The sequence below is a fragment of the Castor canadensis genome, chromosome 14, assembly GCF_047511655.1.
Source record: "Castor canadensis chromosome 14, mCasCan1.hap1v2, whole genome shotgun sequence".
NCBI lineage: Eukaryota > Metazoa > Chordata > Mammalia > Rodentia > Castoridae > Castor > Castor canadensis.
Window position 1 is genome coordinate 31,895,260 of NC_133399.1, and position 144,179 is coordinate 32,039,438.

Sequence of the window (144,179 nt, forward strand, 5' to 3'; positions counted from 1 at the left end):
AGCAGAGTTCATCACAGCACAGGCAGTGAAGGTTTGAAGAAATTCACCTCATTCACCAGTGTTTCCAGGTGTTGATAAGTATGGGTTCTTCTGAAAGGTACTTTTTTTGCATGAAAGCCCCGAAATTCACTTACACAAAGTAGTTAATATTCAGGGATCACAGGCACTCTGTGGGTGGGTTTGTGTGTGGGGCCCCATGTGTGGTTGAAAATAGTTCCTGGATCAGTGTCCAATAGATGCTCTGTTCGGAATAATGCCAGTCAGGAATGCTTCCGAGGAAGGCAGTAATTTTGGGTTTTTCTCTGCGTTGCTGTTCCCGAGGTAAACTGTAATCAATTCTCTGAGGAAGAGACACTCAGGGATCCTTGAATATGTCCAGAGTATGTCAGGCTATCAGGATGCATGTATGTACGTGCAGCGTTACCCTGCTAGAACTGATTTCAGTTCAAGTGATGACTTCAGGCACTGACTCTCGATTAGTCTTCAGGTGTTCCTTGGCATAATAATGGCAGGATGTCTTCCTTCCAAGGACATTGGTGGAACCCATGTCACTTCACGTGTTTTTCTAAGTTTGATCCTTTCCAAAGCGCTTAAAGTGTCCCCTGAGTAGGTTAACGCCAGGATTTCAGCCTTTGCAGAGAACATGCGACTAGCGTTGAATAGAGGCCAGCTTCCTGGGTGTCTGTGTCTACCTGTCTGTCTGTCTTTCTTGTGTGTATGTGTTTGTCTTTGTCTCTGTGTTTAATATTTCTAGTTTCTTCATGTATTAATTTCTTTGCTATTTCTCCTAAATTCTCGTACTCCCAACTGTTTCACACTCGTTGAGTGTAAGTGCTGCCTAGGCATGCAGAAGGCTCCTTGAATCAAAATCTGTCACTAACGATGGGGAAATAGATGGAATGAACAAGGCTGTGTGATGTTCTATGACTTCTGGTCTTGCTCACAGTTGTAATGAACTCCATAGAATGTAAGAAATTCACATACAAGATAACCATTAATATGTCACTCATTATCTGTGTGCGAGTGTGTGTGGGATATTTGTTGTTTAGTTTCCCAAGACTGGTTGGTAGAATTTAGGTTCGATCCCAAGTCACTTGAGGAACAGCCTTGTGTGGCACTGATTTTATGTTTTCGGTTCCATGAATGAAAGGTGTACTGTGATGTCCCTCAGAGAACCTTTGCAGATTTGAATGTCCTTCCTGCGAGCTTCATGTTTATTCCATAGGTTGTGGTGTTCCTGAAATCTGCCATTCTCCCGAGAGGTGGTAAGCATTTCAGTGAGTAGAGAACCCTAAGCATTCCTTGGCTGTAGCGTGTGTGTGCCTGTGTACTTCTCCGATCAAAGTGTAGTAAATTCTGTGTGGAGAGGACATGAATTCATGTGGTCACCTTGAGGCTCTGGGCATCCAGGGTGTGCGTTTGCATGTTTTGTTCAAGTTAGGAACAGTATAGCCTGGAAGACAGTCCCAGGTTCTCAGTCTGTGATATTTTGTGAAAAATAAGGGAATCCCCTCCCAGATGATGGGAGATGTAGTCGTGAGCCTGAAGTTGTCTCATCCCAGGTTCAGGGAGTTTTCCTGGCTGATTTACCTTCAAAGGGCTTGAGGTGTTTGTGTACTCACCAGCTGAAAGCCTTCTTGTCCTCCAAAGTGAGCGGTCCAGATTGGGAGTAGTTTGGAACAAGACAGAAATGCCATGCCAGTTGAACCTTGAATGATGTGAGGAGGGAACATGGAGGAGAAAAGCAATCCTCAGATCAGAAGTTCTTGCCAGGAAACTGCCACCCAAATGGCTGGAGACTGGCGGGAGAGGGGCCGTAGAGGCAGTGCTTACGTGGTCTGACCAATCGGGACAGACTTGGTTGTGATGTCACAGTTGGATCAGAGCGTCTGGAACATACACACTGGCCAGGCAGCTCCTGCCTGGCCTGTTGCTATGGTAGTGCAGCCAGCCAAGCCTGAGGAGCTGGAGGTAGGTGCCACTGTCTTGTGTGGAAGACTTCTCTTTTAATTGGGTCCTATGTAGACGGGGCACGCATGGCAGGAGCACACGGGAGACCTGAGCACACCAGGATCGAGAGATTCCATTCTTCACAGCTAGCATAACCTTCCGGGCGACACAGGTTTTAGTGTCCATAGTCCTCTGTGTCATTTCGCAGGGAAATCACGAAGGAGAACAGGCCGCCTGGATGTCGCTGTGGTCACAGGCAGCCTTGGTTTCTGCTTCTAATCCTGACCCCGTGATCTCAGGGTGTGGTTCTCGTGGCCTGGCAAGGGAGGAAAGGGTTACATGGAGGCCCAGCACAGGCACTTGTTGATCTAACATAATTTCTTCTCTTGTCTGCAGGGTCCATTAAAACAAGGGCAGTGAAGGTTTCAAGAAATTCACCTCAAAACCAGTGTTTGCAGGTATTCATAAGTATGGGTTTGGCTGAAAGGGACTTTTCTTAGATGAAAGTCTAGAAATTCACTTACTCCGAAATAGTTAATATTGATGGATCACAGCCAGTGTGTGTGATCCATGTGTGAATGTGTGGGGGCGCATGTGTGGTTAAAAATATTTCCTGGATCAGTGTCCGTTAGATGCTCAGATCCTAATAATGCCAGTCAGGAATACCACTTGGAAGACAGAGATTTTGTGGTTTTGTCCGCGTTACTGTTCTCTAGATCAACTGTAATCAATTGTCTGAGGCTTGAACTCAGGGACTCTACTTTGAGGCAGTCCACCAGCCCTTTTTTTGAGAGAGTGTCTTGAAAACTGTTTTCCCCAGCTGTCTTTGAAGCATGATCTTCCTTATCTGTTCCTCCTGAGTCACAAGGATTGCAGGTGTGAGCCACTGGTGCCCAGCACATTTTTGTTTGTTTCATTAAGATAGCTATACAGGATGCTTCATTGTGACATTTCCACATACATATATAGATATATGCATATACATATGTACGTGTTATAACCCAAATCGGGTCATTCCCTCTATTTTTTGCTTTTCTACTTTATTCAACTTCTCATGGTAGTTTCAAAAGGTTTTAAAATTCTCCCTTCTTCTACAGAAAGCACAACAACCATATTGACCTGGTTAACCTCCTCCTTTTACCCTCTCTCTCTCGTAAATGAGCTCCCCTTAGACCTGTTGTTCGTAATAGTCCTTGTAGGTGTATCAGGTCTCTATTCCATGTGTGAGATAAAACATGTGTCCTTTGGTTTCCCTAACCTGACTAATTTAACTTAAGTTGATGTTCTCCAGTTCCATCCATTTACCTGCAAACAACAAAATTTCATTCTTATTTAAGGCTGAATAAAATTCCATTGTGTATAAATGCCACAGTTTTTGATCCATGTATGAGTAGTGAGGCGTCTTGGGTGTTTACATATCTTAGCTGTTGTGTATAATGCTGCAGTAAACATGGATGTGCACGTGTCTGTATTGTAACCTGACTTGCATTCATTCAGGGAGATCCCTAGGAATGATAATGCTGGATCACACAGCAATTCTGATTTTAGTTTCGAGAAGCCTCCATATTGTTTTCCATACTTGTGCTAATTTACATTCCCACTAACTGCATATGAGGATTCCTTTTTTTTAGACATCCTTGAAAACATTACTTCTTTGTCTTCTTGACGATAGTCATTACAATGAGAGTGAGTTGGAATCTTGGTATGGTTTTGATTCGTGTTTCCTTTATGAGTAGCGATGGTGAGCATTTCTTTCTGTAATTTTAGGTCATTTGGCCTTCTGCCTTGGAAAAAGCTCTGTTTAGTTCATTTGTGTATTTCTTCATTGGGTCATTGATTTTCTGGGAATTTAGTTTTGGAGTATATTCTCGGTATTGATTTCAGTCAGATGTATACCTGGCAAAGATTTCCCCCATTCTGAAGCCTTGGTTTCTGCTTCTAATCCTCAGCACGTGATCTCAGGTTGTGGTTCTAGTGGACTGTCAAGGGAGGAAAAGGCTGCATGGAGGCACAGGACAGGCACCTGTTGATCTGACATAAATTCTCCTCTGGTCTGCAGAGTTCATCACAGCACAGGCAGTGAAGCTTTGAAGAAATTCACCTCATTCACCAGTGTTTCCAGGTGTTGATAAGTATGGGTTCTTCTGAAAGGTACTTTTTTTGGATGAAAGCCCCAAAATTCACTTACACAAAGTAGTTAATATTCAGGGATCACAGGCACTCTGTGGGTGGGTTTGTGTGTGGGGCCCCATGTGTGGTTGAAAATAGTTCGTGGATCAGTGTCCATTAGATGCTCTGTTCCGAATAATGCCAGTCAGGAATGCTTCCGAGGAAGGTAGTAATTTTGGGTTTTTCTCTGCGTTGCTGTTCCCGAGGTAAACTGTAATCAATTCTCTGAGGAAGAGAGACTCAGGGATCCTTGAATATGTCCAGAGTATGTCAGGCTATCAGGATGCATGTATGTACGTGCAGCGTTACCCTGCTAGAACTGATTTCAGTTCAAGTGATGGCTTCAGGCACTGACTCTCGATTAGGCTTCAGTTGTTCCTTGGCATAATAATGGCAGGATGTCTTCCTTCCAAGGACATTGGTGGAACCGATGTCACTTCACGTGTTTTTCTAAGTTTGATCCTTTCCAAAGCGCTTAAAGTGTCCCCTGAGTAGGTTAACGCCAGGATTTCAGCCTTTGCAGAGAACATGCGACTAGCGTTGAATAGAGGCCAGCTTCCTGGGTGTCTGTGTCTACCTGTCTGTCTGTCTTTCTTGTGTGTATGTGTGTGTCTTTGTCTCTGTGTTTAATATTTCTAGGTTCTTCATGTATTAATTTCTTTGCTATTTCTCCTAAATTCTCGTACTCCCAACTGTTTCACACTCGTTGAGTGTATGTGCTGCATAGGCATGCAGAAGGCTCCTTGAATCAAAATCTGTCCCTAACGATGGGGAAATAGATGGAATGAACAAGGCTCTGTGATGTTCTATGACTTCTGGTCTTGCTCACAGTTGTAATGAACTCCATAGAATGTAAGAAATTCACGTACAAGATAACTATTAATATGTCACTCATTATCTGTGTGCGAGTGTGTGGGATATTTGTTGTTTAATTTCCCAAGACTGGTTGGTAGAATTTAGGTTCGATCCCCAGCCACTTGAGGAACAGCCTCGTGTGGCACTGATTTTATGTCTTCGGTTCCATGAATGAAAGGTGTACTGTGATGTCCCTCAGAGAACCTTTGCAGATTTCAATGTCCTTCCTGGGAGCTTCATGTTTATTCCATAGGTTGTGGTGTTCCTGAAATCTGCCATTCTCCCGAGAGGTGGTAAGCATTTCAGTGACTAGAGAACCCTAAGCATTCCTTGGCTGCAGCGTGTGTGTGCCTGTGTACTTCTCCGATCAAAGTGTAGTAATTTCTGTGTCGAGAGGAAGTGAATTCATGTGGTCACCTTGAGGCTCTGGGCAGCCAGTGTGTGCGTTTGCATGTTTTGTTCAAGTTAGGAACACTATAGGCTGGAAGACAGCCCCACGTTCTCAGTCTGTGATATTTTGTGTCAAATAAGGGAATCCCCTCCCAGATGATGGGAGATGTTGTTGTGAGCCTGAAGTTGTCTCATGCAAGGTTCAGGGAGTTTTCCTGGCTGATTTACCTTCAAAGGGCTTGAGGTGTTTGTGTACTCACCAGCTGAAAGCCTTCTTGTCCTCCAAAGTGAGCGGTGCAGATTGGGAGTAGTTTGGAACAAGACAGAAATGCCATGCCAGTTGAACCTTGAATGATGTGAGGAGGGAACATGGAGGAGAAAAGCAATCCTCAGATCAGAAGTTCTTGCCAGGAAACTGCCACCCAAATGGCTGGAGACTGGCGGGAGAGGGGCCGTAGAGGCAGTGCTTACGTGGTCTGACCAATCGGGACAGACTTGGTTGTGATGTCACAGTTGGATCAGAGCGTCTGGAACATACACACTGGCCAGGCAGCTCCTGCCTGGCCTGTTGCTATGGTAGTGCAGCCAGCCAAGCCTGAGGAGCTGGAGGTAGGTGCCACTGTCTTGTGTGGAAGACTTCTCTTTTAATTGGGTCCTATGTAGACGGGGCACGCATGGCAGGAGCACACAGGAGACCTGAGCACACCAGGATCGAGAGATTCCATTCTTCACAGCTAGCATAACCTTCCGGGCGACACAGGTTTTAGTGTCCATAGTCCTCTGTGTCATTTCGCAGGGAAATCACGAAGGAGAACAGGCCGCCTGGATGTCGCTGTGGTCACAGGCAGCCTTGGTTTCTGCTTCTAATCCTGACCCCGTGATCTCAGGGTGTGGTTCTCGTGGCCTGGCAAGGGAGGAAAGGGTTACATGGAGGCCCAGCACAGGCACTTGTTGATCTAACATAATTTCTTCTCTTGTCTGCAGGGTCCATTAAAACAAGGGCAGTGAAGGTTTCAAGAAATTCACCTCAAAACCAGTGTTTGCAGGTATTCATAAGTATGGGTTTGGCTGAAAGGGACTTGTCTTAGATGAAAGTCTAGAAATTCACTTACTCCGAAATAGTTAATATTGATGGATCACAGCCAGTGTGTGTGATCCATGTGTGAATGTGTGGGGGCGCATGTGTGGTTAAAAATATTTCCTGGATCAGTGTCCGTTAGATGCTCAGATCCTAATAATGCCAGTCAGGAATACCACTTGGAAGACAGAGATTTTGTGGTTTTGTCCGCGTTACTGTTCTCTAGATCAACTGTAATCAATTGTCTGAGGCTTGAACTCAGGGACTCTACTTTGAGGCAGTCCACCAGCCCTTTTTTTGAGAGAGTGTCTTGAAAACTGTTTTCCCCAGCTGTCTTTGAAGCATGATCTTCCTTATCTGTTCCTCCTGAGTCACAAGGATTGCAGGTGTGAGCCACTGGTGCCCAGCACATTTTTGTTTGTTTCATTAAGATAGCTATACAGGATGCTTCATTGTGACATTTCCACATACATATATAGATATATGCATATACATATGTACGTGTTATAACCCAAATCGGGTCATTCCCTCTATTTTTTGCTTTTCTACTTTATTCAACTTCTCATGGTAGTTTCAAAAGGTTTTAAAATTCTGCCTTCTTCTACAGAAAGCACAACAACCATATTGACCTGGTTAACCTCCTCCTTTTACCCTCTCTCTCTCGTAAATGAGCTCCCCTTAGACCTGTTGTTCGTAATAGTCCTTGTAGGTGTATCAGGTCTCTATTCCATGTGTGAGATAAAACATGTGTCCTTTGGTTTCCCTAACCTGACTAATTTAACTTAAGTTGATGTTCTCCAGTTCCATCCATTTACCTGCAAACAACAAAATTTCATTCTTATTTAAGGCTGAATAAAATTCCATTGTGTATAAATGCCACAGTTTTTGATCCATGTATGAGTAGTGAGGCGTCTTGGGTGTTTACATATCTTAGCTGTTGTGTATAATGCTGCAGTAAACATGGATGTGCACGTGTCTGTATTGTAACCTGACTTGCATTCATTCAGGGAGATCCCTAGGAATGATAATGCTGGATCACACAGCAATTCTGATTTTAGTTTCGAGAAGCCTCCATATTGTTTTCCATACTTGTGCTAATTTACATTCCCACTAACTGCATATGAGGATTCCTTTTTTTTAGACATCCTTGAAAACATTACTTCTTTGTCTTCTTGACGATAGTCATTACAATGAGAGTGAGTTGGAATCTTGGTATGGTTTTGATTCGTGTTTCCTTTATGAGTAGCGATGGTGAGCATTTCTTTCTGTAATTTTAGGTCATTTGGCCTTCTGCCTTGGAAAAAGCTCTGTTTAGTTCATTTGTGTATTTCTTCATTGGGTCATTGATTTTCTGGGAATTTAGTTTTCGAGTATATTCTCGGTATTGATTTCAGTCAGATGTATACCTGGTAAAGCTTTCCCCCATTCTGAAGCCTTGGTTTCTGCTTCTAATCCTCAGCACGTGATCTCAGGTTGTGGTTCTAGTGGACTGTCAAGGGAGGAAAAGGCTGCATGGAGGCACAGGACAGGCACCTGTTGATCTGACATAAATTCTCCTCTGGTCTGCAGAGTTCATCACAGCACAGGCAGTGAAGCTTTGAAGAAATTCACCTCATTCACCAGTGTTTCCAGGTGTTGATAAGTATGGGTTCTTCTGAAAGGTACTTTTTTTGGATGAAAGCCCCAAAATTCACTTACACAAAGTAGTTAATATTCAGGGATCACAGGCACTCTGTGGGTGGGTTTGTGTGTGGGGCCCCATGTGTGGTTGAAAATAGTTCGTGGATCAGTGTCCATTAGATGCTCTGTTCCGAATAATGCCAGTCAGGAATGCTTCCGAGGAAGGTAGTAATTTTGGGTTTTTCTCTGCGTTGCTGTTCCCGAGGTAAACTGTAATCAATTCTCTGAGGAAGAGAGACTCAGGGATCCTTGAATATGTCCAGAGTATGTCAGGCTATCAGGATGCATGTATGTACGTGCAGCGTTACCCTGCTAGAACTGATTTCAGTTCAAGTGATGGCTTCAGGCACTGACTCTCGATTAGGCTTCAGTTGTTCCTTGGCATAATAATGGCAGGATGTCTTCCTTCCAAGGACATTGGTGGAACCGATGTCACTTCACGTGTTTTTCTAAGTTTGATCCTTTCCAAAGCGCTTAAAGTGTCCCCTGAGTAGGTTAACGCCAGGATTTCAGCCTTTGCAGAGAACATGCGACTAGCGTTGAATAGAGGCCAGCTTCCTGGGTGTCTGTGTCTACCTGTCTGTCTGTCTTTCTTGTGTGTATGTGTGTGTCTTTGTCTCTGTGTTTAATATTTCTAGTTTCTTCATGTATTAATTTCTTTGCTATTTCTCCTAAATTCTCGTACTCCCAACTGTTTCACACTCGTTGAGTGTATGTGCTGCATAGGCATGCAGAAGGCTCCTTGAATCAAAATCTGTCCCTAACGATGGGGAAATAGATGGAATGAACAAGGCTCTGTGATGTTCTATGACTTCTGGTCTTGCTCACAGTTGTAATGAACTCCATAGAATGTAAGAAATTCACGTACAAGATAACTATTAATATGTCACTCATTATCTGTGTGCGAGTGTGTGGGATATTTGTTGTTTAATTTCCCAAGACTGGTTGGTAGAATTTAGGTTCGATCCCCAGCCACTTGAGGAACAGCCTCGTGTGGCACTGATTTTATGTCTTCGGTTCCATGAATGAAAGGTGTACTGTGATGTCCCTCAGAGAACCTTTGCAGATTTCAATGTCCTTCCTGGGAGCTTCATGTTTATTCCATAGGTTGTGGTGTTCCTGAAATCTGCCATTCTCCCGAGAGGTGGTAAGCATTTCAGTGACTAGAGAACCCTAAGCATTCCTTGGCTGCAGCGTGTGTGTGCCTGTGTACTTCTCCGATCAAAGTGTAGTAATTTCTGTGTCGAGAGGAAGTGAATTCATGTGGTCACCTTGAGGCTCTGGGCAGCCAGTGTGTGCGTTTGCATGTTTTGTTCAAGTTAGGAACACTATAGGCTGGAAGACAGCCCCACGTTCTCAGTCTGTGATATTTTGTGTCAAATAAGGGAATCCCCTCCCAGATGATGGGAGATGTTGTTGTGAGCCTGAAGTTGTCTCATGCAAGGTTCAGGGAGTTTTCCTGGCTGATTTACCTTCAAAGGGCTTGAGGTGTTTGTGTACTCACCAGCTGAAAGCCTTCTTGTCCTCCAAAGTGAGCGGTGCAGATTGGGAGTAGTTTGGAACAAGACAGAAATGCCATGCCAGTTGAACCTTGAATGATGTGAGGAGGGAACATGGAGGAGAAAAGCAATCCTCAGATCAGAAGTTCTTGCCAGGAAACTGCCACCCAAATGGCTGGAGACTGGCGGGAGAGGGGCCGTAGAGGCAGTGCTTACGTGGTCTGACCAATCGGGACAGACTTGGTTGTGATGTCACAGTTGGATCAGAGCGTCTGGAACATACACACTGGCCAGGCAGCTCCTGCCTGGCCTGTTGCTATGGTAGTGCAGCCAGCCAAGCCTGAGGAGCTGGAGGTAGGTGCCACTGTCTTGTGTGGAAGACTTCTCTTTTAATTGGGTCCTATGTAGACGGGGCACGCATGGCAGGAGCACACGGGAGACCTGAGCACACCAGGATCGAGAGATTCCATTCTTCACAGCTAGCATAACCTTCCGGGCGACACAGGTTTTAGTGTCCATAGTCCTCTGTGTCATTTCGCAGGGAAATCACGAAGGAGAACAGGCCGCCTGGATGTCGCTGTGGTCACAGGCAGCCTTGGTTTCTGCTTCTAATCCTGACCCCGTGATCTCAGGGTGTGGTTCTCGTGGCCTGGCAAGGGAGGAAAGGGTTACATGGAGGCCCAGCACAGGCACTTGTTGATCTAACATAATTTCTTCTCTTGTCTGCAGGGTCCATTAAAACAAGGGCAGTGAAGGTTTCAAGAAATTCACCTCAAAACCAGTGTTTGCAGGTATTCATAAGTATGGGTTTGGCTGAAAGGGACTTTTCTTAGATGAAAGTCTAGAAATTCACTTACTCCGAAATAGTTAATATTGATGGATCACAGCCAGTGTGTGTGATCCATGTGTGAATGTGTGGGGGCGCATGTGTGGTTAAAAATATTTCCTGGATCAGTGTCCGTTAGATGCTCAGATCCTAATAATGCCAGTCAGGAATACCACTTGGAAGACAGAGATTTTGTGGTTTTGTCCGCGTTACTGTTCTCTAGATCAACTGTAATCAATTGTCTGAGGCTTGAACTCAGGGACTCTACTTTGAGGCAGTCCACCAGCCCTTTTTTTGAGAGAGTGTCTTGAAAACTGTTTTCCCCAGCTGTCTTTGAAGCATGATCTTCCTTATCTGTTCCTCCTGAGTCACAAGGATTGCAGGTGTGAACCACTGGTGCCCAGCACATTTTTGTTTGTTTCATTAAGATAGCTATACAGGATGCTTCATTGTGACATTTCCACATACATATATAGATATATGCATATACATATGTACGTGTTATAACCCAAATCGGGTCATTCCCTCTATTTTTTGCTTTTCTACTTTATTCAACTTCTCATGGTAGTTTCAAAAGGTTTTAAAATTCTGCCTTCTTCTACAGAAAGCACAACAACCATATTGACCTGGTTAACCTCCTCCTTTTACCCTCTCTCTCTCGTAAATGAGCTCCCCTTAGACCTGTTGTTCGTAATAGTCCTTGTAGGTGTATCAGGTCTCTATTCCATGTGTGAGATAAAACATGTGTCCTTTGGTTTCCCTAACCTGGCTAATTTAACTTAAGTTGATGTTCTGCAGTTCCATCCATTTACCTGCAAACAACAAAATTTCATTCTTATTTAAGGCTGAATAAAATTCCATTGTGTATAAATGCCACAGTTTTTGATCCATGTATGAGTAGTGAGGCGTCTTGGGTGTTTACATATCTTAGCTGTTGTGTATAATGCTGCAGTAAACATGGATGTGCACGTGTCTGTATTGTAACCTGACTTGCATTCATTCAGGGAGATCCCTAGGAATGACAATGCTGGATCACACAGCAATTCTGATTTTAGTTTCGAGAAGCCTCCATACTGTTTTCCATACTTGTTGTGCTAATTTACATTCCCACTAACTGCATATGAGGATTCCTTTTTTTTAGACATCCTTGAAAACATTACTTCTTTGTCTTCTTGACGATTGTCATTACAATGAGAGTGAGTTATAATCTTGGTATGGTTTTGATTCGTGTTTCCTTTATGACTAGCGATGGTGAGCATTTCTTTCTGTAATTTTAGGTCATTTGGCCTTCTGCCTTGGAAAAAGCTCTGTTTAGTTCATTTGTGTATTTCTTCATTGGGTCATTGATTTTCTGGGAATTTAGTTTTGGAGTATATTCTCGGTATTGATTTCAGTCAGATGTATACCTGACTGAAAAGATTTCCCCCATTCTGAAGCCTTGGTTTCCGCTTCTAATCCTCAGCACGTGATCTCAGGTTGTGGTTCTAGTGGACTGTCAAGGGAGGAAAAGGCTGCATGGAGGCACAGCACAGGCACGTGTTGATCTGACATAAATTCTCCTCTGGTCAGCAGAGTTCATCACAGCACAGGCAGTGAAGGTTTGAAGAAATTCACCTCATTCACCAGTGTTTCCAGGTGTTGATAAGTATGGGTTCTTCTGAAAGGTACTTTTTTTGCATGAAAGCCCCGAAATTCACTTACACAAAGTAGTTAATATTCAGGGATCACAGGCACTCTGTGGGTGGGTTTGTGTGTGGGGCCCCATGTGTGGTTGAAAATAGTTCCTGGATCAGTGTCCAATAGATGCTCTGTTCGGAATAATGCCAGTCAGGAATGCTTCCGAGGAAGGCAGTAATTTTGGGTTTTTCTCTGTGTTGCTGTTCCCGAGGTAAACTGTAATCAATTCTCTGAGGAAGAGACACTCAGGGATCCTTGAATATGTCCAGAGTATGTCAGGCTATCAGGATGCATGTATGTACGTGCAGCGTTACCCTGCTAGAACTGATTTCAGTTCAAGTGATGACTTCAGGCACTGACTCTCGATTAGGCTTCAGTTGTTCCTTGGCATAATAATGGCAGGATGTCTTCCTTCCAAGGACATTGGTGGAACCCATGTCACTTCACGTGTTTTTCTAAGTTTGATCCTTTCCAAAGCGCTTAAAGTGTCCCCTGAGTAGGTTAACGCCAGGATTTCAGCCTTTGCAGAGAACATGCGACTAGCGTTGAATAGATGCCAGCTTCCTGGGTGTCTGTGTCTACCTGTCTGTCTGTCTTTCTTGTGTGTATGTGTGTGTCTTTGTCTCTGTGTTTAATATTTCTAGTTTCTTCATGTATTAATTTCTTTGCTATTTCTCCTAAATTCTCGTACTCCCAACTGTTTCACACTCGTTGAGTGTATGTGCTGCCTAGGCATGCAGAAGGCTCCTTGAATCAAAATCTGTCACTAACGATGGGGAAATAGATGGAATGAACAAGGCTGTGTGATGTTCTATGACTTCTGGTCTTGCTCACAGTTGTAATGAACTCCATAGAATGTAAGAAATTCACATACAAGATAACTATTAATATGTCACTCATTATCTGTGTGCGAGTGTGTGTGGGATATTTGTTGTTTAGTTTCCCAAGACTGGTTGGTAGAATTTAGGTTCGATCCCAAGTCACTTGAGGAACAGCCTTGTGTGGCACTGATTTTATGTTTTCGGTTCCATGAATGAAAGGTGTACTGTGATGTCCCTCAGAGAACCTTTGCAGATTTGAATGTCCTTCCTGCGAGCTTCATGTTTATTCCATAGGTTGTGGTGTTCCTGAAATCTGCCATTCTCCCGAGAGGTGGTAAGCATTTCAGTGAGTAGAGAACCCTAAGCATTCCTTGGCTGTAGCGTGTGTGTGCCTGTGTACTTCTCCGATCAAAGTGTAGTAAATTCTGTGTGGAGAGGACGTGAATTCATGTGGTCACCTTGAGGCTCTGGGCATCCAGGGTGTGCGTTTGCATGTTTTGTTCAAGTTAGGAACAGTATAGGCTGGAAGACAGTCCCAGGTTCTCAGTCTGTGATATTTTGTGTCAAATAAGGGAATCCCCTCCCAGATGATGGGAGATGTAGTCGTGAGCCTGAAGTTGTCTCATCCCAGGTTCAGGGAGTTTTCCTGGCTGATTTACCTTCAAAGGGCTTGAGGTGTTTGTGTACTCACCAGCTGAAAGCCTTCTTGTCCTCCAAAGTGAGCGGTCCAGATTGGGAGTAGTTTGGAACAAGACAGAAATGCCATGCCAGTTGAACCTTGAATGATGTGAGGAGGGAACATGGAGGAGAAAAGCAATCCTCAGATCAGAAGTTCTTGCCAGGAAACTGCCACCCAAATGGCTGGAGACTGGCGGGAGAGGGGCCGTAGAGGCAGTGCTTACGTGGTCTGACCAATCGGGACAGACTTGGTTGTGATGTCACAGTTGGATCAGAGCGCCTGGAACATACACATTGGTGAGGCAGCTCCTGCCTGGCCTGTTGCTATGGTAGTGCAGCCAGCCAAACCTGAGGAGCTGGAGGTAGGTGCCACTGTCTTGTGTGGAAGACTTCTCTTTTAATTGGGTCCTAGGTAGACGGGGCACGCATGGCAGGAGCACACGGGAGACCTGAGCATACCAGGATCGAGAGATTCCATTCTTCACAGCTAGCATAACCTTCCGGGCGACACAGGTTTTGGTGTCCATAGTCCTCTGTGTCATTTCGCAGGGAACTCACGAAGCAGAACAGGCCGCCTGGATGTCGCCGTGGTCACAGGCAGCCTTGGTTTCTGCTTCTAATCCTGACCCCATGATCTCAGGGTGTGGTTCTCGTGGCCTGGCAAGGGAGGAAAGGGTTACACGGAGGCCCAGCACAGGCACTTGTTGATCTAACGTAATTTCTTCTCTTGTCTGCAGGGTCCATTAAACCAAGGGCAGTGAAGGTTTCAAGAAATTCACCTCAAAACCAGTGTTTGCAGGTATTCATAAGTATGGGTGTGGCTGAAAGGGACTTCTCTTAGATGAAAGTCTAGAAATTCACTTACTCCAAAATAGTTAATATTGATGGATCACAGCCAGTCTGTGTGATCCATGTGTGAATGTGTGGGGGCGCATGTGTGGTTAAAAATATTTCCTGGATCAGTGTCCGTTAGATGCTCAGATCCTAATAATGCCAGTCAGGAATACCACTTGGAAGACAGAGATTTTGTGGTTTTGTCCGCGTTGCTGTTCTCTAGATCAACTGTAATCAATTGTCTGAGGCTTGAACTCAGGGACTCTACTTTGAGGCAGTCCACCAGCCCTTTTTTTTGAGAGAGTGTCTTGAAAACTGTTTTCCCCAGCTGTCTTTGAAGCATGATCTTCCTTATCTGTTCCTCCTGAGTCACAAGGATTGCAGGTGTGAGCCACTGGTGCCCAGCACATTTTTGTTTGTTTCATTAAGATAGCTATACAGGATGCTTCATTGTGACATTTCCACATATATATATATATAGATATATGCATATACATAAGTACGTGTTATAACCCAAATCGGGTCATTCCCTCTATTTTTTGCTTTTCTACTTTATTCAACTTCTCATGGTAGTTTCAAAAAGTTTTAAAATTCTGCCTTCTTCTACAGAAAGCACAACAAGCATATTGACCTGGTTAACCTCCTCCTTTTACCCTCTCTCTCTCGTAAATGAGCTCCCCTTAGACCTGTTGTTCGTAATAGTCCTTGTAGGTGTATCAGGTCTCTATTCCATGTGTGAGATAAAACATGTGTCCTTTGGTTTCCCTAACCTGGCTAATTTAACTTAAGTTGATGTTCTGCAGTTCCATCCATTTACCTGCAAACAACAAAATTTCATTCTTATTTAAGGCTGAATAAAATTCCATTGTGTATAAATGCCACAGTTTTTGATCCATGTATGAGTAGTGAGGCGTCTTGGGTGTTTACATATCTTAGCTGTTGTGTATAATGCTGCAGTAAACATGGATGTGCACGTGTCTGTATTGTAACCTGACTTGCATTCATTCAGGGAGATCCCTAGGAATGACAATGCTGGATCACACAGCAATTCTGATTTTAGTTTCGAGAAGCCTCCATACTGTTTTCCATACTTGTTGTGCTAATTTACATTCCCACTAACTGCATATGAGGATTCCTTTTTTTTAGACATCCTTGAAAACATTACTTCTTTGTCTTCTTGACGATTGTCATTACAATGAGAGTGAGTTATAATCTTGGTATGGTTTTGATTCGTGTTTCCTTTATGACTAGCGATGGTGAGCATTTCTTTCTGTAATTTTAGGTCATTTGGCCTTCTGCCTTGGAAAAAGCTCTGTTTAGTTCATTTGTGTATTTCTTCATTGGGTCATTGATTTTCTGGGAATTTAGTTTTGGAGTATATTCTCGGTATTGATTTCAGTCAGATGTATACCTGACTGAAAAGATTTCCCCCATTCTGAAGCCTTGGTTTCCGCTTCTAATCCTCAGCACGTGATCTCAGGTTGTGGTTCTAGTGGACTGTCAAGGGAGGAAAAGGCTGCATGGAGGCACAGCACAGGCACCTGTTGATCTGACATAAATTCTCCTCTGGTCTGCAGAGTTCATCACAGCACAGGCAGTGAAGGTTTGAAGAAATTCACCTCATTCACCAGTGTTTCCAGGTGTTGATAAGTATGGGTTCTTCTGAAAGGTACTTTTTTTGCATGAAAGCCCCGAAATTCACTTACACAAAGTAGTTAATATTCAGGGATCACAGGCACTCTGTGGGTGGGTTTGTGTGTGGGGCCCCATGTGTGGTTGAAAATAGTTCCTGGATCAGTGTCCAATAGATGCTCTGTTCGGAATAATGCCAGTCAGGAATGCTTCCGAGGAAGGCAGTAATTTTGGGTTTTTCTCTGCGTTGCTGTTCCCGAGGTAAACTGTAATCAATTCTCTGAGGAAGAGACACTCAGGGATCCTTGAATATGTCCAGAGTATGTCAGGCTATCAGGATGCATGTATGTACGTGCAGCGTTACCCTGCTAGAACTGATTTCAGTTCAAGTGATGACTTCAGGCACTGACTCTCGATTAGGCTTCAGGTGTTCCTTGGCATAATAATGGCAGGATGTCTTCCTTCCAAGGACATTGGTGGAACCCATGTCACTTCACGTGTTTTTCTAAGTTTGATCCTTTCCAAAGCGCTTAAAGTGTCCCCTGAGTAGGTTAACGCCAGGATTTCAGCCTTTGCAGAGAACATGCGACTAGCGTTGAATAGATGCCAGCTTCCTGGGTGTCTGTGTCTACCTGTCTGTCTGTCTTTCTTGTGTGTATGTGTGTGTCTTTGTCTCTGTGTTTAATATTTCTAGTTTCTTCATGTATTAATTTCTTTGCTATTTCTCCTAAATTCTCGTACTCCCAACTGTTTCACACTCGTTGAGTGTATGTGCTGCCTAGGCATGCAGAAGGCTCCTTGAATCAAAATCTGTCACTAACGATGGGGAAATAGATGGAATGAACAAGGCTGTGTGATGTTCTATGACTTCTGGTCTTGCTCACAGTTGTAATGAACTCCATAGAATGTAAGAAATTCACATACAAGATAACTATTAATATGTCACTCATTATCTGTGTGCGAGTGTGTGTGGGATATTTGTTGTTTAGTTTCCCAAGACTGGTTGGTAGAATTTAGGTTCGATCCCAAGTCACTTGAGGAACAGCCTTGTGTGGCACTGATTTTATGTTTTCGGTTCCATGAATGAAAGGTGTACTGTGATGTCCCTCAGAGAACCTTTGCAGATTTGAATGTCCTTCCTGCGAGCTTCATGTTTATTCCATAGGTTGTGGTGTTCCTGAAATCTGCCATTCTCCCGAGAGGTGGTAAGCATTTCAGTGAGTAGAGAACCCTAAGCATTCCTTGGCTGTAGCGTGTGTGTGCCTGTGTACTTCTCCGATCAAAGTGTAGTAAATTCTGTGTGGAGAGGACGTGAATTCATGTGGTCACCTTGAGGCTCTGGGCATCCAGGGTGTGCGTTTGCATGTTTTGTTCAAGTTAGGAACAGTATAGGCTGGAAGACAGTCCCAGGTTCTCAGTCTGTGATATTTTGTGTCAAATAAGGGAATCCCCTCCCAGATGATGGGAGATGTAGTCCTGAGCCTGAAGTTGTCTCATCCCAGGTTCAGGGAGTTTTCCTGGCTGATTTACCTTCAAAGGGCTTGAGGTGTTTGTGTACTCACCAGCTGAAAGCCTTCTTGTCCTCCAAAGTGAGCGGTCCAGATTGGGAGTAGTTTGGAACAAGACAGAAATGCCATGCCAGTTGAACCTTGAATGATGTGAGGAGGGAACATGGAGGAGAAAAGCAATCCTCAGATCAGAAGTTCTTGCCAGGAAACTGCCACCCAAATGGCTGGAGACTGGCGGGAGAGGGGCCGTAGAGGCAGTGCTTACGTGGTCTGACCAATCGGGACAGACTTGGTTGTGATGTCACAGTTGGATCAGAGCGCCTGGAACATACACATTGGTGAGGCAGCTCCTGCCTGGCCTGTTGCTATGGTAGTGCAGCCAGCCAAACCTGAGGAGCTGGAGGTAGGTGCCACTGTCTTGTGTGGAAGACTTCTCTTTTAATTGGGTCCTAGGTAGACGGGGCACGCATGGCAGGAGCACACGGGAGACCTGAGCATACCAGGATCGAGAGATTCCATTCTTCACAGCTAGCATAACCTTCCGGGCGACACAGGTTTTGGTGTCCATAGTCCTCTGTGTCATTTCGCAGGGAACTCACGAAGCAGAACAGGCCGCCTGGATGTCGCCGTGGTCACAGGCAGCCTTGGTTTCTGCTTCTAATCCTGACCCCGTGATCTCAGGGTGTGGTTCTCGTGGCCTGGCAAGGGAGGAAAGGGTTACACGGAGGCCCAGCACAGGCACTTGTTGATCTAACGTAATTTCTTCTCTTGTCTGCAGGGTCCATTAAACCAAGGGCAGTGAAGGTTTCAAGAAATTCACCTCAAAACCAGTGTTTGCAGGTATTCATAAGTATGGGTGTGGCTGAAAGGGACTTCTCTTAGATGAAAGTCTAGAAATTCACTTACTCCAAAATAGTTAATATTGATGGATCACAGCCAATCTGTGTGATCCATGTGTGAATGTGTGGGGGCGCATGTGTGGTTAAAAATATTTCCTGGATCAGTGTCCGTTAGATGCTCAGATCCTAATAATGCCAGTCAGGAATACCACTTGGAAGACAGAGATTTTGTGGTTTTGTCCGCGTTGCTGTTCTCTAGATCAACTGTAATCAATTGTCTGAGGCTTGAACTCAGGGACTCTACTTTGAGGCAGTCCACCAGCCCTTTTTTTTGAGAGAGTGTCTTGAAAACTGTTTTCCCCAGCTGTCTTTGAAGCATGATCTTCCTTATCTGTTCCTCCTGAGTCACAAGGATTGCAGGTGTGAGCCAGTGGTGCCCAGCACATTTTTGTTTGTTTCATTAAGATAGCTATACAGGATGCTTCATTGTGACATTTCCACATATATATATATATAGATATATGCATATACATAAGTACGTGTTATAACCCAAATCGGGTCATTCCCTCTATTTTTTGCTTTTCTACTTTATTCAACTTCTCATGGTAGTTTCAAAAGGTTTTAAAATTCTGCCTTCTTCTACAGAAAGCACAACAACCATATTGACCTGGTTAACCTCCTCCTTTTACCCTCTCTCTCTCGTAAATGAGCTCCCCTTAGACCTGTTGTTCGTAATAGTCCTTGTAGGTGTATCAGGTCTCTATTCCATGTGTGAGATAAAACATGTGTCCTTTGGTTTCCCTAACCTGGCTAATTTAACTTAAGTTGATGTTCTGCAGTTCCATCCATTTACCTGCAAACAACAAAATTTCATTCTTATTTAAGGCTGAATAAAATTCCATTGTGTATAAATGCCACAGTTTTTGATCCATGTATGAGTAGTGAGGCGTCTTGGGTGTTTACATATCTTAGCTGTTGTGTATAATGCTGCAGTAAACATGGATGTGCACGTGTCTGTATTGTAACCTGACTTGCATTCATTCAGGGAGATCCCTAGGAATGACAATGCTGGATCACACAGCAATTCTGATTTTAGTTTCGAGAAGCCTCCATACTGTTTTCCATACTTGTTGTGCTAATTTACATTCCCACTAACTGCATATGAGGATTCCTTTTTTTTAGACATCCTTGAAAACATTACTTCTTTGTCTTCTTGACGATTGTCATTACAATGAGAGTGAGTTATAATCTTGGTATGGTTTTGATTCGTGTTTCCTTTATGACTAGCGATGGTGAGCATTTCTTTCTGTAATTTTAGGTCATTTGGCCTTCTGCCTTGGAAAAAGCTCTGTTTAGTTCATTTGTGTATTTCTTCATTGGGTCATTGATTTTCTGGGAATTTAGTTTTGGAGTATATTCTCGGTATTGATTTCAGTCAGATGTATACCTGACTGAAAAGATTTCCCCCATTCTGAAGCCTTGGTTTCCGCTTCTAATCCTCAGCACGTGATCTCAGGTTGTGGTTCTAGTGGACTGTCAAGGGAGGAAAAGGCTGCATGGAGGCACAGCACAGGCACGTGTTGATCTGACATAAATTCTCCTCTGGTCAGCAGAGTTCATCACAGCACAGGCAGTGAAGGTTTGAAGAAATTCACCTCATTCACCAGTGTTTCCAGGTGTTGATAAGTATGGGTTCTTCTGAAAGGTACTTTTTTTGCATGAAAGCCCCGAAATTCACTTACACAAAGTAGTTAATATTCAGGGATCACAGGCACTCTGTGGGTGGGTTTGTGTGTGGGGCCCCATGTGTGGTTGAAAATAGTTCCTGGATCAGTGTCCAATAGATGCTCTGTTCGGAATAATGCCAGTCAGGAATGCTTCCGAGGAAGGCAGTAATTTTGGGTTTTTCTCTGTGTTGCTGTTCCCGAGGTAAACTGTAATCAATTCTCTGAGGAAGAGACACTCAGGGATCCTTGAATATGTCCAGAGTATGTCAGGCTATCAGGATGCATGTATGTACGTGCAGCGTTACCCTGCTAGAACTGATTTCAGTTCAAGTGATGACTTCAGGCACTGACTCTCGATTAGGCTTCAGTTGTTCCTTGGCATAATAATGGCAGGATGTCTTCCTTCCAAGGACATTGGTGGAACCCATGTCACTTCACGTGTTTTTCTAAGTTTGATCCTTTCCAAAGCGCTTAAAGTGTCCCCTGAGTAGGTTAACGCCAGGATTTCAGCCTTTGCAGAGAACATGCGACTAGCGTTGAATAGATGCCAGCTTCCTGGGTGTCTGTGTCTACCTGTCTGTCTGTCTTTCTTGTGTGTATGTGTGTGTCTTTGTCTCTGTGTTTAATATTTCTAGTTTCTTCATGTATTAATTTCTTTGCTATTTCTCCTAAATTCTCGTACTCCCAACTGTTTCACACTCGTTGAGTGTATGTGCTGCCTAGGCATGCAGAAGGCTCCTTGAATCAAAATCTGTCACTAACGATGGGGAAATAGATGGAATGAACAAGGCTGTGTGATGTTCTATGACTTCTGGTCTTGCTCACAGTTGTAATGAACTCCATAGAATGTAAGAAATTCACATACAAGATAACTATTAATATGTCACTCATTATCTGTGTGCGAGTGTGTGTGGGATATTTGTTGTTTAGTTTCCCAAGACTGGTTGGTAGAATTTAGGTTCGATCCCAAGTCACTTGAGGAACAGCCTTGTGTGGCACTGATTTTATGTTTTCGGTTCCATGAATGAAAGGTGTACTGTGATGTCCCTCAGAGAACCTTTGCAGATTTGAATGTCCTTCCTGCGAGCTTCATGTTTATTCCATAGGTTGTGGTGTTCCTGAAATCTGCCATTCTCCCGAGAGGTGGTAAGCATTTCAGTGAGTAGAGAACCCTAAGCATTCCTTGGCTGTAGCGTGTGTGTGCCTGTGTACTTCTCCGATCAAAGTGTAGTAAATTCTGTGTGGAGAGGACGTGAATTCATGTGGTCACCTTGAGGCTCTGGGCATCCAGGGTGTGCGTTTGCATGTTTTGTTCAAGTTAGGAACAGTATAGGCTGGAAGACAGTCCCAGGTTCTCAGTCTGTGATATTTTGTGTCAAATAAGGGAATCCCCTCCCAGATGATGGGAGATGTAGTCGTGAGCCTGAAGTTGTCTCATCCCAGGTTCAGGGAGTTTTCCTGGCTGATTTACCTTCAAAGGGCTTGAGGTGTTTGTGTACTCACCAGCTGAAAGCCTTCTTGTCCTCCAAAGTGAGCGGTCCAGATTGGGAGTAGTTTGGAACAAGACAGAAATGCCATGCCAGTTGAACCTTGAATGATGTGAGGAGGGAACATGGAGGAGAAAAGCAATCCTCAGATCAGAAGTTCTTGCCAGGAAACTGCCACCCAAATGGCTGGAGACTGGCGGGAGAGGGGCCGTAGAGGCAGTGCTTACGTGGTCTGACCAATCGGGACAGACTTGGTTGTGATGTCACAGTTGGATCAGAGCGCCTGGAACATACACATTGGTGAGGCAGCTCCTGCCTGGCCTGTTGCTATGGTAGTGCAGCCAGCCAAACCTGAGGAGCTGGAGGTAGGTGCCACTGTCTTGTGTGGAAGACTTCTCTTTTAATTGGGTCCTAGGTAGACGGGGCACGCATGGCAGGAGCACACGGGAGACCTGAGCATACCAGGATCGAGAGATTCCATTCTTCACAGCTAGCATAACCTTCCGGGCGACACAGGTTTTGGTGTCCATAGTCCTCTGTGTCATTTCGCAGGGAACTCACGAAGCAGAACAGGCCGCCTGGATGTCGCCGTGGTCACAGGCAGCCTTGGTTTCTGCTTCTAATCCTGACCCCATGATCTCAGGGTGTGGTTCTCGTGGCCTGGCAAGGGAGGAAAGGGTTACACGGAGGCCCAGCACAGGCACTTGTTGATCTAACGTAATTTCTTCTCTTGTCTGCAGGGTCCATTAAACCAAGGGCAGTGAAGGTTTCAAGAAATTCACCTCAAAACCAGTGTTTGCAGGTATTCATAAGTATGGGTGTGGCTGAAAGGGACTTCTCTTAGATGAAAGTCTAGAAATTCACTTACTCCAAAATAGTTAATATTGATGGATCACAGCCAGTCTGTGTGATCCATGTGTGAATGTGTGGGGGCGCATGTGTGGTTAAAAATATTTCCTGGATCAGTGTCCGTTAGATGCTCAGATCCTAATAATGCCAGTCAGGAATACCACTTGGAAGACAGAGATTTTGTGGTTTTGTCCGCGTTGCTGTTCTCTAGATCAACTGTAATCAATTGTCTGAGGCTTGAACTCAGGGACTCTACTTTGAGGCAGTCCACCAGCCCTTTTTTTTGAGAGAGTGTCTTGAAAACTGTTTTCCCCAGCTGTCTTTGAAGCATGATCTTCCTTATCTGTTCCTCCTGAGTCACAAGGATTGCAGGTGTGAGCCACTGGTGCCCAGCACATTTTTGTTTGTTTCATTAAGATAGCTATACAGGATGCTTCATTGTGACATTTCCACATATATATATATATAGATATATGCATATACATAAGTACGTGTTATAACCCAAATCGGGTCATTCCCTCTATTTTTTGCTTTTCTACTTTATTCAACTTCTCATGGTAGTTTCAAAAAGTTTTAAAATTCTGCCTTCTTCTACAGAAAGCACAACAAGCATATTGACCTGGTTAACCTCCTCCTTTTACCCTCTCTCTCTCGTAAATGAGCTCCCCTTAGACCTGTTGTTCGTAATAGTCCTTGTAGGTGTATCAGGTCTCTATTCCATGTGTGAGATAAAACATGTGTCCTTTGGTTTCCCTAACCTGGCTAATTTAACTTAAGTTGATGTTCTGCAGTTCCATCCATTTACCTGCAAACAACAAAATTTCATTCTTATTTAAGGCTGAATAAAATTCCATTGTGTATAAATGCCACAGTTTTTGATCCATGTATGAGTAGTGAGGCGTCTTGGGTGTTTACATATCTTAGCTGTTGTGTATAATGCTGCAGTAAACATGGATGTGCACGTGTCTGTATTGTAACCTGACTTGCATTCATTCAGGGAGATCCCTAGGAATGACAATGCTGGATCACACAGCAATTCTGATTTTAGTTTCGAGAAGCCTCCATACTGTTTTCCATACTTGTTGTGCTAATTTACATTCCCACTAACTGCATATGAGGATTCCTTTTTTTTAGACATCCTTGAAAACATTACTTCTTTGTCTTCTTGACGATTGTCATTACAATGAGAGTGAGTTATAATCTTGGTATGGTTTTGATTCGTGTTTCCTTTATGACTAGCGATGGTGAGCATTTCTTTCTGTAATTTTAGGTCATTTGGCCTTCTGCCTTGGAAAAAGCTCTGTTTAGTTCATTTGTGTATTTCTTCATTGGGTCATTGATTTTCTGGGAATTTAGTTTTGGAGTATATTCTCGGTATTGATTTCAGTCAGATGTATACCTGACTGAAAAGATTTCCCCCATTCTGAAGCCTTGGTTTCCGCTTCTAATCCTCAGCACGTGATCTCAGGTTGTGGTTCTAGTGGACTGTCAAGGGAGGAAAAGGCTGCATGGAGGCACAGCACAGGCACCTGTTGATCTGACATAAATTCTCCTCTGGTCTGCAGAGTTCATCACAGCACAGGCAGTGAAGGTTTGAAGAAATTCACCTCATTCACCAGTGTTTCCAGGTGTTGATAAGTATGGGTTCTTCTGAAAGGTACTTTTTTTGCATGAAAGCCCCGAAATTCACTTACACAAAGTAGTTAATATTCAGGGATCACAGGCACTCTGTGGGTGGGTTTGTGTGTGGGGCCCCATGTGTGGTTGAAAATAGTTCCTGGATCAGTGTCCAATAGATGCTCTGTTCGGAATAATGCCAGTCAGGAATGCTTCCGAGGAAGGCAGTAATTTTGGGTTTTTCTCTGTGTTGCTGTTCCCGAGGTAAACTGTAATCAATTCTCTGAGGAAGAGACACTCAGGGATCCTTGAATATGTCCAGAGTATGTCAGGCTATCAGGATGCATGTATGTACGTGCAGCGTTACCCTGCTAGAACTGATTTCAGTTCAAGTGATGACTTCAGGCACTGACTCTCGATTAGGCTTCAGTTGTTCCTTGGCATAATAATGGCAGGATGTCTTCCTTCCAAGGACATTGGTGGAACCCATGTCACTTCACGTGTTTTTCTAAGTTTGATCCTTTCCAAAGCGCTTAAAGTGTCCCCTGAGTAGGTTAACGCCAGGATTTCAGCCTTTGCAGAGAACATGCGACTAGCGTTGAATAGATGCCAGCTTCCTGGGTGTCTGTGTCTACCTGTCTGTCTGTCTTTCTTGTGTGTATGTGTGTGTCTTTGTCTCTGTGTTTAATATTTCTAGTTTCTTCATGTATTAATTTCTTTGCTATTTCTCCTAAATTCTCGTACTCCCAACTGTTTCACACTCGTTGAGTGTATGTGCTGCCTAGGCATGCAGAAGGCTCCTTGAATCAAAATCTGTCACTAACGATGGGGAAATAGATGGAATGAACAAGGCTGTGTGATGTTCTATGACTTCTGGTCTTGCTCACAGTTGTAATGAACTCCATAGAATGTAAGAAATTCACATACAAGATAACTATTAATATGTCACTCATTATCTGTGTGCGAGTGTGTGTGGGATATTTGTTGTTTAGTTTCCCAAGACTGGTTGGTAGAATTTAGGTTCGATCCCAAGTCACTTGAGGAACAGCCTTGTGTGGCACTGATTTTATGTTTTCGGTTCCATGAATGAAAGGTGTACTGTGATGTCCCTCAGAGAACCTTTGCAGATTTGAATGTCCTTCCTGCGAGCTTCATGTTTATTCCATAGGTTGTGGTGTTCCTGAAATCTGCCATTCTCCCGAGAGGTGGTAAGCATTTCAGTGAGTAGAGAACCCTAAGCATTCCTTGGCTGTAGCGTGTGTGTGCCTGTGTACTTCTCCGATCAAAGTGTAGTAAATTCTGTGTGGAGAGGACGTGAATTCATGTGGTCACCTTGAGGCTCTGGGCATCCAGGGTGTGCGTTTGCATGTTTTGTTCAAGTTAGGAACAGTATAGGCTGGAAGACAGTCCCAGGTTCTCAGTCTGTGATATTTTGTGTCAAATAAGGGAATCCCCTCCCAGATGATGGGAGATGTAGTCGTGAGCCTGAAGTTGTCTCATCCCAGGTTCAGGGAGTTTTCCTGGCTGATTTACCTTCAAAGGGCTTGAGGTGTTTGTGTACTCACCAGCTGAAAGCCTTCTTGTCCTCCAAAGTGAGCGGTCCAGATTGGGAGTAGTTTGGAACAAGACAGAAATGCCATGCCAGTTGAACCTTGAATGATGTGAGGAGGGAACATGGAGGAGAAAAGCAATCCTCAGATCAGAAGTTCTTGCCAGGAAACTGCCACCCAAATGGCTGGAGACTGGCGGGAGAGGGGCCGTAGAGGCAGTGCTTACGTGGTCTGACCAATCGGGACAGACTTGGTTGTGATGTCACAGTTGGATCAGAGCGCCTGGAACATACACATTGGTGAGGCAGCTCCTGCCTGGCCTGTTGCTATGGTAGTGCAGCCAGCCAAACCTGAGGAGCTGGAGGTAGGTGCCACTGTCTTGTGTGGAAGACTTCTCTTTTAATTGGGTCCTAGGTAGACGGGGCACGCATGGCAGGAGCACACGGGAGACCTGAGCATACCAGGATCGAGAGATTCCATTCTTCACAGCTAGCATAACCTTCCGGGCGACACAGGTTTTGGTGTCCATAGTCCTCTGTGTCATTTCGCAGGGAACTCACGAAGCAGAACAGGCCGCCTGGATGTCGCCGTGGTCACAGGCAGCCTTGGTTTCTGCTTCTAATCCTGACCCCATGATCTCAGGGTGTGGTTCTCGTGGCCTGGCAAGGGAGGAAAGGGTTACACGGAGGCCCAGCACAGGCACTTGTTGATCTAACGTAATTTCTTCTCTTGTCTGCAGGGTCCATTAAACCAAGGGCAGTGAAGGTTTCAAGAAATTCACCTCAAAACCAGTGTTTGCAGGTATTCATAAGTATGGGTGTGGCTGAAAGGGACTTCTCTTAGATGAAAGTCTAGAAATTCACTTACTCCAAAATAGTTAATATTGATGGATCACAGCCAGTCTGTGTGATCCATGTGTGAATGTGTGGGGGCGCATGTGTGGTTAAAAATATTTCCTGGATCAGTGTCCGTTAGATGCTCAGATCCTAATAATGCCAGTCAGGAATACCACTTGGAAGACAGAGATTTTGTGGTTTTGTCCGCGTTGCTGTTCTCTAGATCAACTGTAATCAATTGTCTGAGGCTTGAACTCAGGGACTCTACTTTGAGGCAGTCCACCAGCCCTTTTTTTTGAGAGAGTGTCTTGAAAACTGTTTTCCCCAGCTGTCTTTGAAGCATGATCTTCCTTATCTGTTCCTCCTGAGTCACAAGGATTGCAGGTGTGAGCCACTGGTGCCCAGCACATTTTTGTTTGTTTCATTAAGATAGCTATACAGGATGCTTCATTGTGACATTTCCACATATATATATATATAGATATATGCATATACATAAGTACGTGTTATAACCCAAATCGGGTCATTCCCTCTATTTTTTGCTTTTCTACTTTATTCAACTTCTCATGGTAGTTTCAAAAAGTTTTAAAATTCTGCCTTCTTCTACAGAAAGCACAACAAGCATATTGACCTGGTTAACCTCCTCCTTTTACCCTCTCTCTCTCGTAAATGAGCTCCCCTTAGACCTGTTGTTCGTAATAGTCCTTGTAGGTGTATCAGGTCTCTATTCCATGTGTGAGATAAAACATGTGTCCTTTGGTTTCCCTAACCTGGCTAATTTAACTTAAGTTGATGTTCTGCAGTTCCATCCATTTACCTGCAAACAACAAAATTTCATTCTTATTTAAGGCTGAATAAAATTCCATTGTGTATAAATGCCACAGTTTTTGATCCATGTATGAGTAGTGAGGCGTCTTGGGTGTTTACATATCTTAGCTGTTGTGTATAATGCTGCAGTAAACATGGATGTGCACGTGTCTGTATTGTAACCTGACTTGCATTCATTCAGGGAGATCCCTAGGAATGACAATGCTGGATCACACAGCAATTCTGATTTTAGTTTCGAGAAGCCTCCATACTGTTTTCCATACTTGTTGTGCTAATTTACATTCCCACTAACTGCATATGAGGATTCCTTTTTTTTAGACATCCTTGAAAACATTACTTCTTTGTCTTCTTGACGATTGTCATTACAATGAGAGTGAGTTATAATCTTGGTATGGTTTTGATTCGTGTTTCCTTTATGACTAGCGATGGTGAGCATTTCTTTCTGTAATTTTAGGTCATTTGGCCTTCTGCCTTGGAAAAAGCTCTGTTTAGTTCATTTGTGTATTTCTTCATTGGGTCATTGATTTTCTGGGAATTTAGTTTTGGAGTATATTCTCGGTATTGATTTCAGTCAGATGTATACCTGACTGAAAAGATTTCCCCCATTCTGAAGCCTTGGTTTCCGCTTCTAATCCTCAGCACGTGATCTCAGGTTGTGGTTCTAGTGGACTGTCAAGGGAGGAAAAGGCTGCATGGAGGCACAGCACAGGCACCTGTTGATCTGACATAAATTCTCCTCTGGTCTGCAGAGTTCATCACAGCACAGGCAGTGAAGGTTTGAAGAAATTCACCTCATTCACCAGTGTTTCCAGGTGTTGATAAGTATGGGTTCTTCTGAAAGGTACTTTTTTTGCATGAAAGCCCCGAAATTCACTTACACAAAGTAGTTAATATTCAGGGATCACAGGCACTCTGTGGGTGGGTTTGTGTGTGGGGCCCCATGTGTGGTTGAAAATAGTTCCTGGATCAGTGTCCAATAGATGCTCTGTTCGGAATAATGCCAGTCAGGAATGCTTCCGAGGAAGGCAGTAATTTTGGGTTTTTCTCTGCGTTGCTGTTCCCGAGGTAAACTGTAATCAATTCTCTGAGGAAGAGACACTCAGGGATCCTTGAATATGTCCAGAGTATGTCAGGCTATCAGGATGCATGTATGTACGTGCAGCGTTACCCTGCTAGAACTGATTTCAGTTCAAGTGATGACTTCAGGCACTGACTCTCGATTAGGCTTCAGTTGTTCCTTGGCATAATAATGGCAGGATGTCTTCCTTCCAAGGACATTGGTGGAACCCATGTCACTTCACGTGTTTTTCTAAGTTTGATCCTTTCCAAAGCGCTTAAAGTGTCCCCTGAGTAGGTTAACGCCAGGATTTCAGCCTTTGCAGAGAACATGCGACTAGCGTTGAATAGATGCCAGCTTCCTGGGTGTCTGTGTCTACCTGTCTGTCTGTCTTTCTTGTGTGTATGTGTGTGTCTTTGTCTCTGTGTTTAATATTTCTAGTTTCTTCATGTATTAATTTCTTTGCTATTTCTCCTAAATTCTCGTACTCCCAACTGTTTCACACTCGTTGAGTGTATGTGCTGCCTAGGCATGCAGAAGGCTCCTTGAATCAAAATCTGTCACTAACGATGGGGAAATAGATGGAATGAACAAGGCTGTGTGATGTTCTATGACTTCTGGTCTTGCTCACAGTTGTAATGAACTCCATAGAATGTAAGAAATTCACATACAAGATAACTATTAATATGTCACTCATTATCTGTGTGCGAGTGTGTGTGGGATATTTGTTGTTTAGTTTCCCAAGACTGGTTGGTAGAATTTAGGTTCGATCCCAAGTCACTTGAGGAACAGCCTTGTGTGGCACTGATTTTATGTTTTCGGTTCCATGAATGAAAGGTGTACTGTGATGTCCCTCAGAGAACCTTTGCAGATTTGAATGTCCTTCCTGCGAGCTTCATGTTTATTCCATAGGTTGTGGTGTTCCTGAAATCTGCCATTCTCCCGAGAGGTGGTAAGCATTTCAGTGAGTAGAGAACCCTAAGCATTCCTTGGCTGTAGCGTGTGTGTGCCTGTGTACTTCTCCGATCAAAGTGTAGTAAATTCTGTGTGGAGAGGACGTGAATTCATGTGGTCACCTTGAGGCTCTGGGCATCCAGGGTGTGCGTTTGCATGTTTTGTTCAAGTTAGGAACAGTATAGGCTGGAAGACAGTCCCAGGTTCTCAGTCTGTGATATTTTGTGTCAAATAAGGGAATCCCCTCCCAGATGATGGGAGATGTAGTCGTGAGCCTGAAGTTGTCTCATCCCAGGTTCAGGGAGTTTTCCTGGCTGATTTACCTTCAAAGGGCTTGAGGTGTTTGTGTACTCACCAGCTGAAAGCCTTCTTGTCCTCCAAAGTGAGCGGTCCAGATTGGGAGTAGTTTGGAACAAGACAGAAATGCCATGCCAGTTGAACCTTGAATGATGTGAGGAGGGAACATGGAGGAGAAAAGCAATCCTCAGATCAGAAGTTCTTGCCAGGAAACTGCCACCCAAATGGCTGGAGACTGGCGGGAGAGGGGCCGTAGAGGCAGTGCTTACGTGGTCTGACCAATCGGGACAGACTTGGTTGTGATGTCACAGTTGGATCAGAGCGCCTGGAACATACACATTGGTGAGGCAGCTCCTGCCTGGCCTGTTGCTATGGTAGTGCAGCCAGCCAAACCTGAGGAGCTGGAGGTAGGTGCCACTGTCTTGTGTGGAAGACTTCTCTTTTAATTGGGTCCTAGGTAGACGGGGCACGCATGGCAGGAGCACACGGGAGACCTGAGCATACCAGGATCGAGAGATTCCATTCTTCACAGCTAGCATAACCTTCCGGGCGACACAGGTTTTGGTGTCCATAGTCCTCTGTGTCATTTCGCAGGGAACTCACGAAGCAGAACAGGCCGCCTGGATGTCGCCGTGGTCACAGGCAGCCTTGGTTTCTGCTTCTAATCCTGACCCCGTGATCTCAGGGTGTGGTTCTCGTGGCCTGGCAAGGGAGGAAAGGGTTACACGGAGGCCCAGCACAGGCACTTGTTGATCTAACGTAATTTCTTCTCTTGTCTGCAGGGTCCATTAAACCAAGGGCAGTGAAGGTTTCAAGAAATTCACCTCAAAACCAGTGTTTGCAGGTATTCATAAGTATGGGTGTGGCTGAAAGGGACTTCTCTTAGATGAAAGTCTAGAAATTCACTTACTCCAAAATAGTTAATATTGATGGATCACAGCCAGTCTGTGTGATCCATGTGTGAATGTGTGGGGGCGCATGTGTGGTTAAAAATATTTCCTGGATCAGTGTCCGTTAGATGCTCAGATCCTAATAATGCCAGTCAGGAATACCACTTGGAAGACAGAGATTTTGTGGTTTTGTCCGCGTTGCTGTTCTCTAGATCAACTGTAATCAATTGTCTGAGGCTTGAACTCAGGGACTCTACTTTGAGGCAGTCCACCAGCCCTTTTTTTTGAGAGAGTGTCTTGAAAACTGTTTTCCCCAGCTGTCTTTGAAGCATGATCTTCCTTATCTGTTCCTCCTGAGTCACAAGGATTGCAGGTGTGAGCCAGTGGTGCCCAGCACATTTTTGTTTGTTTCATTAAGATAGCTATACAGGATGCTTCATTGTGACATTTCCACATATATATATATATAGATATATGCATATACATAAGTACGTGTTATAACCCAAATCGGGTCATTCCCTCTATTTTTTGCTTTTCTACTTTATTCAACTTCTCATGGTAGTTTCAAAAGGTTTTAAAATTCTGCCTTCTTCTACAGAAAGCACAACAACCATATTGACCTGGTTAACCTCCTCCTTTTACCCTCTCTCTCTCGTAAATGAGCTCCCCTTAGACCTGTTGTTCGTAATAGTCCTTGTAGGTGTATCAGGTCTCTATTCCATGTGTGAGATAAAACATGTGTCCTTTGGTTTCCCTAACCTGGCTAATTTAACTTAAGTTGATGTTCTGCAGTTCCATCCATTTACCTGCAAACAACAAAATTTCATTCTTATTTAAGGCTGAATAAAATTCCATTGTGTATAAATGCCACAGTTTTTGATCCATGTATGAGTAGTGAGGCGTCTTGGGTGTTTACATATCTTAGCTGTTGTGTATAATGCTGCAGTAAACATGGATGTGCACGTGTCTGTATTGTAACCTGACTTGCATTCATTCAGGGAGATCCCTAGGAATGACAATGCTGGATCACACAGCAATTCTGATTTTAGTTTCGAGAAGCCTCCATACTGTTTTCCATACTTGTTGTGCTAATTTACATTCCCACTAACTGCATATGAGGATTCCTTTTTTTTAGACATCCTTGAAAACATTACTTCTTTGTCTTCTTGACGATTGTCATTACAATGAGAGTGAGTTATAATCTTGGTATGGTTTTGATTCGTGTTTCCTTTATGACTAGCGATGGTGAGCATTTCTTTCTGTAATTTTAGGTCATTTGGCCTTCTGCCTTGGAAAAAGCTCTGTTTAGTTCATTTGTGTATTTCTTCATTGGGTCATTGATTTTCTGGGAATTTAGTTTTGGAGTATATTCTCGGTATTGATTTCAGTCAGATGTATACCTGACTGAAAAGATTTCCCCCATTCTGAAGCCTTGGTTTCCGCTTCTAATCCTCAGCACGTGATCTCAGGTTGTGGTTCTAGTGGACTGTCAAGGGAGGAAAAGGCTGCATGGAGGCACAGCACAGGCACCTGTTGATCTGACATAAATTCTCCTCTGGTCAGCAGAGTTCATCACAGCACAGGCAGTGAAGGTTTGAAGAAATTCACCTCATTCACCAGTGTTTCCAGGTGTTGATAAGTATGGGTTCTTCTGAAAGGTACTTTTTTTGCATGAAAGCCCCGAAATTCACTTACACAAAGTAGTTAATATTCAGGGATCACAGGCACTCTGTGGGTGGGTTTGTGTGTGGGGCCCCATGTGTGGTTGAAAATAGTTCCTGGATCAGTGTCCAATAGATGCTCTGTTCGGAATAATGCCAGTCAGGAATGCTTCCGAGGAAGGCAGTAATTTTGGGTTTTTCTCTGCGTTGCTGTTCCCGAGGTAAACTGTAATCAATTCTCTGAGGAAGAGACACTCAGGGATCCTTGAATATGTCCAGAGTATGTCAGGCTATCAGGATGCATGTATGTACGTGCAGCGTTACCCTGCTAGAACTGATTTCAGTTCAAGTGATGACTTCAGGCACTGACTCTCGATTAGTCTTCAGGTGTTCCTTGGCATAATAATGGCAGGATGTCTTCCTTCCAAGGACATTGGTGGAACCCATGTCACTTCACGTGTTTTTCTAAGTTTGATCCTTTCCAAAGCGCTTAAAGTGTCCCCTGAGTAGGTTAACGCCAGGATTTCAGCCTTTGCAGAGAACATGCGACTAGCGTTGAATAGAGGCCAGCTTCCTGGGTGTCTGTGTCTACCTGTCTGTCTGTCTTTCTTGTGTGTATGTGTTTGTCTTTGTCTCTGTGTTTAATATTTCTAGTTTCTTCATGTATTAATTTCTTTGCTATTTCTCCTAAATTCTCGTACTCCCAACTGTTTCACACTCGTTGAGTGTAAGTGCTGCCTAGGCATGCAGAAGGCTCCTTGAATCAAAATCTGTCACTAACGATGGGGAAATAGATGGAATGAACAAGGCTGTGTGATGTTCTATGACTTCTGGTCTTGCTCACAGTTGTAATGAACTCCATAGAATGTAAGAAATTCACATACAAGATAACCATTAATATGTCACTCATTATCTGTGTGCGAGTGTGTGTGGGATATTTGTTGTTTAGTTTCCCAAGACTGGTTGGTAGAATTTAGGTTCGATCCCAAGTCACTTGAGGAACAGCCTTGTGTGGCACTGATTTTATGTTTTCGGTTCCATGAATGAAAGGTGTACTGTGATGTCCCTCAGAGAACCTTTGCAGATTTGAATGTCCTTCCTGCGAGCTTCATGTTTATTCCATAGGTTGTGGTGTTCCTGAAATCTGCCATTCTCCCGAGAGGTGGTAAGCATTTCAGTGAGTAGAGAACCCTAAGCATTCCTTGGCTGTAGCGTGTGTGTGCCTGTGTACTTCTCCGATCAAAGTGTAGTAAATTCTGTGTGGAGAGGACATGAATTCATGTGGTCACCTTGAGGCTCTGGGCATCCAGGGTGTGCGTTTGCATGTTTTGTTCAAGTTAGGAACAGTATAGCCTGGAAGACAGTCCCAGGTTCTCAGTCTGTGATATTTTGTGAAAAATAAGGGAATCCCCTCCCAGATGATGGGAGATGTAGTCGTGAGCCTGAAGTTGTCTCATCCCAGGTTCAGGGAGTTTTCCTGGCTGATTTACCTTCAAAGGGCTTGAGGTGTTTGTGTACTCACCAGCTGAAAGCCTTCTTGTCCTCCAAAGTGAGCGGTCCAGATTGGGAGTAGTTTGGAACAAGACAGAAATGCCATGCCAGTTGAACCTTGAATGATGTGAGGAGGGAACATGGAGGAGAAAAGCAATCCTCAGATCAGAAGTTCTTGCCAGGAAACTGCCACCCAAATGGCTGGAGACTGGCGGGAGAGGGGCCGTAGAGGCAGTGCTTACGTGGTCTGACCAATCGGGACAGACTTGGTTGTGATGTCACAGTTGGATCAGAGCGTCTGGAACATACACACTGGCCAGGCAGCTCCTGCCTGGCCTGTTGCTATGGTAGTGCAGCCAGCCAAGCCTGAGGAGCTGGAGGTAGGTGCCACTGTCTTGTGTGGAAGACTTCTCTTTTAATTGGGTCCTATGTAGACGGGGCACGCATGGCAGGAGCACACGGGAGACCTGAGCACACCAGGATCGAGAGATTCCATTCTTCACAGCTAGCATAACCTTCCGGGCGACACAGGTTTTAGTGTCCATAGTCCTCTGTGTCATTTCGCAGGGAAATCACGAAGGAGAACAGGCCGCCTGGATGTCGCTGTGGTCACAGGCAGCCTTGGTTTCTGCTTCTAATCCTGACCCCGTGATCTCAGGGTGTGGTTCTCGTGGCCTGGCAAGGGAGGAAAGGGTTACATGGAGGCCCAGCACAGGCACTTGTTGATCTAACATAATTTCTTCTCTTGTCTGCAGGGTCCATTAAAACAAGGGCAGTGAAGGTTTCAAGAAATTCACCTCAAAACCAGTGTTTGCAGGTATTCATAAGTATGGGTTTGGCTGAAAGGGACTTTTCTTAGATGAAAGTCTAGAAATTCACTTACTCCGAAATAGTTAATATTGATGGATCACAGCCAGTGTGTGTGATCCATGTGTGAATGTGTGGGGGCGCATGTGTGGTTAAAAATATTTCCTGGATCAGTGTCCGTTAGATGCTCAGATCCTAATAATGCCAGTCAGGAATACCACTTGGAAGACAGAGATTTTGTGGTTTTGTCCGCGTTACTGTTCTCTAGATCAACTGTAATCAATTGTCTGAGGCTTGAACTCAGGGACTCTACTTTGAGGCAGTCCACCAGCCCTTTTTTTGAGAGAGTGTCTTGAAAACTGTTTTCCCCAGCTGTCTTTGAAGCATGATCTTCCTTATCTGTTCCTCCTGAGTCACAAGGATTGCAGGTGTGAGCCACTGGTGCCCAGCACATTTTTGTTTGTTTCATTAAGATAGCTATACAGGATGCTTCATTGTGACATTTCCACATACATATATAGATATATGCATATACATATGTACGTGTTATAACCCAAATCGGGTCATTCCCTCTATTTTTTGCTTTTCTACTTTATTCAACTTCTCATGGTAGTTTCAAAAGGTTTTAAAATTCTCCCTTCTTCTACAGAAAGCACAACAACCATATTGACCTGGTTAACCTCCTCCTTTTACCCTCTCTCTCTCGTAAATGAGCTCCCCTTAGACCTGTTGTTCGTAATAGTCCTTGTAGGTGTATCAGGTCTCTATTCCATGTGTGAGATAAAACATGTGTCCTTTGGTTTCCCTAACCTGACTAATTTAACTTAAGTTGATGTTCTCCAGTTCCATCCATTTACCTGCAAACAACAAAATTTCATTCTTATTTAAGGCTGAATAAAATTCCATTGTGTATAAATGCCACAGTTTTTGATCCATGTATGAGTAGTGAGGCGTCTTGGGTGTTTACATATCTTAGCTGTTGTGTATAATGCTGCAGTAAACATGGATGTGCACGTGTCTGTATTGTAACCTGACTTGCATTCATTCAGGGAGATCCCTAGGAATGATAATGCTGGATCACACAGCAATTCTGATTTTAGTTTCGAGAAGCCTCCATATTGTTTTCCATACTTGTGCTAATTTACATTCCCACTAACTGCATATGAGGATTCCTTTTTTTTAGACATCCTTGAAAACATTACTTCTTTGTCTTCTTGACGATAGTCATTACAATGAGAGTGAGTTGGAATCTTGGTATGGTTTTGATTCGTGTTTCCTTTATGAGTAGCGATGGTGAGCATTTCTTTCTGTAATTTTAGGTCATTTGGCCTTCTGCCTTGGAAAAAGCTCTGTTTAGTTCATTTGTGTATTTCTTCATTGGGTCATTGATTTTCTGGGAATTTAGTTTTGGAGTATATTCTCGGTATTGATTTCAGTCAGATGTATACCTGGCAAAGATTTCCCCCATTCTGAAGCCTTGGTTTCTGCTTCTAATCCTCAGCACGTGATCTCAGGTTGTGGTTCTAGTGGACTGTCAAGGGAGGAAAAGGCTGCATGGAGGCACAGGACAGGCACCTGTTGATCTGACATAAATTCTCCTCTGGTCTGCAGAGTTCATCACAGCACAGGCAGTGAAGCTTTGAAGAAATTCACCTCATTCACCAGTGTTTCCAGGTGTTGATAAGTATGGGTTCTTCTGAAAGGTACTTTTTTTGGATGAAAGCCCCAAAATTCACTTACACAAAGTAGTTAATATTCAGGGATCACAGGCACTCTGTGGGTGGGTTTGTGTGTGGGGCCCCATGTGTGGTTGAAAATAGTTCGTGGATCAGTGTCCATTAGATGCTCTGTTCCGAATAATGCCAGTCAGGAATGCTTCCGAGGAAGGTAGTAATTTTGGGTTTTTCTCTGCGTTGCTGTTCCCGAGGTAAACTGTAATCAATTCTCTGAGGAAGAGAGACTCAGGGATCCTTGAATATGTCCAGAGTATGTCAGGCTATCAGGATGCATGTATGTACGTGCAGCGTTACCCTGCTAGAACTGATTTCAGTTCAAGTGATGGCTTCAGGCACTGACTCTCGATTAGGCTTCAGTTGTTCCTTGGCATAATAATGGCAGGATGTCTTCCTTCCAAGGACATTGGTGGAACCGATGTCACTTCACGTGTTTTTCTAAGTTTGATCCTTTCCAAAGCGCTTAAAGTGTCCCCTGAGTAGGTTAACGCCAGGATTTCAGCCTTTGCAGAGAACATGCGACTAGCGTTGAATAGAGGCCAGCTTCCTGGGTGTCTGTGTCTACCTGTCTGTCTGTCTTTCTTGTGTGTATGTGTGTGTCTTTGTCTCTGTGTTTAATATTTCTAGGTTCTTCATGTATTAATTTCTTTGCTATTTCTCCTAAATTCTCGTACTCCCAACTGTTTCACACTCGTTGAGTGTATGTGCTGCATAGGCATGCAGAAGGCTCCTTGAATCAAAATCTGTCCCTAACGATGGGGAAATAGATGGAATGAACAAGGCTCTGTGATGTTCTATGACTTCTGGTCTTGCTCACAGTTGTAATGAACTCCATAGAATGTAAGAAATTCACGTACAAGATAACTATTAATATGTCACTCATTATCTGTGTGCGAGTGTGTGGGATATTTGTTGTTTAATTTCCCAAGACTGGTTGGTAGAATTTAGGTTCGATCCCCAGCCACTTGAGGAACAGCCTCGTGTGGCACTGATTTTATGTCTTCGGTTCCATGAATGAAAGGTGTACTGTGATGTCCCTCAGAGAACCTTTGCAGATTTCAATGTCCTTCCTGGGAGCTTCATGTTTATTCCATAGGTTGTGGTGTTCCTGAAATCTGCCATTCTCCCGAGAGGTGGTAAGCATTTCAGTGACTAGAGAACCCTAAGCATTCCTTGGCTGCAGCGTGTGTGTGCCTGTGTACTTCTCCGATCAAAGTGTAGTAATTTCTGTGTCGAGAGGAAGTGAATTCATGTGGTCACCTTGAGGCTCTGGGCAGCCAGTGTGTGCGTTTGCATGTTTTGTTCAAGTTAGGAACACTATAGGCTGGAAGACAGCCCCACGTTCTCAGTCTGTGATATTTTGTGTCAAATAAGGGAATCCCCTCCCAGATGATGGGAGATGTTGTTGTGAGCCTGAAGTTGTCTCATGCAAGGTTCAGGGAGTTTTCCTGGCTGATTTACCTTCAAAGGGCTTGAGGTGTTTGTGTACTCACCAGCTGAAAGCCTTCTTGTCCTCCAAAGTGAGCGGTGCAGATTGGGAGTAGTTTGGAACAAGACAGAAATGCCATGCCAGTTGAACCTTGAATGATGTGAGGAGGGAACATGGAGGAGAAAAGCAATCCTCAGATCAGAAGTTCTTGCCAGGAAACTGCCACCCAAATGGCTGGAGACTGGCGGGAGAGGGGCCGTAGAGGCAGTGCTTACGTGGTCTGACCAATCGGGACAGACTTGGTTGTGATGTCACAGTTGGATCAGAGCGTCTGGAACATACACACTGGCCAGGCAGCTCCTGCCTGGCCTGTTGCTATGGTAGTGCAGCCAGCCAAGCCTGAGGAGCTGGAGGTAGGTGCCACTGTCTTGTGTGGAAGACTTCTCTTTTAATTGGGTCCTATGTAGACGGGGCACGCATGGCAGGAGCACACAGGAGACCTGAGCACACCAGGATCGAGAGATTCCATTCTTCACAGCTAGCATAACCTTCCGGGCGACACAGGTTTTAGTGTCCATAGTCCTCTGTGTCATTTCGCAGGGAAATCACGAAGGAGAACAGGCCGCCTGGATGTCGCTGTGGTCACAGGCAGCCTTGGTTTCTGCTTCTAATCCTGACCCCGTGATCTCAGGGTGTGGTTCTCGTGGCCTGGCAAGGGAGGAAAGGGTTACATGGAGGCCCAGCACAGGCACTTGTTGATCTAACATAATTTCTTCTCTTGTCTGCAGGGTCCATTAAAACAAGGGCAGTGAAGGTTTCAAGAAATTCACCTCAAAACCAGTGTTTGCAGGTATTCATAAGTATGGGTTTGGCTGAAAGGGACTTGTCTTAGATGAAAGTCTAGAAATTCACTTACTCCGAAATAGTTAATATTGATGGATCACAGCCAGTGTGTGTGATCCATGTGTGAATGTGTGGGGGCGCATGTGTGGTTAAAAATATTTCCTGGATCAGTGTCCGTTAGATGCTCAGATCCTAATAATGCCAGTCAGGAATACCACTTGGAAGACAGAGATTTTGTGGTTTTGTCCGCGTTACTGTTCTCTAGATCAACTGTAATCAATTGTCTGAGGCTTGAACTCAGGGACTCTACTTTGAGGCAGTCCACCAGCCCTTTTTTTGAGAGAGTGTCTTGAAAACTGTTTTCCCCAGCTGTCTTTGAAGCATGATCTTCCTTATCTGTTCCTCCTGAGTCACAAGGATTGCAGGTGTGAGCCACTGGTGCCCAGCACATTTTTGTTTGTTTCATTAAGATAGCTATACAGGATGCTTCATTGTGACATTTCCACATACATATATAGATATATGCATATACATATGTACGTGTTATAACCCAAATCGGGTCATTCCCTCTATTTTTTGCTTTTCTACTTTATTCAACTTCTCATGGTAGTTTCAAAAGGTTTTAAAATTCTGCCTTCTTCTACAGAAAGCACAACAACCATATTGACCTGGTTAACCTCCTCCTTTTACCCTCTCTCTCTCGTAAATGAGCTCCCCTTAGACCTGTTGTTCGTAATAGTCCTTGTAGGTGTATCAGGTCTCTATTCCATGTGTGAGATAAAACATGTGTCCTTTGGTTTCCCTAACCTGACTAATTTAACTTAAGTTGATGTTCTCCAGTTCCATCCATTTACCTGCAAACAACAAAATTTCATTCTTATTTAAGGCTGAATAAAATTCCATTGTGTATAAATGCCACAGTTTTTGATCCATGTATGAGTAGTGAGGCGTCTTGGGTGTTTACATATCTTAGCTGTTGTGTATAATGCTGCAGTAAACATGGATGTGCACGTGTCTGTATTGTAACCTGACTTGCATTCATTCAGGGAGATCCCTAGGAATGATAATGCTGGATCACACAGCAATTCTGATTTTAGTTTCGAGAAGCCTCCATATTGTTTTCCATACTTGTGCTAATTTACATTCCCACTAACTGCATATGAGGATTCCTTTTTTTTAGACATCCTTGAAAACATTACTTCTTTGTCTTCTTGACGATAGTCATTACAATGAGAGTGAGTTGGAATCTTGGTATGGTTTTGATTCGTGTTTCCTTTATGAGTAGCGATGGTGAGCATTTCTTTCTGTAATTTTAGGTCATTTGGCCTTCTGCCTTGGAAAAAGCTCTGTTTAGTTCATTTGTGTATTTCTTCATTGGGTCATTGATTTTCTGGGAATTTAGTTTTCGAGTATATTCTCGGTATTGATTTCAGTCAGATGTATACCTGGTAAAGCTTTCCCCCATTCTGAAGCCTTGGTTTCTGCTTCTAATCCTCAGCACGTGATCTCAGGTTGTGGTTCTAGTGGACTGTCAAGGGAGGAAAAGGCTGCATGGAGGCACAGGACAGGCACCTGTTGATCTGACATAAATTCTCCTCTGGTCTGCAGAGTTCATCACAGCACAGGCAGTGAAGCTTTGAAGAAATTCACCTCATTCACCAGTGTTTCCAGGTGTTGATAAGTATGGGTTCTTCTGAAAGGTACTTTTTTTGGATGAAAGCCCCAAAATTCACTTACACAAAGTAGTTAATATTCAGGGATCACAGGCACTCTGTGGGTGGGTTTGTGTGTGGGGCCCCATGTGTGGTTGAAAATAGTTCGTGGATCAGTGTCCATTAGATGCTCTGTTCCGAATAATGCCAGTCAGGAATGCTTCCGAGGAAGGTAGTAATTTTGGGTTTTTCTCTGCGTTGCTGTTCCCGAGGTAAACTGTAATCAATTCTCTGAGGAAGAGAGACTCAGGGATCCTTGAATATGTCCAGAGTATGTCAGGCTATCAGGATGCATGTATGTACGTGCAGCGTTACCCTGCTAGAACTGATTTCAGTTCAAGTGATGGCTTCAGGCACTGACTCTCGATTAGGCTTCAGTTGTTCCTTGGCATAATAATGGCAGGATGTCTTCCTTCCAAGGACATTGGTGGAACCGATGTCACTTCACGTGTTTTTCTAAGTTTGATCCTTTCCAAAGCGCTTAAAGTGTCCCCTGAGTAGGTTAACGCCAGGATTTCAGCCTTTTCAGAGAACATGCGACTAGCGTTGAATAGAGGCCAGCTTCCTGGGTGTCTGTGTCTACCTGTCTGTCTGTCTTTCTTGTGTGTATGTGTGTGTCTTTGTCTCTGTGTTTAATATTTCTAGGTTCTTCATGTATTAATTTCTTTGCTATTTCTCCTAAATTCTCGTACTCCCAACTGTTTCACACTCGTTGAGTGTATGTGCTGCATAGGCATGCAGAAGGCTCCTTGAATCAAAATCTGTCCCTAACGATGGGGAAATAGATGGAATGAACAAGGCTCTGTGATGTTCTATGACTTCTGGTCTTGCTCACAGTTGTAATGAACTCCATAGAATGTAAGAAATTCACGTACAAGATAACTATTAATATGTCACTCATTATCTGTGTGCGAGTGTGTGGGATATTTGTTGTTTAATTTCCCAAGACTGGTTGGTAGAATTTAGGTTCGATCCCCAGCCACTTGAGGAACAGCCTCGTGTGGCACTGATTTTATGTCTTCGGTTCCATGAATGAAAGGTGTACTGTGATGTCCCTCAGAGAACCTTTGCAGATTTCAATGTCCTTCCTGGGAGCTTCATGTTTATTCCATAGGTTGTGGTGTTCCTGAAATCTGCCATTCTCCCGAGAGGTGGTAAGCATTTCAGTGACTAGAGAACCCTAAGCATTCCTTGGCTGCAGCGTGTGTGTGCCTGTGTACTTCTCCGATCAAAGTGTAGTAATTTCTGTGTCGAGAGGAAGTGAATTCATGTGGTCACCTTGAGGCTCTGGGCAGCCAGTGTGTGCGTTTGCATGTTTTGTTCAAGTTAGGAACACTATAGGCTGGAAGACAGCCCCACGTTCTCAGTCTGTGATATTTTGTGTCAAATAAGGGAATCCCCTCCCAGATGATGGGAGATGTTGTGAGCCTGAAGTTGTCTCATGCAAGGTTCAGGGAGTTTTCCTGGCTGATTTACCTTCAAAGGGCTTGAGGTGTTTGTGTACTCACCAGCTGAAAGCCTTCTTGTCCTCCAAAGTGAGCGGTGCAGATTGGGAGTAGTTTGGAACAAGACAGAAATGCCATGCCAGTTGAACCTTGAATGATGTGAGGAGGGAACATGGAGGAGAAAAGCAATCCTCAGATCAGAAGTTCTTGCCAGGAAACTGCCACCCAAATGGCTGGAGACTGGCGGGAGAGGGGCCGTAGAGGCAGTGCTTACGTGGTCTGACCAATCGGGACAGACTTGGTTGTGATGTCACAGTTGGATCAGAGCGTCTGGAACATACACACTGGCCAGGCAGCTCCTGCCTGGCCTGTTGCTATGGTAGTGCAGCCAGCCAAGCCTGAGGAGCTGGAGGTAGGTGCCACTGTCTTGTGTGGAAGACTTCTCTTTTAATTGGGTCCTATGTAGACGGGGCACGCATGGCAGGAGCACACAGGAGACCTGAGCACACCAGGATCGAGAGATTCCATTCTTCACAGCTAGCATAACCTTCCGGGCGACACAGGTTTTAGTGTCCATAGTCCTCTGTGTCATTTCGCAGGGAAATCACGAAGGAGAACAGGCCGCCTGGATGTCGCTGTGGTCACAGGCAGCCTTGGTTTCTGCTTCTAATCCTGACCCCGTGATCTCAGGGTGTGGTTCTCGTGGCCTGGCAAGGGAGGAAAGGGTTACATGGAGGCCCAGCACAGGCACTTGTTGATCTAACATAATTTCTTCTCTTGTCTGCAGGGTCCATTAAAACAAGGGCAGTGAAGGTTTCAAGAAATTCACCTCAAAACCAGTGTTTGCAGGTATTCATAAGTATGGGTTTGGCTGAAAGGGACTTTTCTTAGATGAAAGTCTAGAAATTCACTTACTCCGAAATAGTTAATATTGATGGATCACAGCCAGTGTGTGTGATCCATGTGTGAATGTGTGGGGGCGCATGTGTGGTTAAAAATATTTCCTGGATCAGTGTCCGTTAGATGCTCAGATCCTAATAATGCCAGTCAGGAATACCACTTGGAAGACAGAGATTTTGTGGTTTTGTCCGCGTTACTGTTCTCTAGATCAACTGTAATCAATTGTCTGAGGCTTGAACTCAGGGACTCTACTTTGAGGCAGTCCACCAGCCCTTTTTTTGAGAGAGTGTCTTGAAAACTGTTTTCCCCAGCTGTCTTTGAAGCATGATCTTCCTTATCTGTTCCTCCTGAGTCACAAGGATTGCAGGTGTGAGCCACTGGTGCCCAGCACATTTTTGTTTGTTTCATTAAGATAGCTATACAGGATGCTTCATTGTGACATTTCCACATACATATATAGATATATGCATATACATATGTACGTGTTATAACCCAAATCGGGTCATTCCCTCTATTTTTTGCTTTTCTACTTTATTCAACTTCTCATGGTAGTTTCAAAAGGTTTTAAAATTCTGCCTTCTTCTACAGAAAGCACAACAACCATATTGACCTGGTTAACCTCCTCCTTTTACCCTCTCTCTCTCGTAAATGAGCTCCCCTTAGACCTGTTGTTCGTAATAGTCCTTGTAGGTGTATCAGGTCTCTATTCCATGTGTGAGATAAAACATGTGTCCTTTGGTTTCCCTAACCTGACTAATTTAACTTAAGTTGATGTTCTCCAGTTCCATCCATTTACCTGCAAACAACAAAATTTCATTCTTATTTAAGGCTGAATAAAATTCCATTGTGTATAAATGCCACAGTTTTTGATCCATGTATGAGTAGTGAGGCGTCTTGGGTGTTTACATATCTTAGCTGTTGTGTATAATGCTGCAGTAAACATGGATGTGCACGTGTCTGTATTGTAACGTGACTTGCATTCATTCAGGGAGATCCCTAGGAATGATAATGCTGGATCACACAGCAATTCTGATTTTAGTTTCGAGAAGCCTCCATATTGTTTTCCATACTTGTGCTAATTTACATTCCCACTAACTGCATATGAGGATTCCTTTTTTTTAGACATCCTTGAAAACATTACTTCTTTGTCTTCTTGACGATAGTCATTACAATGAGAGTGAGTTGGAATCTTGGTGTGGTTTTGATTCGTGTTTCCTTTATGAGTAGCGATGGTGAGCATTTCTTTCTGTAATTTTAGGTCATTTGGCCTTCTGCCTTGGAAAAAGCTCTGTTTAGTTCATTTGTGTATTTCTTCATTGGGTCATTGATTTTCTGGGAATTTAGTTTTCGAGTATATTCTCGGTATTGATTTCAGTCAGATGTATACCTGGTAAAGCTTTCCCCCATTCTGAAGCCTTGGTTTCTGCTTCTAATCCTCAGCACGTGATCTCAGGTTGTGGTTCTAGTGGACTGTCAAGGGAGGAAAAGGCTGCATGGAGGCACAGGACAGGCACCTGTTGATCTGACATAAATTCTCCTCTGGTCTGCAGAGTTCATCACAGCACAGGCAGTGAAGCTTTGAAGAAATTCACCTCATTCACCCGTGTTTCCAGGTGTTGATAAGTATGGGTTCTTCTGAAAGGTAATTTTTTTGGATGAAAGCCCCGAAATTCACTTACACAAAGTAGTTAATATTCAGGGATCACAGGCACTCTGTGGGTGGGTTTGTGTGTGGGGCCCCATGTGTGGTTGAAAATAGTTTGTGGATCAGTGTCCATTAGATGCTCTGTTCCGAATAATGCCAGTCAGGAATGCTTCCGAGGAAGGTAGTAATTTTGGGTTTTTCTCTGCGTTGCTGTTCCCGAGGTAAACTGTAATCAATTCTCTGAGGAAGAGAGACTCAGGGATCCTTGAATATGTCCAGAGTATGTCAGGCTATCAGGATGCATGTATGTACGTGCAGCGTTACCCTGCTAGAACTGATTTCAGTTCAAGTGATGGCTTCAGGCACTGACTCTCGATTAGGCTTCAGTTGTTCCTTGGCATAATAATGGCAGGATGTCTTCCTTCCAAGGACATTGGTGGAACCGATGTCACTTCACGTGTTTTTCTAAGTTTGATCCTTTCCAAAGCGCTTAAAGTGTCCCCTGAGTAGGTTAACGCCAGGATTTCAGCCTTTGCAGAGAACATGCGACTAGCGTTGAATAGAGGCCAGCTTCCTGGGTGTCTGTGTCTACCTGTCTGTCTGTCTTTCTTGTGTGTATGTGTGTGTCTTTGTCTCTGTGTTTAATATTTCTAGTTTCTTCATGTATTAATTTCTTTGCTATTTCTCCTAAATTCTCGTACTCCCAACTGTTTCACACTCGTTGAGTGTATGTGCTGCATAGGCATGCAGAAGGCTCCTTGAATCAAAATCTGTCCCTAACGATGGGGAAATAGATGGAATGAACAAGGCTCTGTGATGTTCTATGACTTCTGGTCTTGCTCACAGTTGTAATGAACTCCATAGAATGTAAGAAATTCACGTACAAGATAACTATTAATATGTCACTCATTATCTGTGTGCGAGTGTGTGGGATATTTGTTGTTTAATTTCCCAAGACTGGTTGGTAGAATTTAGGTTCGATCCCCAGCCACTTGAGGAACAGCCTCGTGTGGCACTGATTTTATGTCTTCGGTTCCATGAATGAAAGGTGTACTGTGATGTCCCTCAGAGAACCTTTGCAGATTTCAATGTCCTTCCTGGGAGCTTCATGTTTATTCCATAGGTTGTGGTGTTCCTGAAATCTGCCATTCTCCCGAGAGGTGGTAAGCATTTCAGTGACTAGAGAACCCTAAGCATTCCTTGGCTGCAGCGTGTGTGTGCCTGTGTACTTCTCCGATCAAAGTGTAGTAATTTCTGTGTCAAGAGGAAGTGAATTCATGTGGTCACCTTGAGGCTCTGGGCAGCCAGTGTGTGCGTTTGCATGTTTTGTTCAAGTTAGGAACACTATAGGCTGGAAGACAGCCCCACGTTCTCAGTCTGTGATATTTTGTGTCAAATAAGGGAATCCCCTCCCAGATGATGGGAGATGTTGTTGTGAGCCTGAAGTTGTCTCATGCAAGGTTCAGGGAGTTTTCCTGGCTGATTTACCTTCAAAGGGCTTGAGGTGTTTGTGTACTCACCAGCTGAAAGCCTTCTTGTCCTCCAAAGTGAGCGGTGCAGATTGGGAGTAGTTTGGAACAAGACAGAAATGCCATGCCAGTTGAACCTTGAATGATGTGAGGAGGGAACATGGAGGAGAAAAGCAATCCTCAGATCAGAAGTTCTTGCCAGGAAACTGCCACCCAAATGGCTGGAGACTGGCGGGAGAGGGGCCGTAGAGGCAGTGCTTACGTGGTCTGACCAATCGGGACAGACTTGGTTGTGATGTCACAGTTGGATCAGAGCGTCTGGAACATACACACTGGCCAGGCAGCTCCTGCCTGGCCTGTTGCTATGGTAGTGCAGCCAGCCAAGCCTGAGGAGCTGGAGGTAGGTGCCACTGTCTTGTGTGGAAGACTTCTCTTTTAATTGGGTCCTATGTAGACGGGGCACGCATGGCAGGAGCACACGGGAGACCTGAGCACACCAGGATCGAGAGATTCCATTCTTCACAGCTAGCATAACCTTCCGGGCGACACAGGTTTTAGTGTCCATAGTCCTCTGTGTCATTTCGCAGGGAAATCACGAAGGAGAACAGGCCGCCTGGATGTCGCTGTGGTCACAGGCAGCCTTGGTTTCTGCTTCTAATCCTGACCCCGTGATCTCAGGGTGTGGTTCTCGTGGCCTGGCAAGGGAGGAAAGGGTTACATGGAGGCCCAGCACAGGCACTTGTTGATCTAACATAATTTCTTCTCTTGTCTGCAGGGTCCATTAAAACAAGGGCAGTGAAGGTTTCAAGAAATTCACCTCAAAACCAGTGTTTGCAGGTATTCATAAGTATGGGTTTGGCTGAAAGGGACTTTTCTTAGATGAAAGTCTAGAAATTCACTTACTCCGAAATAGTTAATATTGATGGATCACAGCCAGTGTGTGTGATCCATGTGTGAATGTGTGGGGGCGCATGTGTGGTTAAAAATATTTCCTGGATCAGTGTCCGTTAGATGCTCAGATCCTAATAATGCCAGTCAGGAATACCACTTGGAAGACAGAGATTTTGTGGTTTTGTCCGCGTTACTGTTCTCTAGATCAACTGTAATCAATTGTCTGAGGCTTGAACTCAGGGACTCTACTTTGAGGCAGTCCACCAGCCCTTTTTTTGAGAGAGTGTCTTGAAAACTGTTTTCCCCAGCTGTCTTTGAAGCATGATCTTCCTTATCTGTTCCTCCTGAGTCACAAGGATTGCAGGTGTGAACCACTGGTGCCCAGCACATTTTTGTTTGTTTCATTAAGATAGCTATACAGGATGCTTCATTGTGACATTTCCACATACATATATAGATATATGCATATACATATGTACGTGTTATAACCCAAATCGGGTCATTCCCTCTATTTTTTGCTTTTCTACTTTATTCAACTTCTCATGGTAGTTTCAAAAGGTTTTAAAATTCTGCCTTCTTCTACAGAAAGCACAACAACCATATTGACCTGGTTAACCTCCTCCTTTTACCCTCTCTCTCTCGTAAATGAGCTCCCCTTAGACCTGTTGTTCGTAATAGTCCTTGTAGGTGTATCAGGTCTCTATTCCATGTGTGAGATAAAACATGTGTCCTTTGGTTTCCCTAACCTGACAAATTTAACTTAAGTTGATGTTCTCCAGTTCCATCCATTTACCTGCAAACAACAAAATTTCATTCTTATTTAAGGCTGAATAAAATTCCATTGTGTATAAATGCCACAGTTTTTGATCCATGTATGAGTAGTGAGGCGTCTTGGGTGTTTACATATCTTAGCTGTTGTGTATAATGCTGCAGTAAACATGGATGTGCACGTGTCTGTATTGTAACGTGACTTGCATTCATTCAGGGAGATCCCTAGGAATGATAATGCTGGATCACACAGCAATTCTGATTTTAGTTTCGAGAAGCCTCCATATTGTTTTCCATACTTGTGCTAATTTACATTCCCACTAACTGCATATGAGGATTCCTTTTTTTTAGACATCCTTGAAACCATTACTTCTTTGTCTTCTTGACGATAGTCATTACAATGAGAGTGAGTTGGAATCTTGGTATGGTTTTGATTCGTGTTTCCTTTATGAGTAGCGATGGTGAGCATTTCTTTCTGTAATTTTAGGTCATTTGGCCTTCTGCCTTGGAAAAAGCTCTGTTTAGTTCATTTGTGTATTTCTTCATTGGGTCATTGATTTTCTGGGAATTTAGTTTTGGAGTATATTCTCGGTATTGATTTCAGTCAGATGTATACCTGGTAAAGATTTCCCCCATTCTGAAGCCTTGGTTTCTGCTTCTGATCCTCAGCACGTGATCTCAGGTTGTGGTTCTAGTGGACTGTCAAGGGAGGAAAAGGCTGCATGGAGGCACAGGACAGGCACCTGTTGATCTGACATAAATTCTCCTCTGGTCTGCAGAGTTCATCACAGCACAGGCAGTGAAGCTTTGAAGAAATTCACCTCATTCACCCGTGTTTCCAGGTGTTGATAAGTATGGGTTCTTCTGAAAGGTAATTTTTTTGGATGAAAGCCCCGAAATTCACTTACACAAAGTAGTTAATATTCAGGGATCACAGGCACTCTGTGGGTGGGTTTGTGTGTGGGGCCCCATGTGTGGTTGAAAATAGTTCGTGGATCAGTGTCCATTAGATGCTCTGTTCCGAATAATGCCAGTCAGGAATGCATCCGAGGAAGGTAGTAATTTTGGGTTTTTCTCTGCGTTGCTGTTCCCGAGGTAAACTGTAATCAATTCTCTGAGGAAGAGAGACTCAGGGATCCTTGAATATGTCCAGAGTATGTCAGGCTATCAGGATGCATGTATGTACGTGCAGCGTTACCCTGCTAGAACTGATTTCAGTTCAAGTGATGGCTTCAGGCACTGACTCTCGATTAGGCTTCAGTTGTTCCTTGGCATAATAATGGCAGGATGTCTTCCTTCCAAGGACATTGGTGGAACCGATGTCACTTCACGTGTTTTTCTAAGTTTGATCCTTTCCAAAGCGCTTAAAGTGTCCCCTGAGTAGGTTAACGCCAGGATTTCAGCCTTTGCAGAGAACATGCGACTAGCGTTGAATAGAGGCCAGCTTCCTGGGTGTCTGTGTCTACCTGTCTGTCTGTCTTTCTTGTGTGTATGTGTGTGTCTTTGTCTCTGTGTTTAATATTTCTAGTTTCTTCATGTATTAATTTCTTTGCTATTTCTCCTAAATTCTCGTACTCCCAACTGTTTCACACTCGTTGAGTGTATGTGCTGCATAGGCATGCAGAAGGCTCCTTGAATCAAAATCTGTCCCTAACGATGGGGAAATAGATGGAATGAACAAGGCTCTGTGATGTTCTATGACTTCTGGTCTTGCTCACAGTTGTAATGAACTCCATAAAATGTAAGAAATTCACGTACAAGATAACTATTAATATGTCACTCATTATCTGTGTGCGAGTGTGTGGGATATTTGTTGTTTAATTTCCCAAGACTGGTTGGTAGAATTTAGGTTCGATCCCCAGCCACTTGAGGAACAGCCTCGTGTGGCACTGATTTTATGTCTTCGGTTCCATGAATGAAAGGTGTACTGTGATGTCCCTCAGAGAACCTTTGCAGATTTCAATGTCCTTCCTGGGAGCTTCATGTTTATTCCATAGGTTGTGGTGTTCCTGAAATCTGCCATTCTCCCGAGAGGTGGTAAGCATTTCAGTGACTAGAGAACCCTAAGCATTCCTTGGCTGCAGCGTGTGTGTGCCTGTGTACTTCTCCGATCAAAGTGTAGTAATTTCTGTGTCAAGAGGAAGTGAATTCATGTGGTCACCTTGAGGCTCTGGGCAGCCAGTGTGTGCGTTTGCATGTTTTGTTCAAGTTAGGAACACTATAGGCTGGAAGACAGCCCCACGTTCTCAGTCTGTGATATTTTGTGTCAAATAAGGGAATCCCCTCCCAGATGATGGGAGATGTTGTTGTGAGCCTGAAGTTGTCTCATGCAAGGTTCAGGGAGTTTTCCTGGCTGATTTACCTTCAAAGGGCTTGAGGTGTTTGTGTACTCACCAGCTGAAAGCCTTCTTGTCCTCCAAAGTGAGCGGTGCAGATTGGGAGTAGTTTGGAACAAGACAGAAATGCCATGCCAGTTGAACCTTGAATGATGTGAGGAGGGAACATGGAGGAGAAAAGCAATCCTCAGATCAGATGTTCTTGCCAGGAAACTGCCACCCAAATGGCTGGAGACTGGCGGGAGAGGGGCCGTAGAGGCAGTGCTTACGTGGTCTGACCAATCGGGACAGACTTGGTTGTGATGTCACAGTTGGATCAGAGCGTCTGGAACATACACACTGGCCAGGCAGCTCCTGCCTGGCCTGTTGCTATGGTAGTGCAGCCAGCCAAGCCTGAGGAGCTGGAGGTAGGTGCCACTGTCTTGTGTGGAAGACTTCTCTTTTAATTGGGTCCTATGTAGACGGGGCACGCATGGCAGGAGCACACGGGAGACCTGAGCACACCAGGATCGAGAGATTCCATTCTTCACAGCTAGCATAACCTTCCGGGCGACACAGGTTTTAGTGTCCATAGTCCTCTGTGTCATTTCGCAGGGAAATCACGAAGGAGAACAGGCCGCCTGGATGTCGCTGTGGTCACAGGCAGCCTTGGTTTCTGCTTCTAATCCTGACCCCGTGATCTCAGGGTGTGGTTCTCGTGGCCTGGCAAGGGAGGAAAGGGTTACATGGAGGCCCAGCACAGGCACTTGTTGATCTAACATAATTTCTTCTCTTGTCTGCAGGGTCCATTAAAACAAGGGCAGTGAAGGTTTCAAGAAATTCACCTCAAAACCAGTGTTTGCAGGTATTCATAAGTATGGGTTTGGCTGAAAGGGACTTTTCTTAGATGAAAGTCTAGAAATTCACTTACTCCGAAATAGTTAATATTGATGGATCACAGCCAGTGTGTGTGATCCATGTGTGAATGTGTGGGGGCGCATGTGTGGTTAAAAATATTTCCTGGATCAGTGTCCGTTAGATGCTCAGATCCTAATAATGCCAGTCAGGAATACCACTTGGAAGACAGAGATTTTGTGGTTTTGTCCGCGTTACTGTTCTCTAGATCAACTGTAATCAATTGTCTGAGGCTTGAACTCAGGGACTCTACTTTGAGGCAGTCCACCAGCCCTTTTTTTGAGAGAGTGTCTTGAAAACTGTTTTCCCCAGCTGTCTTTGAAGCATGATCTTCCTTATCTGTTCCTCCTGAGTCACAAGGATTGCAGGTGTGAACCACTGGTGCCCAGCACATTTTTGTTTGTTTCATTAAGATAGCTATACAGGATGCTTCATTGTGACATTTCCACATACATATATAGATATATGCATATACATATGTACGTGTTATAACCCAAATCGGGTCATTCCCTCTATTTTTTGCTTTTCTACTTTATTCAACTTCTCATGGTAGTTTCAAAAGGTTTTAAAATTCTGCCTTCTTCTACAGAAAGCACAACAACCATATTGACCTGGTTAACCTCCTCCTTTTACCCTCTCTCTCTCGTAAATGAGCTCCCCTTAGACCTGTTGTTCGTAATAGTCCTTGTAGGTGTATCAGGTCTCTATTCCATGTGTGAGATAAAACATGTGTCCTTTGGTTTCCCTAACCTGACTAATTTAACTTAAGTTGATGTTCTCCAGTTCCATCCATTTACCTGCAAACAACAAAATTTCATTCTTATTTAAGGCTGAATAAAATTCCATTGTGTATAAATGCCACAGTTTTTGATCCATGTATGAGTAGTGAGGCGTCTTGGGTGTTTACATATCTTAGCTGTTGTGTATAATGCTGCAGTAAACATGGATGTGCACGTGTCTGTATTGTAACGTGACTTGCATTCATTCAGGGAGATCCCTAGGAATGATAATGCTGGATCACACAGCAATTCTGATTTTAGTTTCGAGAAGCCTCCATATTGTTTTCCATACTTGTGCTAATTTACATTCCCACTAACTGCATATGAGGATTCCTTTTTTTTAGACATCCTTGAAACCATTACTTCTTTGTCTTCTTGACGATAGTCATTACAATGAGAGTGAGTTGGAATCTTGGTATGGTTTTGATTCGTGTTTCCTTTATGAGTAGCGATGGTGAGCATTTCTTTCTGTAATTTTAGGTCATTTGGCCTTCTGCCTTGGAAAAAGCTCTGTTTAGTTCATTTGTGTATTTCTTCATTGGGTCATTGATTTTCTGGGAATTTAGTTTTGGAGTATATTCTCGGTATTGATTTCAGTCAGATGTATACCTGGTAAAGATTTCCCCCATTCTGAAGCCTTGGTTTCTGCTTCTGATCCTCAGCACGTGATCTCAGGTTGTGGTTCTAGTGGACTGTCAAGGGAGGAAAAGGCTGCATGGAGGCACAGGACAGGCACCTGTTGATCTGACATAAATTCTCCTCTGGTCTGCAGAGTTCATCACAGCACAGGCAGTGAAGCTTTGAAGAAATTCACCTCATTCACCAGTGTTTCCAGGTGTTGATAAGTATGGGTTCTTCTGAAAGGTACTTTTTTTGGATGAAAGCCCCGAAATTCACTTACACAAAGTAGTTAATATTCAGGGATCACAGGCACTCTGTGGGTGGGTTTGTGTGTGGGGCCCCATGTGTGGTTGAAAATAGTTCGTGGATCAGTGTCCATTAGATGCTCTGTTCCGAATAATGCCAGTCAGGAATGCATCCGAGGAAGGTAGTAATTTTGGGTTTTTCTCTGCGTTGCTGTTCCCGAGGTAAACTGTAATCAATTCTCTGAGGAAGAGAGACTCAGGGATCCTTGAATATGTCCAGAGTATGTCAGGCTATCAGGATGCATGTATGTACGTGCAGCGTTACCCTGCTAGAACTGATTTCAGTTCAAGTGATGGCTTCAGGCACTGACTCTCGATTAGGCTTCAGTTGTTCCTTGGCATAATAATGGCAGGATGTCTTCCTTCCAAGGACATTGGTGGAACCGATGTCACTTCACGTGTTTTTCTAAGTTTGATCCTTTCCAAAGCGCTTAAAGTGTCCCCTGAGTAGGTTAACGCCAGGATTTCAGCCTTTGCAGAGAACATGCGACTAGCGTTGAATAGAGGCCAGCTTCCTGGGTGTCTGTGTCTACCTGTCTGTCTGTCTTTCTTGTGTGTATGTGTGTGTCTTTGTCTCTGTGTTAAATATTTCTAGTTTCTTCATGTATTAATTTCTTTGCTATTTCTCCTAAATTCTCGTACTCCCAACTGTTTCACACTCGTTGAGTGTATGTGCTGCATAGGCATGCAGAAGGCTCCTTGAATCAAAATCTGTCCCTAACGATGGGGAAATAGATGGAATGAACAAGGCTGTGTGATGTTCTATGACTTCTGGTCTTGCTCACAGTTGTAATGAACTCCATAGAATGTAAGAAATTCACGTACAAGATAACTATTAATATGTCACTCATTATCTGTGTGCGAGTGTGTGGGATATTTGTTGTTTAATTTCCCAAGACTGGTTGGTAGAATTTAGGTTCGATCCCCAGCCACTTGAGGAACAGCCTCGTGTGGCACTGATTTTATGTCTTCGGTTCCATGAATGAAAGGTGTACTGTGATGTCCCTCAGAGAACCTTTGCAGATTTCAATGTCCTTCCTGGGAGCTTCATGTTTATTCCATAGGTTGTGGTGTTCCTGAAATCTGCCATTCTCCCGAGAGGTGGTAAGCATTTCAGTGACTAGAGAACCCTAAGCATTCCTTGGCTGCAGCGTGTGTGTGCCTGTGTACTACTCCGATCAAAGTGTAGTAATTTCTGTGTCGAGAGGAAGTGAATTCATGTGGTCACCTTGAGGCTCTGGGCAGCCAGTGTGTGCGTTTGCATGTTTTGTTCAAGTTAGGAACACTATAGGCTGGAAGACAGCCCCACGTTCTCAGTGTGTGATATTTTGTGTCAAATAAGGGAATCCCCTCCCAGATGATGGGAGATGTTGTTGTGAGCCTGAAGTTGTCTCATGCAAGGTTCAGGGAGTTTTCCTGGCTGATTTACCTTCAAAGGGCTTGAGGTGTTTGTGTACTCACCAGCTGAAAGCCTTCTTGTCCTCCAAAGTGAGCAGTCCAGATTGGGAGTAGTTTGGAACAAGACAGAAATGCCATGCCAGTTGAACCTTGAATGATGTGAGGAGGGAACATGGAGGAGAAAAGCAATCCTCAGATCAGAAGTTCTTGCCAGGAAACTGCCACCCAAATGGCTGGAGACTGGCGGGAGAGGGGCCGTAGAGGCAGTGCTTACGTGGTCTGACCAATCGGGACAGACTTGGTTGTGATGTCACAGTTGGATCAGAGCGTCTGGAACATACACACTGGCCAGGCAGCTCCTGCCTGGCCTGTTGCTATGGTAGTGCAGCCAGCCAAGCCTGAGGAGCTGGAGGTAGGTGCCACTGTCTTGTGTGGAAGACTTCTCTTTTAATTGGGTCCTAGGTAGACGGGGCACGCATGGCAGGAGCACACGGGAGACCTGAGCACACCAGGATCGAGAGATTCCATTCTTCACAGCTAGCATAACCTTCCGGGCGACACAGGTTTTAGTGTCCATAGTCCTCTGTGTCATTTCGCAGGGAAATCACGAAGGAGAACAGGCCGCCTGGATGTCGCTGTGGTCACAGGCAGCCTTGGTTTCTGCTTCTAATCCTGACCCCGTGATCTCAGGGTGTGGTTCTCGTGGCCTGGCAAGGGAGGAAAGGGTTACATGGAGGCCCAGCACAGGCACTTGTTGATCTAACATAATTTCTTCTCTTGTCTGCAGGGTCCATTAAAACAAGGGCAGTGAAGGTTTCAAGAAATTCACCTCAAAACCAGTGTTTGCAGGTATTCATAAGTATGGGTTTGGCTGAAAGGGACTTTTCTTAGATGAAAGTCTAGAAATTCACTTACTCCGAAATAGTTAATATTGATGGATCACAGCCAGTGTGTGTGATCCATGTGTGAATGTGTGGGGGCGCATGTGTGGTTAAAAATATTTCCTGGATCAGTGTCCGTTAGATGCTCAGATCCTAATAATGCCAGTCAGGAATACCACTTGGAAGACAGAGATTTTGTGGTTTTGTCTGCGTTACTGTTCTCTAGATCAACTGTAATCAATTGTCTGAGGCTTGAACTCAGGGACTCTACTTTGAGGCAGTCCACCAGCCCTTTTTTTGAGAGAGTGTCTTGAAAACTGTTTTCCCCAGCTGTCTTTGAAGCATGATCTTCCTTATCTGTTCCTCCTGAGTCACAAGGATTGCAGGTGTGAGCCACTGGTGCCCAGCACATTTTTGTTTGTTTCATTAAGATAGCTATACAGGATGCTTCATTGTGACATTTCCACATACATATATAGATATATGCATATACATATGTACGTGTTATAACCCAAATCGGGTCATTCCCTCTATTTTTTGCTTTTCTACTTTATTCAACTTCTCATGGTAGTTTCAAAAGGTTTTAAAATTCTGCCTTCTTCTACAGAAAGCACAACAACCATATTGACCTGGTTAACCTCCTCCTTTTACCCTCTCTCTCTCGTAAATGAGCTCCCCTTAGACCTGTTGTTCGTAATAGTCCTTGTAGGTGTATCAGGTCTCTATTCCATGTGTGAGATAAAACATGTGTCCTTTGATTTCCCTAACCTGACTAATTTAACTTAAGTTGATGTTCTCCAGTTCCATCCATTTACCTGCAAACAACAAAATTTCATTCTTATTTAAGGCTGAATAAAATTCCATTGTGTATAAATGCCACAGTTTTTGATCCATGTATGAGTAGTGAGGCGTCTTGGGTGTTTACATATCTTAGCTGTTGTGTATAATGCTGCAGTAAACATGGATGTGCACGTGTCTGTATTGTAACGTGACTTGCATTCATTCAGGGAGATCCCTAGGAATGATAATGCTGGATCACACAGCAATTCTGATTTTAGTTTCGAGAAGCCTCCATATTGTTTTCCATACTTGTGCTAATTTACATTCCCACTAACTGCATATGAGGATTCCTTTTTTTTAGACATCCTTGAAAACATTACTTCTTTGTCTTCTTGACGATAGTCATTACAATGAGAGTGAGTTGGAATCTTGGTATGGTTTTGATTCGTGTTTCCTTTATGAGTAGCGATGGTGAGCATTTCTTTCTGTAATTTTAGGTCATTTGGCCTTCTGCCTTGGAAAAAGCTCTGTTTAGTTCATTTGTGTATTTCTTCATTGGGTCATTGATTTTCTGGGAATTTAGTTTTGGAGTATATTCTCGGTATTGATTTCAGTCAGATGTATACCTGGTAAAGATTTCCCCCATTCTGAAGCCTTGGTTTCTGCTTCTGATCCTCAGCACGTGATCTCAGGTTGTGGTTCTAGTGGACTGTCAAGGGAGGAAAAGGCTGCATGGAGGCACAGGACAGGCACCTGTTGATCTGACATAAATTCTCCTCTGGTCTGCAGAGTTCATCACAGCACAGGCAGTGAAGCTTTGAAGAAATTCACCTCATTCACCAGTGTTTCCAGGTGTTGATAAGTATGGGTTCTTCTGAAAGGTACTTTTTTTGGATGAAAGCCCCGAAATTCACTTACACAAAGTAGTTAATATTCAGGGATCACAGGCACTCTGTGGGTGGGTTTGTGTGTGGGGCCCCATGTGTGGTTGAAAATAGTTCGTGGATCAGTGTCCATTAGATGCTCTGTTCCGAATAATGCCAGTCAGGAATGCATCCGAGGAAGGTAGTAATTTTGGGTTTTTCTCTGCGTTGCTGTTCCCGAGGTAAACTGTAATCAATTCTCTGAGGAAGAGAGACTCAGGGATCCTTGAATATGTCCAGAGTATGTCAGGCTATCAGGATGCATGTATGTACGTGCAGCGTTACCCTGCTAGAACTGATTTCAGTTCAAGTGATGGCTTCAGGCACTGACTCTCGATTAGGCTTCAGTTGTTCCTTGGCATAATAATGGCAGGATGTCTTCCTTCCAAGGACATTGGTGGAACCGATGTCACTTCACGTGTTTTTCTAAGTTTGATCCTTTCCAAAGCGCTTAAAGTGTCCCCTGAGTAGGTTAACGCCAGGATTTCAGCCTTTGCAGAGAACATGCGACTAGCGTTGAATAGAGGCCAGCTTCCTGGGTGTCTGTGTCTACCTGTCTGTCTGTCTTTCTTGTGTGTATGTGTGTGTCTTTGTCTCTGTGTTTAATATTTCTAGTTTCTTCATGTATTAATTTCTTTGCTATTTCTCCTAAATTCTCGTACTCCCAACTGTTTCACACTCGTTGAGTGTATGTGCTGCATAGGCATGCAGAAGGCTCCTTGAATCAAAATCTGTCCCTAACGATGGGGAAATAGATGGAATGAACAAGGCTGTGTGATGTTCTATGACTTCTGGTCTTGCTCACAGTTGTAATGAACTCCATAGAATGTAAGAAATTCACGTACAAGATAACTATTAATATGTCACTCATTATCTGTGTGCGAGTGTGTGGGATATTTGTTGTTTAATTTCCCAAGACTGGTTGGTAGAATTTAGGTTCGATCCCCAGCCACTTGAGGAACAGCCTCGTGTGGCACTGATTTTATGTCTTCGGTTCCATGAATGAAAGGTGTACTGTGATGTCCCTCAGAGAACCTTTGCAGATTTCAATGTCCTTCCTGGGAGCTTCATGTTTATTCCATAGGTTGTGGTGTTCCTGAAATCTGCCATTCTCCCGAGAGGTGGTAAGCATTTCAGTGACTAGAGAACCCTAAGCATTCCTTGGCTGCAGCGTGTGTGTGCCTGTGTACTTCTCCGATCAAAGTGTAGTAATTTCTGTGTCGAGAGGAAGTGAATTCATGTGGTCACCTTGAGGCTCTGGGCAGCCAGTGTGTGCGTTTGCATGTTTTGTTCAAGTTAGGAACACTATAGGCTGGAAGACAGCCCCACGTTCTCAGTCTGTGATATTTTGTGTCAAATAAGGGAATCCCCTCCCAGATGATGGGAGATGTTGTTGTGAGCCTGAATTTGTCTCATGCAAGGTTCAGGGAGTTTTCCTGGCTGATTTACCTTCAAAGGGCTTGAGGTGTTTGTGTACTCACCAGCTGAAAGCCTTCTTGTCCTCCAAAGTGAGCGGTGCAGATTGGGAGTAGTTTGGAACAAGACAGAAATGCCATGCCAGTTGAACCTTGAATGATGTGAGGAGGGAACATGGAGGAGAAAAGCAATCCTCAGATCAGAAGTTCTTGCCAGGAAACTGCCACCCAAATGGCTGGAGACTGGCGGGAGAGGGGCCTTGGAGGCAGTGCTTACGTGGTCTGACCAATCGGGACAGACTTGGTTGTGATGTCACAGTTGGATCAGAGCGTCTGGAACATACACACTGGCCAGGCAGCTCCTGCCTGGCCTGTTGCTATGGTAGTGCAGCCAGCCAAGCCTGAGGAGCTGGAGGTAGGTGCCACTGTCTTGTGTGGAAGACTTCTCTTTTAATTGGGTCCTATGTAGACGGGGCACGCATGGCAGGAGCACACGGGAGACCTGAGCACACCAGGATCGAGAGATTCCATTCTTCACAGCTAGCATAACCTTCCGGGCGACACAGGTTTTAGTGTCCATAGTCCTCTGTGTCATTTCGCAGGGAAATCACGAAGGAGAACAGGCCGCCTGGATGTCGCTGTGGTCACAGGCAGCCTTGGTTTCTGCTTCTAATCCTGACCCCGTGATCTCAGGGTGTGGTTCTCGTGGCCTGGCAAGGGAGGAAAGGGTTACATGGAGGCCCAGCACAGGCACTTGTTGATCTAACATAATTTCTTCTCTTGTCTGCAGGGTCCATTAAAACAAGGGCAGTGAAGGTTTCAAGAAATTCACCTCAAAACCAGTGTTTGCAGGTATTCATAAGTATGGGTTTGGCTGAAAGGGACTTTTCTTAGATGAAAGTCTAGAAATTCACTTACTCCGAAATAGTTAATATTGATGGATCACAGCCAGTGTGTGTGATCCATGTGTGAATGTGTGGGGGCGCATGTGTGGTTAAAAATATTTCCTGGATCAGTGTCCGTTAGATGCTCAGATCCTAATAATGCCAGTCAGGAATACCACTTGGAAGACAGAGATTTTGTGGTTTTGTCCGCGTTACTGTTCTCTAGATCAACTGTAATCAATTGTCTGAGGCTTGAACTCAGGGACTCTACTTTGAGGCAGTCCACCAGCCCTTTTTTTGAGAGAGTGTCTTGAAAACTGTTTTCCCCAGCTGTCTTTGAAGCATGATCTTCCTTATCTGTTCCTCCTGAGTCACAAGGATTGCAGGTGTGAACCACTGGTGCCCAGCACATTTTTGTTTGTTTCATTAAGATAGCTATACAGGATGCTTCATTGTGACATTTCCACATACATATATAGATATATGCATATACATATGTACGTGTTATAACCCAAATCGGGTCATTCCCTCTATTTTTTGCTTTTCTACTTTATTCAACTTCTCATGGTAGTTTCAAAAGGTTTTAAAATTCTGCCTTCTTCTACAGAAAGCACAACAACCATATTGACCTGGTTAACCTCCTCCTTTTACCCTCTCTCTCTCGTAAATGAGCTCCCCTTAGACCTGTTGTTCGTAATAGTCCTTGTAGGTGTATCAGGTCTCTATTCCATGTGTGAGATAAAACATGTGTCCTTTGGTTTCCCTAACCTGACTAATTTAACTTAAGTTGATGTTCTCCAGTTCCATCCATTTACCTGCAAACAACAAAATTTCATTCTTATTTAAGGCTGAATAAAATTCCATTGTGTATAAATGCCACAGTTTTTGATCCATGTATGAGTAGTGAGGCGTCTTGGGTGTTTACATATCTTAGCTGTTGTGTATAATGCTGCAGTAAACATGGATGTGCACGTGTCTGTATTGTAACGTGACTTGCATTCATTCAGGGAGATCCCTAGGAATGATAATGCTGGATCACACAGCAATTCTGATTTTAGTTTCGAGAAGCCTCCATATTGTTTTCCATACTTGTGCTAATTTACATTCCCACTAACTGCATATGAGGATTCCTTTTTTTTAGACATCCTTGAAACCATTACTTCTTTGTCTTCTTGACGATAGTCATTACAATGAGAGTGAGTTGGAATCTTGGTATGGTTTTGATTCGTGTTTCCTTTATGAGTAGCGATGGTGAGCATTTCTTTCTGTAATTTTAGGTCATTTGGCCTTCTGCCTTGGCAAAAGCTCTGTTTAGTTCATTTGTGTATTTCTTCATTGGGTCATTGATTTTCTGGGAATTTAGTTTTGGAGTATATTCTCGGTATTGATTTCAGTCAGATGTATACCTGGTAAAGATTTCCCCCATTCTGAAGCCTTGGTTTCTGCTTCTGATCCTCAGCACGTGATCTCAGGTTGTGGTTCTAGTGGACTGTCAAGGGAGGAAAAGGCTGCATGGAGGCACAGGACAGGCACCTGTTGATCTGACATAAATTCTCCTCTGGTCTGCAGAGTTCATCACAGCACAGGCAGTGAAGCTTTGAAGAAATTCACCTCATTCACCAGTGTTTCCAGGTGTTGATAAGTATGGGTTCTTCTGAAAGGTACTTTTTTTGGATGAAAGCCCCGAAATTCACTTACACAAAGTAGTTAATATTCAGGGATCACAGGCACTCTGTGGGTGGGTTTGTGTGTGGGGCCCCATGTGTGGTTGAAAATAGTTCGTGGATCAGTGTCCATTAGATGCTCTGTTCCGAATAATGCCAGTCAGGAATGCATCCGAGGAAGGTAGTAATTTTGGGTTTTTCTCTGCGTTGCTGTTCCCGAGGTAAACTGTAATCAATTCTCTGAGGAAGAGAGACTCAGGGATCCTTGAATATGTCCAGAGTATGTCAGGCTATCAGGATGCATGTATGTACGTGCAGCGTTACCCTGCTAGAACTGATTTCAGTTCAAGTGATGGCTTCAGGCACTGACTCTCGATTAGGCTTCAGTTGTTCCTTGGCATAATAATGGCAGGATGTCTTCCTTCCAAGGACATTGGTGGAACCGATGTCACTTCACGTGTTTTTCTAAGTTTGATCCTTTCCAAAGCGCTTAAAGTGTCCCCTGAGTAGGTTAACGCCAGGATTTCAGCCTTTGCAGAGAACATGCGACTAGCGTTGAATAGAGGCCAGCTTCCTGGGTGTCTGTGTCTACCTGTCTGTCTGTCTTTCTTGTGTGTATGTGTGTGTCTTTGTCTCTGTGTTTAATATTTCTAGTTTCTTCATGTATTAATTTCTTTGCTATTTCTCCTAAATTCTCGTACTCCCAACTGTTTCACACTCGTTGAGTGTATGTGCTGCATAGGCATGCAGAAGGCTCCTTGAATCAAAATCTGTCCCTAACGATGGGGAAATAGATGGAATGAACAAGGCTCTGTGATGTTCTATGACTTCTGGTCTTGCTCACAGTTGTAATGAACTCCATAGAATGTAAGAAATTCACGTACAAGATAACTATTAATATGTCACTCATTATCTGTGTGCGAGTGTGTGGGATATTTGTTGTTTAATTTCCCAAGACTGGTTGGTAGAATTTAGGTTCGATCCCCAGCCACTTGAGGAACAGCCTCGTGTGGCACTGATTTTATGTCTTCGGTTCCATGAATGAAAGGTGTACTGTGATGTCCCTCAGAGAACCTTTGCAGATTTCAATGTCCTTCCTGGGAGCTTCATGTTTATTCCATAGGTTGTGGTGTTCCTGAAATCTGCCATTCTCCCGAGAGGTGGTAAGCATTTCAGTGACTAGAGAACCCTAAGCATTCCTTGGCTGCAGCGTGTGTGTGCCTGTGTACTTCTCCGATCAAAGTGTAGTAATTTCTGTGTCAAGAGGAAGTGAATTCATGTGGTCACCTTGAGGCTCTGGGCAGCCAGTGTGTGCGTTTGCATGTTTTGTTCAAGTTAGGAACACTATAGGCTGGAAGACAGCCCCACGTTCTCAGTCTGTGATATTTTGTGTCAAATAAGGGAATCCCCTCCCAGATGATGGGAGATGTTGTTGTGAGCCTGAAGTTGTCTCATGCAAGGTTCAGGGAGTTTTCCTGGCTGATTTACCTTCAAAGGGCTTGAGGTGTTTGTGTACTCACCAGCTGAAAGCCTTCTTGTCCTCCAAAGTGAGCGGTGCAGATTGGGAGTAGTTTGGAACAAGACAGAAATGCCATGCCAGTTGAACCTTGAATGATGTGAGGAGGGAACATGGAGGAGAAAAGCAATCCTCAGATCAGAAGTTCTTGCCAGGAAACTGCCACCCAAATGGCTGGAGACTGGCGGGAGAGGGGCCGTAGAGGCAGTGCTTACGTGGTCTGACCAATCGGGACAGACTTGGTTGTGATGTCACAGTTGGATCAGAGCGTCTGGAACATACACACTGGCCAGGCAGCTCCTGCCTGGCCTGTTGCTATGGTAGTGCAGCCAGCCAAGCCTGAGGAGCTGGAGGTAGGTGCCACTGTCTTGTGTGGAAGACTTCTCTTTTAATTGGGTCCTATGTAGACGGGGCACGCATGGCAGGAGCACACGGGAGACCTGAGCACACCAGGATCGAGAGATTCCATTCTTCACAGCTAGCATAACCTTCCGGGCGACACAGGTTTTAGTGTCCATAGTCCTCTGTGTCATTTCGCAGGGAAATCACGAAGGAGAACAGGCCGCCTGGATGTCGCTGTGGTCACAGGCAGCCTTGGTTTCTGCTTCTAATCCTGACCCCGTGATCTCAGGGTGTGGTTCTCGTGGCCTGGCAAGGGAGGAAAGGGTTACATGGAGGCCCAGCACAGGCACTTGTTGATCTAACATAATTTCTTCTCTTGTCTGCAGGGTCCATTAAAACAAGGGCAGTGAAGGTTTCAAGAAATTCACCTCAAAACCAGTGTTTGCAGGTATTCATAAGTATGGGTTTGGCTGAAAGGGACTTTTCTTAGATGAAAGTCTAGAAATTCACTTACTCCGAAATAGTTAATATTGATGGATCACAGCCAGTGTGTGTGATCCATGTGTGAATGTGTGGGGGCGCATGTGTGGTTAAAAATATTTCCTGGATCAGTGTCCGTTAGATGCTCAGATCCTAATAATGCCAGTCAGGAATACCACTTGGAAGACAGAGATTTTGTGGTTTTGTCCGCGTTACTGTTCTCTAGATCAACTGTAATCAATTGTCTGAGGCTTGAACTCAGGGACTCTACTTTGAGGCAGTCCACCAGCCCTTTTTTTGAGAGAGTGTCTTGAAAACTGTTTTCCCCAGCTGTCTTTGAAGCATGATCTTCCTTATCTGTTCCTCCTGAGTCACAAGGATTGCAGGTGTGAACCACTGGTGCCCAGCACATTTTTGTTTGTTTCATTAAGATAGCTATACAGGATGCTTCATTGTGACATTTCCACATACATATATAGATATATGCATATACATATGTACGTGTTATAACCCAAATCGGGTCATTCCCTCTATTTTTTGCTTTTCTACTTTATTCAACTTCTCATGGTAGTTTCAAAAGGTTTTAAAATTCTGCCTTCTTCTACAGAAAGCACAACAACCATATTGACCTGGTTAACCTCCTCCTTTTACCCTCTCTCTCTCGTAAATGAGCTCCCCTTAGACCTGTTGTTCGTAATAGTCCTTGTAGGTGTATCAGGTCTCTATTCCATGTGTGAGATAAAACATGTGTCCTTTGGTTTCCCTAACCTGACAAATTTAACTTAAGTTGATGTTCTCCAGTTCCATCCATTTACCTGCAAACAACAAAATTTCATTCTTATTTAAGGCTGAATAAAATTCCATTGTGTATAAATGCCACAGTTTTTGATCCATGTATGAGTAGTGAGGCGTCTTGGGTGTTTACATATCTTAGCTGTTGTGTATAATGCTGCAGTAAACATGGATGTGCACGTGTCTGTATTGTAACGTGACTTGCATTCATTCAGGGAGATCCCTAGGAATGATAATGCTGGATCACACAGCAATTCTGATTTTAGTTTCGAGAAGCCTCCATATTGTTTTCCATACTTGTGCTAATTTACATTCCCACTAACTGCATATGAGGATTCCTTTTTTTTAGACATCCTTGAAACCATTACTTCTTTGTCTTCTTGACGATAGTCATTACAATGAGAGTGAGTTGGAATCTTGGTATGGTTTTGATTCGTGTTTCCTTTATGAGTAGCGATGGTGAGCATTTCTTTCTGTAATTTTAGGTCATTTGGCCTTCTGCCTTGGAAAAAGCTCTGTTTAGTTCATTTGTGTATTTCTTCATTGGGTCATTGATTTTCTGGGAATTTAGTTTTGGAGTATATTCTCGGTATTGATTTCAGTCAGATGTATACCTGGTAAAGATTTCCCCCATTCTGAAGCCTTGGTTTCTGCTTCTGATCCTCAGCACGTGATCTCAGGTTGTGGTTCTAGTGGACTGTCAAGGGAGGAAAAGGCTGCATGGAGGCACAGGACAGGCACCTGTTGATCTGACATAAATTCTCCTCTGGTCTGCAGAGTTCATCACAGCACAGGCAGTGAAGCTTTGAAGAAATTCACCTCATTCACCCGTGTTTCCAGGTGTTGATAAGTATGGGTTCTTCTGAAAGGTAATTTTTTTGGATGAAAGCCCCGAAATTCACTTACACAAAGTAGTTAATATTCAGGGATCACAGGCACTCTGTGGGTGGGTTTGTGTGTGGGGCCCCATGTGTGGTTGAAAATAGTTCGTGGATCAGTGTCCATTAGATGCTCTGTTCCGAATAATGCCAGTCAGGAATGCATCCGAGGAAGGTAGTAATTTTGGGTTTTTCTCTGCGTTGCTGTTCCCGAGGTAAACTGTAATCAATTCTCTGAGGAAGAGAGACTCAGGGATCCTTGAATATGTCCAGAGTATGTCAGGCTATCAGGATGCATGTATGTACGTGCAGCGTTACCCTGCTAGAACTGATTTCAGTTCAAGTGATGGCTTCAGGCACTGACTCTCGATTAGGCTTCAGTTGTTCCTTGGCATAATAATGGCAGGATGTCTTCCTTCCAAGGACATTGGTGGAACCGATGTCACTTCACGTGTTTTTCTAAGTTTGATCCTTTCCAAAGCGCTTAAAGTGTCCCCTGAGTAGGTTAACGCCAGGATTTCAGCCTTTGCAGAGAACATGCGACTAGCGTTGAATAGAGGCCAGCTTCCTGGGTGTCTGTGTCTACCTGTCTGTCTGTCTTTCTTGTGTGTATGTGTGTGTCTTTGTCTCTGTGTTTAATATTTCTAGTTTCTTCATGTATTAATTTCTTTGCTATTTCTCCTAAATTCTCGTACTCCCAACTGTTTCACACTCGTTGAGTGTATGTGCTGCATAGGCATGCAGAAGGCTCCTTGAATCAAAATCTGTCCCTAACGATGGGGAAATAGATGGAATGAACAAGGCTCTGTGATGTTCTATGACTTCTGGTCTTGCTCACAGTTGTAATGAACTCCATAAAATGTAAGAAATTCACGTACAAGATAACTATTAATATGTCACTCATTATCTGTGTGCGAGTGTGTGGGATATTTGTTGTTTAATTTCCCAAGACTGGTTGGTAGAATTTAGGTTCGATCCCCAGCCACTTGAGGAACAGCCTCGTGTGGCACTGATTTTATGTCTTCGGTTCCATGAATGAAAGGTGTACTGTGATGTCCCTCAGAGAACCTTTGCAGATTTCAATGTCCTTCCTGGGAGCTTCATGTTTATTCCATAGGTTGTGGTGTTCCTGAAATCTGCCATTCTCCCGAGAGGTGGTAAGCATTTCAGTGACTAGAGAACCCTAAGCATTCCTTGGCTGCAGCGTGTGTGTGCCTGTGTACTTCTCCGATCAAAGTGTAGTAATTTCTGTGTCAAGAGGAAGTGAATTCATGTGGTCACCTTGAGGCTCTGGGCAGCCAGTGTGTGCGTTTGCATGTTTTGTTCAAGTTAGGAACACTATAGGCTGGAAGACAGCCCCACGTTCTCAGTCTGTGATATTTTGTGTCAAATAAGGGAATCCCCTCCCAGATGATGGGAGATGTTGTTGTGAGCCTGAAGTTGTCTCATGCAAGGTTCAGGGAGTTTTCCTGGCTGATTTACCTTCAAAGGGCTTGAGGTGTTTGTGTACTCACCAGCTGAAAGCCTTCTTGTCCTCCAAAGTGAGCGGTGCAGATTGGGAGTAGTTTGGAACAAGACAGAAATGCCATGCCAGTTGAACCTTGAATGATGTGAGGAGGGAACATGGAGGAGAAAAGCAATCCTCAGATCAGATGTTCTTGCCAGGAAACTGCCACCCAAATGGCTGGAGACTGGCGGGAGAGGGGCCGTAGAGGCAGTGCTTACGTGGTCTGACCAATCGGGACAGACTTGGTTGTGATGTCACAGTTGGATCAGAGCGTCTGGAACATACACACTGGCCAGGCAGCTCCTGCCTGGCCTGTTGCTATGGTAGTGCAGCCAGCCAAGCCTGAGGAGCTGGAGGTAGGTGCCACTGTCTTGTGTGGAAGACTTCTCTTTTAATTGGGTCCTATGTAGACGGGGCACGCATGGCAGGAGCACACGGGAGACCTGAGCACACCAGGATCGAGAGATTCCATTCTTCACAGCTAGCATAACCTTCCGGGCGACACAGGTTTTAGTGTCCATAGTCCTCTGTGTCATTTCGCAGGGAAATCACGAAGGAGAACAGGCCGCCTGGATGTCGCTGTGGTCACAGGCAGCCTTGGTTTCTGCTTCTAATCCTGACCCCGTGATCTCAGGGTGTGGTTCTCGTGGCCTGGCAAGGGAGGAAAGGGTTACATGGAGGCCCAGCACAGGCACTTGTTGATCTAACATAATTTCTTCTCTTGTCTGCAGGGTCCATTAAAACAAGGGCAGTGAAGGTTTCAAGAAATTCACCTCAAAACCAGTGTTTGCAGGTATTCATAAGTATGGGTTTGGCTGAAAGGGACTTTTCTTAGATGAAAGTCTAGAAATTCACTTACTCCGAAATAGTTAATATTGATGGATCACAGCCAGTGTGTGTGATCCATGTGTGAATGTGTGGGGGCGCATGTGTGGTTAAAAATATTTCCTGGATCAGTGTCCGTTAGATGCTCAGATCCTAATAATGCCAGTCAGGAATACCACTTGGAAGACAGAGATTTTGTGGTTTTGTCCGCGTTACTGTTCTCTAGATCAACTGTAATCAATTGTCTGAGGCTTGAACTCAGGGACTCTACTTTGAGGCAGTCCACCAGCCCTTTTTTTGAGAGAGTGTCTTGAAAACTGTTTTCCCCAGCTGTCTTTGAAGCATGATCTTCCTTATCTGTTCCTCCTGAGTCACAAGGATTGCAGGTGTGAACCACTGGTGCCCAGCACATTTTTGTTTGTTTCATTAAGATAGCTATACAGGATGCTTCATTGTGACATTTCCACATACATATATAGATATATGCATATACATATGTACGTGTTATAACCCAAATCGGGTCATTCCCTCTATTTTTTGCTTTTCTACTTTATTCAACTTCTCATGGTAGTTTCAAAAGGTTTTAAAATTCTGCCTTCTTCTACAGAAAGCACAACAACCATATTGACCTGGTTAACCTCCTCCTTTTACCCTCTCTCTCTCGTAAATGAGCTCCCCTTAGACCTGTTGTTCGTAATAGTCCTTGTAGGTGTATCAGGTCTCTATTCCATGTGTGAGATAAAACATGTGTCCTTTGGTTTCCCTAACCTGACTAATTTAACTTAAGTTGATGTTCTCCAGTTCCATCCATTTACCTGCAAACAACAAAATTTCATTCTTATTTAAGGCTGAATAAAATTCCATTGTGTATAAATGCCACAGTTTTTGATCCATGTATGAGTAGTGAGGCGTCTTGGGTGTTTACATATCTTAGCTGTTGTGTATAATGCTGCAGTAAACATGGATGTGCACGTGTCTGTATTGTAACGTGACTTGCATTCATTCAGGGAGATCCCTAGGAATGATAATGCTGGATCACACAGCAATTCTGATTTTAGTTTCGAGAAGCCTCCATATTGTTTTCCATACTTGTGCTAATTTACATTCCCACTAACTGCATATGAGGATTCCTTTTTTTTAGACATCCTTGAAACCATTACTTCTTTGTCTTCTTGACGATAGTCATTACAATGAGAGTGAGTTGGAATCTTGGTATGGTTTTGATTCGTGTTTCCTTTATGAGTAGCGATGGTGAGCATTTCTTTCTGTAATTTTAGGTCATTTGGCCTTCTGCCTTGGAAAAAGCTCTGTTTAGTTCATTTGTGTATTTCTTCATTGGGTCATTGATTTTCTGGGAATTTAGTTTTGGAGTATATTCTCGGTATTGATTTCAGTCAGATGTATACCTGGTAAAGATTTCCCCCATTCTGAAGCCTTGGTTTCTGCTTCTGATCCTCAGCACGTGATCTCAGGTTGTGGTTCTAGTGGACTGTCAAGGGAGGAAAAGGCTGCATGGAGGCACAGGACAGGCACCTGTTGATCTGACATAAATTCTCCTCTGGTCTGCAGAGTTCATCACAGCACAGGCAGTGAAGCTTTGAAGAAATTCACCTCATTCACCAGTGTTTCCAGGTGTTGATAAGTATGGGTTCTTCTGAAAGGTACTTTTTTTGGATGAAAGCCCCGAAATTCACTTACACAAAGTAGTTAATATTCAGGGATCACAGGCACTCTGTGGGTGGGTTTGTGTGTGGGGCCCCATGTGTGGTTGAAAATAGTTCGTGGATCAGTGTCCATTAGATGCTCTGTTCCGAATAATGCCAGTCAGGAATGCATCCGAGGAAGGTAGTAATTTTGGGTTTTTCTCTGCGTTGCTGTTCCCGAGGTAAACTGTAATCAATTCTCTGAGGAAGAGAGACTCAGGGATCCTTGAATATGTCCAGAGTATGTCAGGCTATCAGGATGCATGTATGTACGTGCAGCGTTACCCTGCTAGAACTGATTTCAGTTCAAGTGATGGCTTCAGGCACTGACTCTCGATTAGGCTTCAGTTGTTCCTTGGCATAATAATGGCAGGATGTCTTCCTTCCAAGGACATTGGTGGAACCGATGTCACTTCACGTGTTTTTCTAAGTTTGATCCTTTCCAAAGCGCTTAAAGTGTCCCCTGAGTAGGTTAACGCCAGGATTTCAGCCTTTGCAGAGAACATGCGACTAGCGTTGAATAGAGGCCAGCTTCCTGGGTGTCTGTGTCTACCTGTCTGTCTGTCTTTCTTGTGTGTATGTGTGTGTCTTTGTCTCTGTGTTAAATATTTCTAGTTTCTTCATGTATTAATTTCTTTGCTATTTCTCCTAAATTCTCGTACTCCCAACTGTTTCACACTCGTTGAGTGTATGTGCTGCATAGGCATGCAGAAGGCTCCTTGAATCAAAATCTGTCCCTAACGATGGGGAAATAGATGGAATGAACAAGGCTGTGTGATGTTCTATGACTTCTGGTCTTGCTCACAGTTGTAATGAACTCCATAGAATGTAAGAAATTCACGTACAAGATAACTATTAATATGTCACTCATTATCTGTGTGCGAGTGTGTGGGATATTTGTTGTTTAATTTCCCAAGACTGGTTGGTAGAATTTAGGTTCGATCCCCAGCCACTTGAGGAACAGCCTCGTGTGGCACTGATTTTATGTCTTCGGTTCCATGAATGAAAGGTGTACTGTGATGTCCCTCAGAGAACCTTTGCAGATTTCAATGTCCTTCCTGGGAGCTTCATGTTTATTCCATAGGTTGTGGTGTTCCTGAAATCTGCCATTCTCCCGAGAGGTGGTAAGCATTTCAGTGACTAGAGAACCCTAAGCATTCCTTGGCTGCAGCGTGTGTGTGCCTGTGTACTACTCCGATCAAAGTGTAGTAATTTCTGTGTCGAGAGGAAGTGAATTCATGTGGTCACCTTGAGGCTCTGGGCAGCCAGTGTGTGCGTTTGCATGTTTTGTTCAAGTTAGGAACACTATAGGCTGGAAGACAGCCCCACGTTCTCAGTGTGTGATATTTTGTGTCAAATAAGGGAATCCCCTCCCAGATGATGGGAGATGTTGTTGTGAGCCTGAAGTTGTCTCATGCAAGGTTCAGGGAGTTTTCCTGGCTGATTTACCTTCAAAGGGCTTGAGGTGTTTGTGTACTCACCAGCTGAAAGCCTTCTTGTCCTCCAAAGTGAGCAGTCCAGATTGGGAGTAGTTTGGAACAAGACAGAAATGCCATGCCAGTTGAACCTTGAATGATGTGAGGAGGGAACATGGAGGAGAAAAGCAATCCTCAGATCAGAAGTTCTTGCCAGGAAACTGCCACCCAAATGGCTGGAGACTGGCGGGAGAGGGGCCGTAGAGGCAGTGCTTACGTGGTCTGACCAATCGGGACAGACTTGGTTGTGATGTCACAGTTGGATCAGAGCGTCTGGAACATACACACTGGCCAGGCAGCTCCTGCCTGGCCTGTTGCTATGGTAGTGCAGCCAGCCAAGCCTGAGGAGCTGGAGGTAGGTGCCACTGTCTTGTGTGGAAGACTTCTCTTTTAATTGGGTCCTAGGTAGACGGGGCACGCATGGCAGGAGCACACGGGAGACCTGAGCACACCAGGATCGAGAGATTCCATTCTTCACAGCTAGCATAACCTTCCGGGCGACACAGGTTTTAGTGTCCATAGTCCTCTGTGTCATTTCGCAGGGAAATCACGAAGGAGAACAGGCCGCCTGGATGTCGCTGTGGTCACAGGCAGCCTTGGTTTCTGCTTCTAATCCTGACCCCGTGATCTCAGGGTGTGGTTCTCGTGGCCTGGCAAGGGAGGAAAGGGTTACATGGAGGCCCAGCACAGGCACTTGTTGATCTAACATAATTTCTTCTCTTGTCTGCAGGGTCCATTAAAACAAGGGCAGTGAAGGTTTCAAGAAATTCACCTCAAAACCAGTGTTTGCAGGTATTCATAAGTATGGGTTTGGCTGAAAGGGACTTTTCTTAGATGAAAGTCTAGAAATTCACTTACTCCGAAATAGTTAATATTGATGGATCACAGCCAGTGTGTGTGATCCATGTGTGAATGTGTGGGGGCGCATGTGTGGTTAAAAATATTTCCTGGATCAGTGTCCGTTAGATGCTCAGATCCTAATAATGCCAGTCAGGAATACCACTTGGAAGACAGAGATTTTGTGGTTTTGTCTGCGTTACTGTTCTCTAGATCAACTGTAATCAATTGTCTGAGGCTTGAACTCAGGGACTCTACTTTGAGGCAGTCCACCAGCCCTTTTTTTGAGAGAGTGTCTTGAAAACTGTTTTCCCCAGCTGTCTTTGAAGCATGATCTTCCTTATCTGTTCCTCCTGAGTCACAAGGATTGCAGGTGTGAGCCACTGGTGCCCAGCACATTTTTGTTTGTTTCATTAAGATAGCTATACAGGATGCTTCATTGTGACATTTCCACATACATATATAGATATATGCATATACATATGTACGTGTTATAACCCAAATCGGGTCATTCCCTCTATTTTTTGCTTTTCTACTTTATTCAACTTCTCATGGTAGTTTCAAAAGGTTTTAAAATTCTGCCTTCTTCTACAGAAAGCACAACAACCATATTGACCTGGTTAACCTCCTCCTTTTACCCTCTCTCTCTCGTAAATGAGCTCCCCTTAGACCTGTTGTTCGTAATAGTCCTTGTAGGTGTATCAGGTCTCTATTCCATGTGTGAGATAAAACATGTGTCCTTTGATTTCCCTAACCTGACTAATTTAACTTAAGTTGATGTTCTCCAGTTCCATCCATTTACCTGCAAACAACAAAATTTCATTCTTATTTAAGGCTGAATAAAATTCCATTGTGTATAAATGCCACAGTTTTTGATCCATGTATGAGTAGTGAGGCGTCTTGGGTGTTTACATATCTTAGCTGTTGTGTATAATGCTGCAGTAAACATGGATGTGCACGTGTCTGTATTGTAACGTGACTTGCATTCATTCAGGGAGATCCCTAGGAATGATAATGCTGGATCACACAGCAATTCTGATTTTAGTTTCGAGAAGCCTCCATATTGTTTTCCATACTTGTGCTAATTTACATTCCCACTAACTGCATATGAGGATTCCTTTTTTTTAGACATCCTTGAAAACATTACTTCTTTGTCTTCTTGACGATAGTCATTACAATGAGAGTGAGTTGGAATCTTGGTATGGTTTTGATTCGTGTTTCCTTTATGAGTAGCGATGGTGAGCATTTCTTTCTGTAATTTTAGGTCATTTGGCCTTCTGCCTTGGAAAAAGCTCTGTTTAGTTCATTTGTGTATTTCTTCATTGGGTCATTGATTTTCTGGGAATTTAGTTTTGGAGTATATTCTCGGTATTGATTTCAGTCAGATGTATACCTGGTAAAGATTTCCCCCATTCTGAAGCCTTGGTTTCTGCTTCTGATCCTCAGCACGTGATCTCAGGTTGTGGTTCTAGTGGACTGTCAAGGGAGGAAAAGGCTGCATGGAGGCACAGGACAGGCACCTGTTGATCTGACATAAATTCTCCTCTGGTCTGCAGAGTTCATCACAGCACAGGCAGTGAAGCTTTGAAGAAATTCACCTCATTCACCAGTGTTTCCAGGTGTTGATAAGTATGGGTTCTTCTGAAAGGTACTTTTTTTGGATGAAAGCCCCGAAATTCACTTACACAAAGTAGTTAATATTCAGGGATCACAGGCACTCTGTGGGTGGGTTTGTGTGTGGGGCCCCATGTGTGGTTGAAAATAGTTCGTGGATCAGTGTCCATTAGATGCTCTGTTCCGAATAATGCCAGTCAGGAATGCATCCGAGGAAGGTAGTAATTTTGGGTTTTTCTCTGCGTTGCTGTTCCCGAGGTAAACTGTAATCAATTCTCTGAGGAAGAGAGACTCAGGGATCCTTGAATATGTCCAGAGTATGTCAGGCTATCAGGATGCATGTATGTACGTGCAGCGTTACCCTGCTAGAACTGATTTCAGTTCAAGTGATGGCTTCAGGCACTGACTCTCGATTAGGCTTCAGTTGTTCCTTGGCATAATAATGGCAGGATGTCTTCCTTCCAAGGACATTGGTGGAACCGATGTCACTTCACGTGTTTTTCTAAGTTTGATCCTTTCCAAAGCGCTTAAAGTGTCCCCTGAGTAGGTTAACGCCAGGATTTCAGCCTTTGCAGAGAACATGCGACTAGCGTTGAATAGAGGCCAGCTTCCTGGGTGTCTGTGTCTACCTGTCTGTCTGTCTTTCTTGTGTGTATGTGTGTGTCTTTGTCTCTGTGTTTAATATTTCTAGTTTCTTCATGTATTAATTTCTTTGCTATTTCTCCTAAATTCTCGTACTCCCAACTGTTTCACACTCGTTGAGTGTATGTGCTGCATAGGCATGCAGAAGGCTCCTTGAATCAAAATCTGTCCCTAACGATGGGGAAATAGATGGAATGAACAAGGCTGTGTGATGTTCTATGACTTCTGGTCTTGCTCACAGTTGTAATGAACTCCATAGAATGTAAGAAATTCACGTACAAGATAACTATTAATATGTCACTCATTATCTGTGTGCGAGTGTGTGGGATATTTGTTGTTTAATTTCCCAAGACTGGTTGGTAGAATTTAGGTTCGATCCCCAGCCACTTGAGGAACAGCCTCGTGTGGCACTGATTTTATGTCTTCGGTTCCATGAATGAAAGGTGTACTGTGATGTCCCTCAGAGAACCTTTGCAGATTTCAATGTCCTTCCTGGGAGCTTCATGTTTATTCCATAGGTTGTGGTGTTCCTGAAATCTGCCATTCTCCCGAGAGGTGGTAAGCATTTCAGTGACTAGAGAACCCTAAGCATTCCTTGGCTGCAGCGTGTGTGTGCCTGTGTACTTCTCCGATCAAAGTGTAGTAATTTCTGTGTCGAGAGGAAGTGAATTCATGTGGTCACCTTGAGGCTCTGGGCAGCCAGTGTGTGCGTTTGCATGTTTTGTTCAAGTTAGGAACACTATAGGCTGGAAGACAGCCCCACGTTCTCAGTCTGTGATATTTTGTGTCAAATAAGGGAATCCCCTCCCAGATGATGGGAGATGTTGTTGTGAGCCTGAATTTGTCTCATGCAAGGTTCAGGGAGTTTTCCTGGCTGATTTACCTTCAAAGGGCTTGAGGTGTTTGTGTACTCACCAGCTGAAAGCCTTCTTGTCCTCCAAAGTGAGCGGTGCAGATTGGGAGTAGTTTGGAACAAGACAGAAATGCCATGCCAGTTGAACCTTGAATGATGTGAGGAGGGAACATGGAGGAGAAAAGCAATCCTCAGATCAGAAGTTCTTGCCAGGAAACTGCCACCCAAATGGCTGGAGACTGGCGGGAGAGGGGCCTTGGAGGCAGTGCTTACGTGGTCTGACCAATCGGGACAGACTTGGTTGTGATGTCACAGTTGGATCAGAGCGTCTGGAACATACACACTGGCCAGGCAGCTCCTGCCTGGCCTGTTGCTATGGTAGTGCAGCCAGCCAAGCCTGAGGAGCTGGAGGTAGGTGCCACTGTCTTGTGTGGAAGACTTCTCTTTTAATTGGGTCCTATGTAGACGGGGCACGCATGGCAGGAGCACACGGGAGACCTGAGCACACCAGGATCGAGAGATTCCATTCTTCACAGCTAGCATAACCTTCCGGGCGACACAGGTTTTAGTGTCCATAGTCCTCTGTGTCATTTCGCAGGGAAATCACGAAGGAGAACAGGCCGCCTGGATGTCGCTGTGGTCACAGGCAGCCTTGGTTTCTGCTTCTAATCCTGACCCCGTGATCTCAGGGTGTGGTTCTCGTGGCCTGGCAAGGGAGGAAAGGGTTACATGGAGGCCCAGCACAGGCACTTGTTGATCTAACATAATTTCTTCTCTTGTCTGCAGGGTCCATTAAAACAAGGGCAGTGAAGGTTTCAAGAAATTCACCTCAAAACCAGTGTTTGCAGGTATTCATAAGTATGGGTTTGGCTGAAAGGGACTTTTCTTAGATGAAAGTCTAGAAATTCACTTACTCCGAAATAGTTAATATTGATGGATCACAGCCAGTGTGTGTGATCCATGTGTGAATGTGTGGGGGCGCATGTGTGGTTAAAAATATTTCCTGGATCAGTGTCCGTTAGATGCTCAGATCCTAATAATGCCAGTCAGGAATACCACTTGGAAGACAGAGATTTTGTGGTTTTGTCCGCGTTACTGTTCTCTAGATCAACTGTAATCAATTGTCTGAGGCTTGAACTCAGGGACTCTACTTTGAGGCAGTCCACCAGCCCTTTTTTTGAGAGAGTGTCTTGAAAACTGTTTTCCCCAGCTGTCTTTGAAGCATGATCTTCCTTATCTGTTCCTCCTGAGTCACAAGGATTGCAGGTGTGAACCACTGGTGCCCAGCACATTTTTGTTTGTTTCATTAAGATAGCTATACAGGATGCTTCATTGTGACATTTCCACATACATATATAGATATATGCATATACATATGTACGTGTTATAACCCAAATCGGGTCATTCCCTCTATTTTTTGCTTTTCTACTTTATTCAACTTCTCATGGTAGTTTCAAAAGGTTTTAAAATTCTGCCTTCTTCTACAGAAAGCACAACAACCATATTGACCTGGTTAACCTCCTCCTTTTACCCTCTCTCTCTCGTAAATGAGCTCCCCTTAGACCTGTTGTTCGTAATAGTCCTTGTAGGTGTATCAGGTCTCTATTCCATGTGTGAGATAAAACATGTGTCCTTTGGTTTCCCTAACCTGACTAATTTAACTTAAGTTGATGTTCTCCAGTTCCATCCATTTACCTGCAAACAACAAAATTTCATTCTTATTTAAGGCTGAATAAAATTCCATTGTGTATAAATGCCACAGTTTTTGATCCATGTATGAGTAGTGAGGCGTCTTGGGTGTTTACATATCTTAGCTGTTGTGTATAATGCTGCAGTAAACATGGATGTGCACGTGTCTGTATTGTAACGTGACTTGCATTCATTCAGGGAGATCCCTAGGAATGATAATGCTGGATCACACAGCAATTCTGATTTTAGTTTCGAGAAGCCTCCATATTGTTTTCCATACTTGTGCTAATTTACATTCCCACTAACTGCATATGAGGATTCCTTTTTTTTAGACATCCTTGAAACCATTACTTCTTTGTCTTCTTGACGATAGTCATTACAATGAGAGTGAGTTGGAATCTTGGTATGGTTTTGATTCGTGTTTCCTTTATGAGTAGCGATGGTGAGCATTTCTTTCTGTAATTTTAGGTCATTTGGCCTTCTGCCTTGGCAAAAGCTCTGTTTAGTTCATTTGTGTATTTCTTCATTGGGTCATTGATTTTCTGGGAATTTAGTTTTGGAGTATATTCTCGGTATTGATTTCAGTCAGATGTATACCTGGTAAAGATTTCCCCCATTCTGAAGCCTTGGTTTCTGCTTCTGATCCTCAGCACGTGATCTCAGGTTGTGGTTCTAGTGGACTGTCAAGGGAGGAAAAGGCTGCATGGAGGCACAGGACAGGCACCTGTTGATCTGACATAAATTCTCCTCTGGTCTGCAGAGTTCATCACAGCACAGGCAGTGAAGCTTTGAAGAAATTCACCTCATTCACCAGTGTTTCCAGGTGTTGATAAGTATGGGTTCTTCTGAAAGGTACTTTTTTTGGATGAAAGCCCCGAAATTCACTTACACAAAGTAGTTAATATTCAGGGATCACAGGCACTCTGTGGGTGGGTTTGTGTGTGGGGCCCCATGTGTGGTTGAAAATAGTTCGTGGATCAGTGTCCATTAGATGCTCTGTTCCGAATAATGCCAGTCAGGAATGCATCCGAGGAAGGTAGTAATTTTGGGTTTTTCTCTGCGTTGCTGTTCCCGAGGTAAACTGTAATCAATTCTCTGAGGAAGAGAGACTCAGGGATCCTTGAATATGTCCAGAGTATGTCAGGCTATCAGGATGCATGTATGTACGTGCAGCGTTACCCTGCTAGAACTGATTTCAGTTCAAGTGATGGCTTCAGGCACTGACTCTCGATTAGGCTTCAGTTGTTCCTTGGCATAATAATGGCAGGATGTCTTCCTTCCAAGGACATTGGTGGAACCGATGTCACTTCACGTGTTTTTCTAAGTTTGATCCTTTCCAAAGCGCTTAAAGTGTCCCCTGAGTAGGTTAACGCCAGGATTTCAGCCTTTGCAGAGAACATGCGACTAGCGTTGAATAGAGGCCAGCTTCCTGGGTGTCTGTGTCTACCTGTCTGTCTGTCTTTCTTGTGTGTATGTGTGTGTCTTTGTCTCTGTGTTTAATATTTCTAGTTTCTTCATGTATTAATTTCTTTGCTATTTCTCCTAAATTCTCGTACTCCCAACTGTTTCACACTCGTTGAGTGTATGTGCTGCATAGGCATGCAGAAGGCTCCTTGAATCAAAATCTGTCCCTAACGATGGGGAAATAGATGGAATGAACAAGGCTCTGTGATGTTCTATGACTTCTGGTCTTGCTCACAGTTGTAATGAACTCCATAGAATGTAAGAAATTCACGTACAAGATAACTATTAATATGTCACTCATTATCTGTGTGCGAGTGTGTGGGATATTTGTTGTTTAATTTCCCAAGACTGGTTGGTAGAATTTAGGTTCGATCCCCAGCCACTTGAGGAACAGCCTCGTGTGGCACTGATTTTATGTCTTCGGTTCCATGAATGAAAGGTGTACTGTGATGTCCCTCAGAGAACCTTTGCAGATTTCAATGTCCTTCCTGGGAGCTTCATGTTTATTCCATAGGTTGTGGTGTTCCTGAAATCTGCCATTCTCCCGAGAGGTGGTAAGCATTTCAGTGACTAGAGAACCCTAAGCATTCCTTGGCTGCAGCGTGTGTGTGCCTGTGTACTTCTCCGATCAAAGTGTAGTAATTTCTGTGTCAAGAGGAAGTGAATTCATGTGGTCACCTTGAGGCTCTGGGCAGCCAGTGTGTGCGTTTGCATGTTTTGTTCAAGTTAGGAACACTATAGGCTGGAAGACAGCCCCACGTTCTCAGTCTGTGATATTTTGTGTCAAATAAGGGAATCCCCTCCCAGATGATGGGAGATGTTGTTGTGAGCCTGAAGTTGTCTCATGCAAGGTTCAGGGAGTTTTCCTGGCTGATTTACCTTCAAAGGGCTTGAGGTGTTTGTGTACTCACCAGCTGAAAGCCTTCTTGTCCTCCAAAGTGAGCGGTGCAGATTGGGAGTAGTTTGGAACAAGACAGAAATGCCATGCCAGTTGAACCTTGAATGATGTGAGGAGGGAACATGGAGGAGAAAAGCAATCCTCAGATCAGAAGTTCTTGCCAGGAAACTGCCACCCAAATGGCTGGAGACTGGCGGGAGAGGGGCCGTAGAGGCAGTGCTTACGTGGTCTGACCAATCGGGACAGACTTGGTTGTGATGTCACAGTTGGATCAGAGCGTCTGGAACATACACACTGGCCAGGCAGCTCCTGCCTGGCCTGTTGCTATGGTAGTGCAGCCAGCCAAGCCTGAGGAGCTGGAGGTAGGTGCCACTGTCTTGTGTGGAAGACTTCTCTTTTAATTGGGTCCTATGTAGACGGGGCACGCATGGCAGGAGCACACGGGAGACCTGAGCACACCAGGATCGAGAGATTCCATTCTTCACAGCTAGCATAACCTTCCGGGCGACACAGGTTTTAGTGTCCATAGTCCTCTGTGTCATTTCGCAGGGAAATCACGAAGGAGAACAGGCCGCCTGGATGTCGCTGTGGTCACAGGCAGCCTTGGTTTCTGCTTCTAATCCTGACCCCGTGATCTCAGGGTGTGGTTCTCGTGGCCTGGCAAGGGAGGAAAGGGTTACATGGAGGCCCAGCACAGGCACTTGTTGATCTAACATAATTTCTTCTCTTGTCTGCAGGGTCCATTAAAACAAGGGCAGTGAAGGTTTCAAGAAATTCACCTCAAAACCAGTGTTTGCAGGTATTCATAAGTATGGGTTTGGCTGAAAGGGACTTTTCTTAGATGAAAGTCTAGAAATTCACTTACTCCGAAATAGTTAATATTGATGGATCACAGCCAGTGTGTGTGATCCATGTGTGAATGTGTGGGGGCGCATGTGTGGTTAAAAATATTTCCTGGATCAGTGTCCGTTAGATGCTCAGATCCTAATAATGCCAGTCAGGAATACCACTTGGAAGACAGAGATTTTGTGGTTTTGTCCGCGTTACTGTTCTCTAGATCAACTGTAATCAATTGTCTGAGGCTTGAACTCAGGGACTCTACTTTGAGGCAGTCCACCAGCCCTTTTTTTGAGAGAGTGTCTTGAAAACTGTTTTCCCCAGCTGTCTTTGAAGCATGATCTTCCTTATCTGTTCCTCCTGAGTCACAAGGATTGCAGGTGTGAACCACTGGTGCCCAGCACATTTTTGTTTGTTTCATTAAGATAGCTATACAGGATGCTTCATTGTGACATTTCCACATACATATATAGATATATGCATATACATATGTACGTGTTATAACCCAAATCGGGTCATTCCCTCTATTTTTTGCTTTTCTACTTTATTCAACTTCTCATGGTAGTTTCAAAAGGTTTTAAAATTCTGCCTTCTTCTACAGAAAGCACAACAACCATATTGACCTGGTTAACCTCCTCCTTTTACCCTCTCTCTCTCGTAAATGAGCTCCCCTTAGACCTGTTGTTCGTAATAGTCCTTGTAGGTGTATCAGGTCTCTATTCCATGTGTGAGATAAAACATGTGTCCTTTGGTTTCCCTAACCTGACAAATTTAACTTAAGTTGATGTTCTCCAGTTCCATCCATTTACCTGCAAACAACAAAATTTCATTCTTATTTAAGGCTGAATAAAATTCCATTGTGTATAAATGCCACAGTTTTTGATCCATGTATGAGTAGTGAGGCGTCTTGGGTGTTTACATATCTTAGCTGTTGTGTATAATGCTGCAGTAAACATGGATGTGCACGTGTCTGTATTGTAACGTGACTTGCATTCATTCAGGGAGATCCCTAGGAATGATAATGCTGGATCACACAGCAATTCTGATTTTAGTTTCGAGAAGCCTCCATATTGTTTTCCATACTTGTGCTAATTTACATTCCCACTAACTGCATATGAGGATTCCTTTTTTTTAGACATCCTTGAAACCATTACTTCTTTGTCTTCTTGACGATAGTCATTACAATGAGAGTGAGTTGGAATCTTGGTATGGTTTTGATTCGTGTTTCCTTTATGAGTAGCGATGGTGAGCATTTCTTTCTGTAATTTTAGGTCATTTGGCCTTCTGCCTTGGAAAAAGCTCTGTTTAGTTCATTTGTGTATTTCTTCATTGGGTCATTGATTTTCTGGGAATTTAGTTTTGGAGTATATTCTCGGTATTGATTTCAGTCAGATGTATACCTGGTAAAGATTTCCCCCATTCTGAAGCCTTGGTTTCTGCTTCTGATCCTCAGCACGTGATCTCAGGTTGTGGTTCTAGTGGACTGTCAAGGGAGGAAAAGGCTGCATGGAGGCACAGGACAGGCACCTGTTGATCTGACATAAATTCTCCTCTGGTCTGCAGAGTTCATCACAGCACAGGCAGTGAAGCTTTGAAGAAATTCACCTCATTCACCCGTGTTTCCAGGTGTTGATAAGTATGGGTTCTTCTGAAAGGTAATTTTTTTGGATGAAAGCCCCGAAATTCACTTACACAAAGTAGTTAATATTCAGGGATCACAGGCACTCTGTGGGTGGGTTTGTGTGTGGGGCCCCATGTGTGGTTGAAAATAGTTCGTGGATCAGTGTCCATTAGATGCTCTGTTCCGAATAATGCCAGTCAGGAATGCATCCGAGGAAGGTAGTAATTTTGGGTTTTTCTCTGCGTTGCTGTTCCCGAGGTAAACTGTAATCAATTCTCTGAGGAAGAGAGACTCAGGGATCCTTGAATATGTCCAGAGTATGTCAGGCTATCAGGATGCATGTATGTACGTGCAGCGTTACCCTGCTAGAACTGATTTCAGTTCAAGTGATGGCTTCAGGCACTGACTCTCGATTAGGCTTCAGTTGTTCCTTGGCATAATAATGGCAGGATGTCTTCCTTCCAAGGACATTGGTGGAACCGATGTCACTTCACGTGTTTTTCTAAGTTTGATCCTTTCCAAAGCGCTTAAAGTGTCCCCTGAGTAGGTTAACGCCAGGATTTCAGCCTTTGCAGAGAACATGCGACTAGCGTTGAATAGAGGCCAGCTTCCTGGGTGTCTGTGTCTACCTGTCTGTCTGTCTTTCTTGTGTGTATGTGTGTGTCTTTGTCTCTGTGTTTAATATTTCTAGTTTCTTCATGTATTAATTTCTTTGCTATTTCTCCTAAATTCTCGTACTCCCAACTGTTTCACACTCGTTGAGTGTATGTGCTGCATAGGCATGCAGAAGGCTCCTTGAATCAAAATCTGTCCCTAACGATGGGGAAATAGATGGAATGAACAAGGCTCTGTGATGTTCTATGACTTCTGGTCTTGCTCACAGTTGTAATGAACTCCATAAAATGTAAGAAATTCACGTACAAGATAACTATTAATATGTCACTCATTATCTGTGTGCGAGTGTGTGGGATATTTGTTGTTTAATTTCCCAAGACTGGTTGGTAGAATTTAGGTTCGATCCCCAGCCACTTGAGGAACAGCCTCGTGTGGCACTGATTTTATGTCTTCGGTTCCATGAATGAAAGGTGTACTGTGATGTCCCTCAGAGAACCTTTGCAGATTTCAATGTCCTTCCTGGGAGCTTCATGTTTATTCCATAGGTTGTGGTGTTCCTGAAATCTGCCATTCTCCCGAGAGGTGGTAAGCATTTCAGTGACTAGAGAACCCTAAGCATTCCTTGGCTGCAGCGTGTGTGTGCCTGTGTACTTCTCCGATCAAAGTGTAGTAATTTCTGTGTCAAGAGGAAGTGAATTCATGTGGTCACCTTGAGGCTCTGGGCAGCCAGTGTGTGCGTTTGCATGTTTTGTTCAAGTTAGGAACACTATAGGCTGGAAGACAGCCCCACGTTCTCAGTCTGTGATATTTTGTGTCAAATAAGGGAATCCCCTCCCAGATGATGGGAGATGTTGTTGTGAGCCTGAAGTTGTCTCATGCAAGGTTCAGGGAGTTTTCCTGGCTGATTTACCTTCAAAGGGCTTGAGGTGTTTGTGTACTCACCAGCTGAAAGCCTTCTTGTCCTCCAAAGTGAGCGGTGCAGATTGGGAGTAGTTTGGAACAAGACAGAAATGCCATGCCAGTTGAACCTTGAATGATGTGAGGAGGGAACATGGAGGAGAAAAGCAATCCTCAGATCAGAAGTTCTTGCCAGGAAACTGCCACCCAAATGGCTGGAGACTGGCGGGAGAGGGGCCGTAGAGGCAGTGCTTACGTGGTCTGACCAATCGGGACAGACTTGGTTGTGATGTCACAGTTGGATCAGAGCGTCTGGAACATACACACTGGCCAGGCAGCTCCTGCCTGGCCTGTTGCTATGGTAGTGCAGCCAGCCAAGCCTGAGGAGCTGGAGGTAGGTGCCACTGTCTTGTGTGGAAGACTTCTCTTTTAATTGGGTCCTATGTAGACGGGGCACGCATGGCAGGAGCACACGGGAGACCTGAGCACACCAGGATCGAGAGATTCCATTCTTCACAGCTAGCATAACCTTCCGGGCGACACAGGTTTTAGTGTCCATAGTCCTCTGTGTCATTTCGCAGGGAAATCACGAAGGAGAACAGGCCGCCTGGATGTCGCTGTGGTCACAGGCAGCCTTGGTTTCTGCTTCTAATCCTGACCCCGTGATCTCAGGGTGTGGTTCTCGTGGCCTGGCAAGGGAGGAAAGGGTTACATGGAGGCCCAGCACAGGCACTTGTTGATCTAACATAATTTCTTCTCTTGTCTGCAGGGTCCATTAAAACAAGGGCAGTGAAGGTTTCAAGAAATTCACCTCAAAACCAGTGTTTGCAGGTATTCATAAGTATGGGTTTGGCTGAAAGGGACTTTTCTTAGATGAAAGTCTAGAAATTCACTTACTCCGAAATAGTTAATATTGATGGATCACAGCCAGTGTGTGTGATCCATGTGTGAATGTGTGGGGGCGCATGTGTGGTTAAAAATATTTCCTGGATCAGTGTCCGTTAGATGCTCAGATCCTAATAATGCCAGTCAGGAATACCACTTGGAAGACAGAGATTTTGTGGTTTTGTCCGCGTTACTGTTCTCTAGATCAACTGTAATCAATTGTCTGAGGCTTGAACTCAGGGACTCTACTTTGAGGCAGTCCACCAGCCCTTTTTTTGAGAGAGTGTCTTGAAAACTGTTTTCCCCAGCTGTCTTTGAAGCATGATCTTCCTTATCTGTTCCTCCTGAGTCACAAGGATTGCAGGTGTGAACCACTGGTGCCCAGCACATTTTTGTTTGTTTCATTAAGATAGCTATACAGGATGCTTCATTGTGACATTTCCACATACATATATAGATATATGCATATACATATGTACGTGTTATAACCCAAATCGGGTCATTCCCTCTATTTTTTGCTTTTCTACTTTATTCAACTTCTCATGGTAGTTTCAAAAGGTTTTAAAATTCTGCCTTCTTCTACAGAAAGCACAACAACCATATTGACCTGGTTAACCTCCTCCTTTTACCCTCTCTCTCTCGTAAATGAGCTCCCCTTAGACCTGTTGTTCGTAATAGTCCTTGTAGGTGTATCAGGTCTCTATTCCATGTGTGAGATAAAACATGTGTCCTTTGATTTCCCTAACCTGACTAATTTAACTTAAGTTGATGTTCTCCAGTTCCATCCATTTACCTGCAAACAACAAAATTTCATTCTTATTTAAGGCTGAATAAAATTCCATTGTGTATAAATGCCACAGTTTTTGATCCATGTATGAGTAGTGAGGCGTCTTGGGTGTTTACATATCTTAGCTGTTGTGTATAATGCTGCAGTAAACATGGATGTGCACGTGTCTGTATTGTAACGTGACTTGCATTCATTCAGGGAGATCCCTAGGAATGATAATGCTGGATCACACAGCAATTCTGATTTTAGTTTCGAGAAGCCTCCATATTGTTTTCCATACTTGTGCTAATTTACATTCCCACTAACTGCATATGAGGATTCCTTTTTTTTAGACATCCTTGAAAACATTACTTCTTTGTCTTCTTGACGATAGTCATTACAATGAGAGTGAGTTGGAATCTTGGTATGGTTTTGATTCGTGTTTCCTTTATGAGTAGCGATGGTGAGCATTTCTTTCTGTAATTTTAGGTCATTTGGCCTTCTGCCTTGGAAAAAGCTCTGTTTAGTTCATTTGTGTATTTCTTCATTGGGTCATTGATTTTCTGGGAATTTAGTTTTGGAGTATATTCTCGGTATTGATTTCAGTCAGATGTATACCTGGTAAAGATTTCCCCCATTCTGAAGCCTTGGTTTCTGCTTCTGATCCTCAGCACGTGATCTCAGGTTGTGGTTCTAGTGGACTGTCAAGGGAGGAAAAGGCTGCATGGAGGCACAGGACAGGCACCTGTTGATCTGACATAAATTCTCCTCTGGTCTGCAGAGTTCATCACAGCACAGGCAGTGAAGCTTTGAAGAAATTCACCTCATTCACCAGTGTTTCCAGGTGTTGATAAGTATGGGTTCTTCTGAAAGGTACTTTTTTTGGATGAAAGCCCCGAAATTCACTTACACAAAGTAGTTAATATTCAGGGATCACAGGCACTCTGTGGGTGGGTTTGTGTGTGGGGCCCCATGTGTGGTTGAAAATAGTTCGTGGATCAGTGTCCATTAGATGCTCTGTTCCGAATAATGCCAGTCAGGAATGCATCCGAGGAAGGTAGTAATTTTGGGTTTTTCTCTGCGTTGCTGTTCCCGAGGTAAACTGTAATCAATTCTCTGAGGAAGAGAGACTCAGGGATCCTTGAATATGTCCAGAGTATGTCAGGCTATCAGGATGCATGTATGTACGTGCAGCGTTACCCTGCTAGAACTGATTTCAGTTCAAGTGATGGCTTCAGGCACTGACTCTCGATTAGGCTTCAGTTGTTCCTTGGCATAATAATGGCAGGATGTCTTCCTTCCAAGGACATTGGTGGAACCGATGTCACTTCACGTGTTTTTCTAAGTTTGATCCTTTCCAAAGCGCTTAAAGTGTCCCCTGAGTAGGTTAACGCCAGGATTTCAGCCTTTGCAGAGAACATGCGACTAGCGTTGAATAGAGGCCAGCTTCCTGGGTGTCTGTGTCTACCTGTCTGTCTGTCTTTCTTGTGTGTATGTGTGTGTCTTTGTCTCTGTGTTTAATATTTCTAGTTTCTTCATGTATTAATTTCTTTGCTATTTCTCCTAAATTCTCGTACTCCCAACTGTTTCACACTCGTTGAGTGTATGTGCTGCATAGGCATGCAGAAGGCTCCTTGAATCAAAATCTGTCCCTAACGATGGGGAAATAGATGGAATGAACAAGGCTGTGTGATGTTCTATGACTTCTGGTCTTGCTCACAGTTGTAATGAACTCCATAGAATGTAAGAAATTCACGTACAAGATAACTATTAATATGTCACTCATTATCTGTGTGCGAGTGTGTGGGATATTTGTTGTTTAATTTCCCAAGACTGGTTGGTAGAATTTAGGTTCGATCCCCAGCCACTTGAGGAACAGCCTCGTGTGGCACTGATTTTATGTCTTCGGTTCCATGAATGAAAGGTGTACTGTGATGTCCCTCAGAGAACCTTTGCAGATTTCAATGTCCTTCCTGGGAGCTTCATGTTTATTCCATAGGTTGTGGTGTTCCTGAAATCTGCCATTCTCCCGAGAGGTGGTAAGCATTTCAGTGACTAGAGAACCCTAAGCATTCCTTGGCTGCAGCGTGTGTGTGCCTGTGTACTTCTCCGATCAAAGTGTAGTAATTTCTGTGTCGAGAGGAAGTGAATTCATGTGGTCACCTTGAGGCTCTGGGCAGCCAGTGTGTGCGTTTGCATGTTTTGTTCAAGTTAGGAACACTATAGGCTGGAAGACAGCCCCACGTTCTCAGTCTGTGATATTTTGTGTCAAATAAGGGAATCCCCTCCCAGATGATGGGAGATGTTGTTGTGAGCCTGAAGTTGTCTCATGCAAGGTTCAGGGAGTTTTCCTGGCTGATTTACCTTCAAAGGGCTTGAGGTGTTTGTGTACTCACCAGCTGAAAGCCTTCTTGTCCTCCAAAGTGAGCGGTGCAGATTGGGAGTAGTTTGGAACAAGACAGAAATGCCATGCCAGTTGAACCTTGAATGATGTGAGGAGGGAACATGGAGGAGAAAAGCAATCCTCAGATCAGAAGTTCTTGCCAGGAAACTGCCACCCAAATGGCTGGAGACTGGCGGGAGAGGGGCCTTGGAGGCAGTGCTTACGTGGTCTGACCAATCGGGACAGACTTGGTTGTGATGTCACAGTTGGATCAGAGCGTCTGGAACATACACACTGGCCAGGCAGCTCCTGCCTGGCCTGTTGCTATGGTAGTGCAGCCAGCCAAGCCTGAGGAGCTGGAGGTAGGTGCCACTGTCTTGTGTGGAAGACTTCTCTTTTAATTGGGTCCTATGTAGACGGGGCACGCATGGCAGGAGCACACGGGAGACCTGAGCACACCAGGATCGAGAGATTCCATTCTTCACAGCTAGCATAACCTTCCGGGCGACACAGGTTTTAGTGTCCATAGTCCTCTGTGTCATTTCGCAGGGAAATCACGAAGGAGAACAGGCCGCCTGGATGTCGCTGTGGTCACAGGCAGCCTTGGTTTCTGCTTCTAATCCTGACCCCGTGATCTCAGGGTGTGGTTCTCGTGGCCTGGCAAGGGAGGAAAGGGTTACATGGAGGCCCAGCACAGGCACTTGTTGATCTAACATAATTTCTTCTCTTGTCTGCAGGGTCCATTAAAACAAGGGCAGTGAAGGTTTCAAGAAATTCACCTCAAAACCAGTGTTTGCAGGTATTCATAAGTATGGGTTTGGCTGAAAGGGACTTTTCTTAGATGAAAGTCTAGAAATTCACTTACTCCGAAATAGTTAATATTGATGGATCACAGCCAGTGTGTGTGATCCATGTGTGAATGTGTGGGGGCGCATGTGTGGTTAAAAATATTTCCTGGATCAGTGTCCGTTAGATGCTCAGATCCTAATAATGCCAGTCAGGAATACCACTTGGAAGACAGAGATTTTGTGGTTTTGTCCGCGTTACTGTTCTCTAGATCAACTGTAATCAATTGTCTGAGGCTTGAACTCAGGGACTCTACTTTGAGGCAGTCCACCAGCCCTTTTTTTGAGAGAGTGTCTTGAAAACTGTTTTCCCCAGCTGTCTTTGAAGCATGATCTTCCTTATCTGTTCCTCCTGAGTCACAAGGATTGCAGGTGTGAACCACTGGTGCCCAGCACATTTTTGTTTGTTTCATTAAGATAGCTATACAGGATGCTTCATTGTGACATTTCCACATACATATATAGATATATGCATATACATATGTACGTGTTATAACCCAAATCGGGTCATTCCCTCTATTTTTTGCTTTTCTACTTTATTCAACTTCTCATGGTAGTTTCAAAAGGTTTTAAAATTCTGCCTTCTTCTACAGAAAGCACAACAACCATATTGACCTGGTTAACCTCCTCCTTTTACCCTCTCTCTCTCGTAAATGAGCTCCCCTTAGACCTGTTGTTCGTAATAGTCCTTGTAGGTGTATCAGGTCTCTATTCCATGTGTGAGATAAAACATGTGTCCTTTGGTTTCCCTAACCTGACTAATTTAACTTAAGTTGATGTTCTCCAGTTCCATCCATTTACCTGCAAACAACAAAATTTCATTCTTATTTAAGGCTGAATAAAATTCCATTGTGTATAAATGCCACAGTTTTTGATCCATGTATGAGTAGTGAGGCGTCTTGGGTGTTTACATATCTTAGCTGTTGTGTATAATGCTGCAGTAAACATGGATGTGCACGTGTCTGTATTGTAACGTGACTTGCATTCATTCAGGGAGATCCCTAGGAATGATAATGCTGGATCACACAGCAATTCTGATTTTAGTTTCGAGAAGCCTCCATATTGTTTTCCATACTTGTGCTAATTTACATTCCCACTAACTGCATATGAGGATTCCTTTTTTTTAGACATCCTTGAAACCATTACTTCTTTGTCTTCTTGACGATAGTCATTACAATGAGAGTGAGTTGGAATCTTGGTATGGTTTTGATTCGTGTTTCCTTTATGAGTAGCGATGGTGAGCATTTCTTTCTGTAATTTTAGGTCATTTGGCCTTCTGCCTTGGCAAAAGCTCTGTTTAGTTCATTTGTGTATTTCTTCATTGGGTCATTGATTTTCTGGGAATTTAGTTTTGGAGTATATTCTCGGTATTGATTTCAGTCAGATGTATACCTGGTAAAGATTTCCCCCATTCTGAAGCCTTGGTTTCTGCTTCTGATCCTCAGCACGTGATCTCAGGTTGTGGTTCTAGTGGACTGTCAAGGGAGGAAAAGGCTGCATGGAGGCACAGGACAGGCACCTGTTGATCTGACATAAATTCTCCTCTGGTCTGCAGAGTTCATCACAGCACAGGCAGTGAAGCTTTGAAGAAATTCACCTCATTCACCAGTGTTTCCAGGTGTTGATAAGTATGGGTTCTTCTGAAAGGTACTTTTTTTGGATGAAAGCCCCGAAATTCACTTACACAAAGTAGTTAATATTCAGGGATCACAGGCACTCTGTGGGTGGGTTTGTGTGTGGGGCCCCATGTGTGGTTGAAAATAGTTCGTGGATCAGTGTCCATTAGATGCTCTGTTCCGAATAATGCCAGTCAGGAATGCATCCGAGGAAGGTAGTAATTTTGGGTTTTTCTCTGCGTTGCTGTTCCCGAGGTAAACTGTAATCAATTCTCTGAGGAAGAGAGACTCAGGGATCCTTGAATATGTCCAGAGTATGTCAGGCTATCAGGATGCATGTATGTACGTGCAGCGTTACCCTGCTAGAACTGATTTCAGTTCAAGTGATGGCTTCAGGCACTGACTCTCGATTAGGCTTCAGTTGTTCCTTGGCATAATAATGGCAGGATGTCTTCCTTCCAAGGACATTGGTGGAACCGATGTCACTTCACGTGTTTTTCTAAGTTTGATCCTTTCCAAAGCGCTTAAAGTGTCCCCTGAGTAGGTTAACGCCAGGATTTCAGCCTTTGCAGAGAACATGCGACTAGCGTTGAATAGAGGCCAGCTTCCTGGGTGTCTGTGTCTACCTGTCTGTCTGTCTTTCTTGTGTGTATGTGTGTGTCTTTGTCTCTGTGTTAAATATTTCTAGTTTCTTCATGTATTAATTTCTTTGCTATTTCTCCTAAATTCTCGTACTCCCAACTGTTTCACACTCGTTGAGTGTATGTGCTGCATAGGCATGCAGAAGGCTCCTTGAATCAAAATCTGTCCCTAACGATGGGGAAATAGATGGAATGAACAAGGCTGTGTGATGTTCTATGACTTCTGGTCTTGCTCACAGTTGTAATGAACTCCATAGAATGTAAGAAATTCACGTACAAGATAACTATTAATATGTCACTCATTATCTGTGTGCGAGTGTGTGGGATATTTGTTGTTTAATTTCCCAAGACTGGTTGGTAGAATTTAGGTTCGATCCCCAGCCACTTGAGGAACAGCCTCGTGTGGCACTGATTTTATGTCTTCGGTTCCATGAATGAAAGGTGTACTGTGATGTCCCTCAGAGAACCTTTGCAGATTTCAATGTCCTTCCTGGGAGCTTCATGTTTATTCCATAGGTTGTGGTGTTCCTGAAATCTGCCATTCTCCCGAGAGGTGGTAAGCATTTCAGTGAGTAGAGAACCCTAAGCATTCCTTGGCTGCAGCGTGTGTGTGCCTGTGTACTACTCCGATCAAAGTGTAGTAATTTCTGTGTCGAGAGGAAGTGAATTCATGTGGTCACCTTGAGGCTCTGGGCAGCCAGTGTGTGCGTTTGCATGTTTTGTTCAAGTTAGGAACACTATAGGCTGGAAGACAGCCCCACGTTCTCAGTGTGTGATATTTTGTGTCAAATAAGGGAATCCCCTCCCAGATGATGGGAGATGTTGTTGTGAGCCTGAAGTTGTCTCATGCAAGGTTCAGGGAGTTTTCCTGGCTGATTTACCTTCAAAGGGCTTGAGGTGTTTGTGTACTCACCAGCTGAAAGCCTTCTTGTCCTCCAAAGTGAGCAGTCCAGATTGGGAGTAGTTTGGAACAAGACAGAAGTGCCATGCCAGTTGAACCTTGAATGATGTGAGGAGGGAACATGGAGGAGAAAAGCAATCCTCAGATCAGAAGTTCTTGCCAGGAAACTGCCACCCAAATGGCTGGAGACTGGCGGGAGAGGGGCCGTAGAGGCAGTGCTTACGTGGTCTGACCAATCGGGACAGACTTGGTTGTGATGTCACAGTTGGATCAGAGCGTCTGGAACATACACACTGGCCAGGCAGCTCCTGCCTGGCCTGTTGCTATGGTAGTGCAGCCAGCCAAGCCTGAGGAGCTGGAGGTAGGTGCCACTGTCTTGTGTGGAAGACTTCTCTTTTAATTGGGTCCTAGGTAGACGGGGCACGCATGGCAGGAGCACACGGGAGACCTGAGCACACCAGGATCGAGAGATTCCATTCTTCACAGCTAGCATAACCTTCCGGGCGACACAGGTTTTAGTGTCCATAGTCCTCTGTGTCATTTCGCAGGGAAATCACGAAGGAGAACAGGCCGCCTGGATGTCGCTGTGGTCACAGGCAGCCTTGGTTTCTGCTTCTAATCCTGACCCCGTGATCTCAGGGTGTGGTTCTCGTGGCCTGGCAAGGGAGGAAAGGGTTACATGGAGGCCCAGCACAGGCACTTGTTGATCTAACATAATTTCTTCTCTTGTCTGCAGGGTCCATTAAAACAAGGGCAGTGAAGGTTTCAAGAAATTCACCTCAAAACCAGTGTTTGCAGGTATTCATAAGTATGGGTTTGGCTGAAAGGGACTTTTCTTAGATGAAAGTCTAGAAATTCACTTACTCCGAAATAGTTAATATTGATGGATCACAGCCAGTGTGTGTGATCCATGTGTGAATGTGTGGGGGCGCATGTGTGGTTAAAAATATTTCCTGGATCAGTGTCCGTTAGATGCTCAGATCCTAATAATGCCAGTCAGGAATACCACTTGGAAGACAGAGATTTTGTGGTTTTGTCTGCGTTACTGTTCTCTAGATCAACTGTAATCAATTGTCTGAGGCTTGAACTCAGGGACTCTACTTTGAGGCAGTCCACCAGCCCTTTTTTTGAGAGAGTGTCTTGAAAACTGTTTTCCCCAGCTGTCTTTGAAGCATGATCTTCCTTATCTGTTCCTCCTGAGTCACAAGGATTGCAGGTGTGAGCCACTGGTGCCCAGCACATTTTTGTTTGTTTCATTAAGATAGCTATACAGGATGCTTCATTGTGACATTTCCACATACATATATAGATATATGCATATACATATGTACGTGTTATAACCCAAATCGGGTCATTCCCTCTATTTTTTGCTTTTCTACTTTATTCAACTTCTCATGGTAGTTTCAAAAGGTTTTAAAATTCTGCCTTCTTCTACAGAAAGCACAACAACCATATTGACCTGGTTAACCTCCTCCTTTTACCCTCTCTCTCTCGTAAATGAGCTCCCCTTAGACCTGTTGTTCGTAATAGTCCTTGTAGGTGTATCAGGTCTCTATTCCATGTGTGAGATAAAACATGTGTCCTTTGATTTCCCTAACCTGACTAATTTAACTTAAGTTGATGTTCTCCAGTTCCATCCATTTACCTGCAAACAACAAAATTTCATTCTTATTTAAGGCTGAATAAAATTCCATTGTGTATAAATGCCACAGTTTTTGATCCATGTATGAGTAGTGAGGCGTCTTGGGTGTTTACATATCTTAGCTGTTGTGTATAATGCTGCAGTAAACATGGATGTGCACGTGTCTGTATTGTAACCTGACTTGCATTCATTCAGGGAGATCCCTAGGAATGATAATGCTGGATCACACAGCAATTCTGATTTTAGTTTCGAGAAGCCTCCATATTGTTTTCCATACTTGTGCTAATTTACATTCCCACTAACTGCATATGAGGATTCCTTTTTTTTAGACATCCTTGAAAACATTACTTCTTTGTCTTCTTGACGATAGTCATTACAATGAGAGTGAGTTGGAATCTTGGTATGGTTTTGATTCGTGTTTCCTTTATGAGTAGCGATGGTGAGCATTTCTTTCTGTAATTTTAGGTCATTTGGCCTTCTGCCTTGGCAAAAGCTCTGTTTAGTTCATTTGTGTATTTCTTCATTGGGTCATTGATTTTCTGGGAATTTAGTTTTGGAGTATATTCTCGGTATTGATTTCAGTCAGATGTATACCTGGTAAAGATTTCCCCCATTCTGAAGCCTTGGTTTCTGCTTCTGATCCTCAGCACGTGATCTCAGGTTGTGGTTCTAGTGGACTGTCAAGGGAGGAAAAGGCTGCATGGAGGCACAGGACAGGCACCTGTTGATCTGACATAAATTCTCCTCTGGTCTGCAGAGTTCATCACAGCACAGGCAGTGAAGCTTTGAAGAAATTCACCTCATTCACCAGTGTTTCCAGGTGTTGATAAGTATGGGTTCTTCTGAAAGGTACTTTTTTTGGATGAAAGCCCCGAAATTCACTTACACAAAGTAGTTAATATTCAGGGATCACAGGCACTCTGTGGGTGGGTTTGTGTGTGGGGCCCCATGTGTGGTTGAAAATAGTTCGTGGATCAGTGTCCATTAGATGCTCTGTTCCGAATAATGCCAGTCAGGAATGCTTCCGAGGAAGGTAGTAATTTTGGGTTTTTCTCTGCGTTGCTGTTCCCGAGGTAAACTGTAATCAATTCTCTGAGGAAGAGAGACTCAGGGATCCTTGAATATGTCCAGAGTATGTCAGGCTATCAGGATGCATGTATGTACGTGCAGCGTTACCCTGCTAGAACTGATTTCAGTTCAAGTGATGGCTTCAGGCACTGACTCTCGATTAGGCTTCAGTTGTTCCTTGGCATAATAATGGCAGGATGTCTTCCTTCCAAGGACATTGGTGGAACCGATGTCACTTCACGTGTTTTTCTAAGTTTGATCCTTTCCAAAGCGCTTAAAGTGTCCCCTGAGTAGGTTAACGCCAGGATTTCAGCCTTTTCAGAGAACATGCGACTAGCGTTGAATAGAGGCCAGCTTCCTGGGTGTCTGTGTCTACCTGTCTGTCTGTCTTTCTTGTGTGTATGTGTGTGTCTTTGTCTCTGTGTTTAATATTTCTAGTTTCTTCATGTATTAATTTCTTTGCTATTTCTCCTAAATTCTCGTACTCCCAACTGTTTCACACTCGTTGAGTGTATGTGCTGCATAGGCATGCAGAAGGCTCCTTGAATCAAAATCTGTCCCTAACGATGGGGAAATAGATGGAATGAACAAGGCTCTGTGATGTTCTATGACTTCTGGTCTTGCTCACAGTTGTAATGAACTCCATAGAATGTAAGAAATTCACGTACAAGATAACTATTAATATGTCACTCATTATCTGTGTGCGAGTGTGTGGGATATTTGTTGTTTAATTTCCCAAGACTGGTTGGTAGAATTTAGGTTCGATCCCCAGCCACTTGAGGAACAGCCTCGTGTGGCACTGATTTTATGTCTTCGGTTCCATGAATGAAAGGTGTACTGTGATGTCACTCAGAGAACCTTTGCAGATTTCAATGTCCTTCCTGGGAGCTTCATGTTTATTCCATAGGTTGTGGTGTTCCTGAAATCTGCCATTCTCCCGAGAGGTGGTAAGCATTTCAGTGACTAGAGAACCCTAAGCATTCCTTGGCTGCAGCGTGTGTGTGCCTGTGTACTTCTCCGATCAAAGTGTAGTAATTTCTGTGTCGAGAGGAAGTGAATTCATGTGGTCACCTTGAGGCTCTGGGCAGCCAGTGTGTGCGTTTGCATGTTTTGTTCAAGTTAGGAACACTATAGGCTGGAAGACAGCCCCACGTTCTCAGTCTGTGATATTTTGTGTCAAATAAGGGAATCCCCTCCCAGATGATGGGAGATGTTGTTGTGAGCCTGAAGTTGTCTCATGCAAGGTTCAGGGAGTTTTCCTGGCTGATTTACCTTCAAAGGGCTTGAGGTGTTTGTGTACTCACCAGCTGAAAGCCTTCTTGTCCTCCAAAGTGAGCGGTGCAGATTGGGAGTAGTTTGGAACAAGACAGAAATGCCATGCCAGTTGAACCTTGAATGATGTGAGGAGGGAACATGGAGGAGAAAAGCAATCCTCAGATCAGAAGTTCTTGCCAGGAAACTGCCACCCAAATGGCTGGAGACTGGCGGGAGAGGGGCCGTAGAGGCAGTGCTTACGTGGTCTGACCAATCGGGACAGACTTGGTTGTGATGTCACAGTTGGATCAGAGCGTCTGGAACATACACACTGGCCAGGCAGCTCCTGCCTGGCCTGTTGCTATGGTAGTGCAGCCAGCCAAGCCTGAGGAGCTGGAGGTAGGTGCCACTGTCTTGTGTGGAAGACTTCTCTTTTAATTGGGTCCTATGTAGACGGGGCACGCATGGCAGGAGCACAAGGGAGACCTGAGCACACCAGGATCGAGAGATTCCATTCTTCACAGCTAGCATAACCTTCCGGGCGACACAGGTTTTAGTGTCCATAGTCCTCTGTGTCATTTCGCAGGGAAATCACGAAGGAGAACAGGCCGCCTGGATGTCGCTGTGGTCACAGGCAGCCTTGGTTTCTGCTTCTAATCCTGACCCCATGATCTCAGGGTGTGGTTCTCGTGGCCTGGCAAGGGAGGAAAGGGTTACATGGAGGCCCAGCACAGGCACTTGTTGATCTAACATAATTTCTTCTCTTGTCTGCAGGGTCCATTAAAACAAGGGCAGTGAAGGTTTCAAGAAATTCACCTCAAAACCAGTGTTTGCAGGTATTCATAAGTATGGGTTTGGCTGAAAGGGACTTTTCTTAGATGAAAGTCTAGAAATTCACTTACTCCGAAATAGTTAATATTGATGGATCACAGCCAGTGTGTGTGATCCATGTGTGAATGTGTGGGGGCGCATGTGTGGTTAAAAATATTTCCTGGATCAGTGTCCGTTAGATGCTCAGATCCTAATAATGCCAGTCAGGAATACCACTTGGAAGACAGAGATTTTGTGGTTTTGTCCGCGTTACTGTTCTCTAGATCAACTGTAATCAATTGTCTGAGGCTTGAACTCAGGGACTCTACTTTGAGGCAGTCCACCAGCCCTTTTTTTGAGAGAGTGTCTTGAAAACTGTTTTCCCCAGCTGTCTTTGAAGCATGATCTTCCTTATCTGTTCCTCCTGAGTCACAAGGATTGAAGGTGTGAGCCACTGGTGCCCAGCACATTTTTGTTTGTTTCATTAAGATAGCTATACAGGATGCTTCATTGTGACATTTCCACATACATATATAGATATATGCATATACATATGTACGTGTTATAACCCAAATCGGGTCATTCCCTCTATTTTTTGCTTTTCTACTTTATTCAACTTCTCATGGTAGTTTCAAAAGGTTTTAAAATTCTGCCTTCTTCTACAGAAAGCACAACAACCATATTGACCTGGTTAACCTCCTCCTTTTACCCTCTCTCTCTCGTAAATGAGCTCCCCTTAGACCTGTTGTTCGTAATAGTCCTTGTAGGTGTATCAGGTCTCTATTCCATGTGTGAGATAAAACATGTGTCCTTTGGTTTCCCTAACCTGACTAATTTAACTTAAGTTGATGTTCTCCAGTTCCATCCCTTTACCTGCAAACAACAAAATTTCATTCTTATTTAAGGCTGAATAAAATTCCATTGTGTATAAATGCCACAGTTTTTGATCCATGTATGAGTAGTGAGGCGTCTTGGGTGTTTACATATCTTAGCTGTTGTGTATAATGCTGCAGTAAACATGGATGTGCACGTGTCTGTATTGTAACCTGACTTGCATTCATTCAGGGAGATCCCTAGGAATGATAATGCTGGATCACACAGCAATTCTGATTTTAGTTTCGAGAAGCCTCCATATTGTTTTCCATACTTGTGCTAATTTACATTCCCACTAACTGCATATGAGGATTCCTTTTTTTTAGACATCCTTGAAACCATTACTTCTTTGTCTTCTTGACGATAGTCATTACAATGAGAGTGAGTTGGAATCTTGGTATGGTTTTGATTCGTGTTTCCTTTATGAGTAGCGATGGTAAGCATTTCTTTCTGTAATTTTAGGTCATTTGGCCTTCTGCCTTGGAAAAAGCTCTGTTTAGTTCATTTGTGTATTTCTTCATTGGGTCATTGATTTTCTGGGAATTTAGTTTTGGAGTATATTCTCGGTATTGATTTCAGTCAGATGTATACCTGGTAAAGCTTTCCCCCATTCTGAAGCCTTGGTTTCTGCTTCTGATCCTCAGCACGTGATCTCAGGTTGTGGTTCTAGTGGACTGTCAAGGGAGGAAAAGGCTGCATGGAGGCACAGGACAGGCACCTGTTGATCTGACATAAATTCTCCTCTGGTCTGCAGAGTTCATCACAGCACAGGCAGTGAAGCTTTGAAGAAATTCACCTCATTCACCAGTGTTTCCAGGTGTTGATAAGTATGGGTTCTTCTGAAAGGTACTTTTTTTGGATGAAAGCCCCGAAATTCACTTACACAAAGTAGTTAATATTCAGGGATCACAGGCACTCTGTGGGTGGGTTTGTGTGTGGGGCCCCATGTGTGGTTGAAAATAGTTCGTGGATCAGTGTCCATTAGATGCTCTGTTCCGAATAATGCCAGTCAGGAATGCATCCGAGGAAGGTAGTAATTTTGGGTTTTTCTCTGCGTTGCTGTTCCCGAGGTAAACTGTAATCAATTCTCTGAGGAAGAGAGACTCAGGGATCCTTGAATATGTCCAGAGTATGTCAGGCTATCAGGATGCATGTATGTACGTGCAGCGTTACCCTGCTAGAACTGATTTCAGTTCAAGTGATGGCTTCAGGCACTGACTCTCGATTAGGCTTCAGTTGTTCCTTGGCATAATAATGGCAGGATGTCTTCCTTCCAAGGACATTGGTGGAACCGATGTCACTTCACGTGTTTTTCTAAGTTTGATCCTTTCCAAAGCGCTTAAAGTGTCCCCTGAGTAGGTTAACGCCAGGATTTCAGCCTTTGCAGAGAACATGCGACTAGCGTTGAATAGAGGCCAGCTTCCTGGGTGTCTGTGTCTACCTGTCTGTCTGTCTTTCTTGTGTGTATGTGTGTGTCTTTGTCTCTGTGTTAAATATTTCTAGTTTCTTCATGTATTAATTTCTTTGCTATTTCTCCTAAATTCTCGTACTCCCAACTGTTTCACACTCGTTGAGTGTATGTGCTGCATAGGCATGCAGAAGGCTCCTTGAATCAAAATCTGTCCCTAACGATGGGGAAATAGATGGAATGAACAAGGCTGTGTGATGTTCTATGACTTCTGGTCTTGCTCACAGTTGTAATGAACTCCATAGAATGTAAGAAATTCACGTACAAGATAACTATTAATATGTCACTCATTATCTGTGTGCGAGTGTGTGGGATATTTGTTGTTTAATTTCCCAAGACTGGTTGGTAGAATTTAGGTTCGATCCCCAGCCACTTGAGGAACAGCCTCGTGTGGCACTGATTTTATGTCTTCGGTTCCATGAATGAAAGGTGTACTGTGATGTCCCTCAGAGAACCTTTGCAGATTTCAATGTCCTTCCTGGGAGCTTCATGTTTATTCCATAGGTTGTGGTGTTCCTGAAATCTGCCATTCTCCCGAGAGGTGGTAAGCATTTCAGTGAGTAGAGAACCCTAAGCATTCCTTGGCTGCAGCGTGTGTGTGCCTGTGTACTACTCCGATCAAAGTGTAGTAATTTCTGTGTCGAGAGGAAGTGAATTCATGTGGTCACCTTGAGGCTCTGGGCAGCCAGTGTGTGCGTTTGCATGTTTTGTTCAAGTTAGGAACACTATAGGCTGGAAGACAGCCCCACGTTCTCAGTGTGTGATATTTTGTGTCAAATAAGGGAATCCCCTCCCAGATGATGGGAGATGTTGTTGTGAGCCTGAAGTTGTCTCATGCAAGGTTCAGGGAGTTTTCCTGGCTGATTTACCTTCAAAGGGCTTGAGGTGTTTGTGTACTCACCAGCTGAAAGCCTTCTTGTCCTCCAAAGTGAGCAGTCCAGATTGGGAGTAGTTTGGAACAAGACAGAAGTGCCATGCCAGTTGAACCTTGAATGATGTGAGGAGGGAACATGGAGGAGAAAAGCAATCCTCAGATCAGAAGTTCTTGCCAGGAAACTGCCACCCAAATGGCTGGAGACTGGCGGGAGAGGGGCCGTAGAGGCAGTGCTTACGTGGTCTGACCAATCGGGACAGACTTGGTTGTGATGTCACAGTTGGATCAGAGCGTCTGGAACATACACACTGGCCAGGCAGCTCCTGCCTGGCCTGTTGCTATGGTAGTGCAGCCAGCCAAGCCTGAGGAGCTGGAGGTAGGTGCCACTGTCTTGTGTGGAAGACTTCTCTTTTAATTGGGTCCTAGGTAGACGGGGCACGCATGGCAGGAGCACACGGGAGACCTGAGCACACCAGGATCGAGAGATTCCATTCTTCACAGCTAGCATAACCTTCCGGGCGACACAGGTTTTAGTGTCCATAGTCCTCTGTGTCATTTCGCAGGGAAATCACGAAGGAGAACAGGCCGCCTGGATGTCGCTGTGGTCACAGGCAGCCTTGGTTTCTGCTTCTAATCCTGACCCCGTGATCTCAGGGTGTGGTTCTCGTGGCCTGGCAAGGGAGGAAAGGGTTACATGGAGGCCCAGCACAGGCACTTGTTGATCTAACATAATTTCTTCTCTTGTCTGCAGGGTCCATTAAAACAAGGGCAGTGAAGGTTTCAAGAAATTCACCTCAAAACCAGTGTTTGCAGGTATTCATAAGTATGGGTTTGGCTGAAAGGGACTTTTCTTAGATGAAAGTCTAGAAATTCACTTACTCCGAAATAGTTAATATTGATGGATCACAGCCAGTGTGTGTGATCCATGTGTGAATGTGTGGGGGCGCATGTGTGGTTAAAAATATTTCCTGGATCAGTGTCCGTTAGATGCTCAGATCCTAATAATGCCAGTCAGGAATACCACTTGGAAGACAGAGATTTTGTGGTTTTGTCTGCGTTACTGTTCTCTAGATCAACTGTAATCAATTGTCTGAGGCTTGAACTCAGGGACTCTACTTTGAGGCAGTCCACCAGCCCTTTTTTTGAGAGAGTGTCTTGAAAACTGTTTTCCCCAGCTGTCTTTGAAGCATGATCTTCCTTATCTGTTCCTCCTGAGTCACAAGGATTGCAGGTGTGAGCCACTGGTGCCCAGCACATTTTTGTTTGTTTCATTAAGATAGCTATACAGGATGCTTCATTGTGACATTTCCACATACATATATAGATATATGCATATACATATGTACGTGTTATAACCCAAATCGGGTCATTCCCTCTATTTTTTGCTTTTCTACTTTATTCAACTTCTCATGGTAGTTTCAAAAGGTTTTAAAATTCTGCCTTCTTCTACAGAAAGCACAACAACCATATTGACCTGGTTAACCTCCTCCTTTTACCCTCTCTCTCTCGTAAATGAGCTCCCCTTAGACCTGTTGTTCGTAATAGTCCTTGTAGGTGTATCAGGTCTCTATTCCATGTGTGAGATAAAACATGTGTCCTTTGATTTCCCTAACCTGACTAATTTAACTTAAGTTGATGTTCTCCAGTTCCATCCATTTACCTGCAAACAACAAAATTTCATTCTTATTTAAGGCTGAATAAAATTCCATTGTGTATAAATGCCACAGTTTTTGATCCATGTATGAGTAGTGAGGCGTCTTGGGTGTTTACATATCTTAGCTGTTGTGTATAATGCTGCAGTAAACATGGATGTGCACGTGTCTGTATTGTAACCTGACTTGCATTCATTCAGGGAGATCCCTAGGAATGATAATGCTGGATCACACAGCAATTCTGATTTTAGTTTCGAGAAGCCTCCATATTGTTTTCCATACTTGTGCTAATTTACATTCCCACTAACTGCATATGAGGATTCCTTTTTTTTAGACATCCTTGAAAACATTACTTCTTTGTCTTCTTGACGATAGTCATTACAATGAGAGTGAGTTGGAATCTTGGTATGGTTTTGATTCGTGTTTCCTTTATGAGTAGCGATGGTGAGCATTTCTTTCTGTAATTTTAGGTCATTTGGCCTTCTGCCTTGGCAAAAGCTCTGTTTAGTTCATTTGTGTATTTCTTCATTGGGTCATTGATTTTCTGGGAATTTAGTTTTGGAGTATATTCTCGGTATTGATTTCAGTCAGATGTATACCTGGTAAAGATTTCCCCCATTCTGAAGCCTTGGTTTCTGCTTCTGATCCTCAGCACGTGATCTCAGGTTGTGGTTCTAGTGGACTGTCAAGGGAGGAAAAGGCTGCATGGAGGCACAGGACAGGCACCTGTTGATCTGACATAAATTCTCCTCTGGTCTGCAGAGTTCATCACAGCACAGGCAGTGAAGCTTTGAAGAAATTCACCTCATTCACCAGTGTTTCCAGGTGTTGATAAGTATGGGTTCTTCTGAAAGGTACTTTTTTTGGATGAAAGCCCCGAAATTCACTTACACAAAGTAGTTAATATTCAGGGATCACAGGCACTCTGTGGGTGGGTTTGTGTGTGGGGCCCCATGTGTGGTTGAAAATAGTTCGTGGATCAGTGTCCATTAGATGCTCTGTTCCGAATAATGCCAGTCAGGAATGCTTCCGAGGAAGGTAGTAATTTTGGGTTTTTCTCTGCGTTGCTGTTCCCGAGGTAAACTGTAATCAATTCTCTGAGGAAGAGAGACTCAGGGATCCTTGAATATGTCCAGAGTATGTCAGGCTATCAGGATGCATGTATGTACGTGCAGCGTTACCCTGCTAGAACTGATTTCAGTTCAAGTGATGGCTTCAGGCACTGACTCTCGATTAGGCTTCAGTTGTTCCTTGGCATAATAATGGCAGGATGTCTTCCTTCCAAGGACATTGGTGGAACCGATGTCACTTCACGTGTTTTTCTAAGTTTGATCCTTTCCAAAGCGCTTAAAGTGTCCCCTGAGTAGGTTAACGCCAGGATTTCAGCCTTTTCAGAGAACATGCGACTAGCGTTGAATAGAGGCCAGCTTCCTGGGTGTCTGTGTCTACCTGTCTGTCTGTCTTTCTTGTGTGTATGTGTGTGTCTTTGTCTCTGTGTTTAATATTTCTAGTTTCTTCATGTATTAATTTCTTTGCTATTTCTCCTAAATTCTCGTACTCCCAACTGTTTCACACTCGTTGAGTGTATGTGCTGCATAGGCATGCAGAAGGCTCCTTGAATCAAAATCTGTCCCTAACGATGGGGAAATAGATGGAATGAACAAGGCTCTGTGATGTTCTATGACTTCTGGTCTTGCTCACAGTTGTAATGAACTCCATAGAATGTAAGAAATTCACGTACAAGATAACTATTAATATGTCACTCATTATCTGTGTGCGAGTGTGTGGGATATTTGTTGTTTAATTTCCCAAGACTGGTTGGTAGAATTTAGGTTCGATCCCCAGCCACTTGAGGAACAGCCTCGTGTGGCACTGATTTTATGTCTTCGGTTCCATGAATGAAAGGTGTACTGTGATGTCACTCAGAGAACCTTTGCAGATTTCAATGTCCTTCCTGGGAGCTTCATGTTTATTCCATAGGTTGTGGTGTTCCTGAAATCTGCCATTCTCCCGAGAGGTGGTAAGCATTTCAGTGACTAGAGAACCCTAAGCATTCCTTGGCTGCAGCGTGTGTGTGCCTGTGTACTTCTCCGATCAAAGTGTAGTAATTTCTGTGTCGAGAGGAAGTGAATTCATGTGGTCACCTTGAGGCTCTGGGCAGCCAGTGTGTGCGTTTGCATGTTTTGTTCAAGTTAGGAACACTATAGGCTGGAAGACAGCCCCACGTTCTCAGTCTGTGATATTTTGTGTCAAATAAGGGAATCCCCTCCCAGATGATGGGAGATGTTGTTGTGAGCCTGAAGTTGTCTCATGCAAGGTTCAGGGAGTTTTCCTGGCTGATTTACCTTCAAAGGGCTTGAGGTGTTTGTGTACTCACCAGCTGAAAGCCTTCTTGTCCTCCAAAGTGAGCGGTGCAGATTGGGAGTAGTTTGGAACAAGACAGAAATGCCATGCCAGTTGAACCTTGAATGATGTGAGGAGGGAACATGGAGGAGAAAAGCAATCCTCAGATCAGAAGTTCTTGCCAGGAAACTGCCACCCAAATGGCTGGAGACTGGCGGGAGAGGGGCCGTAGAGGCAGTGCTTACGTGGTCTGACCAATCGGGACAGACTTGGTTGTGATGTCACAGTTGGATCAGAGCGTCTGGAACATACACACTGGCCAGGCAGCTCCTGCCTGGCCTGTTGCTATGGTAGTGCAGCCAGCCAAGCCTGAGGAGCTGGAGGTAGGTGCCACTGTCTTGTGTGGAAGACTTCTCTTTTAATTGGGTCCTATGTAGACGGGGCACGCATGGCAGGAGCACAAGGGAGACCTGAGCACACCAGGATCGAGAGATTCCATTCTTCACAGCTAGCATAACCTTCCGGGCGACACAGGTTTTAGTGTCCATAGTCCTCTGTGTCATTTCGCAGGGAAATCACGAAGGAGAACAGGCCGCCTGGATGTCGCTGTGGTCACAGGCAGCCTTGGTTTCTGCTTCTAATCCTGACCCCGTGATCTCAGGGTGTGGTTCTCGTGGCCTGGCAAGGGAGGAAAGGGTTACATGGAGGCCCAGCACAGGCACTTGTTGATCTAACATAATTTCTTCTCTTGTCTGCAGGGTCCATTAAAACAAGGGCAGTGAAGGTTTCAAGAAATTCACCTCAAAACCAGTGTTTGCAGGTATTCATAAGTATGGGTTTGGCTGAAAGGGACTTTTCTTAGATGAAAGTCTAGAAATTCACTTACTCCGAAATAGTTAATATTGATGGATCACAGCCAGTGTGTGTGATCCATGTGTGAATGTGTGGGGGCGCATGTGTGGTTAAAAATATTTCCTGGATCAGTGTCCGTTAGATGCTCAGATCCTAATAATGCCAGTCAGGAATACCACTTGGAAGACAGAGATTTTGTGGTTTTGTCCGCGTTACTGTTCTCTAGATCAACTGTAATCAATTGTCTGAGGCTTGAACTCAGGGACTCTACTTTGAGGCAGTCCACCAGCCCTTTTTTTGAGAGAGTGTCTTGAAAACTGTTTTCCCCAGCTGTCTTTGAAGCATGATCTTCCTTATCTGTTCCTCCTGAGTCACAAGGATTGAAGGTGTGAGCCACTGGTGCCCAGCACATTTTTGTTTGTTTCATTAAGATAGCTATACAGGATGCTTCATTGTGACATTTCCACATACATATATAGATATATGCATATACATATGTACGTGTTATAACCCAAATCGGGTCATTCCCTCTATTTTTTGCTTTTCTACTTTATTCAACTTCTCATGGTAGTTTCAAAAGGTTTTAAAATTCTGCCTTCTTCTACAGAAAGCACAACAACCATATTGACCTGGTTAACCTCCTCCTTTTACCCTCTCTCTCTCGTAAATGAGCTCCCCTTAGACCTGTTGTTCGTAATAGTCCTTGTAGGTGTATCAGGTCTCTATTCCATGTGTGAGATAAAACATGTGTCCTTTGGTTTCCCTAACCTGACTAATTTAACTTAAGTTGATGTTCTCCAGTTCCATCCCTTTACCTGCAAACAACAAAATTTCATTCTTATTTAAGGCTGAATAAAATTCCATTGTGTATAAATGCCACAGTTTTTGATCCATGTATGAGTAGTGAGGCGTCTTGGGTGTTTACATATCTTAGCTGTTGTGTATAATGCTGCAGTAAACATGGATGTGCACGTGTCTGTATTGTAACCTGACTTGCATTCATTCAGGGAGATCCCTAGGAATGATAATGCTGGATCACACAGCAATTCTGATTTTAGTTTCGAGAAGCCTCCATATTGTTTTCCATACTTGTGCTAATTTACATTCCCACTAACTGCATATGAGGATTCCTTTTTTTTAGACATCCTTGAAACCATTACTTCTTTGTCTTCTTGACGATAGTCATTACAATGAGAGTGAGTTGGAATCTTGGTATGGTTTTGATTCGTGTTTCCTTTATGAGTAGCGATGGTAAGCATTTCTTTCTGTAATTTTAGGTCATTTGGCCTTCTGCCTTGGAAAAAGCTCTGTTTAGTTCATTTGTGTATTTCTTCATTGGGTCATTGATTTTCTGGGAATTTAGTTTTGGAGTATATTCTCGGTATTGATTTCAGTCAGATGTATACCTGGTAAAGCTTTCCCCCATTCTGAAGCCTTGGTTTCTGCTTCTGATCCTCAGCACGTGATCTCAGGTTGTGGTTCTAGTGGACTGTCAAGGGAGGAAAAGGCTGCATGGAGGCACAGGACAGGCACCTGTTGATCTGACATAAATTCTCCTCTGGTCTGCAGAGTTCATCACAGCACAGGCAGTGAAGCTTTGAAGAAATTCACCTCATTCACCAGTGTTTCCAGGTGTTGATAAGTATGGGTTCTTCTGAAAGGTACTTTTTTTGGATGAAAGCCCCGAAATTCACTTACACAAAGTAGTTAATATTCAGGGATCACAGGCACTCTGTGGGTGGGTTTGTGTGTGGGGCCCCATGTGTGGTTGAAAATAGTTCGTGGATCAGTGTCCATTAGATGCTCTGTTCCGAATAATGCCAGTCAGGAATGCATCCGAGGAAGGTAGTAATTTTGGGTTTTTCTCTGCGTTGCTGTTCCCGAGGTAAACTGTAATCAATTCTCTGAGGAAGAGAGACTCAGGGATCCTTGAATATGTCCAGAGTATGTCAGGCTATCAGGATGCATGTATGTACGTGCAGCGTTACCCTGCTAGAACTGATTTCAGTTCAAGTGATGGCTTCAGGCACTGACTCTCGATTAGGCTTCAGTTGTTCCTTGGCATAATAATGGCAGGATGTCTTCCTTCCAAGGACATTGGTGGAACCGATGTCACTTCACGTGTTTTTCTAAGTTTGATCCTTTCCAAAGCGCTTAAAGTGTCCCCTGAGTAGGTTAACGCCAGGATTTCAGCCTTTGCAGAGAACATGCGACTAGCGTTGAATAGAGGCCAGCTTCCTGGGTGTCTGTGTCTACCTGTCTGTCTGTCTTTCTTGTGTGTATGTGTGTGTCTTTGTCTCTGTGTTAAATATTTCTAGTTTCTTCATGTATTAATTTCTTTGCTATTTCTCCTAAATTCTCGTACTCCCAACTGTTTCACACTCGTTGAGTGTATGTGCTGCATAGGCATGCAGAAGGCTCCTTGAATCAAAATCTGTCCCTAACGATGGGGAAATAGATGGAATGAACAAGGCTGTGTGATGTTCTATGACTTCTGGTCTTGCTCACAGTTGTAATGAACTCCATAGAATGTAAGAAATTCACGTACAAGATAACTATTAATATGTCACTCATTATCTGTGTGCGAGTGTGTGGGATATTTGTTGTTTAATTTCCCAAGACTGGTTGGTAGAATTTAGGTTCGATCCCCAGCCACTTGAGGAACAGCCTCGTGTGGCACTGATTTTATGTCTTCGGTTCCATGAATGAAAGGTGTACTGTGATGTCCCTCAGAGAACCTTTGCAGATTTCAATGTCCTTCCTGGGAGCTTCATGTTTATTCCATAGGTTGTGGTGTTCCTGAAATCTGCCATTCTCCCGAGAGGTGGTAAGCATTTCAGTGAGTAGAGAACCCTAAGCATTCCTTGGCTGCAGCGTGTGTGTGCCTGTGTACTACTCCGATCAAAGTGTAGTAATTTCTGTGTCGAGAGGAAGTGAATTCATGTGGTCACCTTGAGGCTCTGGGCAGCCAGTGTGTGCGTTTGCATGTTTTGTTCAAGTTAGGAACACTATAGGCTGGAAGACAGCCCCACGTTCTCAGTGTGTGATATTTTGTGTCAAATAAGGGAATCCCCTCCCAGATGATGGGAGATGTTGTTGTGAGCCTGAAGTTGTCTCATGCAAGGTTCAGGGAGTTTTCCTGGCTGATTTACCTTCAAAGGGCTTGAGGTGTTTGTGTACTCACCAGCTGAAAGCCTTCTTGTCCTCCAAAGTGAGCAGTCCAGATTGGGAGTAGTTTGGAACAAGACAGAAATGCCATGCCAGTTGAACCTTGAATGATGTGAGGAGGGAACATGGAGGAGAAAAGCAATCCTCAGATCAGAAGTTCTTGCCAGGAAACTGCCACCCAAATGGCTGGAGACTGGCGGGAGAGGGGCCGTAGAGGCAGTGCTTACGTGGTCTGACCAATCGGGACAGACTTGGTTGTGATGTCACAGTTGGATCAGAGCGTCTGGAACATACACACTGGCCAGGCAGCTCCTGCCTGGCCTGTTGCTATGGTAGTGCAGCCAGCCAAGCCTGAGGAGCTGGAGGTAGGTGCCACTGTCTTGTGTGGAAGACTTCTCTTTTAATTGGGTCCTAGGTAGACGGGGCACGCATGGCAGGAGCACACGGGAGACCTGAGCACACCAGGATCGAGAGATTCCATTCTTCACAGCTAGCATAACCTTCCGGGCGACACAGGTTTTAGTGTCCATAGTCCTCTGTGTCATTTCGCAGGGAAATCACGAAGGAGAACAGGCCGCCTGGATGTCGCTGTGGTCACAGGCAGCCTTGGTTTCTGCTTCTAATCCTGACCCCGTGATCTCAGGGTGTGGTTCTCGTGGCCTGGCAAGGGAGGAAAGGGTTACATGGAGGCCCAGCACAGGCACTTGTTGATCTAACATAATTTCTTCTCTTGTCTGCAGGGTCCATTAAAACAAGGGCAGTGAAGGTTTCAAGAAATTCACCTCAAAACCAGTGTTTGCAGGTATTCATAAGTATGGGTTTGGCTGAAAGGGACTTTTCTTAGATGAAAGTCTAGAAATTCACTTACTCCGAAATAGTTAATATTGATGGATCACAGCCAGTGTGTGTGATCCATGTGTGAATGTGTGGGGGCGCATGTGTGGTTAAAAATATTTCCTGGATCAGTGTCCGTTAGATGCTCAGATCCTAATAATGCCAGTCAGGAATACCACTTGGAAGACAGAGATTTTGTGGTTTTGTCTGCGTTACTGTTCTCTAGATCAACTGTAATCAATTGTCTGAGGCTTGAACTCAGGGACTCTACTTTGAGGCAGTCCACCAGCCCTTTTTTTGAGAGAGTGTCTTGAAAACTGTTTTCCCCAGCTGTCTTTGAAGCATGATCTTCCTTATCTGTTCCTCCTGAGTCACAAGGATTGCAGGTGTGAGCCACTGGTGCCCAGCACATTTTTGTTTGTTTCATTAAGATAGCTATACAGGATGCTTCATTGTGACATTTCCACATACATATATAGATATATGCATATACATATGTACGTGTTATAACCCAAATCGGGTCATTCCCTCTATTTTTTGCTTTTCTACTTTATTCAACTTCTCATGGTAGTTTCAAAAGGTTTTAAAATTCTGCCTTCTTCTACAGAAAGCACAACAACCATATTGACCTGGTTAACCTCCTCCTTTTACCCTCTCTCTCTCGTAAATGAGCTCCCCTTAGACCTGTTGTTCGTAATAGTCCTTGTAGGTGTATCAGGTCTCTATTCCATGTGTGAGATAAAACATGTGTCCTTTGATTTCCCTAACCTGACTAATTTAACTTAAGTTGATGTTCTCCAGTTCCATCCATTTACCTGCAAACAACAAAATTTCATTCTTATTTAAGGCTGAATAAAATTCCATTGTGTATAAATGCCACAGTTTTTGATCCATGTATGAGTAGTGAGGCGTCTTGGGTGTTTACATATCTTAGCTGTTGTGTATAATGCTGCAGTAAACATGGATGTGCACGTGTCTGTATTGTAACCTGACTTGCATTCATTCAGGGAGATCCCTAGGAATGATAATGCTGGATCACACAGCAATTCTGATTTTAGTTTCGAGAAGCCTCCATATTGTTTTCCATACTTGTGCTAATTTACATTCCCACTAACTGCATATGAGGATTCCTTTTTTTTAGACATCCTTGAAAACATTACTTCTTTGTCTTCTTGACGATAGTCATTACAATGAGAGTGAGTTGGAATCTTGGTATGGTTTTGATTCGTGTTTCCTTTATGAGTAGCGATGGTGAGCATTTCTTTCTGTAATTTTAGGTCATTTGGCCTTCTGCCTTGGAAAAAGCTCTGTTTAGTTCATTTGTGTATTTCTTCATTGGGTCATTGATTTTCTGGGAATTTAGTTTTCGAGTATATTCTCGGTATTGATTTCAGTCAGATGTATACCTGGTAAAGATTTCCCCCATTCTGAAGCCTTGGTTTCTGCTTCTGATCCTCAGCACGTGATCTCAGGTTGTGGTTCTAGTGGACTGTCAAGGGAGGAAAAGGCTGCATGGAGGCACAGGACAGGCACCTGTTGATCTGACATAAATTCTCCTCTGGTCTGCAGAGTTCATCACAGCACAGGCAGTGAAGCTTTGAAGAAATTCACCTCATTCACCAGTGTTTCCAGGTGTTGATAAGTATGGGTTCTTCTGAAAGGTACTTTTTTTGGATGAAAGCCCCGAAATTCACTTACACAAAGTAGTTAATATTCAGGGATCACAGGCACTCTGTGGGTGGGTTTGTGTGTGGGGCCCCATGTGTGGTTGAAAATAGTTCGTGGATCAGTGTCCATTAGATGCTCTGTTCCGAATAATGCCAGTCAGGAATGCTTCCGAGGAAGGTAGTAATTTTGGGTTTTTCTCTGCGTTGCTGTTCCCGAGGTAAACTGTAATCAATTCTCTGAGGAAGAGAGACTCAGGGATCCTTGAATATGTCCAGAGTATGTCAGGCTATCAGGATGCATGTATGTACGTGCAGCGTTACCCTGCTAGAACTGATTTCAGTTCAAGTGATGGCTTCAGGCACTGACTCTCGATTAGGCTTCAGTTGTTCCTTGGCATAATAATGGCAGGATGTCTTCCTTCCAAGGACATTGGTGGAACCGATGTCACTTCACGTGTTTTTCTAAGTTTGATCCTTTCCAAAGCGCTTAAAGTGTCCCCTGAGTAGGTTAACGCCAGGATTTCAGCCTTTTCAGAGAACATGCGACTAGCGTTGAATAGAGGCCAGCTTCCTGGGTGTCTGTGTCTACCTGTCTGTCTGTCTTTCTTGTGTGTATGTGTGTGTCTTTGTCTCTGTGTTTAATATTTCTAGTTTCTTCATGTATTAATTTCTTTGCTATTTCTCCTAAATTCTCGTACTCCCAACTGTTTCACACTCGTTGAGTGTATGTGCTGCATAGGCATGCAGAAGGCTCCTTGAATCAAAATCTGTCCCTAACGATGGGGAAATAGATGGAATGAACAAGGCTCTGTGATGTTCTATGACTTCTGGTCTTGCTCACAGTTGTAATGAACTCCATAGAATGTAAGAAATTCACGTACAAGATAACTATTAATATGTCACTCATTATCTGTGTGCGAGTGTGTGGGATATTTGTTGTTTAATTTCCCAAGACTGGTTGGTAGAATTTAGGTTCGATCCCCAGCCACTTGAGGAACAGCCTCGTGTGGCACTGATTTTATGTCTTCGGTTCCATGAATGAAAGGTGTACTGTGATGTCCCTCAGAGAACCTTTGCAGATTTCAATGTCCTTCCTGGGAGCTTCATGTTTATTCCATAGGTTGTGGTGTTCCTGAAATCTGCCATTCTCCCGAGAGGTGGTAAGCATTTCAGTGACTAGAGAACCCTAAGCATTCCTTGGCTGCAGCGTGTGTGTGCCTGTGTACTTCTCCGATCAAAGTGTAGTAATTTCTGTGTCGAGAGGAAGTGAATTCATGTGGTCACCTTGAGGCTCTGGGCAGCCAGTGTGTGCGTTTGCATGTTTTGTTCAAGTTAGGAACACTATAGGCTGGAAGACAGCCCCACGTTCTCAGTCTGTGATATTTTGTGTCAAATAAGGGAATCCCCTCCCAGATGATGGGAGATGTTGTTGTGAGCCTGAAGTTGTCTCATGCAAGGTTCAGGGAGTTTTCCTGGCTGATTTACCTTCAAAGGGCTTGAGGTGTTTGTGTACTCACCAGCTGAAAGCCTTCTTGTCCTCCAAAGTGAGCGGTGCAGATTGGGAGTAGTTTGGAACAAGACAGAAATGCCATGCCAGTTGAACCTTGAATGATGTGAGGAGGGAACATGGAGGAGAAAAGCAATCCTCAGATCAGAAGTTCTTGCCAGGAAACTGCCACCCAAATGGCTGGAGACTGGCGGGAGAGGGGCCGTAGAGGCAGTGCTTACGTGGTCTGACCAATCGGGACAGACTTGGTTGTGATGTCACAGTTGGATCAGAGCGTCTGGAACATACACACTGGCCAGGCAGCTCCTGCCTGGCCTGTTGCTATGGTAGTGCAGCCAGCCAAGCCTGAGGAGCTGGAGGTAGGTGCCACTGTCTTGTGTGGAAGACTTCTCTTTTAATTGGGTCCTAGGTAGACGGGGCACGCATGGCAGGAGCACACGGGAGACCTGAGCACACCAGGATCGAGAGATTCCATTCTTCACAGCTAGCATAACCTTCCGGGCGACACAGGTTTTAGTGTCCATAGTCCTCTGTGTCATTTCGCAGGGAAATCACGAAGGAGAACAGGCCGCCTGGATGTCGCTGTGGTCACAGGCAGCCTTGGTTTCTGCTTCTAATCCTGACCCCGTGATCTCAGGGTGTGGTTCTCGTGGCCTGGCAAGGGAGGAAAGGGTTACATGGAGGCCCAGCACAGGCACTTGTTGATCTAACATAATTTCTTCTCTTGTCTGCAGGGTCCATTAAAACAAGGGCAGTGAAGGTTTCAAGAAATTCACCTCAAAACCAGTGTTTGCAGGTATTCATAAGTATGGGTTTGGCTGAAAGGGACTTTTCTTAGATGAAAGTCTAGAAATTCACTTACTCCGAAATAGTTAATATTGATGGATCACAGCCAGTGTGTGTGATCCATGTGTGAATGTGTGGGGGCGCATGTGTGGTTAAAAATATTTCCTGGATCAGTGTCCGTTAGATGCTCAGATCCTAATAATGCCAGTCAGGAATACCACTTGGAAGACAGAGATTTTGTGGTTTTGTCTGCGTTACTGTTCTCTAGATCAACTGTAATCAATTGTCTGAGGCTTGAACTCAGGGACTCTACTTTGAGGCAGTCCACCAGCCCTTTTTTTGAGAGAGTGTCTTGAAAACTGTTTTCCCCAGCTGTCTTTGAAGCATGATCTTCCTTATCTGTTCCTCCTGAGTCACAAGGATTGCAGGTGTGAGCCACTGGTGCCCAGCACATTTTTGTTTGTTTCATTAAGATAGCTATACAGGATGCTTCATTGTGACATTTCCACATACATATATAGATATATGCATATACATATGTACGTGTTATAACCCAAATCGGGTCATTCCCTCTATTTTTTGCTTTTCTACTTTATTCAACTTCTCATGGTAGTTTCAAAAGGTTTTAAAATTCTGCCTTCTTCTACAGAAAGCACAACAACCATATTGACCTGGTTAACCTCCTCCTTTTACCCTCTCTCTCTCGTAAATGAGCTCCCCTTAGACCTGTTGTTCGTAATAGTCCTTGTAGGTGTATCAGGTCTCTATTCCATGTGTGAGATAAAACATGTGTCCTTTGATTTCCCTAACCTGACTAATTTAACTTAAGTTGATGTTCTCCAGTTCCATCCATTTACCTGCAAACAACAAAATTTCATTCTTATTTAAGGCTGAATAAAATTCCATTGTGTATAAATGCCACAGTTTTTGATCCATGTATGAGTAGTGAGGCGTCTTGGGTGTTTACATATCTTAGCTGTTGTGTATAATGCTGCAGTAAACATGGATGTGCACGTGTCTGTATTGTAACCTGACTTGCATTCATTCAGGGAGATCCCTAGGAATGATAATGCTGGATCACACAGCAATTCTGATTTTAGTTTCGAGAAGCCTCCATATTGTTTTCCATACTTGTGCTAATTTACATTCCCACTAACTGCATATGAGGATTCCTTTTTTTTAGACATCCTTGAAAACATTACTTCTTTGTCTTCTTGACGATAGTCATTACAATGAGAGTGAGTTGGAATCTTGGTATGGTTTTGATTCGTGTTTCCTTTATGAGTAGCGATGGTGAGCATTTCTTTCTGTAATTTTAGGTCATTTGGCCTTCTGCCTTGGAAAAAGCTCTGTTTAGTTCATTTGTGTATTTCTTCATTGGGTCATTGATTTTCTGGGAATTTAGTTTTGGAGTATATTCTCGGTATTGATTTCAGTCAGATGTATACCTGGTAAAGATTTCCCCCATTCTGAAGCCTTGGTTTCTGCTTCTGATCCTCAGCACGTGATCTCAGGTTGTGGTTCTAGTGGACTGTCAAGGGAGGAAAAGGCTGCATGGAGGCACAGGACAGGCACCTGTTGATCTGACATAAATTCTCCTCTGGTCTGCAGAGTTCATCACAGCACAGGCAGTGAAGCTTTGAAGAAATTCACCTCATTCACCAGTGTTTCCAGGTGTTGATAAGTATGGGTTCTTCTGAAAGGTACTTTTTTTGGATGAAAGCCCCGAAATTCACTTACACAAAGTAGTTAATATTCAGGGATCACAGGCACTCTGTGGGTGGGTTTGTGTGTGGGGCCCCATGTGTGGTTGAAAATAGTTCGTGGATCAGTGTCCATTAGATGCTCTGTTCCGAATAATGCCAGTCAGGAATGCTTCCGAGGAAGGTAGTAATTTTGGGTTTTTCTCTGCGTTGCTGTTCCCGAGGTAAACTGTAATCAATTCTCTGAGGAAGAGAGACTCAGGGATCCTTGAATATGTCCAGAGTATGTCAGGCTATCAGGATGCATGTATGTACGTGCAGCGTTACCCTGCTAGAACTGATTTCAGTTCAAGTGATGGCTTCAGGCACTGACTCTCGATTAGGCTTCAGTTGTTCCTTGGCATAATAATGGCAGGATGTCTTCCTTCCAAGGACATTGGTGGAACCGATGTCACTTCACGTGTTTTTCTAAGTTTGATCCTTTCCAAAGCGCTTAAAGTGTCCCCTGAGTAGGTTAACGCCAGGATTTCAGCCTTTTCAGAGAACATGCGACTAGCGTTGAATAGAGGCCAGCTTCCTGGGTGTCTGTGTCTACCTGTCTGTCTGTCTTTCTTGTGTGTATGTGTGTGTCTTTGTCTCTGTGTTTAATATTTCTAGTTTCTTCATGTATTAATTTCTTTGCTATTTCTCCTAAATTCTCGTACTCCCAACTGTTTCACACTCGTTGAGTGTATGTGCTGCATAGGCATGCAGAAGGCTCCTTGAATCAAAATCTGTCCCTAACGATGGGGAAATAGATGGAATGAACAAGGCTCTGTGATGTTCTATGACTTCTGGTCTTGCTCACAGTTGTAATGAACTCCATAGAATGTAAGAAATTCACGTACAAGATAACTATTAATATGTCACTCATTATCTGTGTGCGAGTGTGTGGGATATTTGTTGTTTAATTTCCCAAGACTGGTTGGTAGAATTTAGGTTCGATCCCCAGCCACTTGAGGAACAGCCTCGTGTGGCACTGATTTTATGTCTTCGGTTCCATGAATGAAAGGTGTACTGTGATGTCCCTCAGAGAACCTTTGCAGATTTCAATGTCCTTCCTGGGAGCTTCATGTTTATTCCATAGGTTGTGGTGTTCCTGAAATCTGCCATTCTCCCGAGAGGTGGTAAGCATTTCAGTGACTAGAGAACCCTAAGCATTCCTTGGCTGCAGCGTGTGTGTGCCTGTGTACTTCTCCGATCAAAGTGTAGTAATTTCTGTGTCGAGAGGAAGTGAATTCATGTGGTCACCTTGAGGCTCTGGGCAGCCAGTGTGTGCGTTTGCATGTTTTGTTCAAGTTAGGAACACTATAGGCTGGAAGACAGCCCCACGTTCTCAGTGTGTGATATTTTGTGTCAAATAAGGGAATCCCCTCCCAGATGATGGGAGATGTTGTTGTGAGCCTGAAGTTGTCTCATGCAAGGTTCAGGGAGTTTTCCTGGCTGATTTACCTTCAAAGGGCTTGAGGTGTTTGTGTACTCACCAGCTGAAAGCCTTCTTGTCCTCCAAAGTGAGCGGTGCAGATTGGGAGTAGTTTGGAACAAGACAGAAATGCCATGCCAGTTGAACCTTGAATGATGTGAGGAGGGAACATGGAGGAGAAAAGCAATCCTCAGATCAGAAGTTCTTGCCAGGAAACTGCCACCCAAATGGCTGGAGACTGGCGGGAGAGGGGCCGTAGAGGCAGTGCTTACGTGGTCTGACCAATCGGGACAGACTTGGTTGTGATGTCACAGTTGGATCAGAGCGTCTGGAACATACACACTGGCCAGGCAGCTCCTGCCTGGCCTGTTGCTATGGTAGTGCAGCCAGCCAAGCCTGAGGAGCTGGAGGTAGGTGCCACTGTCTTGTGTGGAAGACTTCTCTTTTAATTGGGTCCTATGTAGACGGGGCACGCATGGCAGGAGCACAAGGGAGACCTGAGCACACCAGGATCGAGAGATTCCATTCTTCACAGCTAGCATAACCTTCCGGGCGACACAGGTTTTAGTGTCCATAGTCCTCTGTGTCATTTCGCAGGGAAATCACGAAGGAGAACAGGCCGCCTGGATGTCGCTGTGGTCACAGGCAGCCTTGGTTTCTGCTTCTAATCCTGACCCCGTGATCTCAGGGTGTGGTTCTCGTGGCCTGGCAAGGGAGGAAAGGGTTACATGGAGGCCCAGCACAGGCACTTGTTGATCTAACATAATTTCTTCTCTTGTCTGCAGGGTCCATTAAAACAAGGGCAGTGAAGGTTTCAAGAAATTCACCTCAAAACCAGTGTTTGCAGGTATTCATAAGTATGGGTTTGGCTGAAAGGGACTTTTCTTAGATGAAAGTCTAGAAATTCACTTACTCCGAAATAGTTAATATTGATGGATCACAGCCAGTGTGTGTGATCCATGTGTGAATGTGTGGGGGCGCATGTGTGGTTAAAAATATTTCCTGGATCAGTGTCCGTTAGATGCTCAGATCCTAATAATGCCAGTCAGGAATACCACTTGGAAGACAGAGATTTTGTGGTTTTGTCCGCGTTACTGTTCTCTAGATCAACTGTAATCAATTGTCTGAGGCTTGAACTCAGGGACTCTACTTTGAGGCAGTCCACCAGCCCTTTTTTTGAGAGAGTGTCTTGAAAACTGTTTTCCCCAGCTGTCTTTGAAGCATGATCTTCCTTATCTGTTCCTCCTGAGTCACAAGGATTGCAGGTGTGAGCCACTGGTGCCCAGCACATTTTTGTTTGTTTCATTAAGATAGCTATACAGGATGCTTCATTGTGACATTTCCACATACATATATAGATATATGCATATACATATGTACGTGTTATAACCCAAATCGGGTCATTCCCTCTATTTTTTGCTTTTCTACTTTATTCAACTTCTCATGGTAGTTTCAAAAGGTTTTAAAATTCTGCCTTCTTCTACAGAAAGCACAACAACCATATTGACCTGGTTAACCTCCTCCTTTTACCCTCTCTCTCTCGTAAATGAGCTCCCCTTAGACCTGTTGTTCGTAATAGTCCTTGTAGGTGTATCAGGTCTCTATTCCATGTGTGAGATAAAACATGTGTCCTTTGGTTTCCCTAACCTGACTAATTTAACTTAAGTTGATGTTCTCCAGTTCCATCCCTTTACCTGCAAACAACAAAATTTCATTCTTATTTAAGGCTGAATAAAATTCCATTGTGTATAAATGCCACAGTTTTTGATCCATGTATGAGTAGTGAGGCGTCTTGGGTGTTTACATATCTTAGCTGTTGTGTATAATGCTGCAGTAAACATGGATGTGCACGTGTCTGTATTGTAACCTGACTTGCATTCATTCAGGGAGATCCCTAGGAATGATAATGCTGGATCACACAGCAATTCTGATTTTAGTTTCGAGAAGCCTCCATATTGTTTTCCATACTTGTGCTAATTTACATTCCCACTAACTGCATATGAGGATTCCTTTTTTTTAGACATCCTTGAAACCATTACTTCTTTGTCTTCTTGACGATAGTCATTACAATGAGAGTGAGTTGGAATCTTGGTATGGTTTTGATTCGTGTTTCCTTTATGAGTAGCGATGGTAAGCATTTCTTTCTGTAATTTTAGGTCATTTGGCCTTCTGCCTTGGAAAAAGCTCTGTTTAGTTCATTTGTGTATTTCTTCATTGGGTCATTGATTTTCTGGGAATTTAGTTTTGGAGTATATTCTCGGTATTGATTTCAGTCAGATGTATACCTGGTAAAGATTTCCCCCATTCTGAAGCCTTGGTTTCTGCTTCTGATCCTCAGCACGTGATCTCAGGTTGTGGTTCTAGTGGACTGTCAAGGGAGGAAAAGGCTGCATGGAGGCACAGGACAGGCACCTGTTGATCTGACATAAATTCTCCTCTGGTCTGCAGAGTTCATCACAGCACAGGCAGTGAAGCTTTGAAGAAATTCACCTCATTCACCAGTGTTTCCAGGTGTTGATAAGTATGGGTTCTTCTGAAAGGTACTTTTTTTGGATGAAAGCCCCGAAATTCACTTACACAAAGTAGTTAATATTCAGGGATCACAGGCACTCTGTGGGTGGGTTTGTGTGTGGGGCCCCATGTGTGGTTGAAAATAGTTCGTGGATCAGTGTCCATTAGATGCTCTGTTCCGAATAATGCCAGTCAGGAATGCATCCGAGGAAGGTAGTAATTTTGGGTTTTTCTCTGCGTTGCTGTTCCCGAGGTAAACTGTAATCAATTCTCTGAGGAAGAGAGACTCAGGGATCCTTGAATATGTCCAGAGTATGTCAGGCTATCAGGATGCATGTATGTACGTGCAGCGTTACCCTGCTAGAACTGATTTCAGTTCAAGTGATGGCTTCAGGCACTGACTCTCGATTAGGCTTCAGTTGTTCCTTGGCATAATAATGGCAGGATGTCTTCCTTCCAAGGACATTGGTGGAACCGATGTCACTTCACGTGTTTTTCTAAGTTTGATCCTTTCCAAAGCGCTTAAAGTGTCCCCTGAGTAGGTTAACGCCAGGATTTCAGCCTTTGCAGAGAACATGCGACTAGCGTTGAATAGAGGCCAGCTTCCTGGGTGTCTGTGTCTACCTGTCTGTCTGTCTTTCTTGTGTGTATGTGTGTGTCTTTGTCTCTGTGTTTAATATTTCTAGTTTCTTCATGTATTAATTTCTTTGCTATTTCTCCTAAATTCTCGTACTCCCAACTGTTTCACACTCGTTGAGTGTATGTGCTGCATAGGCATGCAGAAGGCTCCTTGAATCAAAATCTGTCCCTAACGATGGGGAAATAGATGGAATGAACAAGGCTCTGTGATGTTCTATGACTTCTGGTCTTGCTCACAGTTGTAATGAACTCCATAGAATGTAAGAAATTCACGTACAAGATAACTATTAATATGTCACTCATTATCTGTGTGCGAGTGTGTGGGATATTTGTTGTTTAATTTCCCAAGACTGGTTGGTAGAATTTAGGTTCGATCCCCAGCCACTTGAGGAACAGCCTCGTGTGGCACTGATTTTATGTCTTCGGTTCCATGAATGAAAGGTGTACTGTGATGTCCCTCAGAGAACCTTTGCAGATTTCAATGTCCTTCCTGGGAGCTTCATGTTTATTCCATAGGTTGTGGTGTTCCTGAAATCTGCCATTCTCCCGAGAGGTGGTAAGCATTTCAGTGACTAGAGAACCCTAAGTATTCCTTGGCTGCAGCGTGTGTGTGCCTGTGTACTTCTCCGATCAAAGTGTAGTAATTTCTGTGTCGAGAGGAAGTGAATTCATGTGGTCACCTTGAGGCTCTGGGCAGCCAGTGTGTGCGTTTGCATGTTTTGTTCAAGTTAGGAACACTATAGGCTGGAAGACAGCCCCACGTTCTCAGTCTGTGATATTTTGTGTCAAATAAGGGAATCCCCTCCCAGATGATGGGAGATGTTGTTGTGAGCCTGAAGTTGTCTCATGCAAGGTTCAGGGAGTTTTCCTGGCTGATTTACCTTCAAAGGGCTTGAGGTGTTTGTGTACTCACCAGCTGAAAGCCTTCTTGTCCTCCAAAGTGAGCGGTGCAGATTGGGAGTAGTTTGGAACAAGACAGAAATGCCATGCCAGTTGAACCTTGAATGATGTGAGGAGGGAACATGGAGGAGAAAAGCAATCCTCAGATCAGAAGTTCTTGCCAGGAAACTGCCACCCAAATGGCTGGAGACTGGCGGGAGAGGGGCCGTAGAGGCAGTGCTTACGTGGTCTGACCAATCGGGACAGACTTGGTTGTGATGTCACAGTTGGATCAGAGCGTCTGGAACATACACACTGGCCAGGCAGCTCCTGCCTGGCCTGTTGCTATGGTAGTGCAGCCAGCCAAGCCTGAGGAGCTGGAGGTAGGTGCCACTGTCTTGTGTGGAAGACTTCTCTTTTAATTGGGTCCTATGTAGACGGGGCACGCATGGCAGGAGCACACGGGAGACCTGAGCACACCAGGATCGAGAGATTCCAGTCTTCACAGCTAGCATAACCTTCCGGGCGACACAGGTTTTAGTGTCCATAGTCCTCTGTGTCATTTCGCAGGGAAATCACGAAGGAGAACAGGCCGCCTGGATGTCGCTGTGGTCACAGGCAGCCTTGGTTTCTGCTTCTAATCCTGACCCCGTGATCTCAGGGTGTGGTTCTCGTGGCCTGGCAAGGGAGGAAAGGGTTACATGGAGGCCCAGCACAGGCACTTGTTGATCTAACATAATTTCTTCTCTTGTCTGCAGGGTCCATTAAAACAAGGGCAGTGAAGGTTTCAAGAAATTCACCTCAAAACCAGTGTTTGCAGGTATTCATAAGTATGGGTTTGGCTGAAAGGGACTTTTCTTAGATGAAAGTCTAGAAATTCACTTACTCCGAAATAGTTAATATTGATGGATCACAGCCAGTGTGTGTGATCCATGTGTGAATGTGTGGGGGCGCATGTGTGGTTAAAAATATTTCCTGGATCAGTGTCCGTTAGATGCTCAGATCCTAATAATGCCAGTCAGGAATACCACTTGGAAGACAGAGATTTTGTGGTTTTGTCCGCGTTACTGTTCTCTAGATCAACTGTAATCAATTGTCTGAGGCTTGAACTCAGGGACTCTACTTTGAGGCAGTCCACCAGCCCTTTTTTTGAGAGAGTGTCTTGAAAACTGTTTTCCCCAGCTGTCTTTGAAGCATGATCTTCCTTATCTGTTCCTCCTGAGTCACAAGGATTGCAGGTGTGAGCCACTGGTGCCCAGCACATTTTTGTTTGTTTCATTAAGATAGCTATACAGGATGCTTCATTGTGACATTTCCACATACATATATAGATATATGCATATACATATGTACGTGTTGTAACCCAAATCGGGTCATTCCCTCTATTTTTTGCTTTTCTTCTTTATTCAACTTCTCATGGTAGTTTCAAAAGGTTTTAAAATTCTGCCTTCTTCTACAGAAAGCACAACAACCATATTGACCTGGTTAACCTCCTCCTTTTACCCTCTCTCTCTCGTAAATGAGCTCCCCTTAGACCTGTTGTTCGTAATAGTCCTTGTAGGTGTATCAGGTCTCTATTCCATGTGTGAGATAAAACATGTGTCCTTTGGTTTCCCTAACCTGACTAATTTAACTTAAGTTGATGTTCTCCAGTTCCATCCATTTACCTGCAAACAACAAAATTTCATTCTTATTTAAGGCTGAATAAAATTCCATTGTGTATAAATGCCACAGTTTTTGATCCATGTATGAGTAGTGAGGCGTCTTGGGTGTTTACATATCTTAGCTGTTGTGTATAATGCTGCAGTAAACATGGATGTGCACGTGTCTGTATTGTAACGTGACTTGCATTCATTCAGGGAGATCCCTAGGAATGATAATGCTGGATCACACAGCAATTCTGATTTTAGTTTCGAGAAGCCTCCATATTGTTTTCCATACTTGTGCTAATTTACATTCCCACTAACTGCATATGAGGATTCCTTTTTTTTAGACATCCTTGAAACCATTACTTCTTTGTCTTCTTGACGATAGTCATTACAATGAGAGTGAGTTGGAATCTTGGTATGGTTTTGATTCGTGTTTCCTTTATGAGTAGCGATGGTGAGCATTTCTTTCTGTAATTTTAGGTCATTTGGCCTTCTGCCTTGGAAAAAGCTCTGTTTAGTTCATTTGTGTATTTCTTCATTGGGTCATTGATTTTCTGGGAATTTAGTTTTGGAGTATATTCTCGGTATTGATTTCAGTCAGATGTATACCTGGTAAAGATTTCCCCCATTCTGAAGCCTTGGTTTCTGCTTCTGATCCTCAGCACGTGATCTCAGGTTGTGGTTCTAGTGGACTGTCAAGGGAGGAAAAGGCTGCATGGAGGCACAGGACAGGCACCTGTTGATCTGACATAAATTCTCCTCTGGTCTGCAGAGTTCATCACAGCACAGGCAGTGAAGCTTTGAAGAAATTCACCTCATTCACCAGTGTTTCCAGGTGTTGATAAGTATGGGTTCTTCTGAAAGGTACTTTTTTTGGATGAAAGCCCTGAAATTCACTTACACAAAGTAGTTAATATTCAGGGATCACAGGCACTCTGTGGGTGGGTTTGTGTGTGGGGCCCCATGTGTGGTTGAAAATAGTTCGTGGATCAGTGTCCATTAGATGCTCTGTTCCGAATAATGCCAGTCAGGAATGCATCCGAGGAAGGTAGTAATTTTGGGTTTTTCTCTGCGTTGCTGTTCCCGAGGTAAACTGTAATCAATTCTCTGAGGAAGAGAGACTCAGGGATCCTTGAATATGTCCAGAGTATGTCAGGCTATCAGGATGCATGTATGTACGTGCAGCGTTACCCTGCTAGAACTGAATTCAGTTCAAGTGATGGCTTCAGGCACTGACTCTCGATTAGGCTTCAGTTGTTCCTTGGCATAATAATGGCAGGATGTCTTCCTTCCAAGGACATTGGTGGAACCGATGTCACTTCACGTGTTTTTCTAAGTTTGATCCTTTCCAAATCGCTTAAAGTGTCCCCTGAGTAGGTTAACGCCAGGATTTCAGCCTTTGCAGAGAACATGCGACTAGCGTTGAATAGAGGCCAGCTTCCTGGGTGTCTGTGTCTACCTGTCTGTCTGTCTTTCTTGTGTGTATGTGTGTGTCTTTGTCTCTGTGTTTAATATTTCTAGTTTCTTCATGTATTAATTTCTTTGCTATTTCTCCTAAATTCTCGTACTCCCAACTGTTTCACACTCGTTGAGTGTATGTGCTGCATAGGCATGCAGAAGGCTCCTTGAATCAAAATCTGTCCCTAACGATGGGGAAATAGATGGAATGAACAAGGCTCTGTGATGTTCTATGACTTCTGGTCTTGCTCACAGTTGTAATGAACTCCATAGAATGTAAGAAATTCACGTACAAGATAACTATTAATATGTCACTCATTATCTGTGTGCGAGTGTGTGGGATATTTGTTGTTTAATTTCCCAAGACTGGTTGGTAGAATTTAGGTTCGATCCCCAGCCACTTGAGGAACAGCCTCGTGTGGCACTGATTTTATGTCTTCGGTTCCATGAATGAAAGGTGTACTGTGATGTCCCTCAGAGAACCTTTGCAGATTTCAATGTCCTTCCTGGGAGCTTCATGTTTATTCCATAGGTTGTGGTGTTCCTGAAATCTGCCATTCTCCCGAGAGGTGGTAAGCATTTCAGTGACTAGAGAACCCTAAGCATTCCTTGGCTGCAGCGTGTGTGTGCCTGTGTACTTCTCCGATCAAAGTGTAGTAATTTCTGTGTCGAGAGGAAGTGAATTCATGTGGTCACCTTGAGGCTCTGGGCAGCCAGTGTGTGCGTTTGCATGTTTTGTTCAAGTTAGGAACACTATAGGCTGGAAGACAGCCCCACGTTCTCAGTGTGTGATATTTTGTGTCAAATAAGGGAATCCCCTCCCAGATGATGGGAGATGTTGTTGTGAGCCTGAAGTTGTCTCATGCAAGGTTCAGGGAGTTTTCCTGGCTGATTTACCTTCAAAGGGCTTGAGGTGTTTGTGTACTCACCAGCTGAAAGCCTTCTTGTCCTCCAAAGTGAGCGGTGCAGATTGGGAGTAGTTTGGAACAAGACAGAAATGCCATGCCAGTTGAACCTTGAATGATGTGAGGAGGGAACATGGAGGAGAAAAGCAGTCCTCAGATCAGAAGTTCTTGCCAGGAAACTGCCACCCAAATGGCTGGAGACTGGCGGGAGAGGGGCCGTAGAGGCAGTGCTTACGTGGTCTGACCAATCGGGACAGACTTGGTTGTGATGTCACAGTTGGATCAGAGCGTCTGGAACATACACACTGGCCAGGCAGCTCCTGCCTGGCCTGTTGCTATGGTAGTGCAGCCAGCCAAGCCTGAGGAGCTGGAGGTAGGTGCCACTGTCTTGTGTGGAAGACTTCTCTTTTAATTGGGTCCTATGTAGACGGGGCACGCATGGCAGGAGCACACGGGAGACCTGAGCACACCAGGATCGAGAGATTCCAGTCTTCACAGCTAGCATAACCTTCCGGGCGACACAGGTTTTAGTGTCCATAGTCCTCTGTGTCATTTCGCAGGGAAATCACGAAGGAGAACAGGCCGCCTGGATGTCGCTGTGGTCACAGGCAGCCTTGGTTTCTGCTTCTAATCCTGACCCCGTGATCTCAGGGTGTGGTTCTCGTGGCCTGGCAAGGGAGGAAAGGGTTACATGGAGGCCCAGCACAGGCACTTGTTGATCTAACATAATTTCTTCTCTTGTCTGCAGGGTCCATTAAAACAAGGGCAGTGAAGGTTTCAAGAAATTCACCTCAAAACCAGTGTTTGCAGGTATTCATAAGTATGGGTTTGGCTGAAAGGGACTTTTCTTAGATGAAAGTCTAGAAATTCACTTACTCCGAAATAGTTAATATTGATGGATCACAGCCAGTGTGTGTGATCCATGTGTGAATGTGTGGGGGCGCATGTGTGGTTAAAAATATTTCCTGGATCAGTGTCCGTTAGATGCTCAGATCCTAATAATGCCAGTCAGGAATACCACTTGGAAGACAGAGATTTTGTGGTTTTGTCCGCGTTACTGTTCTCTAGATCAACTGTAATCAATTGTCTGAGGCTTGAACTCAGGGACTCTACTTTGAGGCAGTCCACCAGCCCTTTTTTTGAGAGAGTGTCTTGAAAACTGTTTTCCCCAGCTGTCTTTGAAGCATGATCTTCCTTATCTGTTCCTCCTGAGTCACAAGGATTGCAGGTGTGAGCCACTGGTGCCCAGCACATTTTTGTTTGTTTCATTAAGATAGCTATACAGGATGCTTCATTGTGACATTTCCACATACATATATAGATATATGCATATACATATGTACGTGTTATAACCCAAATCGGGTCATTCCCTCTATTTTTTGCTTTTCTACTTTATTCAACTTCTCATGGTAGTTTCAAAAGGTTTTAAAATTCTGCCTTCTTCTACAGAAAGCACAACAACCATATTGACCTGGTTAACCTCCTCCTTTTACCCTCTCTCTCTCGTAAATGAGCTCCCCTTAGACCTGTTGTTCGTAATAGTCCTTGTAGGTGTATCAGGTCTCTATTCCATGTGTGAGATAAAACATGTGTCCTTTGGTTTCCCTAACCTGACTAATTTAACTTAAGTTGATGTTCTCCAGTTCCATCCATTTACCTGCAAACAACAAAATTTCATTCTTATTTAAGGCTGAATAAAATTCCATTGTGTATAAATGCCACAGTTTTTGATCCATGTATGAGTAGTGAGGCGTCTTGGGTGTTTACATATCTTAGCTGTTGTGTATAATGCTGCAGTAAACATGGATGTGCACGTGTCTGTATTGTAACCTGACTTGCATTCATTCAGGGAGATCCCTAGGAATGATAATGCTGGATCACACAGCAATTCTGATTTTAGTTTCGAGAAGCCTCCATATTGTTTTCCATACTTGTGCTAATTTACATTCCCACTAACTGCATATGAGGATTCCTTTTTTTTAGACATCCTTGAAACCATTACTTCTTTGTCTTCTTGACGATAGTCATTACAATGAGAGTGAGTTGGAATCTTGGTATGGTTTTGATTCGTGTTTCCTTTATGAGTAGCGATGGTGAGCATTTCTTTCTGTAATTTTAGGTCATTTGGCCTTCTGCCTTGGAAAAAGCTCTGTTTAGTTCATTTGTGTATTTCTTCATTGGGTCATTGATTTTCTGGGAATTTAGTTTTGGAGTATATTCTCGGTATTGATTTCAGTCAGATGTATACCTGGTAAAGATTTCCCCCATTCTGAAGCCTTGGTTTCTGCTTCTGATCCTCAGCACGTGATCTCAGGTTGTGGTTCTAGTTGACTGTCAAGGGAGGAAAAGGCTGCATGGAGGCACAGGACAGGCACCTGTTGATCTGACATAAATTCTCCTCTGGTCTGCAGAGTTCATCACAGCACAGGCAGTGAAGCTTTGAAGAAATTCACCTCATTCACCAGTGTTTCCAGGTGTTGATAAGTATGGGTTCTTCTGAAAGGTACTTTTTTTGGATGAAAGCCCCGAAATTCACTTACACAAAGTAGTTAATATTCAGGGATCACAGGCACTCTGTGGGTGGGTTTGTGTGTGGGGCCCCATGTGTGGTTGAAAATAGTTCGTGGATCAGTGTCCATTAGATGCTCTGTTCCGAATAATGCCAGTCAGGAATGCATCCGAGGAAGGTAGTAATTTTGGGTTTTTCTCTGCGTTGCTGTTCCCGAGGTAAACTGTAATCAATTCTCTGAGGAAGAGAGACTCAGGGATCCTTGAATATGTCCAGAGTATGTCAGGCTATCAGGATGCATGTATGTACGTGCAGCGTTACCCTGCTAGAACTGAATTCAGTTCAAGTGATGGCTTCAGGCACTGACTCTCGATTAGGCTTCAGTTGTTCCTTGGCATAATAATGGCAGGATGTCTTCCTTCCAAGGACATTGGTGGAACCGATGTCACTTCACGTGTTTTTCTAAGTTTGATCCTTTCCAAAGCGCTTAAAGTGTCCCCTGAGTAGGTTAACGCCAGGATTTCAGCCTTTGCAGAGAACATGCGACTAGCGTTGAATAGAGGCCAGCTTCCTGGGTGTCTGTGTCTACCTGACTGTCTGTCTTTCTTGTGTGTATGTGTGTGTCTTTGTCTCTGTGTTTAATATTTCTAGTTTCTTCATGTATTAATTTCTTTGCTATTTCTCCTAAATTCTCGTACTCCCAACTGTTTCACACTCGTTGAGTGTATGTGCTGCATAGGCATGCAGAAGGCTCCTTGAATCAAAATCTGTCCCTAACGATGGGGAAATAGATGGAATGAACAAGGCTCTGTGATGTTCTATGACTTCTGGTCTTGCTCACAGTTGTAATGAACTCCATAGAATGTAAGAAATTCACGTACAAGATAACTATTAATATGTCACTCATTATCTGTGTGCGAGTGTGTGGGATATTTGTTGTTTAATTTCCCAAGACTGGTTGGTAGAATTTAGGTTCGATCCCCAGCCACTTGAGGAACAGCCTCGTGTGGCACTGATTTTATGTCTTCGGTTCCATGAATGAAAGGTGTACTGTGATGTCCCTCAGAGAACCTTTGCAGATTTCAATGTCCTTCCTGGGAGCTTCATGTTTATTCCATAGGTTGTGGTGTTCCTGAAATCTGCCATTCTCCCGAGAGGTGGTAAGCATTTCAGTGACTAGAGAACCCTAAGAATTCCTTGGCTGCAGCGTGTGTGTGCCTGTGTACTTCTCCGATCAAAGTGTAGTAATTTCTGTGTCGAGAGGAAGTGAATTCATGTGGTCACCTTGAGGCTCTGGGCAGCCAGTGTGTGCGTTTGCATGTTTTGTTCAAGTTAGGAACACTATAGGCTGGAAGACAGCCCCACGTTCTCAGTCTGTGATATTTTGTGTCAAATAAGGGAATCCCCTCCCAGATGATGGGAGATGTTGTTGTGAGCCTGAAGTTGTCTCATGCAAGGTTCAGGGAGTTTTCCTGGCTGATTTACCTTCAAAGGGCTTGAGGTGTTTGTGTACTCACCAGCTGAAAGCCTTCTTGTCCTCCAAAGTGAGCGGTGCAGATTGGGAGTAGTTTGGAACAAGACAGAAATGCCATGCCAGTTGAACCTTGAATGATGTGAGGAGGGAACATGGAGGAGAAAAGCAATCCTCAGATCAGAAGTTCTTGCCAGGAAACTGCCACCCAAATGGCTGGAGACTGGCGGGAGAGGGGCCGTAGAGGCAGTGCTTACGTGGTCTGACCAATCGGGACAGACTTGGTTGTGATGTCACAGTTGGATCAGAGCGTCTGGAACATACACACTGGCCAGGCAGCTCCTGCCTGGCCTGTTGCTATGGTAGTGCAGCCAGCCAAGCCTGAGGAGCTGGAGGTAGGTGCCACTGTCTTGTGTGGAAGACTTCTCTTTTAATTGGGTCCTAGGTAGACGGGGCACGCATGGCAGGAGCACACGGGAGACCTGAGCACACCAGGATCGAGAGATTCCAGTCTTCACAGCTAGCATAACCTTCCGGGCGACACAGGTTTTAGTGTCCATAGTCCTCTGTGTCATTTCGCAGGGAAATCACGAAGGAGAACAGGCCGCCTGGATGTCGCTGTGGTCACAGGCAGCCTTGGTTTCTGCTTCTAATCCTGACCCCGTGATCTCAGGGTGTGGTTCTCGTGGCCTGGCAAGGGAGGAAAGGGTTACATGGAGGCCCAGCACAGGCACTTGTTGATCTAACATAATTTCTTCTCTTGTCTGCAGGGTCCATTAAAACAAGGGCAGTGAAGGTTTCAAGAAATTCACCTCAAAACCAGTGTTTGCAGGTATTCATAAGTATGGGTTTGGCTGAAAGGGACTTTTCTTAGATGAAAGTCTAGAAATTCACTTACTCCGAAATAGTTAATATTGATGGATCACAGCCAGTGTGTGTGATCCATGTGTGAATGTGTGGGGGCGCATGTGTGGTTAAAAATATTTCCTGGATCAGTGTCCGTTAGATGCTCAGATCCTAATAATGCCAGTCAGGAATACCACTTGGAAGACAGAGATTTTGTGGTTTTGTCCGCGTTACTGTTCTCTAGATCAACTGTAATCAATTGTCTGAGGCTTGAACTCAGGGACTCTACTTTGAGGCAGTCCACCAGCCCTTTTTTTGAGAGAGTGTCTTGAAAACTGTTTTCCCCAGCTGTCTTTGAAGCATGATCTTCCTTATCTGTTCCTCCTGAGTCACAAGGATTGCAGGTGTGAGCCACTGGTGCCCAGCACATTTTTGTTTGTTTCATTAAGATAGCTATACAGGATGCTTCATTGTGACATTTCCACATACATATATAGATATATGCATATACATATGTACGTGTTATAACCCAAATCGGGTCATTCCCTCTATTTTTTGCTTTTCTACTTTATTCAACTTCTCATGGTAGTTTCAAAAGGTTTTAAAATTCTGCCTTCTTCTACAGAAAGCACAACAACCATATTGACCTGGTTAACCTCCTCCTTTTACCCTCTCTCTCTCGTAAATGAGCTCCCCTTAGACCTGTTGTTCGTAATAGTCCTTGTAGGTGTATCAGGTCTCTATTCCATGTGTGAGATAAAACATGTGTCCTTTGGTTTCCCTAACCTGACTAATTTAACTTAAGTTGATGTTCTCCAGTTCCATCCCTTTACCTGCAAACAACAAAATTTCATTCTTATTTAAGGCTGAATAAAATTCCATTGTGTATAAATGCCACAGTTTTTGATCCATGTATGAGTAGTGAGGCGTCTTGGGTGTTTACATATCTTAGCTGTTGTGTATAATGCTGCAGTAAACATGGATGTGCACGTGTCTGTATTGTAACCTGACTTGCATTCATTCAGGGAGATCCCTAGGAATGATAATGCTGGATCACACAGCAATTCTGATTTTAGTTTCGAGAAGCCTCCATATTGTTTTCCATACTTGTGCTAATTTACATTCCCACTAACTGCATATGAGGATTCCTTTTTTTTAGACATCCTTGAAACCATTACTTCTTTGTCTTCTTGACGATAGTCATTACAATGAGAGTGAGTTGGAATCTTGGTATGGTTTTGATTCGTGTTTCCTTTATGAGTAGCGATGGTGAGCATTTCTTTCTGTAATTTTAGGTCATTTGGCCTTCTGCCTTGGAAAAAGCTCTGTTTAGTTCATTTGTGTATTTCTTCATTGGGTCATTGATTTTCTGGGAATTTAGTTTTGGAGTATATTCTCGGTATTGATTTCAGTCAGATGTATACCTGGTAAAGATTTCCCCCATTCTGAAGCCTTGGTTTCTGCTTCTGATCCTCAGCACGTGATCTCAGGTTGTGGTTCTAGTTGACTGTCAAGGGAGGAAAAGGCTGCATGGAGGCACAGGACAGGCACCTGTTGATCTGACATAAATTCTCCTCTGGTCTGCAGAGTTCATCACAGCACAGGCAGTGAAGCTTTGAAGAAATTCACCTCATTCACCAGTGTTTCCAGGTGTTGATAAGTATGGGTTCTTCTGAAAGGTACTTTTTTTGGATGAAAGCCCCGAAATTCACTTACACAAAGTAGTTAATATTCAGGGATCACAGGCACTCTGTGGGTGGGTTTGTGTGTGGGGCCCCATGTGTGGTTGAAAATAGTTCGTGGATCAGTGTCCATTAGATGCTCTGTTCCGAATAATGCCAGTCAGGAATGCATCCGAGGAAGGTAGTAATTTTGGGTTTTTCTCTGCGTTGCTGTTCCCGAGGTAAACTGTAATCAATTCTCTGAGGAAGAGAGACTCAGGGATCCTTGAATATGTCCAGAGTATGTCAGGCTATCAGGATGCATGTATGTACGTGCAGCGTTACCCTGCTAGAACTGAATTCAGTTCAAGTGATGGCTTCAGGCACTGACTCTCGATTAGGCTTCAGTTGTTCCTTGGCATAATAATGGCAGGATGTCTTCCTTCCAAGGACATTGGTGGAACCGATGTCACTTCACGTGTTTTTCTAAGTTTGATCCTTTCCAAAGCGCTTAAAGTGTCCCCTGAGTAGGTTAACGCCAGGATTTCAGCCTTTGCAGAGAACATGCGACTAGCGTTGAATAGAGGCCAGCTTCCTGGGTGTCTGTGTCTACCTGTCTGTCTGTCTTTCTTGTGTGTATGTGTGTGTCTTTGTCTCTGTGTTTAATATTTCTAGTTTCTTCATGTATTAATTTCTTTGCTATTTCTCCTAAATTCTCGTACTCCCAACTGTTTCACACTCGTTGAGTGTATGTGCTGCATAGGCATGCAGAAGGCTCCTTGAATCAAAATCTGTCCCTAACGATGGGGAAATAGATGGAATGAACAAGGCTCTGTGATGTTCTATGACTTCTGGTCTTGCTCACAGTTGTAATGAACTCCATAGAATGTAAGAAATTCACGTACAAGATAACTATTAATATGTCACTCATTATCTGTGTGCGAGTGTGTGGGATATTTGTTGTTTAATTTCCCAAGACTGGTTGGTAGAATTTAGGTTCGATCCCCAGCCACTTGAGGAACAGCCTCGTGTGGCACTGATTTTATGTCTTCGGTTCCATGAATGAAAGGTGTACTGTGATGTCCCTCAGAGAACCTTTGCAGATTTCAATGTCCTTCCTGGGAGCTTCATGTTTATTCCATAGGTTGTGGTGTTCCTGAAATCTGCCATTCTCCCGAGAGGTGGTAAGCATTTCAGTGACTAGAGAACCCTAAGAATTCCTTGGCTGCAGCGTGTGTGTGCCTGTGTACTTCTCCGATCAAAGTGTAGTAATTTCTGTGTCGAGAGGAAGTGAATTCATGTGGTCACCTTGAGGCTCTGGGCAGCCAGTGTGTGCGTTTGCATGTTTTGTTCAAGTTAGGAACACTATAGGCTGGAAGACAGCCCCACGTTCTCAGTCTGTGATATTTTGTGTCAAATAAGGGAATCCCCTCCCAGATGATGGGAGATGTTGTTGTGAGCCTGAAGTTGTCTCATGCAAGGTTCAGGGAGTTTTCCTGGCTGATTTACCTTCAAAGGGCTTGAGGTGTTTGTGTACTCACCAGCTGAAAGCCTTCTTGTCCTCCAAAGTGAGCGGTGCAGATTGGGAGTAGTTTGGAACAAGACAGAAATGCCATGCCAGTTGAACCTTGAATGATGTGAGGAGGGAACATGGAGGAGAAAAGCAATCCTCAGATCAGAAGTTCTTGCCAGGAAACTGCCACCCAAATGGCTGGAGACTGGCGGGAGAGGGGCCGTAGAGGCAGTGCTTACGTGGTCTGACCAATCGGGACAGACTTGGTTGTGATGTCACAGTTGGATCAGAGCGTCTGGAACATACACACTGGCCAGGCAGCTCCTGCCTGGCCTGTTGCTATGGTAGTGCAGCCAGCCAAGCCTGAGGAGCTGGAGGTAGGTGCCACTGTCTTGTGTGGAAGACTTCTCTTTTAATTGGGTCCTAGGTAGACGGGGCACGCATGGCAGGAGCACACGGGAGACCTGAGCACACCAGGATCGAGAGATTCCAGTCTTCACAGCTAGCATAACCTTCCGGGCGACACAGGTTTTAGTGTCCATAGTCCTCTGTGTCATTTCGCAGGGAAATCACGAAGGAGAACAGGCCGCCTGGATGTCGCTGTGGTCACAGGCAGCCTTGGTTTCTGCTTCTAATCCTGACCCCGTGATCTCAGGGTGTGGTTCTCGTGGCCTGGCAAGGGAGGAAAGGGTTACATGGAGGCCCAGCACAGGCACTTGTTGATCTAACATAATTTCTTCTCTTGTCTGCAGGGTCCATTAAAACAAGGGCAGTGAAGGTTTCAAGAAATTCACCTCAAAACCAGTGTTTGCAGGTATTCATAAGTATGGGTTTGGCTGAAAGGGACTTTTCTTAGATGAAAGTCTAGAAATTCACTTACTCCGAAATAGTTAATATTGATGGATCACAGCCAGTGTGTGTGATCCATGTGTGAATGTGTGGGGGCGCATGTGTGGTTAAAAATATTTCCTGGATCAGTGTCCGTTAGATGCTCAGATCCTAATAATGCCAGTCAGGAATACCACTTGGAATACAGAGATTTTGTGGTTTTGTCCGCGTTACTGTTCTCTAGATCAACTGTAATCAATTGTCTGAGGCTTGAACTCAGGGACTCTACTTTGAGGCAGTCCACCAGCCCTTTTTTTGAGAGAGTGTCTTGAAAACTGTTTTCCCCAGCTGTCTTTGAAGCATGATCTTCCTTATCTGTTCCTCCTGAGTCACAAGGATTGCAGGTGTGAGCCACTGGTGCCCAGCACATTTTTGTTTGTTTCATTAAGATAGCTATACAGGATGCTTCATTGTGACATTTCCACATACATATATAGATATATGCATATACATATGTACGTGTTATAACCCAAATCGGGTCATTCCCTCTATTTTTTGCTTTTCTTCTTTATTCAACTTCTCATGGTAGTTTCAAAAGGTTTTAAAATTCTGCCTTCTTCTACAGAAAGCAGAACAACCATATTGACCTGGTTAACCTCCTCCTTTTACCCTCTCTCTCTCGTAAATGAGCTCCCCTTAGACCTGTTGTTCGTAATAGTCCTTGTAGGTGTATCAGGTCTCTATTCCATGTGTGAGATAAAACATGTGTCCTTTGGTTTCCCTAACCTGACTAATTTAACTTAAGTTGATGTTCTCCAGTTCCATCCATTTACCTGCAAACAACAAAATTTCATTCTTATTTAAGGCTGAATAAAATTCCATTGTGTATAAATGCCACAGTTTTTGATCCATGTATGAGTAGTGAGGCGTCTTGGGTGTTTACATATCTTAGCTGTTGTGTATAATGCTGCAGTAAACATGGATGTGCACGTGTCTGTATTGTAACGTGACTTGCATTCATTCAGGGAGATCCCTAGGAATGATAATGCTGGATCACACAGCAATTCTGATTTTAGTTTCGAGAAGCCTCCATATTGTTTTCCATACTTGTGCTAATTTACATTCCCACTAACTGCATATGAGGATTCCTTTTTTTTAGACATCCTTGAAACCATTACTTCTTTGTCTTCTTGACGATAGTCATTACAATGAGAGTGAGTTGGAATCTTGGTATGGTTTTGATTCGTGTTTCCTTTATGAGTAGCGATGGTGAGCATTTCTTTCTGTAATTTTAGGTCATTTGGCCTTCTGCCTTGGAAAAAGCTCTGTTTAGTTCATTTGTGTATTTCTTCATTGGGTCATTGATTTTCTGGGAATTTAGTTTTGGAGTATATTCTCGGTATTGATTTCAGTCAGATGTATACCTGGTAAAGATTTCCCCCATTCTGAAGCCTTGGTTTCTGCTTCTGATCCTCAGCACGTGATCTCAGGTTGTGGTTCTAGTGGACTGTCAAGGGAGGAAAAGGCTGCATGGAGGCACAGGACAGGCACCTGTTGATCTGACATAAATTCTCCTCTGGTCTGCAGAGTTCATCACAGCACAGGCAGTGAAGCTTTGAAGAAACTCACCTCATTCACCAGTGTTTCCAGGTGTTGATAAGTATGGGTTCTTCTGAAAGGTACTTTTTTTGGATGAAAGCCCCGAAATTCACTTACACAAAGTACTTAATATTCAGGGATCAAAGGCACTCTGTGGGTGGGTTTGTGTGTGGGGCCCCATGTGTGGTTGAAAATAGTTCGTGGATCAGTGTCCATTAGATGCTCTGTTCCGAATAATGCCAGTCAGGAATGCATCCGAGGAAGGTAGTAATTTTGGGTTTTTCTCTGCGTTGCTGTTCCCGAGGTAAACTGTAATCAATTCTCTGAGGAAGAGAGACTCAGGGATCCTTGAATATGTCCAGAGTATGTCAGGCTATCAGGATGCATGTATGTACGTGCAGCGTTACCCTGCTAGAACTGAATTCAGTTCAAGTGATGGCTTCAGGCACTGACTCTCGATTAGGCTTCAGTTGTTCCTTGGCATAATAATGGCAGGATGTCTTCCTTCCAAGGACATTGGTGGAACCGATGTCACTTCACGTGTTTTTCTAAGTTTGATCCTTTCCAAAGCGCTTAAAGTGTCCCCTGAGTAGGTTAACGCCAGGATTTCAGCCTTTGCAGAGAACATGCGACTAGCGTTGAATAGAGGCCAGCTTCCTGGGTGTCTGTGTCTACCTGTCTGTCTGTCTTTCTTGTGTGTATGTGTGTGTCTTTGTCTCTGTGTTTAATATTTCTAGTTTCTTCATGTATTAATTTCTTTGCTATTTCTCCTAAATTCTCGTACTCCCAACTGTTTCACACTCGTTGAGTGTATGTGCTGCATAGGCATGCAGAAGGCTCCTTGAATCAAAATCTGTCCCTAACGATGGGGAAATAGATGGAATGAACAAGGCTCTGTGATGTTCTATGACTTCTGGTCTTGCTCACAGTTGTAATGAACTCCATAGAATGTAAGAAATTCACGTACAAGATAACTATTAATATGTCACTCATTATCTGTGTGCGAGTGTGTGGGATATTTGTTGTTTAATTTCCCAAGACTGGTTGGTAGAATTTAGGTTCGATCCCCAGCCACTTGAGGAACAGCCTCGTGTGGCACTGATTTTATGTCTTCGGTTCCATGAATGAAAGGTGTACTGTGATGTCCCTCAGAGAACCTTTGCAGATTTCAATGTCCTTCCTGGGAGCTTCATGTTTATTCCATAGGTTGTGGTGTTCCTGAAATCTGCCATTCTCCCGAGAGGTGGTAAGCATTTCAGTGACTAGAGAACCCTAAGAATTCCTTGGCTGCAGCGTGTGTGTGCCTGTGTACTTCTCCGATCAAAGTGTAGTAATTTCTGTGTCGAGAGGAAGTGAATTCATGTGGTCACCTTGAGGCTCTGGGCAGCCAGTGTGTGCGTTTGCATGTTTTGTTCAAGTTAGGAACACTATAGGCTGGAAGACAGCCCCACGTTCTCAGTCTGTGATATTTTGTGTCAAATAAGGGAATCCCCTCCCAGATGATGGGAGATGTTGTTGTGAGCCTGAAGTTGTCTCATGCAAGGTTCAGGGAGTTTTCCTGGCTGATTTACCTTCAAAGGGCTTGAGGTGTTTGTGTACTCACCAGCTGAAAGCCTTCTTGTCCTCCAAAGTGAGCGGTGCAGATTGGGAGTAGTTTGGAACAAGACAGAAATGCCATGCCAGTTGAACCTTGAATGATGTGAGGAGGGAACATGGAGGAGAAAAGCAATCCTCAGATCAGAAGTTCTTGCCAGGAAACTGCCACCCAAATGGCTGGAGACTGGCGGGAGAGGGGCCGTAGAGGCAGTGCTTACGTGGTCTGACCAATCGGGACAGACTTGGTTGTGATGTCACAGTTGGATCAGAGCGTCTGGAACATACACACTGGCCAGTACCAGTTGCTACTACCATAGCAACTACCTGTTGCTATGGTAGTGCAGCCAGCCAAGCCTGAGGAGCTGGAGGTAGGTGCCACTGTCTTGTGTGGAAGACTTCTCTTTTAATTGGGTCCTAGGTAGACGGGGCACGCATGGCAGGAGCACACGGGAGACCTGAGCACACCAGGATCGAGAGATTCCAGTCTTCACAGCTAGCATAACCTTCCGGGCGACACAGGTTTTAGTGTCCATAGTCCTCTGTGTCATTTCGCAGGGAAATCACGAAGGAGAACAGGCCGCCTGGATGTCGCTGTGGTCACAGGCAGCCTTGGTTTCTGCTTCTAATCCTGACCCCGTGATCTCAGGGTGTGGTTCTCGTGGCCTGGCAAGGGAGGAAAGGGTTACATGGAGGCCCAGCACAGGCACTTGTTGATCTAACATAATTTCTTCTCTTGTCTGCAGGGTCCATTAAAACAAGGGCAGTGAAGGTTTCAAGAAATTCACCTCAAAACCAGTGTTTGCAGGTATTCATAAGTATGGGTTTGGCTGAAAGGGACTTTTCTTAGATGAAAGTCTAGAAATTCACTTACTCCGAAATAGTTAATATTGATGGATCACAGCCAGTGTGTGTGATCCATGTGTGAATGTGTGGGGGCGCATGTGTGGTTAAAAATATTTCCTGGATCAGTGTCTGTTAGATGCTCAGATCCTAATAATGCCAGTCAGGAATACCACTTGGAAGACAGAGATTTTGTGGTTTTGTCCGCGTTACTGTTCTCTAGATCAACTGTAATCAATTGTCTGAGGCTTGAACTCAGGGACTCTACTTTGAGGCAGTCCACCAGCCCTTTTTTTGAGAGAGTGTCTTGAAAACTGTTTTCCCCAGCTGTCTTTGAAGCATGATCTTCCTTATCTGTTCCTCCTGAGTCACAAGGATTGCAGGTGTGAGCCACTGGTGCCCAGCACATTTTTGTTTGTTTCATTAAGATAGCTATACAGGATGCTTCATTGTGACATTTCCACATACATATATAGATATATGCATATACATATGTACGTGTTATAACCCAAATCGGGTCATTCCCTCTATTTTTTGCTTTTCTTCTTTATTCAACTTCTCATGGTAGTTTCAAAAGGTTTTAAAATTCTGCCTTCTTCTACAGAAAGCACAACAACCATATTGACCTGGTTAACCTCCTCCTTTTACCCTCTCTCTCTCGTAAATGAGCTCCCCTTAGACCTGTTGTTCGTAATAGTCCTTGTAGGTGTATCAGGTCTCTATTCCATGTGTGAGATAAAACATGTGTCCTTTGGTTTCCCTAACCTGACTAATTTAACTTAAGTTGATGTTCTCCAGTTCCATCCATTTACCTGCAAACAACAAAATTTCATTCTTATTTAAGGCTGAATAAAATTCCATTGTGTATAAATGCCACAGTTTTTGATCCATGTATGAGTAGTGAGGTGTCTTGGGTGTTTACATATCTTAGCTGTTGTGTATAATGCTGCAGTAAACATGGATGTGCACGTGTCTGTATTGTAACGTGACTTGCATTCATTCAGGGAGATCCCTAGGAATGATAATGCTGGATCACACAGCAATTCTGATTTTAGTTTCGAGAAGCCTCCATATTGTTTTCCATACTTGTGCTAATTTACATTCCCACTAACTGCATATGAGGATTCCTTTTTTTTAGACATCCTTGAAACCATTACTTCTTTGTCTTCTTGACGATAGTCATTACAATGAGAGTGAGTTGGAATCTTGGTATGGTTTTGATTCGTGTTTCCTTTATGAGTAGCGATGGTGAGCATTTCTTTCTGTAATTTTAGGTCATTTGGCCTTCTGCCTTGGAAAAAGCTCTGTTTAGTTCATTTGTGTATTTCTTCATTGGGTCATTGATTTTCTGGGAATTTAGTTTTGGAGTATATTCTCGGTATTGATTTCAGTCAGATGTATACCTGGTAAAGATTTCCCCCATTCTGAAGCCTTGGTTTCTGCTTCTGATCCTCAGCACGTGATCTCAGGTTGTGGTTCTAGTGGACTGTCAAGGGAGGAAAAGGCTGCATGGAGGCACAGGACAGGCACCTGTTGATCTGACATAAATTCTCCTCTGGTCTGCAGAGTTCATCACAGCACAGGCAGTGAAGCTTTGAAGAAATTCACCTCATTCACCAGTGTTTCCAGGTGTTGATAAGTATGGGTTCTTCTGAAAGGTACTTTTTTTGGATGAAAGCCCCGAAATTCACTTACACAAAGTAGTTAATATTCAGGGATCACAGGCACTCTGTGGGTGGGTTTGTGTGTGGGGCCCCATGTGTGGTTGAAAATAGTTCGTGGATCAGTGTCCATTAGATGCTCTGTTCCGAATAATGCCAGTCAGGAATGCATCCGAGGAAGGTAGTAATTTTGGGTTTTTCTCTGCGTTGCTGTTCCCGAGGTAAACTGTAATCAATTCTCTGAGGAAGAGAGACTCAGGGATCCTTGAATATGTCCAGAGTATGTCAGGCTATCAGGATGCATGTATGTACGTGCAGCGTTACCCTGCTAGAACTGAATTCAGTTCAAGTGATGGCTTCAGGCACTGACTCTCGATTAGGCTTCAGTTGTTCCTTGGCATAATAATGGCAGGATGTCTTCCTTCCAAGGACATTGGTGGAACCGATGTCACTTCACGTGTTTTTCTAAGTTTGATCCTTTCCAAAGCGCTTAAAGTGTCCCCTGAGTAGGTTAACGCCAGGATTTCAGCCTTTGCAGAGAACATGCGACTAGCGTTGAATAGAGGCCAGCTTCCTGGGTGTCTGTGTCTACCTGTCTGTCTGTCTTTCTTGTGTGTATGTGTGTGTCTTTGTCTCTGTGTTTAATATTTCTAGTTTCTTCATGTATTAATTTCTTTGCTATTTCTCCTAAATTCTCGTACTCCCAACTGTTTCACACTCGTTGAGTGTATGTGCTGCATAGGCATGCAGAAGGCTCCTTGAATCAAAATCTGTCCCTAACGATGGGGAAATAGATGGAATGAACAAGGCTGTGTGATGTTCTATGACTTCTGGTCTTGCTCACAGTTGTAATGAACTCCATAGAATGTAAGAAATTCACGTACAAGATAACTATTAATATGTCACTCATTATCTGTGTGCGAGTGTGTGGGATATTTGTTGTTTAATTTCCCAAGACTGGTTGGTAGAATTTAGGTTCGATCCCCAGCCACTTGAGGAACAGCCTCGTGTGGCACTGATTTTATGTCTTCGGTTCCATGAATGAAAGGTGTACTGTGATGTCCCTCAGAGAACCTTTGCAGATTTCAATGTCCTTCCTGGGAGCTTCATGTTTATTCCATAGGTTGTGGTGTTCCTGAAATCTGCCATTCTCCCGAGAGGTGGTAAGCATTTCAGTGAGTAGAGAACCCTAAGAATTCCTTGGCTGCAGCGTGTGTGTGCCTGTGTACTTCTCCGATCAAAGTGTAGTAATTTCTGTGTCGAGAGGAAGTGAATTCATGTGGTCACCTTGAGGCTCTGGGCAGCCAGTGTGTGCGTTTGCATGTTTTGTTCAAGTTAGGAACACTATAGGCTGGAAGACAGCCCCACGTTCTCAGTCTGTGATATTTTGTGTCAAATAAGGGAATCCCCTCCCAGATGATGGGAGATGTTGTTGTGAGCCTGAAGTTGTCTCATGCAAGGTTCAGGGAGTTTTCCTGGCTGATTTACCTTCAAAGGGCTTGAGGTGTTTGTGTACTCACCAGCTGAAAGCCTTCTTGTCCTCCAAAGTGAGCGGTGCAGATTGGGAGTAGTTTGGAACAAGACAGAAATGCCATGCCAGTTGAACCTTGAATGATGTGAGGAGGGAACATGGAGGAGAAAAGCAATCCTCAGATCAGAAGTTCTTGCCAGGAAACTGCCACCCAAATGGCTGGAGACTGGCGGGAGAGGGGCCGTAGAGGCAGTGCTTACGTGGTCTGACCAATCGGGACAGACTTGGTTGTGATGTCACAGTTGGATCAGAGCGTCTGGAACATACACACTGGCCAGGCAGCTCCTGCCTGGCCTGTTGCTATGGTAGTGCAGCCAGCCAAGCCTGAGGAGCTGGAGGTAGGTGCCACTGTCTTGTGTGGAAGACTTCTCTTTTAATTGGGTCCTAGGTAGACGGGGCACGCATGGCAGGAGCACACGGGAGACCTGAGCACACCAGGATCGAGAGATTCCAGTCTTCACAGCTAGCATAACCTTCCGGGCGACACAGGTTTTAGTGTCCATAGTCCTCTGTGTCATTTCGCAGGGAAATCACGAAGGAGAACAGGCCGCCTGGATGTCGCTGTGGTCACAGGCAGCCTTGGTTTCTGCTTCTAATCCTGACCCCGTGATCTCAGGGTGTGGTTCTCGTGGCCTGGCAAGGGAGGAAAGGGTTACATGGAGGCCCAGCACAGGCACTTGTTGATCTAACATAATTTCTTCTCTTGTCTGCAGGGTCCATTAAAACAAGGGCAGTGAAGGTTTCAAGAAATTCACCTCAAAACCAGTGTTTGCAGGTATTCATAAGTATGGGTTTGGCTGAAAGGGACTTTTCTTAGATGAAAGTCTAGAAATTCACTTACTCCGAAATAGTTAATATTGATGGATCACAGCCAGTGTGTGTGATCCATGTGTGAATGTGTGGGGGCGCATGTGTGGTTAAAAATATTTCCTGGATCAGTGTCTGTTAGATGCTCAGATCCTAATAATGCCAGTCAGGAATACCACTTGGAAGACAGAGATTTTGTGGTTTTGTCCGCGTTACTGTTCTCTAGATCAACTGTAATCAATTGTCTGAGGCTTGAACTCAGGGACTCTACTTTGAGGCAGTCCACCAGCCCTTTTTTTGAGAGAGTGTCTTGAAAACTGTTTTCCCCAGCTGTCTTTGAAGCATGATCTTCCTTATCTGTTCCTCCTGAGTCACAAGGATTGCAGGTGTGAGCCACTGGTGCCCAGCACATTTTTGTTTGTTTCATTAAGATAGCTATACAGGATGCTTCATTGTGACATTTCCACATACATATATAGATATATGCATATACATATGTACGTGTTATAACCCAAATCGGGTCATTCCCTCTATTTTTTGCTTTTCTTCTTTATTCAACTTCTCATGGTAGTTTCAAAAGGTTTTAAAATTCTGCCTTCTTCTACAGAAAGCACAACAACCATATTGACCTGGTTAACCTCCTCCTTTTACCCTCTCTCTCTCGTAAATGAGCTCCCCTTAGACCTGTTGTTCGTAATAGTCCTTGTAGGTGTATCAGGTCTCTATTCCATGTGTGAGATAAAACATGTGTCCTTTGGTTTCCCTAACCTGACTAATTTAACTTAAGTTGATGTTCTCCAGTTCCATCCATTTACCTGCAAACAACAAAATTTCATTCTTATTTAAGGCTGAATAAAATTCCATTGTGTATAAATGCCACAGTTTTTGATCCATGTATGAGTAGTGAGGCGTCTTGGGTGTTTACATATCTTAGCTGTTGTGTATAATGCTGCAGTAAACATGGATGTGCACGTGTCTGTATTGTAACGTGACTTGCATTCATTCAGGGAGATCCCTAGGAATGATAATGCTGGATCACACAGCAATTCTGATTTTAGTTTCGAGAAGCCTCCATATTGTTTTCCATACTTGTGCTAATTTACATTCCCACTAACTGCATATGAGGATTCCTTTTTTTTAGACATCCTTGAAACCATTACTTCTTTGTCTTCTTGACGATAGTCATTACAATGAGAGTGAGTTGGAATCTTGGTATGGTTTTGATTCGTGTTTCCTTTATGAGTAGCGATGGTGAGCATTTCTTTCTGTAATTTTAGGTCATTTGGCCTTCTGCCTTGGAAAAAGCTCTGTTTAGTTCATTTGTGTATTTCTTCATTGGGTCATTGATTTTCTGGGAATTTAGTTTTGGAGTATATTCTCGGTATTGATTTCAGTCAGATGTATACCTGGTAAAGATTTCCCCCATTCTGAAGCCTTGGTTTCTGCTTCTGATCCTCAGCACGTGATCTCAGGTTGTGGTTCTAGTGGACTGTCAAGGGAGGAAAAGGCTGCATGGAGGCACAGGACAGGCACCTGTTGATCTGACATAAATTCTCCTCTGGTCTGCAGAGTTCATCACAGCACAGGCAGTGAAGCTTTGAAGAAATTCACCTCATTCACCAGTGTTTCCAGGTGTTGATAAGTATGGGTTCTTCTGAAAGGTACTTTTTTTGGATGAAAGCCCCGAAATTCACTTACACAAAGTAGTTAATATTCAGGGATCACAGGCACTCTGTGGGTGGGTTTGTGTGTGGGGCCCCATGTGTGGTTGAAAATAGTTCGTGGATCAGTGTCCATTAGATGCTCTGTTCCGAATAATGCCAGTCAGGAATGCATCCGAGGAAGGTAGTAATTTTGGGTTTTTCTCTGCGTTGCTGTTCCCGAGGTAAACTGTAATCAATTCTCTGAGGAAGAGAGACTCAGGGATCCTTGAATATGTCCAGAGTATGTCAGGCTATCAGGATGCATGTATGTACGTGCAGCGTTACCCTGCTAGAACTGAATTCAGTTCAAGTGATGGCTTCAGGCACTGACTCTCGATTAGGCTTCAGTTGTTCCTTGGCATAATAATGGCAGGATGTCTTCCTTCCAAGGACATTGGTGGAACCGATGTCACTTCACGTGTTTTTCTAAGTTTGATCCTTTCCAAAGCGCTTAAAGTGTCCCCTGAGTAGGTTAACGCCAGGATTTCAGCCTTTGCAGAGAACATGCGACTAGCGTTGAATAGAGGCCAGCTTCCTGGGTGTCTGTGTCTACCTGTCTGTCTGTCTTTCTTGTGTGTATGTGTGTGTCTTTGTCTCTGTGTTTAATATTTCTAGTTTCTTCATGTATTAATTTCTTTGCTATTTCTCCTAAATTCTCGTACTCCCAACTGTTTCACACTCGTTGAGTGTATGTGCTGCATAGGCATGCAGAAGGCTCCTTGAATCAAAATCTGTCCCTAACGATGGGGAAATAGATGGAATGAACAAGGCTCTGTGATGTTCTATGACTTCTGGTCTTGCTCACAGTTGTAATGAACTCCATAGAATGTAAGAAATTCACGTACAAGATAACTATTAATATGTCACTCATTATCTGTGTGCGAGTGTGTGGGATATTTGTTGTTTAATTTCCCAAGACTGGTTGGTAGAATTTAGGTTCGATCCCCAGCCACTTGAGGAACAGCCTCGTGTGGCACTGATTTTATGTCTTCGGTTCCATGAATGAAAGGTGTACTGTGATGTCCCTCAGAGAACCTTTGCAGATTTCAATGTCCTTCCTGGGAGCTTCATGTTTATTCCATAGGTTGTGGTGTTCCTGAAATCTGCCATTCTCCCGAGAGGTGGTAAGCATTTCAGTGACTAGAGAACCCTAAGCATTCCTTGGCTGCAGCGTGTGTGTGCCTGTGTACTTCTCCGATCAAAGTGTAGTAATTTCTGTGTCGAGAGGAAGTGAATTCATGTGGTCACCTTGAGGCTCTGGGCAGCCAGTGTGTGCATTTGCATGTTTTGTTCAAGTTAGGAACACTATAGGCTGGAAGACAGCCCCACGTTCTCAGTCTGTGATATTTTGTGTCAAATAAGGGAATCCCCTCCCAGATGATGGGAGATGTTGTTGTGAGCCTGAAGTTGTCTCATGCAAGGTTCAGGGAGTTTTCCTGGCTGATTTACCTTCAAAGGGCTTGAGGTGTTTGTGTACTCACCAGCTGAAAGCCTTCTTGTCCTCCAAAGTGAGCGGTGCAGATTGGGAGTAGTTTGGAACAAGACAGAAATGCCATGCCAGTTGAACCTTGAATGATGTGAGGAGGGAACATGGAGGAGAAAAGCAATCCTCAGATCAGAAGTTCTTGCCAGGAAACTGCCACCCAAATGGCTGGAGACTGGCGGGAGAGGGGCCGTAGAGGCAGTGCTTACGTGGTCTGACCAATCGGGACAGACTTGGTTGTGATGTCACAGTTGGATCAGAGCGTCTGGAACATACACACTGGCCAGGCAGCTCCTGCCTGGCCTGTTGCTATGGTAGTGCAGCCAGCCAAGCCTGAGGAGCTGGAGGTAGGTGCCACTGTCTTGTGTGGAAGACTTCTCTTTTAATTGGGTCCTATGTAGACGGGGCACGCATGGCAGGAGCACACGGGAGACCTGAGCACACCAGGATCGAGAGATTCCAGTCTTCACAGCTAGCATAACCTTCCGGGCGACACAGGTTTTAGTGTCCATAGTCCTCTGTGTCATTTCGCAGGGAAATCACGAAGGAGAACAGGCCGCCTGGATGTCGCTGTGGTCACAGGCAGCCTTGGTTTCTGCTTCTAATCCTGACCCCGTGATCTCAGGGTGTGGTTCTCGTGGCCTGGCAAGGGAGGAAAGGGTTACATGGAGGCCCAGCACAGGCACTTGTTGATCTAACATAATTTCTTCTCTTGTCTGCAGGGTCCATTAAAACAAGGGCAGTGAAGGTTTCAAGAAATTCACCTCAAAACCAGTGTTTGCAGGTATTCATAAGTATGGGTTTGGCTGAAAGGGACTTTTCTTAGATGAAAGTCTAGAAATTCACTTACTCCGAAATAGTTAATATTGATGGATCACAGCCAGTGTGTGTGATCCATGTGTGAATGTGTGGGGGCGCATGTGTGGTTAAAAATATTTCCTGGATCAGTGTCCGTTAGATGCTCAGATCCTAATAATGCCAGTCAGGAATACCACTTGGAAGACAGAGATTTTGTGGTTTTGTCCGCGTTACTGTTCTCTAGATCAACTGTAATCAATTGTCTGAGGCTTGAACTCAGGGACTCTACTTTGAGGCAGTCCACCAGCCCTTTTTTTGAGAGAGTGTCTTGAAAACTGTTTTCCCCAGCTGTCTTTGAAGCATGATCTTCCTTATCTGTTCCTCCTGAGTCACAAGGATTGCAGGTGTGAGCCACTGGTGCCCAGCACATTTTTGTTTGTTTCATTAAGATAGCTATACAGGATGCTTCATTGTGACATTTCCACATACATATATAGATATATGCATATACATATGTACGTGTTATAACCCAAATCGGGTCATTCCCTCTATTTTTTGCTTTTCTACTTTATTCAACTTCTCATGGTAGTTTCAAAAGGTTTTAAAATTCTGCCTTCTTCTACAGAAAGCACAACAACCATATTGACCTGGTTAACCTCCTCCTTTTACCCTCTCTCTCTCGTAAATGAGCTCCCCTTAGACCTGTTGTTCGTAATAGTCCTTGTAGGTGTATCAGGTCTCTATTCCATGTGTGAGATAAAACATGTGTCCTTTGGTTTCCCTAACCTGACTAATTTAACTTAAGTTGATGTTCTCCAGTTCCATCCATTTACCTGCAAACAACAAAATTTCATTCTTATTTAAGGCTGAATAAAATTCCATTGTGTATAAATGCCACAGTTTTTGATCCATGTATGAGTAGTGAGGCGTCTTGGGTGTTTACATATCTTAGCTGTTGTGTATAATGCTGCAGTAAACATGGATGTGCACGTGTCTGTATTGTAACGTGACTTGCATTCATTCAGGGAGATCCCTAGGAATGATAATGCTGGATCACACAGCAATTCTGATTTTAGTTTCGAGAAGCCTCCATATTGTTTTCCATACTTGTGCTAATTTACATTCCCACTAACTGCATATGAGGATTCCTTTTTTTTAGACATCCTTGAAACCATTACTTCTTTGTCTTCTTGACGATAGTCATTACAATGAGAGTGAGTTGGAATCTTGGTATGGTTTTGATTCGTGTTTCCTTTATGAGTAGCGATGGTGAGCATTTCTTTCTGTAATTTTAGGTCATTTGGCCTTCTGCCTTGGAAAAAGCTCTGTTTAGTTCATTTGTGTATTTCTTCATTGGGTCATTGATTTTCTGGGAATTTAGTTTTGGAGTATATTCTCGGTATTGATTTCAGTCAGATGTATACCTGGTAAAGATTTCCCCCATTCTGAAGCCTTGGTTTCTGCTTCTGATCCTCAGCACGTGATCTCAGGTTGTGGTTCTAGTGGACTGTCAAGGGAGGAAAAGGCTGCATGGAGGCACAGGACAGGCACCTGTTGATCTGACATAAATTCTCCTCTGGTCTGCAGAGTTCATCACAGCACAGG